This window comes from Episyrphus balteatus, chromosome 2, assembly GCF_945859705.1.
Source record: "Episyrphus balteatus chromosome 2, idEpiBalt1.1, whole genome shotgun sequence".
Taxonomy (NCBI): domain Eukaryota; kingdom Metazoa; phylum Arthropoda; class Insecta; order Diptera; family Syrphidae; genus Episyrphus; species Episyrphus balteatus.
The window spans coordinates 133,114,778-133,258,956 of NC_079135.1; the positions used below are offsets into that span (position 1 = coordinate 133,114,778).

Sequence of the window (144,179 nt, forward strand, 5' to 3'; positions counted from 1 at the left end):
ATGAGCCATCTAATAATCACAAATTTCACAAAATTTCATTTAAATTGTTCTCTGTGCATCGTTATAAACATCCTTAAAGGTAAAATATTAAGTGTAAGTCCAATATCTTAAAATGTGGGTTATATATTGTACTAACAATCCTGTTAGTACTTAGTTAGTGCTTTCCTGAGGAAAGCAAACATCAACAGAAACAATTCCCATTAGCCATTATACATATAACTTCATTGAAAAACCCAACTAGCTAGATGATAAATAAAAACAAACGATAGGTGAGATCGGAAAACGAAAAATATAGTCCCACAACTTTTTAAGATATCTTTGTATCTAGCAGGAAAAACCCCCTTGGTTTTTTTCCAGTCTTCTTCAACTCAAAAGCCCAATTGAATCACAAATCAAAAGAAGCAATAGCTAAGTCCTAAACATTCCTAAAATAACATTTTGATGAAAATGTCGTCTATCGTCTCTATACGTAAACCATCGCATCGGTTAGGCCGAAGAAAAAATCATAAATCGTTTTTCTAATAGAAATACAAGTGATTTAAAAAAACAATAGTTCAAACTTCAAAGACAGAAATAAATCCCGGCTTTATTTTCTTCTTCCTACTGATACATTTTAATTTTGTATTTTAATATGGCACTCAGCAATATTACAGGGGTCTGTTTCAGAGCTTACTACATCAACTACATCAACTAAATCAGCGACCAAAAAATTATGGAAAATACTTGTTATGGTCTAATCTAATTAGTTCAAATGTTCAAAAAACGTTGTTTGAAAAGTGTCAATTTTCAAATTTTGAGACTAAACTAAAAAAACTTCATTCTTAGAACCGTCAAATAAAGAAGTTATGCATTTATTTGCGTTTTGTCAACAATAAGAGATGGATTTATACTCTCTTAATAGTTTCTATCTTTTGATAAAGAAAGTTAGATTTTTTATTTGAATAGTCAAATTTAAGAAAATTTAACAATTAATTTTTTCTGAAATTTGGAATGTAAATAAATAATTTTTGGAAAATTTCATACCAACTTTTTTTTGAAACAGTTTTTTCCGAAAAATGTTTATAACGATTTCTATAGATTTTGATTTTTTTTTTCTAAAAATGCGCCTCAATAAAAGAAATCAAATTGCTTAAATTCATTCAAGATGCAGTTATTTTGTTTGATTTTAAAAACGCATTAATTTTTTTTTCTGATACAAATTCATTTAACAAATCTTATTAATAGTTTTAAAAATTAAATCAATTTGAAATCTAAGAACAAGTTCGTGAGATCGAGTCGTGCATTTTGTGTTTCATCTAATTTGAAATAAACACCTATTTTCTTAAGTTTGTTATAACAATTTTGGACTTGAACGGAAGATTTGATACTTTTTTCAAAATAATAGTCCAAGATCATTTTCCCAAGGGCCCCGCAAATTTACTCTCGCACACACCTCATTTTGGTCTAGCGCCGCCTCTGCTCTTCAAGGACGTCTGGCGGGGGTAATGCCGTGGTTAAAACGTCTGGCACTAATTTATTTTCTATCAGGGGTTCGTTGTGATTTTTTAATAGGTACCACCAGACGGTTATATATCTTGCAAAAAATAATATTCTGACTTTTGTATGAAAATCGCCATTTCGCGACTCTTCAAGGACGTCTGGCGGGGGTAATGCCGCGAATAAAACGTCTGGGACCGAACTTTTTGCAATCAAGGTATCGCCCTCTATCGGCTCTATATGAATTAAAGTGGTTATATACTCGACACAAAAATCGGAAAAAATGCATTTTTCAACTCCCCATAAACCATAGAATGCCGTGAAATAAACCTGCCAGACTTTCGAATTCTTCATCAGGACGCTATTACCTACACATACATATGACTCATTTTCGGTTATACAAAAACTCCCAAAATCTGCTCTGGGCTCTTAGACTATAATAATAATGTACAATCGTAGCAAAAGAGCGTTGCCCATATAAATTAGTTTAAAGTGTTCACAAAAACATTTAAAGTTTTTTTTTTTACTCATGACTTTACTCAGGCTGCTCGTCTCATTCGTGGGATTTCACCGAAAATCTTTGAACTTTTAATTTCATTCATGTTAAATCTGTTTTACAAATAGACATAAAATCAAGTCTTTTGATTTCTCTTTTCACTGATGCATCAATATTTGTTAAAAAAAAGAAGAGAATACAAGTTACTATTTATTATGAATGAGTACTTTCTACCCGGAAGCACATTTCAAACTCTATTATAATACTTGTTAAATTCAACCTTAAAAGGGCCATTGACCCTTCATATGATTATACAAGTATAGTTTGGCACAAGTATTTTGTGCGATTAGATAAATTGTTTTGAATTTGTGAATTCAAAAGCACATTTTAATGATTATCTTTCTGATTTTAATCAATTTTGTGTGAAGTGTTTAGTATAGTAACAATGATAACAGTTTAAATATTTTTTCGAATAACTTAATTAAAAAAAATTACCTAGGTTCATTGACCAAGTCAATGATACATCAATTGATTTTGTGCGATAAAAAAAATTCACAATAAACTATTTGCAATAGTTAATTAAAAAATTTGTAAAATTCTAATAAAGTTTATAAAAGTGTGCTGTCATTGTGTAAACATATATTCGGTAATATTTGACTTGTTAGATTGAAAAAAGTCCCATCATGACGAAAAATCTATCAAAACAAAAAAATGAAAGATGATCATAATGGATTGTTTTAGTTTGGTTAGACATACATAGTTTGAAATAAACTATCCTAAGTTCATGGCCAATATTTTGTGTGTCTAGATTATAGCAAAATAAACAATTCAGTTTAGGGGAAGTACCAATTCTATTTGCTTTTAACTTTATAATATCCACTTTGGATTGAATATTAGACCGGAGCGACATTGTATAAAGATAAAATTGAAAAATAAACATGCAATTCAAAAGTTGCATGGGTACAAAAATTATTTAAAAGATTTTTTTTTAATTTTTAAAATGACCGCTGGGGGTCGCTTTGAAAATTGAAAAAAAAAAAACAAAAATCAAAATGGGCTTATAAAAAACACACATCTAGCATATTTATCTCTACGTTTGATTGCATAACTCAAAAATCTTAACTCTTCATAAAAGCTGTTTTATATTTCCAAGTTTGTCAATTTGCCACACTATTTTCATAAATTGAAGAAAAAGAATCATGTGAAAGAATGCAAATTCTTTAAATTTATACTGATTTTACAAAAATTAAGAATACATTATATTGTTTCCAGTATATTGGCAAAAATTAAAAAACCAGGATTTTTTAGTTATACCGGTTTTCAAAACAGCGACGATATGATGATGGCAGAATGTTTGGTTGGCTAAAGTTTTATCCGATTTTTTTAAACAAATAAATACTTAATATAGAAAAAAATTCTATATAAAAAATAAAAAATATTCATGTCTCCTGGGCTCAACTTCCAGTACAATTGCCAATTGGTTTTATTTAAACAATATTAAAATATTAAACACAAACTTTTTCAACTAGACTAAACATTTTTTTTTTGGTTATTTTTTTCAATTTTGTTTCCAAATTTTTAATTCTTTTCGTCATGACACCATATGACCATCTATGCAAAATTCAAAATTTGCACCCTCCTCAATAATTCAGAAGTGGCGCCTTTGGAGTAAATAAAAAGAGAAAAGGAAAGGGGCCTTGTTCTTCAAAGATGTCATGTTTAAAAATATGGGTGCCTTGTAAAAGCCAAACAAATCAGTCAACGCCTTTCCAAAAGTAAAAGTTAAATAGATTGAACGAAGATTAGGAGCGCCCTTGTTTTCAAAAGAAGTAACGTTAAAATAATTGCGGCCTACGGTATGAAGTTCCTAAAATTCTTCCGCCCCTGGACAACAGCAAGTTTACCTACATATGTATATGAAATGTACCTACTTGTTTAAAAAAATAATTTGGTCATACTAATTCGTGAGAATCAACAAGAACGAACATTTATTGAAAATACCTGTGCTAACATATTATAAGTTCCTGTACAAGAATTAAGCTCATTTCAGCTGTCTTTTATAGTTTGTACTAAAACGCCAACAAAACGACTCTGGCCCTTGAAAAAATTAATTTTGAATCTATGAGCAAAATCAATATTATTCTGCGATTAGAAATTACCTTATTTTTTCTTCGATAAAACATCTAATGGAGAGAACTAGATGAATGTAATTTTTATATATTTTAACTTGAGAAATAAACTGCATCCGTCAAGGTTCGATTGTCTTTTAAGTGGCACATGTTTTTTTTTTCTTTTTAATTTTTTTTTTATAATTTTTGCTAGAGCAGTTTTTAAAATGGGAACCTTAACAATTTTTTTTTGTAAATCCCATATAGAGGACTCCCTATCAGTAAGCGCCTTGTCTTGTCGAACAGTTCGAAACGCCCCTGTTTCATGTATTACTTATTTCCTATGTATTAATTGAATTGTTTGTCCTGTATTTCAAAAACAGACCAAACATCGTCATATAGCTTTATATTTTTCGTTGTAAATTTAATACCTAATTAACTTAATTTCCTAAATCCGCCCGTGTAATTTGTAAAATTCTACACGCGCGTAGTAATATTTTAATAAACATTCGGTAATTATTGAGAAACACAATGAAACTAAACACAAATAATTATATGACCCACTCCGCAAAATGTTTTTTTGTTTTTTTAATGTTTATTAATAACAAAATTTGATCAACCTGTTTATTTAAGAACACTTGCTATCTAGCTGATGTCTTAAATATTCAACCCGACCTGTTTAACGGCGGCGGGCGATCGATGCTTGTATGCTTTCGGCGATTATAACGTCTCTTCATTATAATTGTTATTGTTTTCAAACAAAACTGCTTATTACATTCGATAAGAAACACTCTTCACTCCAACAACCGTAGTAGATCTATTCCAAAATCGAAAATAAAATAAATAAGGTACTAGGTAGTTCATATTTCGTTCAATCTGATCAGTCAGTCAATCGAAAGTGCGTCTCTCCGAGTGCGCAATTCAGGTGCTCGTGGGTTGTTATTAAACTTATTTATTTCTATCCATTTGACAATCTGTGAATCAACCATTGATAAGTTTTTTTTTTTCTGATTATGCGAAAATGCAATTATTGAATTCATTAGAGTGTTTAATTGATTAAGATATTTTTTTTTTATATATTTTAATATTTAAACTGATGTCTTTGAGGGATTTTTGGTCAGAAGTTTATTGCCAGTGGAACAGGCAAGGTTGTTATTGAAACGTGTTCTTACCTTGATCACCTGAATCAATATAAAATCAGTGTCAATGCAAAAAATGCTAAACTTTAAGGTGATTTGTATCTTACTTGTGTTGAATGTTTCTCAGAGAGCAGTGGTTAATGGTGATTCGTTAAAAATCGTTGATGAAACTCAAGGAAGTGAAAACGGAAAAAACTTTTCTAGCAAAAGTTTTGAATTTATGAAATTGAATTGGGAAAATGAATTCCTTAACGATATCACATATGGAGAACAATTCCAACTGAATTCTAGTTCGGCGTGTAACCGGCATATACGTACGATTGTAACGGCAGTTAAAAACGGTGACATATGGGCACTCGAGTGTAAGTGCATTGAAGAGGTGTTTTTTTTGTAACGAATTCTGAATAATTAAGTTTATTTTTGTTTTGATTGTTGAATAAAAAAACATAAAAAAGTAATAGCATGCGGAAAAAATGTGAATATGCAAATTAAAGATACATGTTAAATATTAAATGTGCTAATTAACAGTTGAATTTTCTGATATCCTTTAAAATAAGGAAAGAAAAAATGTTTACACCCTCATATAGGTAATACGTTTACTTTAAGTGATCAGAAGAATACACAATTCAAAGTAATTAATAACAAGCGAAAGTATCAAAATGTGTTTTTGTATCAGATGTTTTTTTTTTAATAAAGGAATGGATCCTGAATCCACTCAACGAAGAGTTTCTAATAGATGTGTGGTCGGCTTGGAAATGATTTTCGTTAAATAATTTGATAAATTAATCCAAAATGCTTTAGAAAAATATAATTTCGTAAATAAATACCTAAATTTTCTATTTCAATAATTTGACAAAAATCCAAGTACCATAATAAAGCTCTATGTCTTATTTTAGCCAATCCCAAATCGTAATTTGTCTTAAATCTTTTGAATTTTTTTTTCATAGGGTATAAATAGCTGCATTTAAATAAATATTATAACATCTTTATGAAGTCGATTTGGCTAAATTTTTACTTAGGTTGGGTTGCGTTCAAAGTTTGTTTGAATTTGATACCAGTAAAATTTTATCTCTTTTTTTTTGAGGGAATAAAATTTCAGATTTTTGCCGTGTCAATTGGTTAAAACTGGATTTTTTTTTAAATATTTATTTATTTAAATATTTAGTTTTGGCGCTCTTTTTTTTTGTTATAATAACAACAACCAAAAAAAAACAAAAAAAAAAAAAATAGCTTGACCTCATTTTATCTGGCTCACTCCTTCATGGTACTTACTTGTGTAATTTTTATTAAATGAGTAGCTACTGAGTAGCTTTGTTTTTTTTTTTACTTTTGTTTTTTTTTTTCAAGATTTAACCGATTTTATTCAAAATTTATAGACAGATATTGCTTATTAACAGGGATAGGATCTTGTGGACCTAAAAACTTAAAAAAACGCAAAATAAAACTCCCAAAAAGGCATAAAAAGGCATTTATTGAGAAAAGAATAAAATATAAAAATTAATTGCAGTAATTTTGAACAATCATGAGTTTTTTTAAATTTTCAGTTAACAAGTGCCTGCGATTGTCCCTTAAGCAGACAAACAAGTTGCATAGGTAGATCTTTTCACTCGAATTTTGTTTGTGTGGGGTAATAAGTGAATTTTTAATATAGAATAGATATATTGAGCAAGTAATATACTGAGTAAGTTAGCTTTTTGTTTGTATATTTGAGTGTTTTGTGTGTAGACATTACCTTTAAGACGCTAAAAAGATAAAAAAACATAGGAAAAGACAAAAAAGGCAATAACAAGAGAAAAGGCAAAAAAAGGCAATAACGAAAGAAAAGGCAAAAAAAAGGCAAAATAAAATACATATATTTGGCACGAGGGGGACGTGAAACGTGTTTGTTTTTAATCTATAATGTCGTACGATTAAGCAAGAAAAAAAGGCAAGTTCCACAACATCCTATCCTTGCTTATTAATTAAAAGGATTATAGCATTTCAATTTATTCCAACGATTTCAATGAAAAATTTTGTTTAGCTGCAAAAGGAGAATGCCCAAAAACATAAGGGGAAAACCCGGCATAATTATGAATTTTTTTTTGGAAAAACCATCCCCGAAACTTGCTATGACGGTTCTTAATTTCAAACCTTAAACAGTTTTATGTTAGTTTTATTACAGTTGCTATCTATTAATGAAAAATTTTTTTTCAAAAATCATTATAAACGGTACCTGGAATAGAACGGTTGTTTTTTTAAATCTGATTTTAACCTTAACTAATAATTCCACTTCAAAATTTTTTTTTAAAAGGAGAATGCCCAAAAACATATGGGGAAAATTCAATTATGAATTCAGTTATGATTTTTTTTTTTTCGAAAAACCATCCCCGGAACTTGCTATGACGGTTCTTAATTTCAAACTTTAAAAAATTTCATATGTTAGTTTTATTACAGTTGCAGCAGACTTAGGTACATAAGTTCTTAAGTGTGCCAAATTCCATTAATTTTTGTAATGAAATGGTCATGCAAATGATTGTTCACACCGAAATCCATAAACGGTGAATCTCTGCATCCTCGAAAAACTGAGTTCATGCATTTTCTAAAAAAAACACACATAATTAAGGCCTTTTTTTTACTTTTCTTTTTTTTATTCAAGATTTAACCGATTTTATTCAAAATTTACAGACAGTTTAGCTGCAAAAGGAGAATGCCCAAAAACATATGGGGAAAACCCGGCACAATTATGAATTTTTTTTTCTTTCGAAAAACCATCCCCGAAACTTGCTATGACGGTTCTTAATTTCAAACCTTAAAAAAATTCATATGTTAGTTTTATTACAGTTGCTATCTATTAATGAAAAACTTTTTTTTCGAAAATCATTATAATCGTTACCTGCCATCGAACGTTTTTTTTGTTTTTAATCTGATTTTCTCCTTAACTAATAATTCGATTTCAACAATTTTTTTATGCTAAAGCACTTACACCATTTACATATAAATTTAAAATTAAATTTTTGGATTTTTTGTTTTTAATCAAATTTTCGAAAATGGGACATTGAATTTTTTTGAAATTTTGGTTTTAGATGTTGAGTAGTAGAAATACAAAGGCAAACTAATTTTATTTTAAAACTCTTTTTCCAAAAAATTATTTATTTTGAAAAACAGCTATAACGATTTTGAAAATTTTTGTTCTAAAAATCCATCTTAGTAAAAAAACTAAAATTACATACTTGGCTTGGAGCTCAATTTGATTAATAATATTTTTGAATATATTTCAAAACTTATAAAATTTTGAACAACCAATTTTTACTACATTTATTACTCAAATCTTTTCTTTCAGTTATCGATTCATGGGGTAAGATTCCCTCCGGAATACTCTATGGTCATTTAGTTGAACTGGGCAGCTTTGACGAATGTTTACAAACAGAACATTACATTGAAAACCAGGAAAATAATGATCTAATTCTTGGCCAATATTGCATGACAACTCTTCCATTTGGCAAATTAGTCAAAAACATTTACCCACAGCTTTCAGAAGTTGAAAAGCTTAGTATTGGCATCTGTATCCCTCGATCATGTGAAGCATTTGAAGTCAATGAAATTTTAACTAGAACATTGTCAAGGATTTTTAATGTTTCGAATGTGTCAGATATAGTGACACAGGGAAAATGCATACAAAATAGCAAATTAAAATTTGATACAATTGACTGGATTGCAATGTAAGTGTTTTCAAAAATATAACCCAAGTATAACTTTGAAATAACCATAACAAAAATGTTAGATCAATATTTTCATTTGTAGGTTTCCTAATTTTGTTTAGTACCATTTACGATGTATATTCAAAAAGACGAGGAAGTAATGAATCAAATTGAATATTCAACTTAAACAATGTATTAAAAGAATATCTTCTAGGTGATCCCAATGAAGGTCTGGTGGCATTTTCACTTTATGTCAATATGACCATCTTGTTCCGAACTTCATCGAAGAAGTCACCAAATGTTATAAGCTGTCTCAATGGTATTCGTTGTATGTCAATTATATGGATAATCTATGGTCATGATTATATGTTTAATTTGCTTTTACCAAATGCAAATAGCAAGGATATTGTCGAGGTATTTACAAATTGAGTCGTTAATTTAAATGGTTTATAAAAGACGTTTCTTTTAACATTTTCAGTGGGCTCAAACTCCTTTCTCTATGTTTTTGCAAAGTGGGACCATTTGTGTAGACTCATTCTTCTTTCTCAGTGGCTTGCTTCTTATTTGGGCTGGCTTGAAGGAAATGGAAAGGTAAAACATGAATAACATTGTGTTACATATAAAATATAAGCGGGCGGAGACCTATCACGTTTGGTAGATGTCGAAGTTGGATATATAATAAATTTTTGAATTTGTCAGCTTATAAATTCTAGGTGATTTTACCCAACGACATGTTTTACACATTATTGAAAAGGACTAAATGTATCCTATCCAAAACTGTAAGGAAATCTAAAATGGGTAAAAATTTGACGAAGCTAGATTTTTTTCAATGGGCGAAGGTTCAAAAAACCGTTTTTTGCCCCTAACTCCAGATTTTGGGGGTGTTACGGAGTTTTTAAACAACTTAATCAGTGTAACTAGATCTACAAAACGTGATATGTCTCCGCCCGCTTATATTTTTCAACCTTGTTTTTGTAACACAGTGTAATGTATTAATTAATTTAAAACATAATCTTTAAATAAGGTCTAAAGGAAAGTTAAACGTACTTCAAATGTACCTGCATCGATATATTCGTCTGACTCCAATAGTTGCTGCTGCTATTCTCTTTTATGTCAGCCTATTTCGTCATATGGGAAATGGACCATTATGGAACGATTTTACTAGTCCCAATAAGCTTTGTCATGAAACTTGGTGGGCAACACTTTTGTATGTTCAAAACTATGCTGCTGCTGGAAAAATGGTAATCTTTTCCTAGCGTTATAATCGTGGTGGTATTCAGCTATTTTTTATATTTTCAGTGTTTGGGACATACTTGGTATTTAGCTGTGGACATGCAATTATATATTCTGTCCCCATTGATCTTAATTCCAATATTCAAATGGAAGAAAAAAGCCATTGCAGGAGTTATTGTTTTGGGATTACTTCTAATAGCGTGCATTTTTACTAGTATTGTAGTGAATAATTATTCGGTTTTTAGTAAAACAGGGTATGTTTTAAAGTTCCTCAGTACTTGAAAAAAAACTCATATTATGTCGAATTTATGTTAGAAATTTAGGTGAAGATACTGTGGAAATGAGAAAAATATATTATGCCACGCATGCGCGTACATCACCTTGGCTAATAGGAATAATTTTTGGGTATTTCTTGTACAACCACAGAGACAGCCGAATAAAAATGCCAAAGGTATATGCTTTTTCATTTAAATTTATTGATTAAAATTAAAAACTTTCTATTATTTTCAATAGCTAGTCGTATTTGGCGGTTGGATAATAGCAATGGCCTTATTATTAACTGGGATATTTTCTTTATATCCAAAAGTTTTACCTAGTGCAGAACCTTTGACGACAATAGAAGGAGCTTTTTACTTGACTTTAAGCAGGGTAGCTTGGCCACTTGCCCTCTCGTGGATTGTTTTTGCCTGTGTCAATGGTTACGGAGGAGTTGCAAATACATTTCTGTCATGGCCATTTTGGCAACCATTGGCAAGACTATCATACTCAATGTACATTATTCACTTGATGGTTGAAACAATTACTGCTGGACGAACGAAAGTCAATGTACACTTCTCAGATTATGATGTGGTAAATGAAATGAATTTATGGAACTAATTTAATTTGTTATTAATGGTTTTATTTTTACAGATTTTACGTTTTTGGGGAGATTTTGGTATAACGATTTTAGTTTCGATAGTTGCGTACTTAATGTTTGAGTCACCAATGTTGGGAATTGAAAAAGTGTTGTTTAAGACAAAACCGAAAGAACAAGTAAAAACAATTTCAAAAGAAGGACTCTGCGATCACGAATCGTAAATTGTGTTAAATGGGATCGACTATTTGTGTATGCACCAGATAAGGAGGCCCATCAGCCTCGTATTTATTTAATTTTTATGTAAATAATTTTATGCAAATTTTTGTTTTTAATTTATGTATTTTTATCAATTTTTTTCTTTTTGTATAAATAAATTCAGATATTTAAGTTTGTTTGTCAATCATTGTAAATTATCGTTTTTTAATGTTATATTAAAAAAAAAAAACGTCAAAAATATGGTAAACATGTTGATGTGCTTTGTGCATGGATAATTATTTGTTGCAAGAATCTTCACAAATATTCTACTAAGATTCAGAATAGAGATGTTTTTATAAAAATGAAAATTGATGTCAGATAATCCTTACCACTGATAAGCCACCTTGAATTCAAGCTTTAAAACAACACTGAGGGAAAAAAGGCAAAGTAAAATGTAATTAAATTAAAATATGGTTAACGTTGATTTAATGTTGAAAAAAAACTAACAAAAAACATACTAGCGCGAAATTTTAAAATTCTGAAGCCTTTAATTACTAAGTCAAAAGTAGCCAAAGCATTCAAAAGGATCGATCCCCAGTGGCTGCTAATTTTTTTCTTTTTTTTATTTGAATTGAGTTGAAACAACTTTGATTTGAGGATGTTTTATAACTACAAACCACTTTAAACTAACGATGTTCTACTTTGATTTTAAAATTAACATCATTCCGAGAAATAGTTGAATCGATGTGGTTTTCATTGTTTTTAAGTTGTTTTTTTCCGTGAGTTTACTTATATCTTCGAAAAACTAACTTTAATTTGGACACCTCGGGTTAACATATTTATGGTGTGGCCGTTTAATTTAAGTTTATGTTTGATTTGTGATTTCTGGAACTTTGTTTTCTCATATCTAAATCAATCTGATCTTCCAACTGACTCTATTAGTTTGAGTATTTAATTTTAAATTTGTTAGATACTTAAATGTTCACCATCAGTATATCATATAGGGTATTGAAGTGATGTTTGAATGCCTCAAAGTATATTTTCTTCTAAGTTAATGGTACTCAATTCTAATTATTGCCTAATAGTAAGTTAAAGCACAGAATAACCCACATACTTTTCGGAGCTCTTACTCTGAAAGCAAAACTCCTATACAAAAAATATTGTACAAATTATATTTAAAAAGCGATTAGGTACTTTTGCTTTATGTTCAAAGATACCAAGAATACTCCCTAGTGGAAACATCGGGGAAATTGGTAGAATTTTTGTTCAATTAAAGTCTTAAGCTATAAATGTTCGTTCTTGTTGATTCTCATGAATTAGTATGACCTATAATTCATTTATATATCGTGGGCACAACGCCAAAACCGCGAATCTGCAAAATTGTAGTTTTGAGAAAAACGGCTTTAAAGTTTTGGAAATGCATGCAATCTTATGGGAACTCGTGCTACGGAAATTGATATTTTAGGCTTTTAGGCAACAGATGGATGATTGGGGTCGATGCAGTGGATAGAGGGACCGATAACAAGTTAAATGACGTTTTAAAGTGAAAATGAATTTCAAATTATATTTATAGTTGTATATATTATCATTATTTACTATTATTATTTAATATTATTTACATTAAATTGTTAAAAATTAGTCTATAAGAGATGTTACTCTGCTTGATGAAATAAACAAATCAATCAATATTGAAAATGTCCAAAAATGCAGATTCGCGGTTTTGGCTTTGTGCCGACGATATTATCTTGAGTTGCAGGTATACAAAATACTTCTAAAGATACTGATACAATTTATGCAATCATAATTACCACCATTTCTAACTGGGCTGTACCTATGTATATTTCGAAGTTTCAAGATTTCAACATTCAAATTGATAAAATTGAAAAAATTCTTATTTACATATACCTATTAAAATATTATTTTTATTTTTTTTTATGTTGGGAATTGACATTGCAATGACTGAATGTTTAAAAAATCGTTTTTTATCCTTAACCCAGATTAAGGGGGAATATAGTGTAAAAAAAGTGTATAGTGGTTTACTATTTTCAAAACGCCATTCAAAATATTATTAGTTTCAAATAGTTTTAATTTTTAAATGTCACATTACGAGTAATATACATTTTTTTTTGATAATGTGTAGGCTGTAGACTTTTTTTTTACTTTGTTCCCTTTTTTGTTTTATGTTCTAGCTGTAAACGGTTACAAATAAATGTTTAACATTAAATCAGGCAGAAGGGACCTATGTCTCTGCTATTCTGCCTTTTATAACTTGGTGAAAGGAATTTTCAAAAATAACTAATATTGAAAATAATTTAATACACTTTTTCAAATGATCCTCAAAAATACTACAATAAAATTAAAACACTTATATAAGTTTTTCTTAAGCCAAAATAAAATTACGTTTGTTTAAGTGTCAAAGAAATACAAATCTTTGTCCTATGAAAAGTTTAAGATTAAACCTTTCTTGTGTATCGCAAGTAAAAGTTAATTAAAAAGAAAACAATGTTTTATTGCATTTTTTCATTTTATTTCATCAATTTTAATACTCCTAACACTATTATTCTAGTCAAATTGGTTCTAATAATAAATATATCCCCAAAATTGCACGCAATTTTCTAAGTTTATAAATAGTTACTTAATACATTAAGAAACTATCAAAATCAATCATATTATTTTTCATAAAAAAATTAATTAAAATGAAGTGTTAAAAAAAATTAAACAATTACAAACTTAAACAACAAAAATTTACAACAATTTGCTTGCTTTCCAAAATGGTCTTAAAAATATGTGGAAAATAATAAAAAGATTAATACCTTTATACATGTTAGCCATTTTGAGTTTCTTAGTCAAAAAATTAATATATCTTGGATATTTTTTAACATTTTTATTTTGCTAAAATCACTATACTTAAAAGCTTAATTGAATAAGCTTAAGAAAGGAAAGAAATGGTGTTATTTTATCTCTTTTTTTTTCAAATGAAAATATCCTCGAATAATCTTAATTTTTTTTTTTTAACTAAAAACAGAATTTGATCAAATATTAATTTTTCTAACTTCAATTTTTCTACTTTGAAGATACTACTACAAACTTTTTTTCATACCAGCTAATTTTGGTGAAATAATATTTGAATGCATCATACACACCCTAGCAACAATTTTGCTCCTATAAGGAGCTTGATAACCATCTTTAACGTTTTACAGAATCAAAATTTATAAGTCGAATATGTACTTTCCTAACAATACCAGGATTATAGATTAAAAACCAATTCGACTAATTACTTTCTAATTTTACAATTGAAATTCTATGTACATTTATAAATAATAAATATCTATGCGTACTAAACTTATATTGAACTTATTTAACCACACCCTTACGATTTAACATCCTTTCCTTCCACAATCGTAATGGCTGGATCAGCTTGCACAGATGTTAAAGGCTCTACTGGTTTCTTTGGAGGAGGACTGGCTCCTTTACCAAATATAGCTTTTTCAATTCCAAGAATAGGTGCTTCAAATGCCAAAGTAGCAAAAATTGATAAAGTCAATGCAATACCAAAATCATGCCAGAAACGAAGAATCTAAATTTTTAAATTATGTTAATAAATCGTCTAATTTTGTGATATTTTTTAAATCTTACCATTTCGTAATCACCGAATTTAGTATCGTGTTGTATACGGGCACCATTAACAAGCTGAACGATTCTATGAATGACATACATACAATATGACAAACGAGCAAATCCTTGGAAGAAACTCCAAGACAAAAAGTCATTAATGATTCCACCATGTCCATTGTAACAGGCCCATACAATCCAACCAATAGCACAAGCCCATGAAGCCCTACTCAATGGTTCGTAAAGAGCACCTTCGAGAATAGGTGCATCAGGAGTGCCAGGAAGAATTCTCCAGTATGGTCCCCAAACACAAGCTAACATTGTTCCAAATGCTAATGTCCATCCCAAAATTACAAGAGACTAGAATGAATTGAATATTATTTAAACCATGTTTTATTGCTTATAAAAATAGTTAAATGTACCGTCTTCATTGGAATAATACGTCCGCGGTTATATTTGAAGAAGAAATAACCGAAGATAACACCAATAAGCCATGTTGGTACTCTGGTATGGGTAGGATAATAAGTAAGTCTCTGTCGGAGATCAACATGGTCGCTAAAATATAAAAAAATTATACACATTCAAGTGCTTATTTTCATATGGCAAGAAATTATGAACTCACTCTTGAACACGGAAAAGTGTAAATCCTTCCTTCATAAAGGTAGCAAAAGTACATCCCATGCACAATAAACCAAAGACAATTATTGGACCAAGTGCTTTTTTGCCCCATTTCCATAATGGTATCAAGAAGAGCGGTGAAATCACATACAATTGAGTATCAACTGCCAAATACCAAGATTGACTGACGCACTGTAATCAAGTTAAAAAAATACCCAAAGTTATTCCAAGTCAATAAGAAACTTATAAAAACCTACAATTTTATAAGGGAAAACATAATTCTGAACGTAGAGAAGAGTTGCCCACCAAGTGTCTGAGCATCTTTGATCTTGTGTACCAATCTTCATCCACATGGGTCCACGTCCAGAGTATTTGTACAAACTCATGATATACAATATAACAACCGCAACAACTGGAGTTAAACGTATGTAACGATGGAAATACATCAAAGGAAGATTCAATTTGCCCTTTCTGTTTAAAAAAGCCATTTTGAAATTTAGAATTTCGCAAAAAAAGAAAGAATTTCTTACGTCTTTTCCATTTCTCTGAAGGCACCCCATAACATCAATAAACCACTCATAAAGAAGAATGTATCTACACAGAGGGTTGCATTTTGTACCAACATTGAGTAAGGTGTTTCAATCCACTGAAAATAAAAAAAAATATTGTATTTCAACATGTTTCAATAGGAACCGGGCACAATCCTGAAATTTTGAATCCAGAAAACCAAGGATTTCGGTTTTCGGGATAATGACTCCAACCCGTTTCAATATTATGCATTAATGAAAAAGAATACTTACAGTGTAGAATTTATTTCTATCAAGATGAGGAAGATCATAGAATGTCATGTATCCATGTCCAAAAACTACCCACATCATGGATATGCATCTCATGCCAGCCAAACAATGAATTACATTTGGATTCTTTGTTGTTTTTACATTGAAAATCTTAGGAGCATTTGAATAAACCGAAAATGCAGTAAACAATGGACGTCCTTGATCTGGAAACAAATACAAATTAATATCAATTTCTCCTTCGTCTTAAGACAGATTTCCCAACTTACGTCCTTTCTTCTGTTGAACAGCGTCGTAAATACTGCTAACAATCATTATTAGAACAATGCAACAAATAAAGATTCTGTAAAAAGATAGTTTACTTAGTAAAGAATGGTAACAAATTAAAAGTAAATAATACATACATGGCAAATATATCAATTCCACGAAGCTCAATTGGATCATCAGCTTTGCAAAACTCATCACTAGCCATTGGCTTGACCACAGTTTCTTGAGTGTATGTTTCAATAACATATTTAAAAACTATATTTACATCAGCTGCAGTACAAGTCTTTGGAATGCAAATACCCAATTCGAAATTTTCTGGATCTTTTTGTTTGTAACTAATACGAGCTTGAACTACATCATTGCGAGGTTTAACTTGAGAAAAGAAATGCTTGATTGGCACTTGGGTTAGACAATATTTTCCTCGAATGGTATCAGTTTCAGAGATTTTTCTGGAAGCAGCTATGCATTCTTCGAATGCACCCATACTGATGGAGTGTCCCCAAAATAGACCCATTGGCATTCGGCCCCATGAGTCGGGCCCTGTAAATAAAATGATAAGAATGGTTAAGTAACAATGAGGAAGTTTTGATTCTGAAAGTTTTTAAGAAATGTTCATTGGTATTAGTTACAAAGTTACCTTCCTCTCCAAGAAAAAAACACCCTTTAAACTAAAATATTTCGATGCACTCGTTTATTCTTAATTCTTAGTTCGAAGATTTTACATAAGTAAAATAGCAGATTGATAAGAATAAATTCACACCGAAAAGTCTAGAAAAATTCATAAATTTTTTTATTGATGGGGACAAAAATATTGATCCTCCACTAGCAAGTATCCAAAGGTGCCGTGAAATAACGCCGAGCGAAATAACGCCGAATTCCAAAATTCGGCGTTATTTCACTTTACAAAAGCGAAATAACGCCGAATTTCAACATTCGGCCTTATTGCGCTTTGTCAAAGTGAAATAACGCCGAGTCCCAAGTGAGAAATAAGGCCGAATGCTAGAAAAGTGAGCATAGAAGTGGACCTAAGTTAACCCGTATATTAAATTGCTAACCTTTTTTATTTTCAAAGGCATATAAGGCCCTAATTTATTAAGGCAGAATGGCCCCAATACCAATTCGGGACTTATGTCCATCCAATCGAGGTATAGGTTCCAAAAAAGTTTTTTGTCTTATGTGCCTCTTATTTATTCATTAACAGATTAGTCTTAAGAATGTACAAAAACATGGCGCAGGGACAAAAGGCCCAGGGATATAGCACCCACTTTTTTTTTTATTGGAGTTATGTTCAACTTGAGTGGGTGTCAACCCACTTAAAAATTATATCCCACTTGAGTGGGACATAAGCTCCATATATTTTGCATTCAAGTGGGACATAAGCCCCACACTTTTCGAAATATATAACAATAATGAACAATTATAACTTTTGTTATATTTTATTCGCGTTTTGTTCCAGATTCTTTAAATGCAAAAGAAACTTTGAATAAGATAATGATAAGAAACAAATAGATTCCAACTGTTTTAGTTGGTGGAAAGCAAAGCGAAAAATAAATTCTTACATAAGAATCTATTTAATTTTTGGAACCCGAACGCGAAGCGGAAAAAAATTTTGCCCACGGGAGAATCAATTTTGAGGTGTGAAAATAAAAATTCGCGCGAATTTTTATTTTCACACCTCAAAATTGATTCTCCCGTGGGCAAAATTTTTTTCCGCTTCGCGTTCGGGTTCCAAAAATTAAATAGATTCTTATGTAAGAATTTATTTTTCGCTTCGCGTTTGCCAAGTTATAACACAAACATATCTCTGTTTTGTTTGGTATGCACATAAATAAAACAATAAAACCCAGGACTTAGGTTTATAAACAGTGAAATAGGTTTGGAGGCTGGGAGCATGCTGCTCTGCTGCAATCCCCTTGATTGGATACACTATTGAATCGGCTTATTTGCCAATAAGGTGACACATAAGTGCAAAATCGAATTATGTAACTATCCCAAATACAGTTATCCAGTTGGGAGATAATTTTATAATTTGTAAATTCTTTGTTAGTGAGACATAACGCCCATCCTTTATTTGTGGGTCTTTTGTCCAACCTGAGTTTGACATAAGCCCCACATTTAATTTGGAACTTATGTCTCACTTAAGCGGGACGTAAGCCCCACAAATAAATAGTGGCTTTTATTCCATGGGCCTTATGTCCTGTGCCAAAAATATGGCATTTCAATACCAAACTGACTGCAGGTGGTAACATAGAAATTTTTCCTAAGCTCCACTTAGCAGGAAAAAGTGAAGTAACGCCGAATCGGCGTAATTTCACTTTATCTTTGCGAAATAAGGCCGAATGTTGAAATTCGGCGTTATTTCGCTTTTGTAAAGTGAAATAACGCCGAATTTTGGAATTCGGCGTTATTTCGCTCGGCGTTATTTCACGGCACCGTATCCAAAGTCCACCGAAAATATTCTCTTTAGATAATGTTATAGCCACTTTCAAAAACCCATGATAGGGGAGCAGGTGATAGTTTATCATATTGAATTATTATATTGTTTATCTAATTGCTTAAATTAATGTTGATGAAATCTAGTTTTTTAAAACACATGTAAGGTATTTTATTGAATACTTCTAGGAATGAGATAACACTTCATTTAAAAAAATCAAAGTCTTTTTTTAAAAAAATGATGATTAGATTTTTAGTACACTAATTAAAATATAAATGATAACTTAAAAAATAATAGCAGCCACACTGATAATATTTTGTGTGAAGATTTCAGTTATCATGTTATGACAATCAAGGACAAACAAAAACCTAGAAGCTAAATTAAGGGAAAGGATGTAGTAAGTAAATTATATGTTTATGAAATTTGTTAAAATGTATCGTGTGTAATAAAAAGGAACAAATAAGAGCGTTCGTTAAATATTTAGAGTTGAACTTCTTTTCAATAATGTTAAAGATTTTGTTTTTCATTTTTTCCTTTTAGCGTAATAATAACACTATTTGGAATGTTTAATTTACTAAAAAGATACAATTCTCCTATGCTTTTTTGCAATTTTTTACACATTTTATCGAAAAAAAGTCATTTTATAGTATTTGTATTATAAACAGAGTTATAAAGGGTACAAATTGCATATATTCAATAATTGTCCTTACATTCGGGTTCAAATCATATTTTAAATAATAGTTGAAATAGTCTTCTAATAAGAATTCAAATATTTTTTATTTTGTTCTGAAATTTAAAGTTTTAAAAAGTACACCCGGGCGTATACGTACTTTTTTCAAAAGCGAAAATAGGAATATTAAATAACTTAATATTGAATATCTGAATTTGGTTTAGGTTTGCTCATGTTTATTGCCTGGCTTATTTGTTGCTGTGTAATACGGTGGTTAGGGTTAAAAATTCTAAAAAATGTATGTGTGATTTAAATTTTGAGTTCAATGAAAGTTGGTAAATTACGAAGAATTTTTATATTTTTCATTAAAATTGTAGTTTTGTTGTTGCATTAAATGAAATAATAACAATTTGAATAGATAAACAATAAATTGTTTTTATATTCACCAAGGTCAAAGATCTATGTTTACTCTACCCTTTGTTCGAAAACCCAAAAGTGTTGTTATTTTTGTTTCAGAATTATCTTCGTTCTAGAATCTAGATACGATTTGACTAAACCAGTTTTACCTGTCAAAGTGAATTAATATTTTAACTTATCACACAGCTTTTGATACATAATTCTGACAGTTTTGACTAGATGAGTACATTTCGATATGTGCTGCTTGACTCTATCAATCATAATAAGCTTTAAGATTCAACAAGCTATCGAACGTATCAGCCGGTAATTTGTCCACCAATAAGTCTGGGAATTTTATTTGTATTATCATAATCAATTGTGAAATTATTATGATTTAGTTATAAATGTTATGTTTTAACACGTGCTTGTGATAGAAATAGAAGAAACGACGATAAGTTATTTTCAATATATTAAAAATCAATCATTGTAATCTGCGTCTATTTTAAACTTTATTTTGTATTTTTTTTAACTAAAGAAAACAACATTCTGCCTGAACTGTAACTGAATAAAAATATGTATTTGTTTATGTATTTGAAAGAATAAGAATTATATCTAATCTTTATCGTTTATGTTTTTACCATCATAATACATTAATGTGATTTGACCTAATAAGAGCCAAATTTAGACCAAACACGATAACGACCAATATTATGTTGGTTCAATTCATTGATTGCATGAATAATTTATGATTGATCATTTGTATGCTTTTGTCACTCACATAATATTTATAGTTCATACATATACAGTTACTCACACTCAAATAAATATTGGGCCAAACGGAGTTTTGTGGGACTACAGAACACTTTAAACGAAAAAGAAATATTTGGCCAAGTAACATTTTTGAGCATAATGTTCATTTCGAAATGAGGATTTCTTTTTTTTTCAAGGAAGCAAAATTTTCGATAAAACCTTATCGGCCATTAGTACAGTCAAATTGTGTTCAAATTGGAAAGTTCTTGTTGTAATCGATTTTATGTTGTTCAGGGTGCTGAGCACGAATCTCAAAACTGTCCAACAAAATTTTTCACCGCAACTATGAGAAATAATGCATTTTTTGTGTGTTTGGCTCCATATTGGAAAAGCAAAAACAAATTTTATTTAAAAGAAGATATAACTACTAACAATTTATGCCTTATCCGTTTTTGTGCACAACTTATGGTTTCTTTTCAAATAAGCTTCGAAGAAACTTTTCCTATGAAGAAAACCTCTGAAAAGGTATTTTGTAAACTTTTTTTTTTAAGGATCTTTTGAGCGGATACCATAAGTCGCATATAAAAACGTATGAAACAAAAATTATTAGTAATCGTTTTTGTTTTCTTTTAATACTCAGAGTAAACAAAATGCCATGGGTAATTCCATGTTGAAAATTTTATTTTGTTTTCCTAAAGACCCCAGAATATTGTATTCTTTTAATTTTAATATCTTTAGATTTTTCGTTGTTAAATCGTTTCATGGAATTTCTTTTGGCGCGATTCTGCTTAAGAAAGGCATGGTATTTCCGTAAGACGTCAAAGTTGATTTTGACGTTTTTATCATAATGCTACTACCTGTAAAATATTAACACTAATATAAATTTTATCTAATAGTTGTATCTCTTATCAAGATTCTAACCCCTGATTTGTTTCTGGTTAATTTTTTAAATTATTAAATTCTATGACCTTAAAGTTGTATCTGATAATAATTGTTTGATAGTTTTCAATACAAACAAATTACATATATAATATCATTAAATTTTGTCGTTATAAGTAAAGTTATAAGTAAAGCTGAAAAAAGATTGCCAAAATGGATAAACAAAATTTCTTGGAAAAAATTAATTACAAAAAAAATAAAATGCACGACTGGGGTCGCACGTACTTGCTCTTGCAGTTCAAAGCACTTTTATGTTAGTCTACTTGTAGATTTTAAAAGCTGGCTCTAAATTAAAAAAAAAATTGATATTGAGGAAGAGCCGACATTTAGGGCATGAAAAAAAAATTTTTTTTCTTATTTGACTTTTTTGAGAAAAAATAAAAATGCAGTTTTATTGCCACTGCTTTAAATATTACGTATACAAAGTTTAATCAAAATCGTTAGAGCCGTTTTCGAGAAATTCGCAATATCGTATTTTTTTGTATGGGAGGTATACGTTCTAAACGAGATATAAAAAAACAAAAAAAAACCAACTTTCAGAATTCTATAAAAATCATCTGTACCAAATTTGAAGAAAATCCGTCCACCCGTTTAGGCTGTGGAAATGTGTACAGATGGACGCACAACCGCACAGACGCACAGACGCACAGACGCACAGACGCACAGACGTACAGACGCACGGACGGAATTGCGAGACCCACTTTTTTGAAATTCTCCATCATCGTAATGTTGGTTTTGATTAAAACCTCAAATTTTTTTTTCGACACGAAACCAATACTTGCCCTATAGAGCAAGTAAAAATAGTAGGTATACAAAATGGCTTCAAAACCGAAAAAATATGAATTCATAATTGAAAAAAAAAAAAAATGTTTTTTGTGATATTATGTATATGTAATTTGATTACATTTTTGTATTTGCGATATAGGTAGGTACTGGGCAAGTTTAGGATTCGTGAAAAAACTCGAGCTAACAAACTAACATGACATTACGATGATAGAAAAACCAGAAAAAGTGAGTGTTTACCTCGATCTGCCACCCAAACCACTGCATCAATTTGTTTCAAACTTGATTATTAAGGGTTTTGGGTAATTCGCTATAGAAGGGAAATTGAAATTTCTTTAAAAGTCCAAAATTAACGGTATTTGGCATAGAATATAGCTTTTCTCAAAAATGGTTTTAAAGATATTGATTAGCAAAAATATGCGTCCTACTAATAACGTCCTACTTTTGAAATATAAAAATATATATAACGTGTGAACCGTTTTTATTCTTTTCTTATTAATGATTTGACCGATTAAATAGTCATACAGATTACTCCAAATTTACAGCTTGCACTGTTTACTGAAGAGTTTCAAGAAATTTAACAAACAAATATTTTGTACGTGAGGTCAAAACCGTACCCCATAGTAAGTGCGAAGGGCTATGACGCTAGAGGTCTGGGTTCGAATCCAAACTCCACAACCTAATTCTCTTGCATGGAACTAACAAAGCCGTCCAGAGTATTATTGCCATGAAAAAAAGTGCTTAGCCGTTCGGACCTGGAGCAAATTTTTAGTTGTCTTCCATTAAAATAAATACAATTTCAATTTAAAATTAGTGATACAAATCTAGTCATCTGATTAAAATTGTTTTTTTCTCAACTTAACTTACTGTGAATGTAATTACACAATACATATGTATAAAAGTTTTCTACAGACAAATCTATATAGAGACAAAACCTTCTAATCGTTAGTCCATCAAAAAAAGAAAATTGTGCAACTAATAAAAGTATTCTGATAAAGTTAAAGACATATAAATAGTTGTACAGCTTTACCCATAAAACACTAAAAAAAATATGAGTTAAGTTGATAGCAACTATCATAATTTATGATTCATTACCAGAGTTATATTTTGTATTTCTGCTGACAAAATTGAAATCAAATTCAATGTTTCTTAACATTGGTATCTAAGTGTTAATTGCCCGTACATTTGAGTTTATGATGCAACTTCAATGTTTTATCGCAAGATTAGTATTTTAAAGTGTTGAACAACCGTGTTTATGGCTACCAGCTACTACATGTCATTACAAAAAAAAAGGTAGTGCAAGGTTTAAGATTAATCAATATAAACATTTAATGAAACCTTATAATTCAGTTTATGAAACACTTAGATTTATATTAGGTACTTTGTTTTTTTTTTTTATAATTCACGGTTTTTCACTTTAAGGACTTCACCTTACTTTTACGATAGTTATAAAACATTAATCCATTAATCACACAAAAAAACAAATTCTTACATTCCAACGCCCATTCCTGGTAGTCCTTAATTCCAGTATAAATTTTATCCAAATGACTTCTGCAGAGATCACCTATTGCAAGCTCATCACCACTACTTATCCGTGATGAATTCGAAACGAATAATTCGTGCGCTCTTTTATAAAATGCAAAAGCAATATCACTTTTGAATGGTGTAGGATCTAAATCAACTGATCCAAATTTTGAACACTGCGCATATCCTAAAACGGCTAGGAAAGCTATAGACAATCCCAAAAGGAAGTGTCTACCCATGATTAAAGAAAATTAAATCCTTTTTGTTATGTTCACCGACCCCGTTAGACACTTCTGCACGTTAGAAGTGAATTGAAAAAATACGTGACTTTAAAACAATGAACCTTCTTTTTATAACCATAATTTATCGTCTTTTTTGTCGATTAAACGATTAAAGATAATGGCTGATCCATCGCCAGTAAAACAAACGCACAAAAATTTATTAAAGAAAATATTTCAAATCGATCGCAATATTAAATTCTTATCAATAAAAAAAAAATAACATTTAAATGGAAATTCCATGATTTTTTAATTGAGTTACGAGTTAGGGCAGGTTTTGGAATCACAAAAAAATCGAATCATAAAATTTTAACTTTTAAAAGAAATAATTTTGTTTCAACATTTTAAATTCTACTATATTGTGTATAGCCCACACAATATAGTCTTTTCTTAAGTTCGTTCTTATTTTAATAAGTCGACGTTTTGGAAATGGTTATATCCTTCTTTAAATTATATAATAAATAAAATGTCTTAAATATATCAAACAGAACTAAAATATCTATACTAACAATATTAAAAACTTTTAAACTTCTTAAGGTTTCTCAAAAGTGGTTCGTTTAAAAACTACTTATCTTTTAACTTGAATTTTTAGATAAGATTTATTTTTGTAATTCACACAAATTTTTGAACTTGAATTTCTTATCAAATAGAAATGTTTTATTTTGATTGTTTTTAAATTTCAATAATGTGAAACATCTTTTTCAAGACTATTAATTTTAAAAACTATCATTAAATTAAAAAAGATAAGCAGTTTTTAAATAAACCACTTTTGAGAAATTGTTTTTTATGTTGTAAGTATAGATGTTTTAATTTTGTTAGATATATGTACATAAACATTTTATTTATTATAATCAAAATAGTGACCTGCAGAATTGTATAACCATATTTACAGGCACCTTTCAGATGCTGGACTGATTTTCTTTTGTGCCGATTTTTCATAAGTCGATTTAGACGCTCAATATGTTGCACTACAGAACAAGAACTTTAATTATATATTTTTTATTGCTAAGCTGTACTTTAATATGTAAATTGTGACTTTAGTCGCACCCGCGGCTTACATTCACACGAGTCGATTTGCATTTGCTTATAGAACAGCAGAATAGCTCGTTGAATTGGACTTCCAGATATTTACTATCAGTTTTGGCTGATATCTGCAATCTATCATTAAGGTTAATGTTGTTTGCAGTCTTTTGCAATTTTTGGCTGAGCGTCCTGCGCCCCATTCTATAAAACTATTAGTCTAATAATAAATTATTAACCAATTTACTAATAATTATAAGTTTATTAGCAAAAAAGTGTTTCATAAACCTTTTTCCGCACTATTTAATTATTTCTCCAACGTATATATTATAAGTGGAAAATTATTACTTCAGGGCCCTATTTCATAAAACTATTAGTCTAATAATTATTAGCGAATTTAATAACACTGTGTAATACTCAAAATATACGCGGGTGGAGACCAATCACGATTTGTAGAGCTATGGGCACTGATTACGAAACTTTATTTAAAAACTCCATAATACCCCCAAAATCAGGAGTTAGGGGCAAAAAAATCTAGCTTCGTCAAATTTGTACCCATTTTAGATTTCTTTACAGTTTTAGATAGAAGACATTTAGACCTTTTCAACAATGTATAAAACATGTGGTTTTATAAGCTGACAAAGTTCAAAATTTAATTTTTTTCGTCATTTACCCAACTTCGACATCAATTAGAAGTATATGTTTTCAAAACAACATGCAGGAAGAGGACGGAGAACCTAAGTAGATTAGAAAGGTTTTACGACAACTGTCGCAATCACCAATTACCTACTCTTTTTTTTTAAGGAGGCCAAAGAAATCACGACTTGCTCATGGTTTTCAAAATGTCTGTTGCTTTTGTGACTGAATATTTCGAAACTACCTATACGAAAACAAAGTAAAGTCATCGAGAAGAGAGACACAACACCTCGAACTGGGGCCGATTTTGTATACTTAAGTTCCACTATAACCTCTCAACATGACATTACTGCAGAGATAATCGAAAAATCACTCTTGCCAATCGATGTGTCTTCTGGCTTAGAATGCATTAAAGCCTTCTCTCAAAGAACCAAAGAAGCCCTGTACAAGACTCATCAGAGTTAGGAATGTTTTATTTGTCAACATGACAGCTGATTGTTTTTTATTACAGAATTACGGTAGCAGAATAAAACCTATTTGTGTGAAAAACGAGTAAAAAGTGCATTATCGGTTATAATCAGTATTATTTATTTATTAAAGTAAAGTGAAATTTGGTGTCTGCCCCATGCGATCTGTAAAATTCTCAAGTAAATTTCGAAATTTGACAAGTTCAAAATGATGTTGCCTAAATATTTAGTCCCTAATATTTCCTGAACGTGCCTAATTTCTTTTCTGAGAAGCGTTCTGTCTGTCATTTTCTATTGAATAAAACACTTTCAGAAGACTTCTAAATGATTTCGGACGGAATATTTATTTTTTTCGTTTATAAAATAGGTACACTGGAATTAAAGCACTCTAGGTTTTTATCTGGAAACACTGGCTTTTCTAGTCTGACGAATACGCAATACGTAGATTCCCAGAGTCTTATGGGCGATTTCATAAACATTTAAAAGGCATTTAAATTTTTAAATGACGTTTTTTGTATGGAACAAACGTAATTTTAGGACGTAAAAGCCTGATAAATATTTAAAAGGGCTTTATGAAATTGGCCATTAAGCTTTTAAAACTTAAATCGTTCTTTTAAAGGAGAATGGGCATTTTGGACGTTGCGCGGCCATTGATGAAATTGGTATCAAATGAAAGAGCTATAGCTTAGGAAAAACTTTTACATTGGAAGTTTCGCTGTATTGCTTTAAGCATGGAAGATATTGCAATATCAGAATTGTTAATGCATTGTTTAATGTGTGAAGGAAAAGTTTAATTACATTTATATTTTAAATATATAATATGAAAATATGTCATTTTCCCTGAACCTGAAGACATTGATCTTGAAAATCCGACCAATAAAACTCATAATACAAGATTTTTAAGCCAACCACTTTTGTTTTTGTTCGACAGTTTTTCAAACGATTCAAACTAACAAAAATTGAACAACAAAACTCTCAAAATAGGCTTGAAATTGTTGTTTATATTATTCTTATTATTATTATAACTTCTGCAAAACATATTTTAGACTTAATTACATCATAAAATAACAAACTCATTAATGGCCACGTAACGTCCACGTTCCATACAAATTTGCCCATTCTTCTTTAAATTTGATAAATATGTTAAACATACGTTCTACGTTTCAGCTCAATTGTTTTTTGTTTCTCTTATTTAAAAAAATATTAGTTCTAATATTTTTATACCGATTTTCGATTTTTAAAGAATTACCAAAATAGCAAACATTTAGCAGTAACATTTAAACCACTTTAACAAAAAGAGCAAGTTCATGCAACCCAGTAAGTGCATTTTATTTTTCTTCAAGTACATTTGATAAAAAAAACAAAAAACCCGGAATCATAGGTTCAACATGTGCGGTTGAAATATTTTATAGCTTCATTTTGAATCACGGTTTTCGGGATTTATATTGTTTTATATTTAACTCTTTTTATGTGACATTGATAAGAATACAAAAAATAACAAAATTAAAAATATCCTAGTAATCACGATGAATTCGCTTGAATGTCTCTGATCTACATAAGTGATAAGATTTACAGGAAAACATAAATCTATTTGCGTAGGCAAAGTAGAGTCATGCTAAATGATAAAGATATTTTTGTTCTTCGAATATTGAAATGGAGTTTGAACTTTTTCAACAATAATTGATATTATAATTTATTTATTAATTGATCTAAGGTCATAAATAAGGAAATAAATCAAAGAAATAAGATTAAATTATTTTTACCACCTGAATATAGGTTAAATTGTAAAACACATTATTTTCTCATATTCTTGCACTTCATGAATGGCTTATTTATTGTTATATTTTCTTATAACTATTTCTTAAAATAAATTATCTATGTTAACTTTTTTCATCTTTACTTTGTAATGATTCAGCTTTTGTTCCATCTACAGAAACTTGCAATAGTTCCTTTGGTTTCTTTGGCTCTGATGGTTTGCCCCTTCTGAAAATTGCCTTTTCAATTCCAAGAATAGGTGCTTCAAATGCTAAAGTTGCAAAACACGATAATGTCAAAGAAATCCCAAAGTCATGCCACCAACGGAGAAGCTAAAAAATTAAAGGAAATTTGAATGGTTTTTCATCTTTTTATCCTTAACCTGCATACTTACAGCTTCATAGTCTCCAAACTTAGTATCATGCTGTATTCGAGCACCATTTACATTTTGTACAACCCTATGAATGATATACATGCAGTACGACAAGCGAGCAAATCCTTGGAAGAAGCCCCAAGATAGAAAATCATTGATGATTCCACCATGCCCATTATAACAAGCCCATACAATCCAACCAATTGCACAAGCCCATGAAGCTCTACTTATTGGTTCATATAAAGCTCCTTCGACAATCGGTGCATTAGGTGTGCCAGGAAGAATTCTCCAGTATGGTCCCCAAACACAAGCTAACATTGTTCCCAATGCAACAGTCCATCCTAGAATAACTAGCCACTTGTTCATTGCGAATTGACGTCCACGATTGTATTTGAAGAAGAAGTAACCAAACAGAACACCAATCAGCCATGTTGGAACTCGGGTGTGTGTTGGATAATAGGTAAGTGCTTGACGACGATCAACATCGTCACTTTAAAATGAAAAAAAACATTAAAGCTTACCAGTTCGCAGAAAGATATTGTAACTTACTCTTGTACACGAAACAGTGTAAAACCATTTTTCATAAAGGTAGCATAGGTGCAAACCATGCAGAGTACGCCAAGTAAAATGATTGGACCAAGTGCTTTCTTGCCCCACTTCCATAATGGGATGAGTATAAGTGGTGAGAGCACATATAGCTGAGTATCGACAGCCAAGTACCATGATTGACCAACACACTGTAGAAAAAAATTAAAAATTTAAAGGATATTTCTGCTACTTTTTTCTCTAATAAGAAGGAGAATCGGAATGAGTAAAGAAACGATACCACGCAAATTTTTTTCAAAATCTGTACTTTGAATTTGTATTTTATTTTTATTTCTTATTTAGTTCTTGAGTACGTAAATGACTGCAATGTGCTGTAAAAAAAATGACCACAAAATTGTTGAATTGCTTTGTACTCTGAAGTATTTTTACTCGGTATCAGAAATGGTTCTTATTCGTTAGTACTTGTACTGGTGCTTGAAAAAAAGCAGTTACTAATAATTTCGTCGCTACTACCAAATGCTAGAAAAAAGTCCTTAAGCAGTACTTTCAGTTTTTTGAACATTACTTTCGAGTTCTTCAACAGCACTTCAAGATTCAAGTGCTTGACACTCTTCAAGCTCTTCAAGATACTTCGAACCTATTGAGTAATTGCTTGAACTTAAATTTATATAGAATTTTTATGAGATATTTCATTAGAAGAAAGAAAGTGTTTTGTTTTTCATTAGAGAAAAGATTATACACCAGGGCATTTAGGTTTTGACCCGCGATGATGCCTCCAATTTTCTTTCAATTTATCTGACTTCCGAAAAAGTGTCTCTGTTTTACGTCCTTATCTTGAAGAACAAAAGAACTTGTTCTATTTATTTTGATATTCACATATTTGAAGAAAGTGGCGCCCAATTTTCGCTTTTTTTTTAGTCCAAAGGTGCAAGTATTTTTAGCTCTACTTCTTTTGAAGGATATTAGCGCCCCTAACCTTTTGTTCAATCTATTTAACTTTATCTTCCAGATTCCTAAAATGTTGGTATTAGAAAGGGTGTCCCATAATAAGATATAGAAAATTTAAGGGGTGGTTTTTGGATATTTTTTTTCTAAGAAAGAAAAAATGTTCCACGTTAACGATCTATTTGAAAAGTCGATACAACTTAACGATGACCTACTTGGGTGTTCCTTAACTCATGTTTATAATAATTTCATGAGTTAATACTAACGACAGAAAATTGGAAAAGGTCTTAATTTTTAGATATTCTTTGTAACTGCGTTTGAAAAATGTTAATATCTTTTTTGGTTTAATTTTTAAATGCTGTTTATTTTTCTTGCTCTGGATAATTTTTGACTTTGAGGCCAATTTTCTTCGAGAAATGTGTGGTAATCATAATGTTTTTTTAAAATTTATTCTCATAAACAAAGCAATAATAAACATAAAAATTATTTAAATGTTTAAATGTGTTTGAGGTAGTACCCAAATAGACCCAGTAATTGAAGGAGGTTTTGCAAAATCATCACGTACGACATTCTCCAATACCTTCTTTGCCTGTGAAAAATTTGGCTTCGTTTAATTAGTTTCTCGTAAAACTTTTAGGAAATCAGCTTTATGGTGAGCGTTAAAGAGTCGCCATCAAGTTAAAAAAAAAAGATTGCTTCTTCAAAGAAATAAACTGGATAACATACTCGTATTATTTTGGAATGGCCGAAAACTAATTTATATTTGTGATTTTAAAAATTTTTTGACAGCGAAAATTTTTTTGAGAAGGCGCCGCGTAAAATCATCCCCAGGAGCGCCTTCAGGGCTTAAAAGGGCACTGAATACATGAGTGTAAGGTTGAATTTTTCTGTTAAACTGAATTTGTATTAGATTTGAGGATTTAAGGGTACTCATAATTGGTTCTCAGAATACTAACAGCTATAGCCGTTGGAACTTTGGGTATGTGAGTAAAGGTATAACTGCCAACAATTTCCATCTATATAAATGATGTAGGTGTATAATATTGCCCAGGTCAGACCTCTATTATGCCTAAATTCCGTGGCCTATAAGTACCAGTATATCGTCGGCTGTGAAAAATACCTAACTCCACTTCTTGAAATCTTGACCAAAAAAATTAAAATATGAAATATGAATAAATCCAAAACAATGTACAAGTTGTTCTTTAGATTTTATACCACTAAAAGTGAAAGCATTGATCAGATTTGAAGGCTTTATATGAAGTAAAGCAGGTCGCAGCTAGCAGGTCTCAGCTAGCAGGTTTACACTCTAAATCGACGATATGTTACATCAATCATGAGCAAGCAACTTACCAAGACGAGTGATGTCTAAGAACATTGGACAATCATTTTTGATTATTTTTTTCATTTAACTGTCTTCACTTTCTGTCCTTCCAATTTTGAGACTAATCGGGGAACGACATAATACTTGCTATTTTATGAACAACGTTTGTATCTTCAAAATTAAACAATAACTTAAAGAGGCTAAAATCATTTTTCAAAACCGTAATAGTCTACTTTTTCATAAAAATTTAAGATTCAAGAAATTTGTTTAGTACTATTTCGCGATATACTCAACCTCATCTATACAACCTGACATATACAACCTGACCTATACAACCTTAGTTCAATCGAAAAGTTCAAAACTATTGTAGCACAGTGCTAATGACTAAAATCATGAAAACTTCCTACAAATTCACAGTACGTAAGGGAAACTATTATGTTCAATTACATAAAAATGTTTTAAAATATTGTTTTTTGTGTTCTTACGTAATCATGTGGAAACATATAATTTTGTACATAGAGCAATGTAGCCCACCACGTCTCGCTGCATCTTTTGTCTTGATATGCAATCTTCATCCACATTGGCCCATGTCCAGAATATTTATACAAACTCAAGATATACAATATCAACACTGCTAATACCGGAGTTAGACGAATATATCGATGGAAGTACATCAAAGGTATGTTAATTCTGCCTTTACTGATAAAATAAATTCAAAATTTATTTATGTTTTTAAATCAATTGAAATAATACTCACTTTTTCTCCATTTCACGGAACACACCCCAAAGCATCAGTAAACCACTCATAAAGAAAAATGTGTCAACGCAAAAGGTTGCATTTTGTACTAGCATAGAATATGGTGTTTCAATCCACTATAGAATCAAATAATCAAAAAGTAGGTCATAATTCTAAATTGAAAGTAGAAAAAAAAAATATCTTACCGTGTAAAATTTATTTACATCCACATGAGGTAATTGTTTAAAAGTCATATAACCATGTCCGAATACTACCCACATCATAGATATTGTTCTCATGCCAGCCAAACAAGAAATAACATTTGGATTGTTTGTAGGTTTGACTGTGAAAATTTTCGGAGCGTTGGAATAAACCGAGAATGCAGTCAATAAGGGATGTCCATTTTCTAATTAAGATACAAAACGTTTTTAAGAAAAAATATAGCTTTTGGTTCTATTGCCAAAAATATATACTTACGTCCTTTTTTGAGTAGAACTGCATCGTATATACTACTTACAATCATGATAAATACAACGGTACATAAAAATGCTCTGAAAATGTAGGTAATAAAAACAAATGTAGTACAAAGTTAATCCAGGTAAAAAGATAAGAAAATATGTTTTGAATATTTAAATTTCTATAGCCAGAACTGGACGAAATTGAAATGGGACCACACTGCAGGCATCAGCTTTTTAATACAAAAAGAAATACCTATTCAAGTTGGTTCACTCAGTCCAGAGTTATGAGGTAACAAATATAAAAAAAAAAAAAAAAATGCAGACGATTTGAACACCTCCTAGTACGCATCTGACACAAAACGAAAATTAGAAATTAAACAAAACAAAACTTCGGAACACAAATCTTCTTATAACCATCAAAACTTTTTTCATTTGAGAAAATTGTGCGGAAAAGTGATATAGTAATATAATTATGTGCAAAATGAGAGAAAAAATTAAATTTTTGTAAGGCTACGTTTAAGCTTCTCAGTAAGAAAAAAATATATAGTTTAAAAAATTAAAAATACGCTTTTATCGCGCTCTAAAAACTATAAAATAGTTTAACTGATTTATTGGAAATTGTTAGATCAAAAAGCGTATAGCGCATTTTTGTTGCGTGCACTATTATAATGTTGAACAAAACGCTCGACGCTTTTTTATCTTACCATTTCCAATAAGTCAATTAAATTATTTTAAAGTTTTTTTAAACTATATATTTTATTTTTAGTCTTATAATTGCAAAACATACATTTTTGCATCCATACTGCATACCTATGTATTGTATAAAGACTTAAATTGATTTGGGATGTTTCGATTCCCCAATACCTTTGCCTAGGGTCCGGACCACCAAAATATTGTGTTGTCATCCGAACTACATATATGTACAAAGTTGTAGTTAAAATCATCAAAATAATTGCTCAAAAATGGAATTATTTGCACTAGTCATTAATATTTTTCAATACAAAAAAAAAGATTACACATACACCACAGTGAACTAAACAAAAATTATCTGGCTGTTGGCCATACAAAATATACTGAGGGGATCTTGATGGCCTTTAAATATTTTAAGGCAATAACACATGTAAAATAAAAAAATAATATTAGCTTTGTTTTTGTGGTAACTCAGTATTTAGCTGAGTAAACATTTCATACTTTTGAACTTGAAGTACCTAATACATATATATTTTTGGTTTATTTCACGAGCAATACAAAAATGAGTTTAATTTCATTGCGTAATGAAACTTCTTTGGGAAACTTTTTTCCTCTCCGACACTTTTTTACTATTATTTAAAAATTTTCAGAATTAACCCTGTTCGTATGGGTACCTACAAAAAGAGAGAAAATTGCCAAAGGAGAATGGGCATTTTGGACGTTCGGTGGCCATTAATGAAATTTGTATCAAATGAAAGAACTATAACTTAGGAATAATTTTTACTATGGACGTTTTGCTGCAAAGCATCAAGAATGTAAGATATTGCAATATTCATAGTTTTAATGCATTGTGCAATGTGAAAAGGACAAAGTGAATAATATATTGATTTTTAATTCAAAATATGATGCTCTGTCATTTTCCCTGAGTCTGAAGACATTAATCTTGAATATCCGACCAATAGAACTCTTAACATAAGCTTTTTAAACCAAAATTATCGAGACTTTTTTTTGAGAGTTTTCATGTAATTCAAACTAAACAAAATATTGAACAAAAAACTCTAAAAAAATACTCAACAGTGTGGTTTTAAAAATGTTATATTTTGGTCTCTATTTGACGGATATTCAAGGTTAGGGTTTTCAGGCTCAGGGAAAATGTCATCAGCATTTTGCATTTAAAATAACTTTTAGGTTGTAATACTGAGAAAATCCATAAAAAGTGTTAAATGCAAAAATGCATTTTATCCATTTGGTAAGCACGTCACAGGGAAAAAACATTTGCTCAGTACTTTTATGACTTAACATATTTTGTTCTTTTTCGTCGGCTACAGGTCTGATTTGAATATATATTTTTTACCTAGTTCTCGATCGACGTTTCGATTGTGGTTACAATCTTCTTCAGGATCTAAAAAAAATATTTCTAAAAATTGCTATTATAAATAAAATTTATACTTATCTTAAATTTATACTTATCTTAAAGACTAAAGAAAAAGACGTTTTCAATCATCGAAATTTCAAACGTCTTTTTCAAGACATTTTCCTTTTTTTGAGTTTTGAAATATTTTAACATAACCAAGAAATCAAACAAGAATAAAAAGAAATCCATTAATATAAAAGCTTTAAGAAAAGTATAAATTTTATTTATAATAGCAATTTTTAGAAATATTTTTCTTAGATCCTGAAGAAGATTGTAACCACAATCGAAACGTCGATCGAGAACTAGGTAAAAAATATATATTCAAATCAGACCTGTAGCCGACGAAAAAGAACAAAATATTTTAATAAAGAAAGGTCACGAAATAAGGAAGAATTTATGACTTAACTACATCAATAAATGGCAAAATCATTGTTGGCCGCGCAACGTCCGCGTTCCATACAAATTTGCCCATTCTCCTTTTCACAAAGATACTTTATATCGCTTTGATTATTTAAAATAGTAAAAAATGAAGCGTTTTGAGTGATGGTTTTTTGAATTTTTTACTTTTTAAATGAAAATAGAGAGTTTTAGAAAAAAAGGTCTAAAGCTAGCTTTTAAAATAATGACACTAAATGAAGTCAGTAGCCTCAAAATACATAATAAAAGAGTAAAATTATACTTACATCGCAAAAATATCAATTCCTCGAAGAACAATTGGCTCCTCTATTCTACACATTTTCTCTCTAACCATATTTTGCTTTGTAAATTCGTCGCCAGTTACATTCTTCAGAACTTCACGCAAAAAATCATTTCCCATTTTAGCAGAACATGAACTCGGAATACAAATTCCTAATTGAAATACTGTCGGATCTGATTGTTTGTAAGTTGTTCGAGCGTTGAGATTATTATTTCGTGGTTTAACTTGAGAGTAGTATTCTTTGATCGGAATATTGGCTAAACAATATTTTCCTCTTACACTATGTGTTTCTGAAATTTGTTGAGAAGCTGCAAGGCACTCCTCGTATGCTCCCATACTGATGGTGTGTCCCCAAAATAGGCCCATTGGCATACGTCCCCATGAGTCGGGCCCTATAAATAAAAAAAAAATAAACAAGGATTTTGAGAAACGAGTTTATGATTTTATAAACAAGGATTTTGAGAAACGAGTTTATGATTTTATTTGATTTTATTGAGATTTTAGAAGGAAAGAAAAACTGAATTTTAAAAATTGCTCTTGAAAATTTCTAGTCAATACTTTAAGTTAATTATGTTCCATTAAAATATTTACCACTTCACTTAAAACAATAATATATTCTTACATTCCAAAGCCCACTCTTGCAAGTCCTGAATTCCTTCTTGTATCTTAGCTATATCTTTTAGGCACTGTTTCTTACTGAAAGCTCTAGTCGAATTATTCTCACTGTACTGTTGGGCTTCCTTGAAGAATGCAAATGCAATATCACTTCTGAATGCTGCAGTACTCAATGCAGAAGATTGAGTTCTTTTGTACTCCTTTGTTGAATATATTTCGGAACATTGTACACATCCTATAATTGTAATAATTACAATGCGAAATCCGAAAATAGATTTTCGTTCCATATTTAAATTTCACTTTGACCACTTTACCCCACTATTGAGGGCTAATAAAAACTTTATTTTTTAAACTAGAATTTTATAACATAAATAAAGACGTTGACCACTACCCTACAGATGAGGGCTAATAAAAACCTATTTTTAAAACTAGACTACCTTTTTTATAGCATAGAGATAAGTTAGATTCTATCCATTAATATATAATTTATATCTATAAATACGTCAAATTAAAAAAAATTGTGTTTATCAGTTCAACTGGAAAATTTCCTGTTTTTCGTTTGATTAAAGTGTTTTTGGTAAAAAAATTACAATCATTTAAGTAGGTATACAATGTGCGTATTTAAAACAATATCTTAGTTAAAACGTGATCTAGATTAAAGGTACTCTACTCTTCAGCTATGATAATAATTTATCTTTAGATTTTTACAATAAGATGTGAAGGTATCGCAATATTTATGATAATGTTACTTAATTGATTTTTTCAAGTATCAATTTTGATAGAATAACTATTTTTAAGTTCAGTGTCAGAAGATTATAGTCAATCAACTGACTTTATTATAACAACAGTTCTTATTCGATCAACAGGTACCCTTTTTAGGCATTAAAAAAACGATCACAGTACGTTTTTCATAAGACTTATAAGTTATCTAGGCAAACGAAAATCTTAAGGATTTCTTGTATTGTGTTATAAATGCGACACCCCATGCAGGAGCAAGGCCTTGTAATTAACAACTCTCAACCATTCTTGTGGGCGTTTAATTAATTTCCAAGAATGAAAGGGACCTACAATTTACCGTCGAGTCCGAAGCGGAAAGAAAACAAAAAAGAAAATTAAAAAGTAAATGTTAAATTGTATAATGAAACAGAACGAAAAATAGTAAAAAAGTGAATGAATATCAGCAATACCACTATTTTGGTTTAAACGTTAGGTGCAGCTTTTGATGAGTTTTATTTGAAAGAGGAAAAGAACTCCTCAATCGTAGCTAAAGCAAATCAACTAGCATTGAAATATGGGACCTGTGTCAAAAATCAACAGTTCCAGCCCATTAAAACTTGAAAAGTACTTTTCGTGGTCGAAATAATAAAGAAATTCTAAAAAGCATGTAGGTACTTCCAGTATTTATTTCACTTGATTTTATTTTTTGGGATTAGTTTCCATTCACTTCTGGGTACTATAGTTTTGCTTTAAGTTTAAAAGTAAGGCTAAAAAAGATTATTTTCGATTTGTTAACGATTAGTAAAAAAAAAAAAAATATTGACAATTTTCGGGCCACAAAAATAATATTAGGTAATAAGCGCAGTTTGCAACTGCATAAATTATGTAGAGTTTTTAAAGTGCTTGCTCAGTTACGTAAGTTGGCATTTACAGTCCAATTTTGACTATTTTTAAAATCTGAGGTTGCTAACATCCCCACAACAAATTTTGATACTGTAAAGCCTTATAGGTGCTTTTATAGCTTCTGTAAAGCTTTAAAGGAGCAAAATTGATATCTAGCTAGGATAATGACCTATTTTTGGGCCCAGTGTGTATAAAGATGAAACTTGTACACGGAAAAAAAGACCACATAAAATTAAGCGGATCCCACCTTAAATTAATTAAATTCACTGCATGTTTTTTTTTTGCTTCCACCTTAAATTAAGGTGACAAATCACATTAATTTCTTGAATGTGCAAATAAGATGATCTCCCACTTAATTTAAGCGGGAGATCATTGATCACCTTATTTTTATGTGGAAACATTTTAATACAAAAAAAAGAACTGGCATCCACAAGGGATCGAAATTACAACTGTTGGATCACTAGGCGAGTGTCTTACCATCGTGCTATCTCACTGCTGGAAATGAATATGATAAACTGCAACTAAAGCTTAAATGTGACTAAAAATTTGTTGTCGGTTTTTTTAAGATGAAAATTCACATTATAATAAGATGAAGTTCACATTAAATTTAAGTGAGTTTAAGCGGAATCACCTTATTTTCAGCGCATCACCTTATTTTAAGGTGGTGAAATTTAATGTGCGCATCATATTGTTTTAACCCTAGTTTACAAATTGGGGTTCGTGCGAACCCCAACGCATGTTTAAATGGTTATAACTTTTTTCTAAATCGTTTTTTCGACTTGGGATGAAAACTCAGTGAACGAAATTCATTTTTGTTTACGTTTTTTGTCTTTTTTCCATAAAAGCGGTTTTATATAATTTTCTGGAATTTTTTTCTGAAAAAAAAGTCACAAACCAAACTTGGGGTTCGTGCGAACCCCAACGCATGTTTAACTTTTTTCTAAATCGTTTTTTCGACCTGGGATGAAAACTCAGTGAACGGAATTCATTTTTGTTTACGTTTTTTGTCTTTTTTCCATAAAAGCGGTTTTATATAATTTTCTGGAATTTTTTTCTGAAAAAAAGTCACAAACCAAACTTGGGGTTCATGCGAACCCCAAGACTTTAAATGGACTATTTTCAACAATTTTTATTAGGTATATTTTGGCAAAAATATACCTGTTATATATACGTGTTATCATAAAAAGACACCGCAACTGTCACCTTAATCAATAAAAGAAAGAGACATTACATCAAATTGTTGATAATGAACAATTAGAGGTGCATAAAAGCTTTGGGGTTCGCGCGAACCCCCAAGTTTGGTTATTGCATTATTTTGCGTGCGGTAAACTAGGGTTAAGGTCAAATATGAAAGCTTATGTTGAACTCTATAGGTATGTGTGCAGAATATTTTTAAAACTGTTTTTGGGGTTTTCCAGATATACATATGAGGTTGTATTTGGAGAATGAAAAAATCAGAAAAATCTGTTTTTTTTTTACCGACTTCCAAAAAGGAGGAGGTATTCAATTCGTCTGTATTTTTTTTTTTTTTTTTGATGTTTGTATACTTTTTCTATTGGAAAGCTGGTGCCTGCATGCCGTTTGGTCCCATTTCAGTTTTGTTCAGTTTTGGCTATATAAACTATGAGAAAAATTATAAAACCCAGTTTTGATCCATGTAAGTCGGTTTTGTTTTTTTTTTTATAAAAATGATTATTTGCAAAACAAATGTTCAAAGCGTACTAGATTTTTCTAGGTGGTTTACTTCCGATGCTCCGGACATTAATAATTCAAATTTTCCCTGACCTCACTAAACTAACATGAATAGTTAAGTCCGGATCCAATGAAGAAATATATAAAATTTCCTCTTTTCCCAATTCCGTTATTAATACTGCCATACTAAGCAAAAAGGGCGTATGCGCCAAATTGAGTTAAAGGACATTCTGAAACCGTGCCTAATTTACAGTGCATTTGCAATTCCAAGTGGCTCAAAATATTCAATGAAAATGAGCACAACGACAGGTGTTACTCCGCTGTTATTAAATGCATTTTTCTATTAAGGAATCAATAGAAAAATGCATTTATTTCTAACTCTATAAAAAAAAGAATAGATATGCATTTTGGAAGCTTGTTTTTATTTTGTAAACTAAAAAATATAAGTTTCCTACTACAAGTTGCTTAAAATCATTTTTTAAATTGAGCACATCATGTAGGTACAGTTCTCAACTCATTCTCTTGTCAGTGCATTTATCTCAAAACTTAAAAAGTAAATTTACGCCTTTTTTGCTTAGCACGGCAAAATAGTTGTTCTTTGTTCCTGTGTTTCACTATTTTCATTGTCCGTGTTTTTAGTATCTAAAGTTAATTAAAAAACAAAAATAAAGCAATAAATATTCAAATGTTTACAGTATGTTTATTTGATAAATTATAAAAGAACCTTATTCAAATAAATACATAAATTATATTAAGAAAATTGTGTAATTATTTTGAGGTTTGAACTGTAAAGCAGTAGGAGGTAAAAACAAGTATACATTATTAAAATTTTGTGTCACAAAATTTCACAAAATCTTTCATATTTTCTATTTTCTTATAAAACTATCTTACAACTTATTTATTATTATTTTTATTAAATATTTGATTAGCTTTTTTCAGTTCTTGTTCCTTCTACAGAAACTACCAATAGTTCCTTCGGTTTCTTTGGCTCTGATGATTTGCCCCTCCCGAATATTGCCTTTTCAATTCCAAGAATAGGTGCTTCAAATGCTAATGTTGCAAAACACGCCAATGTCAAAGTTATTCCAAAATCATGCCACCAGCGAAGAAGCTATAGAAAATTAAAGACAATTTATAATGATACCAAAATGAAGCCATGTTTTGTAATACTTACAGCTTCATAATCTCCAAATTTAGTATCATGCTGTACTCGACCACCGTTGACAACTTGTACCGCTCTATGAATAATATACATGCAGTACGACAAACGTGCAAGTCCTTGAAAGAAGCCCCAAGATAGAAAATCATTGATGATTCCACCATGTCCGTTATAACAAGCCCATACAATCCAACCCATTGCACAAGCCCATGAAGCTCTGCTTATTGGTTCGTAAAGAGCTGCTTCATAAGTTGGTCCAACCGGACTGCCTGGTAGAATTCTCCAATATGGTCCCCAAATACAACTTAACATTGTTCCAAATGCAACAGTCCATCCTAAGATAACTAGCATTTTATTCATTGCAATTTGTCGGCCACGGTTGTATTTGAAGAAGAAGTAACCAAAAATGACACCAATCAGCCATGTTGGAACTCGAGTATGCGTTGGATAGTAAGTAAGTGCTTGACGGCGATCAACATTATCACTTTAAAGAAAGCAATTGATTAAAATAAAACTTGACACGTCTTTACAGAAAAATATCTCACTCTTGTACTCTAAACAGTGTAAATCCGTTTTTCATAAAAGTAGCATAGGTACATGCCATGCAGAGTAAACCAAATACAATGATGGGACCAAGTGCTTTCTTCCCCCATTTCCATAGTGGGATGAGAAATAGTGGTGAAAGCACATATAGCTGAGTATCCACCGCCAAGTACCATGATTGACCAATACACTAATAAAAATAAAAAAAAAAAACTTAAGAAAGGCTTTAAAATTGGCTAAGTCATTGACTGTTAAGTCATATTTACAAAAGTGCCTCAGAATAAAAAGTAGTCGCATATAAGGGTCAAAATCATGGAGGTGGGAAATTTCGATGACCGAATTCTTAAAAAATCAACTTTGTTTCATGATAAAAATTTCATGCTCACATGTTCGCTTTAGCCATAATTTGTCGGTTCATGAACGGGCAGAGCACAAAAATGTATATTTTTCAATTTCCGGCAAAACCTCAAAAATTAATACTAGAAAAACGTTCCTCGAAATGGTGGTAATCTCTTCAAAACGACTTTAGGGGTCTAGAAATAGTATCAATGTGAATTATATACTATTATATTAAGGTAGTAGGTCCTAAATTAATCAAATATAACTTTATTTCTTGGGACAGAGACCGATTTCTACAAAAAAAAAATGCTTTTATGCACGTCCGAAACACTTAGGCCATAAGTAATTTTTTCTTTTGTTTTCTTGTAACTTTTTTGATAAAAGTGTATATTACAGCCATACTTAGATAGAATACTAAGTAAAAATACCCAAAAAATGCAAAATTATGAGTGTAAGACTACATTATTTATTCAGATTCTAAGAGCGTTAACGGAAATAACGTTCCCGTAAATCTATATAAAATCAACTTTAAAAACTGCTTGCAGCACCATTTGTACGTTAGATGATTAAAATATTGATAATTTAAGAAATGTTGGTATTATGCGCCATTTTTCTTGGGACAGCTTTTATTAATATATAAAAAATAACAAATCTTAATTTTTTTGTAAGAGATGTACCAATTTATAAAGATTATTGTATATATGTAATGTAGGGTTAAGAAAAGAAATACTGAAAAATAATTAACTTTTATGTGATTTTAAGCCATTTGATTTTGAGTTTTTGAGTTATGGACATGTCCGGGAACGCTTTTTTGGGTATATTAGATGCAATGAAAATGAAATGAAAACTCACGGGTCGTTTGAACGCGACACTACTCGAAGTGTCTTGCACTCCATATATTTTGATGCAGAAATGTTCCTTGGGGAACATCTTAAACCAAATTGAGCCCCAAAACAAGTATGCAATTTCATTTCTTTTATTAAGAAGCATTTTTAGAAAAAAATTTCAAAATCGTTAGAGCCGTAATTTTTAAAAAAACTAATTTTTTATAAATCATTCTTTGAAAAAAAAAAAAAAAAGTAAATAAAATTTGGATGCCAATTTGAAGAAATTACCAATCAACATCTTGAACCAAAATTTCAACAAAAAATTCAATATCCGGTTTTCGAAAATTTGATTTTCAAAAAAAAAAAAAAAATCCAATTTTTTTAAAAATTAAAAAAAAAAAATTTCAAAGTTTTATTTTTGGCTTATATTAAAATTATATAAATGTTTTTTTTTGTACAAAATTTCGTTGAAATCGAATTAGTAGTTTCGGAGAAAATCGGATTTAAAAAAACAGTTCTATGGCAGGTACCGTTAATAATGATTTTCAAAAAAAAAAATTCATTACAAAATAGTCTTAAAACTTACATTTGATTTTTTATCAAACAAAATCGTTGGAGCCGCTTTCGAAAAATTACTTAAAACGGTTTATGACAAGTACTTTTTTAAATTGAATTTTATGACAAGTACCGTTACTTTTGGTCCAAAAACATTAATTCCGAAAATCGCTCTGGAGAGTCGCCAAATAACGCTACATATCAATTTTGTCATTAATCGGTCCATCCGTTTAGACTGTAGCTGAACGCATAACTTATAGTACCGATATCGCAAGTAAAAATCGCAATACAATGCATGAATTCGGGAACCGTAAGTTAGAATTTGTACGCAAGCCTTAAATTTTTTTGAAGTTTATCCGATTTATCCATCGGAACATTTACTAATAGCCTGTTTAGGGCAAATGAAATGACTTACAAGTTGTTACAGTTCTTAATCTTCCTCTTTTATACTAGAAGTCAAACTGATCAGTCGTATTATTTAATCAGTAATTAAAGGAATTTTTTTCTTACATAATAACCTAATCTAAATTTTTTTTGAAGTGAAATCTTCTTTAGTGTCGTTCTTATTTGAAACACGAGGTAAAGAGGGGTATAATTTGATAGCAAAAAAAGTTTGTTTTTAATCAATAGATAATTTTATTGCAAAGGTAAAATAATCTAAAAAATTTCAAAACCATGTAATGAAGGGTTTTTAAAATAAAACCATGTATTGGACCTAAATAGATAGATAAATGAAATTTAAACTGTAGATAGATAATAACTAGGACTATATTTGTACAATTAATTTCATATTAACAATCCAAAGATAACGGTAAAAAGATGTTCTTTTTTTTAGCACTTTATATGTTTTGATTTAACTTTATTTCGCATGTAGAAAATAAAGCCTTTCATTCAATATATCACCTTCCTTGGTATTTGCGTGGTTTAAATGTTTTAGGTGACAGTAAAAATGTTTGAAGTTTTCACTTCTAACACGTGTGAATTGCACACATGTTTTTTTTTTTTTTTAACTGCGGAGAATTCCTTGTTTTGTGTAATTTCCGAAAGTATCTTAATTTGGCCTCTAGCCTAAACAAGCTAAGATATTAAGTTCTTAATCTTGTAATACTCTGAGATAATTTTTTTCCGATAGGATACAATAATAGATCTGATTTACTTGAATTAAGAAATTGCATATAGGTACGACCTCGCTTTACCAAAACTGATCGTATCGTAATATTGGTGATCTCTTTTGGGATAGATTTATCTACTGGTAAGTGTTTTCCTGACTATAAGCTGGTACTTCAACTTTCGGCAAGAGGAGGAAACTCCTTAATGTTTCTTAATAAAATATCTTGCGCACTTACGTAATTATAAGGATACACGTAGTTTTGTACGTAGAGTAAAGTTGCCCACCAAGTGTCACTACATTTTTTATCATCAGTTGCTATCTGCATCCACATTGGCCCGTCTCCTGAATATTTGTACAAGCTCATGATATACAAAATAAGCACTGCTAGCACTGGTGTAAGACGAATATATCGATGAAAGTACATCATAGGTATGTTGATTTTACCTTTGCTGGATATTGAAAAATGTACAGAATCGATTAAAGTTGTCTTTTGAAAAATAAAAATTACTTACTTTTTTTCCATTTCACGGAAAACACCCCAAAGCATCAGCAAACCGCTCATAAAGAAGAAAGTATCTACGCAAAAGGTTGCATTTTGCACAAGCATAGAGTATGGAGTTTGAAGCCACTACAGAATAGAATAATTATAAAGTTGTAATTATATACATATGTATATCATAAATCAATAAAAAAAAAAAACCTACTGTATAGAATTTATTCCTATCCAAATGAGGCAATTTGTTGAAAGTCATGTAACCATGTCCAAATACTACCCACATCATCGATATGGATCTCATGCCAGCCAAACAATGAATAATATTGGGATTGTTTGTTGGTTTGACTGTGAAGATCTTCGGAGCGTTAGAATAAACCGAAAATGCAGTTAAAAGTGGATATCCATTTTCTATAGTTTTAAGTCGGAGAAGTTTTTAAGAAGTTATACAGTTTTGATTCTATTGTATTAACTTACGTCCTTTTTTAAGCTGAACTGCATCGTATATGCTGCTTACAATCATGATGAATACAATGACACATACAAATACTCTGAAATTTTTAATTTGTTTGATTATGTATTTCTAATTCGGCTTCATTTTATCTTTTGTATTTAAGTAGAGTACATTCAAAATATTTTAATACGGCCAGTGTTCTAAACTTTAAAATGAACAATTTCCTAGGCTATACACTGTTAAGAATTTTGGTGTAGATTCTACGAATATTTGGGTTACATATTAGGCAACACCAGAGTTTTATTTAATCTAATACTTTGAATATATTACCTACATTTTTAAGTCAAATACAAAATTTACTGAAATTTAAACTTTTTTGTATTAAAAATCAAGGACGTTTTCCTGAATTTAAAGTTTCATTTTATTATAATGATATTTCTTTCTTTTTCTTTTTCATTATTTTTTATTATTTTAAGTATTTTCTTTCCTACTTATTTAAAACTAAACAAAAGTAATTCTTCATCATAAATATAATAATGGTGATATTATCATCACAAATAAAATTATTTCTTTTTAAATGGCGTCCAATTCCAAAGGTTGTATTAAAAACTACGACAGAATTTGTAACCGTGTACTTTCCAATAGATTATACTAAAGTTTAACCATTATGTCATAAATAAATAGGCACTGCATCGTGTGCTAACCATATTTAGCATTTCATGTCGATCCGTTTCTTTTAATCTAAGTGAAAAGGTAGTGCTTGCCGGATTGACTTTTTTGTGCTGTTTTTTTTAAGGGTGTTTTCTTATAAGGTGGATTTCTAATGTTTTTGTTTTTATTTTTATAATTTTTTTTTGTGCTTTAAAATATAGAGGATTTCTGCATGGGTTAGTGAGTAAAAATACTTTATCCATTTTCGCTTGCGATATTTAATGGCTTCGAAATCTTAACATCCGATATGCAAAATGTTTACATTTATTTAATGGTCTACAACTGGTGTAGTTGTTTAGTCAGCTATAAATTTGTTTTAACTATTTTGTTTGCGTTTTAACTGCGGGTCACTGTGGTGTATGTGTAACTTTTTTATATTGAAACATCTTATTGGTTAATACAAATTACAAAAATTGTTTAATATGGTAAATCATTTTTGCATTTATTAATTGCACTTCTTTAGAATTTTTTCATTTATTTTTTGATCACATTTTCGGGTCAAATACCCCTATGTGCACCGTCACAGTTGAAAAGTTAGTGCTTATTAGGAAGGTTTGCAAACCGTTTTGTTTAATTTTGAAAAAAAAAACTATTCAATCCACCACGAAATCTGATATGAGTGACCTCAACGAAGAGCTTCAGAAATCTTTGTACGGATAGTAATTATAGATATGCAATATGCATGAAGGAGCGGTTAATAAATTTAGATGTCCGCCTAAATTATAGCTCACAGGAAAAAAATCTGTTGTTCCGTAAAATATCCCATAAGGAAAAAGCCATTAAATATAATTCCATACCCTAATGTTAAATAAATGTAGGTATACCTACGGTTTGCAAGTCTCAAGTCAATCATTCAATATAGCTTAATACTTACATCGCAAAAATATCAATTCCACGAAGAACAATTGGATCATCTGTTCTACACATTTCCTCTGTAACCATATTATTCTTTTTAAAATCTTCACCAGTTACACCTTTCAAGACGTTTTGCAGAAGGTCATTTCCCATTTCAGCAGAACATGATTTTGGCATACAAATTCCTAATTGAAAGATTGTTGGGTCTGATTGTTTATAGCTGGTTCGAGCGTTGCGATCATTATTTCGGGGCTTAACTTGGGAATAGTATTCTTTGATTGGAATATTGGCTAAGCAATATTTTCCTTTTAGTGCATGAGTTGTTGTAAGTTGTTGAGAAGCTGCAAGGCATTCCTCGAATGCTCCCATACTGATGGTGTGGCCCCAAAATAACCCAACTGGCATACGGCCCCATGAATCGGGCCCTGTAATAAGTCAATTGGGGAAAGGTTGAAAAAAATCTCAACATACATAAATATTGACTATGAATTCCACACTAATTTTTTTTACTTTAAATTAATATCACTTTCACTTCAGGAAGTAACAAATATTTATTCTTACATTCCAAAGCCCATTCCTGTAAATCCAGAATTCCTTCATTTATCTTAGCTAAATCACTAAGGCACTGTTCTTTACTGAAATCTCTGGTCAAGTTATTTGCACCGTACTGTTGAGCTTCCGTAAAAAATGCAAAGGCAACATCACTTGATAATGGTTGAGCACTGAAGGCCGACGATTGAGTTCTTTTATAGTCATTTGTAAAAAATGAGCACTGAACGTAATCTATTATTGTGAAAATTGCAATACAAAACCCGAAAATTATATTCCGCCTCATGTTTGAACTTATAATGTTGACCACTTCCCTACAGATGAGGTCTAGTAAGAACTTATTTGTTAAGCAGTAGAACCTCTTTTATAGCATAAAGATTAGTATAGTATAGTATCGAGGTATATTTTTATATCCGCACATAAATCGATAAAGTTTTTGTTAAAAAATGTTTTTTTATCAGTTGGAATTGAGAAATTTCCTTGTTACTGTCAAAAGTTACGGATATCCATATCAAAAATCAATTATTTTCTTATTATATCTTCAAATGTCTAGCTTAAACTTGTAGATTAAATACTTCAAGTAGGCAGGTTCAAGATTTCTAATAATTTTTAATATCTTGGTTTTTACAAGAATATGAATCAATATTTAATAGCAATGATTTTCAGCGTTGCCGTTAGGTCTCTATTTTCATATTATATTCATTCTTTTAGGGTTCTCAAAGCCACTCAGAGCCTCAATGTAACACACTTTTAAGATATCACTTGAGAGATACCAAGTATTGTTCTAATGTTAGAACTCATTAAGACTGTGTTCACATCGCATACCAATATTTTGGGATTTATTTTATATTTTTTAACTTGGCAGCTTAAGGCTTGTAGGAATATGACAAAAATTTCGTTTCGGAAAAAAAGAACAAAGCATATATGCATGGAGTAGGGGAAAAGGTCATGGTATATCCGCGGGTCACTGCGATGTATGTGTAACTTTTTTTTATTGAATAGAATATAGAATGCTAATAAGAATAATACGTTTTATTCCTAGTGAAACGAGTTGGGATATAAATTGACAAACATTCAATTCGATGGCGTCATTGCAAAGTTTCGCTTCCAGAATATAATGTACAATACAAATATACAAAAATGTACAATAGAGTGTCCCGTTAATTTTGTTGCGGCTGATCCCCACGTAAGACCCCTCAAAAGCTGCGTATTTAATCGCACATTACGGGAAAATACTTAAAAAAATATTCAAGGGTACTTTTGGGCCTCTACTAGTCGCACAAAGGAGAATTTACCCTCAAAAATTGGTCAAAAGTCCTGTTTACAAATTTTGGAAAAAATTCACCTAATTATTAATAATTAAAGCTATCATAAACTGCTTTTAAAAATTACCTAATCCCAAACACCGCAAAGGCAGGGCAGTTACATAAGTAAGACTTTATTTGATAGGGTGTGTGCATTTTATCATTGTTGTTTTTGTTATAGTTCCGGGCAAGGTCGGACTGATAATTTTATGTGTTAGTCAACTATAGGGTTTATACATATTGGGAAGTTAAAAACATTTTCCACACCTTTCCACCAATTATAAAAAAACATGCTTTAAAGTATTCACTTATTTTCTTTAATTTAGATAATTTATTTACATAACTTAGAATTTTTTTTTTTACCTACAAAAAAAATATGTTTTTGGAAAATGTTGAAACTAAATTATATGAAGATATCCATATAGATTTTGTGTACAAAAAAATCTTTGAATTCGGAAAAGCCGTTTGGGAAAAATCAACACATTAGTTTATTATGATCAATCAAACTAAGCCGAATATCAAACTTTTTATTTAACTTCTATAAACTATGATACCTCTGTACTTTTTACAATTTATTCCATAAATATACTTTTTTATGTTTTTATTAGTTTCCAACCAAACATAAGTCTTAAATAATTTTGTACGGTTTTTGACGTCAAGTGTTCATTAGTGAGCCTTTAATTTTGAAAAAAAAAAGCAATTGGTAAGGCACTAGCTGATTTTGAATATGCCAGTTTTGTTCAATTTTCACCTGTTATGGGAAACGTAGCTCATATTGAGCAAAGAATCGTAGATAACCGAACAAGCGATCAAATCAGGGTTATTTCTTTAAACACAAAAAACGGTAGAGGCCCAAAAGTTATATCCAAATAAAAAAGTATTTACATACATACATAGAAATAGGTAGATACCTATGTATATTTATATTCAAATACAAATCTATAAAAATGGTACATTTAAAATTTAAAAGTGTTTTGGTTCGTTTTGGAAATGTTTGTATGTTGCGTGACAATAATAACAATCATAAAAAAAGTCTGGCCTTTTTTACTGTTTTTATATTTTTACTGCTTTTGAAATAAGTTAATTATAACGTTCTTTAAATTCAAACTTATCTGTTGATATTATATCTTTGTATCAAAGCATTTATCAACACTCCACATTACACGTGCTATATTTTGTTTAGTTTCGTGTTAAATATTGTACAAATTAGATATTATATAAAATATAGATTCTTTCCTAAATTTCTTGTTATTTCTGGAAGATAAATAAATTCTAAGAATTTCTATACACCATGACCCTAAAGACTTAAACGGGAAACCCCTTAAAGTTGTTTAGAAATCTAATTTTAAATTAACCAAGCATATTGATAAAAGCCGAAACGGAAAACCTCCTAAACAGATAACCAATTTAATTGAAAATAATTCATTTTTCTTAGTTAAGATTTCAGTATTAATATAAAACATGTAGTTACATTTATTTATTTATTTGAATCTTTTAGTTAATGTTAATCAAAATTAGCAGAGATAATGAGCAACCTTGACTATTAATAACAAAAACAACACCTATCTACTAGTATTATGATTATATATGTATTTCTATACTGCCATTTCCTTACCTCGAAGCTTGAACGTCATAGTCCGAAGTATTACTAATTAACTGATAAACATTATTATAACTTCTTTTTAAACTTTAATAGTAAATCAAAGGTCTCAGAATTTCCATCATTAAAATTTTATCAGCAAATCGTTAAAAAGAATTGACCATATATTTATGTATACCCATCTATAATTATTTAGTAGGTACTTGAATTTTATTATTTTTCACTCATTTATGTACATTAGGGTAGTCCACATTTTTGATTTTCCTTATAACCTAACTCTTCACTTAGAAGAAAGTGTGTGAACAGATACTTTTTTTTTCATATAAGTCCTAAGGTTAATTTTTTAAAGGTTACGTGGCTATTTGCTATGCCTCTTAGGTGTTAATTCCGAATAGAATTCATGATAAGGCCCAAAATATCTATTTACATCAGCACTTTTATTAAATTTTCCATTTAAATTTGAAATGATTTTGCATTAATTCATTTAAGCAGCAAATAGTAATTAAATATTACGGAATACTTACAAAGAAGATAACCTTATCGATCTGCGTTATTCGAAATTAGGGCCTGAGTCAGGGATGGAAAATGAGATTTTTCAATTGTACCGAAAATTTCATTTGTATTGTACTAAAATGGGTATAATTGTATTGAAATATATTTTTCACGCGAGTAATTAATAAAATAAAATTTAATCAAAATGTTTCATTTGCAAAAACTCTTAAATTTTCCATTAAGATACATTTCATTATTTTCTGCGTAAAATTGAAATTTTTATTTAATTGCCGTATAGATAAATATGGGGAAAAGTACTTATTCACAAAACACTATGTATTAAAAAAATTGAAAAAAAATGCAACAATCGTGGAGACCTAAATTAAAAGTGCAATAATTGTTGTTTTTAGGTAATGGCTCACTTTTGAACTTAAAATTAGTTTTACAAACTTGAAATACTCGGTAATTACCACAACTTTTTAAAAAGATATAATGTGAACACATTTCCAGAATAAAGACAAACGTGTTTTCTTTGAAGTTCACGAACTTTAATCTACACTAACATGACTATTCCATTTAAAAGTCTGCAGGACTCCGGGCTTAATGCTTTACATACTTTGAAAATTGTTTTCATTTTTTTTCCTGAATTTATAAGATAGTGAATTCAGTTTTTGCATTTCGACTTGATAAGTCTCAGATTCCAACAACATTTTCAATATTTGCTGATGAATGTCGAAAAAATAGAACAACTTGATCAGTTTTATAAATATTTTCAAAAAAACAAGTCACTACACTCAAATTGCAACATTTATTTTAATTCAAAAAATCTGGAATTCAATTAAAACTTAAACAAATAGATCTCTCGTTTTTTTTTTAACTTTCGGTTTCCTCTTTTTTTAAATCTTAGATTGATGCAAAATAATTGTATCGAATTTAAACGAATTGTATTTTTGTACTCGAGCCAGGGGCGTACACACCATTGGGGCAAACGGGGCGATGCCCGGGGCCCCCGACACGCCAGGGCCCCGTCTAGAGACAATGCAGAGAAGGCAAATTATTATAAAAGTAACGAAGCAAAAAGATAAGATATTTGACATGAATCAGTTCGGACACAAGAGAGACAACTTGTGGGCAACTCAACGTACGCCTCTGACTCGAGCAAACTCATTTGTATCGAATTCGATACAATTGTATCGACTTTTCCATGCCTGGCCTGAGTCATATTCTATCCTTCCCCATTTTACTTGTCCTTCCTTAATTTATCTCGATATGAAGATCATCATAACTTTTTCACAGTAGTAATCCGCAAATAGGGTTCGCTAGTAACTCAGCTTTTCGTGTTCTCCATAAGTCACAACTTGTGATCTCTTCCAAAGCTGGTACCAACACACAACGATACTCACAGGATCTTCTGATCTACTTGCGATTCACCACAGGGGATAAAAGAACTATTGATTGTGTTGACGGATTATGCCTGAACGAAATCAGCCCAACTGTGTGGATAGTTTTCAATGAAAATTGCTCGATTGATGAAAACTCCCGGGGAATTTATTCGGCAGAAGGCCCTAGTGCGGTATTCGTCGGATTTCATACGAATCATGCTTCAAGGTAAAACTATCCGATTCATATGAAATCGGAAAAATTTCCACTCCGACGGATTCTTCGGTAAGGTCGAATGACGTCGACATGAATAAAATCATGGTAACAAAATTATCTAAAATATCAACCAAGTTCAACGGCAATCGAAATTATCCGCACTCGATGTATTTATATCACCTTACCACGAATTTCACTCGTATCAAAAATACGAACCCGAAAAGTACAATCACATTCAAATTGTCTTGCGAAAGGATTTTGTGATTCATTCTTTGTGATTCGTAGAATGTATCCCACACCAATGGAATTCGTATTGGCCGAGTAGTGTTTTTTATTTGTCTATACACTATACTGCTTTTCTTGAGGAAATAAAAATTGGGTTGTAAATTCTTGGTTTCCTGTAATAGTATAAACTCGTCTAAACACACAATTTTTCTTATTTTCAAGTAATTGGAAGGTTGTCAACTAATTGGATGATTGATAACAACATCGTTCAATTTTATTTGGCTGATAATTTTTTATTCCTAATTGAGAAACATTTTTAAAAGTATTTTTTTCCATACAACGAAAATAAATGCAGAAAAATATAAGGAGTTGCTTAAGCCGACGTCGCCCAAAATAGGGAAGAAGAAATTCTAAAAAAAGAAGGTCTAAAAGGATTTGACGCATGAACAAATTTCGCAGTTCACTCAGGATATCGAGAATCGAGCCAAAATGATGTTTGTGGGATAGCAAGACGTCAGAGACGCCATTGAGATGGTCGTTAACGATGCAAAGCTAAATAGTCGAACCTCCGCAGAAACTTCAAGTGTTGCCTTGAAAAGATGCTAACAAAAATCGGGAAAGGGAACGAGCGAGGAATGTCTCGATCCACTTAAGTTTTTTAAGCTGTTCTTGGAAACAAACGAAGTTCTACTACAATCGACCGGATATTTTTTTTTTTATTATTTTATTAATTCTTTTTCCCCATTAAGAATAGTACGCAGCTGAAGCGAAACTTTCCATACAAAATTTCGTTAGCAAAATCTTGAACGAAATTAAATTTGTTTTGTTTTTGCTTTAAAACTTACATAATTTTCTGATGTTTTTTCTTGAATTTTCTTTGTTTGTATTTTTTTTAACATGTTCGCGGTTGACTTTAGAGACTTTAAGATTTTTCGTTTCGCTTTAGCTGCGTACTAGGCTTTAATGATTCCACAAATACCTTACATCTTACATAAAGTTGCATATTCTCTATCATTTCTGGCAAAAAACTGTCTTCCAATGAATCTGCCATTATTATTGTTCTCTTAAGTCTTCCAACCGTGTTAAAAAACAAGATCTAGAGCCCGCTTAGAAGACCATTTTAATTTGTCCTTTGTTTTAAAGCCGAGGTCGAAACGATCAGCAATTTCCTTGCAGATTTACAATAGGGCCACAAAAAAAGGATTTTTTAAAAATATGTCAATTGTAGCTTACAGTGCAGTGTTTTTGAGTAAAGACAATTACTAAAACTTTATTTGAACCTTTTTTTTTTTTTAAAGTAAAATAAAAAAAAATTTCGAACTTGGTTGAAAAAAAAAGAAAATAAAAAACTAAAATCAATAAATCAACTGCTGACATGCAGGGTGTGTCATGCGTAGTTCATTCGGTAAAAAAAAAAAAACACTAATAGGTGGTACGAAGAAAACTAAAAACGAGCTCAAACCAACAACTTTTGCTCAAGAATTTTATGATGACACAAAATGGAAAACTTTTGTTTTATCCATTACCACCCATTGTTTTCAATCAACTCTATTCTGAATGAAAAATCCTGGCGAAATGTGCTCCCAATCAGAAATAATATATGAAAAACGAGAAAAGAGGGACAAATTTATGGAAGAATTTTAATTGGAAACTTTTTTCCCCCAACACATTCCAGAGTTTCATTCAGAATAGAGCTAAATTACTGCAACAAAAACAACAGAACAGAAAAAAGGAAAATCATGTATGTAGGATTGTAGGTATATATAAAAATAAAAGCTTGGTTTAATTTTTTTTTAATATATATGTAATTTTCTTATTTTATTATTAATATAAAATATGAATTATTTTTTTTCTATACAGAGGAAAAAATGAGAAAAATAACATTAAACATACGTTAAAATATAATTACTAATTTTTTTGTTTTTTCTTTTGTTTAATTGTATGTATGTATCCGTATGTATCTGGGTGTTTTTTCATTATTTTAAAATGTTTTCAAATTCAATTCAAAATGAAGCTATATTTATGTATATATTTATATGTATTACCAAAAGAAAAAAAAAGTAATAAAGGAATTATTAGTAAATTAAAATAATATTTAATATTTAAAAATATATTTATATATAACATTGAACTAATATTGTTTTAAGAAATTATTTATAAAAAAAAAAAATTCAAAATTATAAAAAAAAGAAAACAATATCTTCACTTTACATTTAGAAAAATTAATATTAATATACACATTATGATGGATTAAAAACAATAATTAATAATAATCATCTTAAAAAACATAAAATAACTTTCCTAATTAATTAAAAAAAATTAAAACTGTGTGTATGACATGATACATACAGATTTTTGTTTTACGAGTCAAAGTCATTTGAAAAAAAAACTTAATATTTTTTTTTTTTTGTATAAAGTCGTGTGTGTGTTAATATGTTTCCCAACAGTCGATTGCAAAAAAGCAGCAGACAATTTTTTATATTTTTTAAATTTTTATTTTATTAAATTTTTCAGCTGGGGTATATTTTTTTACTCCTTTTACTATTTTTTTTTTTGTTTTTTTTTTCATTTTTTTATTTTATTTTATAATATAGAATTAATGTTTTAATAACATTTATTTAATTTACCGATTTTTTCTTTGTTTTTTTTTTTTTTTTTTATCTTACAGTATTCATGAATTTTATTATTATTTATTAGTTTATCTACATGTAGCCTAAGAATTAAGAAAAAATTCTCTTGTTTAGATGACAAACGCAAATTTCGGTGCACACGTTTTTTTTTATATATATATAAATTAGAGTGCTCAGTGTGGTATTAATAATAATTAAATGTTACTGTTTTTTTTTATAGTTGCTAAAACTATATATGTTCTCTACCAAGTTGTTGTTATGTTATGTTTAATTTCATAAATAATCACTATTTATAATTAAATTTTTATTATATATACATAAGCATGTATGATAATTTTTGTTTTGTTTTTTCTTTAGCTCTTTTTATATCGGGTTTGAAATCATATCTTTCATCTTAAAATTTTTATTGACGCGCACCGCCTCTTTAATCACAAAAATCTTGGAATACATCATCTTCAATATTTTTAATTATTTTTTTTTTTGTTTTTGCTATCATACATTTAATTTAATTTAAATTCTTCATGACTTCACTTTTATTTTCCATTGATACTAACACTTTTTTTTTTTATATAAATTATAACGTTTTATTTTTTCAAGACAGTGCATTTCAATATAATATATAATAATAATTTCTGTTTTTTTTTTTATAAATTACAATTAAAGATAATTTTATTCATAGCTTGTTGTTTCCTTATATTCATTTTGTATTTTAATTTCCTCCTCCTCCATATTGACATGTATCACGACGAAAGGATGACGAAGAAGAAGAAAAAACAATTTATTCTTTTATTCATATTTTTTGTTTTTAATTTAATTTATATTTATATATATAATTTATCGTATCAAAAAAGAAAACCGTGGCTCGTTAAATTACGTTAATCCCTATATATTTTAAATTCTTACTTTATACTTGTTTTTTAGCTTAGCATGAAATTTTTTTTAATCCCATTTTTTTAAAAAATAAAGCACGTCATCAATTATTATTATTATTATTTAATTATTATTATTTTTTAATGTAACCCCATGATGTTCATCTTTTTTTTCTTGTTTATATATATATAAGACTATTCATATATATACAGCTAATATTATTTCGTTATACACTTAATATTTATATCTTTTACAATGTACTATATTTATAATTCTACTTTGAAAACAAAAAAAAAATAATAAAAAAATAAAAATAAATGTTTTATTGCATAAATATTATAATAGTAAACATGAAATACAATAAATTGTTGTTGTTAGATTTTTTGTTGTGTATTTCTTCGAACAGTTTGCAGTTTTTTTGTTTTTTAATTTATTTGTTTCTTTTTTTTCTATTAAATTATTATGATATTTAAAATTAATATTTTCAACTAAGAACTTAGAGAATAAATGAATATCAGATGTAAAAATTAAAATAAAAAAAAAAAAAAAAATAGTAGTGAACATTATTTTTTTTTGTATTTTCTTTTTGTTTTTTGTAAAAGGTGAATTTCCGAAATCCGCATTTTGGTTTTACTTATAACCTACGTCATCATTAGTTTTTATTTTTTTTTCTTTCTTTTTGATTTTGTGTATACATTTATTATTATTATTTTTTTTTTTTAAATATTATCGATGTATACAATTATACATAATTTATTCTTATTTATACATTGTGTGGTTTTGTGGTTCTCTTAATAAACTAGTTAATGTATTTATTTATTTACACATAAAAGAGCAAGAGTGGAGTGGTGGAGAGTCAAGAAGGGCAGGAGAGTATGGTTAAGGATTTTTGGGGAGGAGGATTTGGATTGAAAAAAAAACATACTACTAATTGTTTTAATAGTTAATAATAACTACAATAGAATGATAATAGTATTAAGTTGCGTGTTTTACAATTAATTGTTTTACATAATGGAAGTGATAAAATTTCGATAAGGGCTCTTAGTATCATTTCTATCTCTTCATTTTTTTTGTGGTACGCATTTGTATAGAAATATATTTGCTTCTTGTTGTTTTTGTTTAGAAAAATACCTACTTCTAATTATACTAGAGTTGTTCCACAAATTTTGTTAATTGATCCTGAGCAGTCATTGAAGGCGCATCAGGACCGGGGCCTACTACACCTCCGACTCCGTCTTGTGGAACCCCAGGAAGCGGTGATTGATGGGGGTGCATGTGGTTGTGCATGTCACCGGGTTGTGGCGCGGGTGAGTGGCTTGGCATGTGGTGGGGAGATGGTTGAGCTCGAGGTGAGGCAGAAGGTTGAGCTCGAGGTGATGGCGCAGAACGTGGAGAAGGCGTTGGCTGGGGGCTTCGGATCGGAGGCGGAGATCGAACCGATTGCATCAGTTGCTGTTGCATCGACAAGGGCGTTGGTGGACCCATTACATGAGGATTACCTTGGACTCCTTGTTGAACATGTTGGCCCGTGGGTATTACTCCACCAACTCCACCCACCTGTGGTTGATTTGATTTCAGACCCTGTTGCATGGCATACTGATCGGGTGAGAAATTACCACCACTCTGGAAACCACCAACCATTTGGGGTGCTCGTGGGCGTTGTGGATATGGCGGGGCTGGATAACTCGGCATTTGCATTTGGCGCATTTGCATTGTCTTATACCACTGATTATTTTGAACCTTATTGAGAGAAACGAGAATAATATAAAAAAAACTTTATTATATTATATTTAATGTCATGTTACTTACAGGGCCTTGTTGTTGTTGAATTTGGCCACCTCCTTGCACCATCATTGCATTTTGCATTGCCGTCGGCATTCTGCTGTGTGGCACACCAGGTTGGTTTGGCATTACAACTTGATTTTGTTGAGGTTGTTGCTGTTGGTTAATCATGTGTTGCATATGACCACCTTGCTGCATCACCTGCTGAGGTGGCAAGGGTCCATTCACTTGATTTAGAGCTGCCACACCTCCACCAGAATTCTGACTCTGCTGACGTTGTTTAATGATGGCGGCCATAATTTGAGGATTCGATTTCAACATCTGTAGAATTTGATGGTGACCTTCACTAGATGGGTTATTTTTAATTTTTTGCATTATTTGTGAGAGTTGTTGAGTATTTAATTGGGGCCCATTGGATGTGGGTGCACCAGCTTGACCACCAGTTGGTCGCATTACACCGCCCACACTCATCGCACCACCCATTTGATTTGATGGACCAGCACCAACCATGCCCATCATATTCTATAGAAATTTTTTTTTTAAATTATTAATTTAAGTTTATTTAAGAATTTGAATTATTCTTACCTGTTGTTGCATTGGATTTTGTTGCATAACTTGATTTTGATTTGGTGGCCTCAAATTGGGTTGGTTGGTGTTATTTGGATATCTATTACCCCATTGATCCATTGAAAGAAGATTATTACCACCGACTGGTCCACCTCCCATTGGAATGCCAACACCTGGTTGGGGTTGATTAGGAACTACACCCAGATGGCGTTGCATAACAGCAGGAGGCATTTGTGGGGCTGGTGCAACTTTCCCAAAACCTCCTGCATGAGGAACTTGTTGCCGCGCAGCTTCTTCTTGTACCTTAGGAACCAAAAATTTAGAGATATAATTTTTGTTTTTGTTTTTTTTTTTTTCATGTTTCTAACGATTACGATAGTAAATTCTATCTAAGCGTGAAGAATATTGTTCTCACGATGTGATTGTTTTTCCATTTGGGTGTGCGCGAACTCTTAGATTAGCTAAAAGTTTGCAACAAAAATGAGCTTAAGCTCTTATCTCACTTTTCAATACATTTTCTTGAGATCTAACTCATTTTCTTGAGATAATTCTCTATAAAATTTACTGAAAAGTGAGTGAGATAGAGCTTTAGCTCATTCTTTTTGCATATGAGCCAATAACTCAATTTTTTAACTGGTTGACGTTAAGCTAAGTAGAAGTTCAACTGAAAGCCACAACTGAAAGTGCCACAGCCTACCTCGATAAATAATCTTTTGAACTAGCGAGATAAACTACAAATAAAACTGAAAAAAGCACTTAGAAATCAGGACATCAGAAAGCCAGAAATCGGGGCGTCGCATAAATATAAAAGTTCTGCTAGTTTTGTCAGTACAGTGCTTCCTTAGATTTGGAGTACAGTGCTTCCTTAGATTTGGAGTGTTTTTGTGTTCATAGAAGACTAGACGAGCACAGCTATTCACAGTATGTTATTTCAATAACTAAACATCCCCTAATAATTAAGGCCTATTCTGCTATCTCAGCGAATGGAATAGGTTCCTTTTTAATTGTGAAAAACACTATAGCTCAGGACCAACACAAAAAGGAGCCTGGGAATGTTTTTATTCTACGATTTCGGAAAATGCTCGTGGTTCGAAGCTTTTATATTTATGCAAGGTGGAGTCCGTACCATAATGTTAGGAATGTCACGTTATTCCTCGATACAAAAAAATTAATTATTAGACCGGTTTTGTAATTTTCCGGGCATGAATTCCATAGAAAATATCTTTTGGAGCTTCACCTTTATGTCCGTTTTTTTTTTTTTTATGAAATATGAACTGGCGATTTGTTAAGGTAACTTAGTCAACTTTTGGGTTTGCATTTTGAAAGAGGAACTTTGAACAAACAAACAAACGCTGCTAGTAGCGTTTTTTCGTATTACTTTACAAAAACAATGTTTATTTTGCGTCACTTGAATAGAAACAATCTCTTAAATTAGATAAAAATCATGGAAAACATTAATTTAAGTAAAGCAATGTTAAACTTTGACATTATTTGCACATTATAACCAATCATGGGCTAAGAGTTGCCATTAGGCACCACAGAAAATGCATAAAAAGAAGCCATAATAGAAGCATAAACCAAAAAGATGTATTTTTTCGCTTGAGCATTATAATATGGCAAGGTACTGTAAGTTTTAAGTGATAAAGATGTTTTATTTTTCTTCTTTTTTGTTTTTTAATAGTTTTATTGTCTCTTCTAAGTTCTAGTTTCAAATTTAACCAAAAATGTTTCCTTTACCCAAAGTTAAGAGTCACAATTTTCGGGATCTGATGAATTTTAAACCAAAAGGGTAATGGTAATGTGTGTTAATATTTTAATGTCTATCGATTTTTTATTTTTTTATTGTATCCAAGTTCAGAAATAACTTAATATACTTTATTTTAATGTTTTTTAAAAACATTTCAATTTTATTCATGATTGTAACTTTCACCAATAAAAAAACTGAAACCTGAAAACACTTACCACTTATTGTTGCCTTCAAACTTTCTACTCAACAAATTGTCTTATGAAATATCTAACAATATCAACTAATTTATTTTATATTCATAAAGCAACCTACTTGCAGATAAGCAAACGCTGTCTGTATCTATTTCATGATCAGTTATTATTTTATCTATATGACATTACACATAAATGTATAGATAATAATTTATCTTATTCGTAGTATTTGGTCTACTACGGAAGAAATCAATGAAAGAAGAACTAGAATACGCCCGATGAATTTACTTGTTTACCCGTTGCGGAATAATTTGCAATAATAGAAACCCCCCTATACCAACATACTTATAGCTAATTTTTTTTTTTTTTAATAAAAAAACTCACTTGTTTAACCACCTGTAAGACGTTTGGCGATGGAGAATGACCTCCTGGCTTCATTCCTATTCCTTGCTGATGAGGACTGCTCATACCACCTAAAGACGAAGAGACAGGCGATGGCACAGCTTGATGAGGACTCATTCCTCCAGGATTGCCACCGGCTGCAATCATTGGTGCTCCGGGCATTGGACCAGGTACCGCAACACCAGATTGGAAAGCTGGATTCGTCGCTGTTCTTGTCATCACAGCCATACGACGACGAAGTAATTGTGCTTGTTGTAACCTAGTATAATTTATTGATAAAAAAATAACCCGTAGTAAAATAAAATGCAAGAATAAAACAAACCTTTGTTGCAATTGTTGTTGTTTAAGCTTATGCTTAATATTGGCACAAAACGGCACAGGGCACTTTGGTTCTTGACAGTGCTTAGCATGATAACAGCATAATGCAATAAGTTGCTTGCAAATGGGACAACCACCATTTGTTTTTCGCTTGCAATTCTTCGTATGCTGAACAACACGCTTCATCTTTTGGCACGATGGCAACCGACAATTTGCATCTCTGCACTGGCAAGCATGCACAAGAGATTGAATGCAACGTTGAATGGATTGCTTTCTCGCCTCTTGTGGATTTGCTTGTTTCAGATCTGCTGGTGAAGATCCATCGTCCAAATCGAAACCCAATTTTTCCATCTTATGTGGATGTCCCACTTTATCTTTGCAAACAGTGCAAAGGTCAAAGTCCTGTATAACAAAAAAAAAACATAAAAAATAAGAATAAATAAAATTAATTTTTATAAAAGAAATAAAAAAGGATATTTACACTTACATCGCAAACAGTGCAATGGTATCTTGTTTCAACAGCGGCTTTGCAGTTGTTGCAAGTGTAGACGAACTTGTCTTGTCCTTGATTATGCAATTCGTAAAGCATCGAAAGTGTTGAAAACCGCGCTCGACGCAACGATGAAAATTCATAATGCTTATCGCGTGCCATTGTCAAAAATGCATCCCGACCATCCATTAAATCGCATGTTTGAATTGGATCGGGATCTTGAATAGGCTGTAAAATAATTTCAATTTGTTATTTATAGTTGTTCAAGGAAGTAGGGAGAAAGAAACTTACCGCTAGACTCGCTGCTGATTGCGCGGAATGCAGGCGGATGACGAAAAATACTTCTTTGTGTTTTTCCATAGTGGCGTATATTTTCGCTGTGAGATCGTTGCCTGTTTGTTGTTCATTTGACTTTTTATTATTTTTCCGTTGAGCTGCTTTGGACTTGTTTGATTTCTTTGCTTTCTTCTGGCCCTTCTTTTTGCCATCACTGCTAGTATCATTTTCTTCGGAAAGGGAGAATATCTAACAACCCAATTGATTTATTAAGTATTGTAAGACCTTAAAAAAATGATTTGTAACTTACCGCGTTGGCAGCAGCAGCAGCGGCTTCGGCAGCCTCTGCTTGTTTGCGTTTTTCCTCCTCTTCTTGATCGAGCTCCTTAATACTTTCTTCTAAAACATTCGGCCAAAAATCACCCTCGAAATAGGGCAGTTCTGCAGCAGAAGTAAGCTTATCTTCCATAGCCTGCTTCAGAATATCTTTGTAGTCTTGAATGGTTCGCTCGATCATTCCCTTGTCAAGCATTTTCTTATACCATTCTTGTAATCGCTTTGGTTTTGGTATTTTCTGATCGGTTGGATGGCAGTGGAAAATGTAATCATCGCCTTCAGAGGGTGGACACGCCCAGATGTGAGCCATTGTGTAGCCAAGTTGCTTCACATAATCCATATAACCTAACAGGATCTCATGATACACAGATGTACGGTATTGACGTGGTCGAAAGAAGTGTACCGAATCAAGATAAGCAATATAGACTCGTCTTGTATTTGGTGCCGGGCATTCAGAGCCATATTCTTGAACGTGCATTCCAAAGAAACACACATCCACCCCATCGACCTCTTCAAAGGCAAATAGAGCTTTCGCTCTATAAGGGAACTCAGCATTAAGTTCTCCTGCTTCTACAAAGCGGCGTCTCATACCCGGCTTAACTTCTACATATTTGTCCGAACTGGACACAACACGAATGTGAACTTCTCCTGCACCAGCCTCCTTTTTCTTCAAAAAGTTATTAACTCTGGTCTCAATATATACACCCAATTTGGTTGGAGGCAATCTTTTCGCATTGAATTTATTGTCTTTTCTCTTTTGGTTCTTTTTCTTCAGACAATTCTCGCACACAAATCCACCTTGCCAAATTGTTTCTAAATACAAAACACATATTTGATGTTGTTTTCGACCACATTCCTGGCAATCTACAAATGGCTCCAGTTCCAAATGATCATTTTTCATTTCTTTAAATTGATCCTTTTTTATTTGTCTAGTTTTATAAATTTATAGATAATAATAGAATTAATGTTAGTTTTAATTCTTTTAACATTTTTTTTCGATTCACACACATATCTCTTATTTATTCGTCGTTTTAAATTTTTGAGTATTGCTCTTGTTAAATTATTGTTTGTAAGTTATTTTTAAATTCTTCGGAAAAAACAGGCACGCAAGCAATTTGAATCGAAACGGAATCTAAATTAAGTCGGACTAGCATTTTAAAGACAGATTTTAATTGCAACGAATAAGGATAGCCCCAGAAATAAAATTTCACTTCTGAAAACTTCAGTCGATAAGTATTTATAAGTATTTATACAATAGACATAAGGGAATCATCTGAGAATTTTTCGAAAGGATTTGAATTTAATATTTCATAAAATGAGGCAGATTGAGACGAACATAAAAAAATATTTTTTTTTGTAACAAAAATGTGTGGTTTGGCCGCCATTTTTAAAAATGCGTTTTTGTGATTTTTTCGGCTCTTGTTTATTGTAGAATGGATTTTTTGTTTTGTAAAAAAAACGAATTCTCTATTTTTTTTGTTAAATAATTTTTTGATAATGTTACTGTATAAAAAGTTATTGACGAAAATATGTAAAATTTTCGGAGATGGTCTTGAGTTTTACATTTTTTTCGATTTAGGTTCCTCTGAGCAAAAAAGTTTTTATAACTGTACTAAAACTAAAACTTGTACCAAAAAACTGTTTTAGTTATAACCTGATATATAAACTGTTTTAGTTATAACCTGACTAATTCAATATTTCTTTGGCTTATAAGCTTACACTTAAGATACCTCGGACAATAAAAGAGATATCGGAAAGATTGATCCAGTTTTTTAAGAAAAAAGGCAGTTCTTATAGACAAATAATTCTGAAATAAATATGTATATTTAGGTTCTTGTGCAAAAAAAAATAAGTTTAGTTTTGTTGACCAGTATTATCATTATAGCCAACCAACTCCGGATTAACTCCAGCCAGATCTTCACCTATTAGGTATTTAACATTTATTTAAACGCTATTTGTTGATTTTTTTTGATACAGAAAAATGACACAAACACAGTTAAAAATCGAAACCTGCAATAATGTCTGCTGTTGCGATTTTGTAAACATTTATTGACTGAACGCGATTGTGTTTTTTTTAGATTTTTTTTGTTATCTGACAACTCTACAACTATTGCTAAGGCTCATATAAACGACTACGTACCCATGAAAATCAATGTTAATGTTTAAGAAAAAAACTCGGATACGTTTCCAAGGATTTGGATAATTTGTTTTTTTTTTTTTTTTTTTATAATTCAGAAATATTAAAAAAAAAATAATATTGGATTATTTAGTCCGTTTTATGTAGCAACAGTCAACAGAGTTTGATAAATGTTGTATTTAGCCCAATTTGTAATTTATTACTGTATAAATATTTCGCCACAACAAAATTGTATTCCCAACAAAAATCGAACTATTTTTTTTCATTTTTCCCACAAATGTAATGATAAAAATATCACCAATGTAAAATAAAAATGCGAATATATTGCTACTTCCTTCTTTTTGGAAGTGGGTTAAAAAATCTTACCAAAAATCTTTTTCACACTTTTATAAAGTGCGGTTTTCTATATTATTCTTTTTAATTACAATGTTCCCATTCCCGACCGAGTTAAGAAAAAAATTCAACCTCGGTTTATTTTCAAAAACCTTACTCTTATCTTTTGTTACAAATTTCGCGAAACGAACAGGCATGTTCAACACAATAGGTGCGAAAACGAAACTTTGAAAAATTAATCAGGAAATATTTCACTGTTTTTGTATCGGTATTTCGTTGTTTCACTTTCATCGAACAGTAGCATTTACTTGTTGACCCATTAAGGGGTTAAACTTGTCAATTTTTGCTGTACACGAAAATAGGTTCATAGACATAATTAGAAACTCGCGTTCTTAAACCCTCTGAAAAATATATTAAGCCGCGAATTAAAGCTGTCAGACTATTTAGTGTGAAATTTAAATTCGCTATCTTTAACGGTAGAGGGTGCTGATAACAATTCAATTTTGTACGTAATCTTGTTTAGGTTTTTTGAAAAGCAAATATTATATTTAAATAAAATATTTTTTTTTGTCGAAAAAAAAAGTGTGAGCAATAATTAAAATAATAGTTAATAAGCAAAAAAACCAAATAAAAAGTCTGTGTACTACCTGTTGACGAAATTTACTTGGAAGTGGTGCCAAAAAAATATCATTTCGATGTTTTTTCATAATAAGTGAATCGGTGATTGTTAAAACAACATACATAAGTGATTTTTTTATTTTTTTTTAACGTGAGACCAAAACCGCTATAATTTTAAATAGGCTTGCGGATTTTTATATTGTAATAATCAATATTAAATCTAGGAATGTCAATTGAGGTATTAAAATTGTCAAGAGTTGTAAATTTGACCACTCATGGAAAATGCAGAAGTTTTGTCCCGCCTGCAAAAAATTAAAATTTCACTTATGTTTTAACAATCACCGATTCAAGTACAACAACAACTTTCAAGCAATTTTTAACTTAAAAAATAATACAGTAAATTCAATTTTTTTTTCCAAAAAAAATTACAATTTTTCAATATCGATCAGCACCCCCTTCTTTATAAGATAGGATGCTGAAAATTCAACAGTATGATACCAATAGGATGTTGAACCAAACTAGGGGATGGCTTGACCACTTTTTGAAAATTTAATTTTTCCCATACAAGCGTGGGCCAACAATAAGAACAAGGTTCTTGGAAAATAAATTGTCCTCAAGCAGTGTTCATTTAAAAAAATTCGACACAAACAAAGTCGAAATCACTTTGCACAGCAGTATGCAGGGCAAAGAATAATAATTATGGTCCAACGAATCAAAGATTAATTTATTTGGTACATAGAGTTCATAGAGTACCGTACTTTATTGTAGGCAAATTGTAAACTTAATCACCACTAAAATAATAAGTTTTGAAGGCAGCTTGATATTCGTTTATTAACGATTATTATTTTTTCCGAATACCATATTTTTTCTGAATACGATAATGTACTTACACACTTAAATATTTGTATTTGGCATTTATTTTAAAGTTTATTTGAATTCACCGATATTTACTTTTGACTAGTTTTTTGCAAAATTACATAAAACAAATCAATCTTTATTTGCTCAGAAAAACTCCAATCTCAGATAAAAAAAAAAAACATTAAGCTTCTTTGTTGGACTCAAAATCAATATAAGTTTATTTTTCAACAAAGTAACCTCAGTAAAAGCGATAAGAGATATGCGCGTTTATGGAATAAAAATTCATTATTATTTAAACAAATAAAAAATAAAAGTACTTACGTTTGTGACTGCAGTGGATCGTCTCCTAGTGTAACCGTATCACCGATGATGTCGTTGAAACATTTTTGGCAGAATGTATATCTGTTAGATGCAACACCGTAATCCTTTAGACTATTTTTTTTTGTTTCATTTGATAAAACAAATTTTATTTTGGGTGTGTTGGCAAATGAAAGTATTACAGTGTGATTATTAGGGAACAAGTGTTTTGAGACGAGCGAGCAATTTTGTATTTGTTTGTGTTGTTATATTAATTTTGAATGTGAATGGACATTCGTTACAATATATTTTGATTAGCAAATTGAACATAGTTTGTGTTATGACGATTGTGTAGTTTTGGTGAATGTTCGAAACCATAACCAGGAGGTAGTATGCAATGTGCAGGCAATGAAAAAAGAAGAGGCAAAGGAAAAGGTTGATTAATACATTTCTTTTTCAAACAATGAGACATTTATTATGCATTTATGTGCCGTGTCTTATTAAGGTTTATTATTATTATGTAATTGTAAATAATAAAATAAATCATACTTTGGAAGCAAAAATTTCAAATTAAAGATTAACGGCCAATTTCTTCACATAAGTCCTAAGTCAGCTAAGTACCCGGTCTAGCTAGACCAGGTCCTAGCACTAGTACTCGGTCCTAAGGAAAAGTTAGGACCTGAGCATTTCTTCACATTTATAGGACCTGATCTAAGTTCACAAGGCGGTCCTAAGAATTAAAACGTATAAAACTGGTCTGTCATTCTGACAATATTTTGATGTTTGAAATATTTTATTTTGATATTTAAGAGAATTTAACAAAATAAATGTAGAAAAAAATAAAAAGTCTATTGAAAAAAATTAAAAAATATGTACATAGTTAAACTTAACAAGAAGTCAAGAAACAAAAGAAATTCGATTTTTGTATCAAGAACTTTCAGTAAAGAATACAATCTTGAATCTGGAAATGTATGATCTGGTAAACATAGACAATGCAGAGATACAGATCCTCAAAGAAGAGAAAAGTGTCATTCAAGTACTCGAGGTATAAACGGATCTCCGACCTTTATGCAGCAGAGCCGTAGAGCAGAGAGTTAGTGACAGTTTCAGAAAGACGTACATGTAAACAAAAAATATATTTTAATAAAAACTATAATTTAAGAAAAACACGTCCTGTGTCTTTTTTACTACATTGCGGAAAAAAATTATGATGGTTTATAGTTCGACGTAGTCGTAGGTTTCTGTCTTCTATGTTTGAGTGTAATTTACTCGTAAGTGGCTTCTAGAGCAGTCAAGCGTCGAGAAATTTTAATGCAGAACGTCTACATAAAGACCATCTTTCTTGACTTGGTTGTCACTTTTAGAAAGATCGGACAAAGTCAAAATATTTTTTTGGTACTTGTTCATGAAAAAGTGTTCTTTTGTCTATTCTTCCCGTTTCGGCATTGCATTTTTCACTTCAGGTGTTTATGGTAAATTAAAAAAAAAATAATTCAATAAAATTTAAATCATGTTGAGCGACAGAACACACAAGAAACTAAAAATTCTGTCAGATATCTCTAAACAAGAATGAAATCGTTGGCATTTATTCAAGCACTAACCGCTAGACTACCGATTTTGAGGTCCTAACTTATACCGAGTCCTAACTAATACTCGTTACCAATTTGACAGTACTTTAGTACTTTTGTGAAGAAATCACTTGGTACCGATTTGAGTACTAACGATTGGTATAATAACCAGGTCCTAGCTGATTTTGAGGAGCTAGCTAGTACCGAGTCCTAACTAGTACTCGGTCCTAAACTGACAGTTCTAAGGCTTAGTACCTGAGTCAAAAAATGAGTTGATACCGATTTGAGTACTAACTTTAGGACTAGGACCAGTATTAGCGCTAGGACTCTGTGAAGAAATCGGCCGTAGTAAAAGCAAAAATCATACCTATTTTGATAACTGTAGTATTTTGCATCTCTAGGAATGGTACACAATTGTTTTCCATAGCAACACAACACTTGTGGATTGAATGTGTACTTGCGTCCACAACAGTATCCCAATGCTTGCATAACTGGATCAATTTCTTGTTCAAAAACCTCCGAGAGCTGTGTGAAATATAAAAGTTGTACATTTTATAGTTTGTATTTTTTAAATTATAAACTTACCCTCGTGCAATATCTATAGACACGTGATGTCTTGCGATTATATAACCAAGCATTGTCAAATATCAACCAAACATCATCGACATACTCCCAAGGATCACTGTACATTCCATTCATTAAATTATTTCTTATTGTCCCCAAGTCCATTGGTTTCTTAATAATTTCAAAGTAATCGGGAATGCCAAGAGCTTGAGGATCCACTGGCGATTTGAAATGAACCGACTCTGGTTCATGGCGAAGAAGCTTATCGAGAGTTGGTAATAAGGCCCTTTTCAATTCTTCAGGATTGAAAACACACTTCTTCTTTTCACCAGTTGGAACCAACGGTTCGGGTACCACAGGTTTGACTTCCTGCTTAATTTGGAGTTTATTGTCGCTTCCTTGGGCACCTGCGCTCGATGTTGAACCTTCTTCTTTAATGACAGGTTTTTCTTCTTTTATACCTAACTCGCTGGCATTGCCCTGATTAGTGCTGTCATCTGTATCCATGGGTTCGGTTTTTATGAATGATGCATTAGTGCCATCTTTGTTGACATTTTTGCCAATACCCGCAGAGCCACCTCCTGAGGATGTGTCCATTTGACTGTTGTCACCATTTTCATCCATATACTCCTTCTTAATCTCATCTTCTTGTTTGATGGAGTCTAGCTTTCCTTTTGGTGCGTTGGTGTTGTTGTCTGGAGATGGTGGTGTGTCATCTTGGTCGCGGGAAGCAGCTTCTAAGGCAGCCATCTGTGATGATAGGTTTGAGCTGGAGGACGGTCTAGAAGGTGCTGAATTATTTGAGCCAACTCCACCACCTTTACCCATGCCCATTTGCTGCTGCTGCTGCTGGTGTTGCTGCTTCTGGGTCATATTGGGGGTTGTTGCTGGGGTAACAGTTGTTCCCGTATTCGATGGTGATGTCATCAATGGTGGTGTGTTGCGGTCACTCATAGGTTGCATTAGTGAGGACACTGATGGAGGGTTAGGAGTACTGACGGCTATTGGACCGTTACTAACAAAACTCGGTGAGGGAGAAGGTGCCATTGTGGTATTCGCATTAGTCAGTGATTCCAGACTAGTGGGAGTCGGTGGCATGCCACCGCTAACAGATTTTTGCGGCTGCTGTTGTTGCTGCTGTTGTTGCTGCTGCTGTTGTTGCTGTTGTTGTTGTTGTTGTTGTTGCTGCTGTTGTTGTTGCTGCTGTTGTTGTTGCTGTTGTTGCTGCATTGTCGGTGCAAACGCATTCACAGAGTTATTCTGAATCTGTCCAGCAGAGTTGAATGGAGATTGTGGCATGACAATATTTTGATTTACCGAGGTGACAACTTGACTAGTTGCTTGCTGCTGCTGCTGTTGAACAGCGGCTGCATTTTGCATTCGTGCTTTCATCAAATCATTAAACTGACTCACACCTCCATTTGCATTGATAAACTGCTGCTGCTGAGATCCTTGAGATGTTGCGGGCTGAGAGAGTACTCCTCCGCCTACAGTCTGTCCGCCACTCGTAAATGGCGAGTGCACTGCATTCTGTATGACCAAGTTCTGCTGTGATGTTGGGGTCCCATTTGGACTTGGGCCAGGTGGACCTACCACTAAGTTTCCAAGCGGTCCACTTTGCAAGCCCACTTGATTAGAAAATTGCATTCGATTTTGCTGCATTGCATTAAGCATTCCAGCTGGAGAATGACTTCGCACTCCTGGTGCCTGCTGAGCAGGGTTCTGTGGCATCATACCAGGTGCTTGACCTCGTTGCATCATACTAGCCATGGGATTTCCTCCTTGGCTTGCGGCTAATTGATTAACCATAGACACGTTTGGCCGGATTTGCTGTTGGTGCCCTGGCAATTGTTGCTGTTGCTGACTTGGACCACCTGGTCCGGCTTGTTGCTGTTGTTGTTGCATCTGCAGTAGTTGTTGTTCTTTGCGCTTGAGACGTTTCTCTTCAAGTTCTTTTTGGATTTTATAGATTTTTTCAGCAAGCAAGTGATAGTATTCGGATCGGGACTTTGCCATTTCGTACATATCTTTTTCAACTTTCTCTGCGTAAGACACGAGATTGAACATTCGTTTGTCCTGCATAGTGGCGGGATCAGATGTGGGAAATATTGCTTGAACCAGTTTGTGGACTAGGTGTTTTCGTAAATCCGTTGTAACCGATTCACGCCAATCTTTCTCATTATCACCAGCTCCGGAAGACGCTGGCAACGATGAGCTTTGCGAAAGAAGTCCACCAGAAACGTTATTTGCAGCTGCGTTTGCCGATGCTGCTGCTGCGGCAACAGCTGCATGAGCCTGAATTTGCATTTGGGCCATTTGACTGGGTGCCATCTGTTGTGATTTGTTAGAACCTCCACCGTCGACGGTATTGGAATTGCTAAAACTGTGAACGTTCACAGAAAGTGGAATGTTTGCCTGGGTTTGCTGTTGTTGTTGCTGTTGCATATTGGTCAATTGATGTGCACCTTGTTGGGGACCTCCTTGTTGGGCGTTCAGCGTGACAACATGATTTCCGGCTCCTGGCACCAACAACTGCTGATTGGGGTTGTTGCCATTTTGAATATCGTTGTTGCTCATCAGCAAGTTGTTAGACAGAACATTAGCGTTTGGGGGAGCGGCTACCCTAACTGGTGGTCCTTGAATTCGCATTCCTTGTGGTACCTGAGGGGCATTTGCGTTGGCCTGCATGATGTTGGTTGGAGCGGATGATACGGCGCCCTGCATACCCATGCTGTCGAAACGGCGTATTTCTTGGTTCGGATTTGAGGTTTGCATTTGCTGCGGTTGCATGTCTCCAGCATTTGGTTTAATACTCATTTGGGGTCCCACAGGTACAGCACCCACTGATCCCGGACCTTGAGCGTTCTGGTTGCCGACGTTTTGCTGCGAGTTTCCTGGAACAGCTTGTTGTTGTTGTTGCTGCTGTTGTTGTTGTTGTTGCTGCTGCTGCTGTTGTTGTTGTTGCTGCTGTTGTTGTTGCTGTTGCACTTGTTGTTGGACTTGCTGTTGTTGTTGCTGCTGCTGTTGTTGTTGCTGTTGTTGTTGTTTATTATCCCCACCGGCGTTTCCACCGCTGCCAACAAGTTGATGAGTTTGTCGAAAGGGGAAGCAAATTATACAATCACTTTTGGTGCAAGTCTTGTAATGGAGAAGTATCTGTCGCGAGGAAGTGCAGTGCTGGACGGTACAGTCCTTGCTGTCCTTGCAATTTGCCATGTGAGCCAACACATCCTGCATTATCTTACAGTGAAATACAGTACACTTCTCTCTATTGGGGTTAGCAGCTTCGCGGCGACTGCACTTGTGAGCATGCAGCAAAATCATCAATTGCTGCTGAATTTGCTTTTTTCGCGCGATCGGAAGTGGATGTTGAGGAGGCCCTTGTGAAGTACCTGGTTGCGGTTGTTGCATTTGACCTGGCTGTGGTGGACGCTGTTGTACGCTTCCTGGCGCTGGCCCTCCTAAAACTACTTGCGGTGCTTGATTCGGATTGAGTTGCTGTTGCGGATTTGTCAACTGCTGCTGCTGTTGTTGCTGTTGTTGTTGCTGCTGTTGTTGTTGCTGCTGCTGCTGTTGTTGTTGGGGGCCTCCAACGATTCCGCTACCATCATTCCCAACGCTGACGAGACCAATATTGGTACCAATGGGGCCCCCAGGTCGATTTCCCTGCATTGCTTGTTGCATACTAGGTGGTACACGCTGTTGTTGTGTAATCTGATTAACCAGCATTTGTTGTTGTGGTGATGGTCCACCCCCACCTCCAGGGTTTACATTAACACTAACACTCTGTGGACCAGCATTAACATAGCCATAGGGTCCGTTCGGTCCTCCCCCCATACTATTTATTTGACCTGGTCGAATCGCAAATTTTCGAGATAACAATTCGTTTGTGGTCGATTGGTTCTCTATTACGTTCAACTTACCAATTGGCATGTTTGGATTTTGCATTCGAGGACCACCACCTGGTCCGGCACCCATCAGCTGATGCGGGTTGGGACCACGAATCATGTGTTGTTGCCCGACCATGCGACCACCAACACCGATTGCAGCAGTTGTCATAAGTGGGCCATTTTGCATTGCCTGCTGATGATGAATTCCTTGATGATTTGCGGGGCCAGCGCCTGGGACTTTACCTGGTCCCATCATAGGTCCGGTGTTAATATGTTGTTTCAGTGCATTAACCATTACGCCTTGAGATGCTGCCATTGATCCGCCACCTATACCACCAGAAGCCATAGCACTATTGGTCATAACCATGTTTCCTATGTTACCCTGAGCAATGCTATTCATTCCTGTAAATAAAACAAAAAAAACATTCATTGCATTTGTCTACTCATAAAATAAATTACTTAAACGTATCGCAATGGCTTCAATGGCTTTCTTTTTTTTTTAATATTTTACTTAATCGAGGGAGTAAAATTGCATACTTTTGGGGTAGGTACACATATGAAAGTTGTAATTTTTAAACGACGAGTGATAAAAGAAAACTTTTAAGTTATCTCAGCTACAAGTTTTTCGAACATTTTGACCTCATACAACGGGTCTGGCGGATGGCGAAAAATTTAGTACTTTTCGCAGATTGTTAATTACATCAATACTAAGCTGTATATACAACCCTGTAACAATAATTTTAAGGAATACTCGTATTTGCGAGGTTTTTAGTTTTTTGAATGAAATTTTGTTTATTACCATAAAAAAAATTGTTAACGGAAAAGTTAAGAAATAAAACTAAACTTAAGGAAATAGGTCAAAATCGTCATACATAAATTACCTAACATTTTACATTTTTTTTTAAAGTTTCTCGTTCTCATCTTATAAAGAATTAATTTGCGTGGGACTGCCTCGAATAATGTTTGTTTTAATGGTGTTGTCCAAAATGTTCTATTCATAGACCTCATTTCAGGCTCTGGAAGATATATATTTCTATCTTGATCTTTCCCCAAGGAAGGTCCCCACAGAATTCATATTCACATATTTCTCGAGATTGTAGCTGATGTAGTTTCTAGAGTTCAGCGATCCTTCTAAAATGTATAGCACGGTTTTTAACATCAGGGAAAGCTGATGCCTACCTGATGAATGAGCCCAAGGGTGGAAACGGCTAACGCAATAATAAATAAATATTTGCGTTGTACTTTGGGTGTGTTTAATCAGCTTGGAAATGAATTCACCAATAAATAATTTAAACATGAGTTTAAATTATTCGAGTATAGCTCGAATTTCCGTTACGCCAATTAATGTAAACAACTCCTGTTAGAAACATGCAAAAAAACGAAGTGATTCCGAAACATTCTAAAAAGAAAAAATTGCATCTATAGACGTACAAAGTAGGGATGTTGCGAATATTCGCATCCGAACCCGCAAATGCGGAACTTTTGCATGAATTGGGACATCGCACTCCGCACCCGCAATAATCAATGCAGGTTTTTATGCGGATGCGGATGCAAAGAAATTGCGACAAGAAAGAAGTTGGGCGGAGCCGACGAGTAGATAATGGTCTGTAACTGATTCTTTTAGGCAAAACACAGAAAAAATGCAAAAAGTCTTAGTTTAATAGCCTGTTTTCACTAGAGCCCAAATGAGATAATTTCGCAAATTATCTCATTTCAAATTTCAAATCGTATAGGAAATTTTTACAATTTTGAATTCCTACTGACCTAGTTTTCGAAATTATTAAATTTGGGCCAAGTCTTCTTCATAAAGAAGACTTTAACGACAATTTCTACCCACTCCACAAGGCAGTGTTCCTAGGGAACAATTATTTGGTAGCGCGGGCTTAATTTACCAACCTCTGTGTAACCGACTTGATGCAGTGAAGGTGGCGGTATTTTTTTTAATGAGCCTAGTGGCCAATTTCATAAATCCCTTTTAAATATTTATCAGGCTTTTACATTTTAAAATGACGTTTGTTCCATACAAAAAACGTCATTTAAAAGTTTGAAAGCCTGTTAATTATGAAATCAACAATAATTCACCTATTTTTTATTTCTCAAATAAAAAAAATTTAATTCATTTATATTAATTTTTTATTTATGTATGTATGATATAAATATCCGCATCTGCAGATATTAACTTTTAAAAACCAGCATCCGCATTCGCACCCGCGGCTGTGAAAAATCTACATCCGTAACATCCCTAGTAGAAACAAACACATCTTCGAAAAATATATGAATATTGATGATTTATTCATACAGCAACTCAAAATTTACTAAAAAGTTGAGAAGATTAAAATCTTTTTTCCTTTTAGTTTTTCTGCTAGAACCATATGAATCAAATAAATTAACATTACGATTCGAAACCATCGGCAAAATAAAGCAAAAAAATTGCATTAATACGAAACAAAAAAAAAAAATTTAAATTAGGTGGAAGAAAAAGTTGAGAGTAAATTTTTCTTGAAATCAAGCACTTTGAAATATATTTTAAAATACTTTTTTTTTACGATGAATGAAAGTTGTTTTTGTATTAAAAACCAAATATTAGTAATGAAGGTGCAATTCTGTACCCTTTGCAACATTAAAGCTAAAGAAGACTGCTTTGCTTTTTAAACTCAAAGTATATAAAACTACTAATAACTGAATTCGTTTAAATTAATTTATTTAAATTTTTTTTATATAATGTAAAATTACCTCAAAAAATTTGCTATCTGAGTTGACGGCTATGCCAAAGCTTTAAAATTCTTTATTTGTATTCAAAATTTGTATTGAAATATTGATAAATAAAATTAATTACTTACTTACTAGATGCTATTGGTAGTGTCAGTGTAAAATAATAACTTTTTTTTTTAAATAATTTGAAAACGTAAAAATGATTTAAAAAATATTTTTTTTTTTTTTATTAAAAATATATGAAAAGAATAGGAAAACTTACTATATCTTAAAATGATCCTTAAACGAAACAACGAAAATTTCCAAGTTATTATTAGTTTTATAACACGTATTTGCATTTTCACTTATAAAAGGGAATCAAACTAAAACCACAGAAAAATTGAGAAAAATGTTCAAACTCAAAATAAAAAATAAATTGACTTAATCGTTGGGTAAAAAAATTGGGGTTAAATTGTATGCGTGACTTTATTAAGTTCGAAACGAAGTGGACGGACTGATTGAATGGAGGTTTGAAATAATTTTGTAAATCGAGCATACTGTTAAATGGTGGGCAAATACTTCTCTGGGGCATGTGTTTGTCTTATGGACCAAACGTATGTTATAGTTTACAATAAACTATCACTGTATTAAGAATATTACTTTCCAAATGTTAGTGGAAGTAACCAAAATTTCGCCATTTGCTGAAAAGTATATACTTTTTTGTATAACGTATATTACAAGTAGGCTTTTATTTCACAACGCTTTGCAAATACCCTATTTGCACTGGTACAAACTTTAACATTCCTCAATATTGCACGCATACGAACGCGAAAAAAGTGGACAGGCTTGTATGTTTTTTTTTACATGGACTTGTGTCGGGTGCAGAGGATGTAGTGCTTGACTGCTATCCTAGAGGTGTGGGTTCGAGCCCTACCTAAGGCAGCATTCTTTTCTTTATCCCCCAGCTTGGAAGCCACCCGTGGGATTATATGAGAAAATAATCATCTTATTCTCAATTCACTGTACCAACAAAAAATTCTTTCCTATCTTTCTATTCCTTCTAACTAGTGCCGTGCAGTAGCATTTAAAAGACCTTAGGTCTTACAGGCATATAGTTAATTATAAAAAAAAAAAATTATCAAACACCAATACGAATATCAATGGGCGTGTTCGAAATTGAATTCGAAAGCGATCTCTGATATCGAAATATAAGACCACAGTAATATGTTAGTGTTAGCAAAATACCTATAAATACATATATACCTATCAAAGCTTGGTTTTGGCCTTATTGAGTATTTCAGGAAAATCGGCAGTCAAAAATACAGGGTGTCCCAAAAGTAATGGATCAAGCAAAATATGCTAATAGACCAACTTAAGGGCTTTCGGAATCGGATGGGCGTGTTCGAAATTGAATTCGAAACGATCTCCGATATCGAAATATAAGACCACAGTAATATGTTAGTGTTAGCAAAATACCTATAAATACATATATACCCATCAAAGCTTGGTTTTGGCCTTATTGAGTATTTCAGGAAAATCGGCAGTCAAAAATACAGGGTGTCCCAAAAGTAATGGATCAAACAAAATATGCTAATAGACCAACATAAGGGCTTTCGGAATTTGGTAACTTGTTCATCCCAAATCCATTTTACCAAAAAAAATCAACTCTTTATCACCAAAGATGACCGAGCAATTGATAAATGAACGCACGAAGAAACCGGTGCGAAACCACCCATATCGTTTTTTGGGAATAACTCGGCTTCAGAATGTCCTACGACAAAAAATAAAGCTATTAATTGTTCGTTACAACATTTTCTATCGATTTAATTTAATCTATCGATTAAATTAAAAAAAAAATTAGCTCTCTACGACCCACGGAAGCCGAGTTATTATAATTTTAAGAAAGCATCATTCCGTAAGAAAATTTAAAAAAATTTCCCTTGTTTATAAGTCGAATAATAGTTTTCAGTGAGGGGGGTTGTTTTCATTGTTTCTTGTTATAAGAGGATTTGTCTCAAATTTTTTCGTTGGTCATTTGGAACTTTAAAAAAAATTAATTTCTAGGCTCGTGTGGGTCGTAGAGGACAAAGACAACAATTTGCAGGTGTGAGTGATGAAATTTGAATGGACACCTGATTTTCGTTTCCGTGGAACGATTTTTTTCTACAGATTGTGCATATACAATTTGTATGTACCTATACCAAAAGAGTTGGCAGCAAGTTTCATGATTGCCTTATTGAAATAATTTACTACCAAACTGAAGAAATCAGTTGAACCGTATGGAGCTTCCAACTATATCCTAAAGAGAGTCCAGCAAACAGTAAATTTATTTCTATCCACACACATTCCCGCAGGAATGGAAAATCGCACACATCTTAGTGTTTTCTTAAAAAAGTGTTACGAACATGATCTCCAATTACATAACAATCTTCTCAACAATTAAAGCAAAATAACAGAGCTGATACTGAAAAAGCTCCAGAAATTTTTCAACGCCAAAAATCAGCTCATGAAGTTTCATCAAGACATCATCCCTGTAAAAAACGCATGTATTTTGGAAGTCCAGAAAGCATTCGACAGCATAGGATTTTTCTAGAAACTTGTTTGTGCAACTGGAGAAATACAAATCAAACATAGAAACTGGTGTTGCTCAAAATCCCCAATTAGTTATCATCAATGTGGTAAAATTATAGTTTTTCTCTCACACTTAAGAGAAATGTTACTTTTAGTGGGCGTGTTTTATCGGTAGCGCAGTACAAAGGTTAGTCAAATTTTACACGATTAACAACAACAAATGACTACTAAGGATAAACATTGCGGGTGGCAATGCTACAGTGGATGAAGTGCGTTGCGTGACTGCTAACCTATGATTTTTAACAATCTCCCAGCTTCAGACGCTAGCTGTGGGATCATTAAGATAATAACTTCTAATTCTCAATTCACTGTAGCAACAAAATTCTTCTCTATCTTTCTATTTCTTTCGTGCAATTTGAATTTAAAATACCTCAGGTCTTACAAGCATATATTTAAAAATATTGGCGCAAGATTATAAACGAAGCGATTTGATACTAGGCTAAAAGAATTTTTTTTTAATTGTAGACTATGTTTTTTTCTCTTAAAGCAATCCTCTGATTGTAAAAACACACGATCCCCATTTTATCTTTTTAGTAGGTATCATACAAAGAAATCTTAAGAGGATTTTATTTTTCTCTCTCGAATAGAACTACACACTAACACTGTCTAAATACAACAACAGCATCTTAAAGCTGGACGAAAGAACTGGAATTTAAAAAAGTGTTTATAACTGTGTTTATAAAATACTGAGTACCAATAAAACACGACTATTATTAAAATATTTATTTTATACTACGGTCTTGAAAATCGATAACAAAGGGCTTACCGCAGAAAAATTTGTAGCATGCAGAGATAGTTTTGATCTATTTGTAATTTGCTGGTCGAACTTCGAAAATAAACGAAGTCGATATTGAAAAAAGTGGATTGTAGAACACCAATTTTCATTTAATATTGATTTCAATTCGAGTGAAATATAGAACCTATCTCGTATTCCCAGTTCCCGTTTCTCTTGTGGCAAAATGTTTTAATACTGTAAGATTTGATAAATGTAAGTTAAAGTATGCTTGAAAGTTTCTTCATTAGAATTTTTTTTTTTTTGTTAAAATAAAAACATGGTGAACCTTATCACTATGAATATAAATAAGTATGTAATTTTATTACATCAACATTGATATAAGGTTACCTTAACAAAAATGAAGACATCATAGGATAGCCAAGATTTTAAATATTTTCTTCTTCAAGTTGATGTTGACAAACAAAAAAATGAAAAAGCACTTCGAGAAAGCAACAAAATGTAAAGAGAATTGTGTCTATTTGCCTTCTTTTAACAAGAAGGAACAATTTTCTTAAAAAAATGTTAAAAAACAACGGCACGTTTTAAAAAGTTTGAAACTCATGCTAAATAAATAAAACTAGGCATCCACTTGAACCAAATGATTGCAAGAAATGTGTCTTGTGGGGTCCCCTTATGTCTAAATTTTTTGTTATTTTCAGACATAAATTTCTGGATTTTCATGACACCCGACATGACACTGGACACAAATTCGAGATTGAACACTAATTTGAAAATTTTAATGTTACATTTAGTCTAAGAGCCCAGAGCAGATTTTGGGAGTTTTTGGATAACCGAAAATGGGTCAAATGTATGTGTAGGTAATAGCGTCCTGATGAAGAATTCGAAAGTCTGGCAGGTTTATTTCACGGCATTCTATGGTTTATGGGGAGTTGAAAAATGCATTTTTTCCGATTTTTGTGTCGAGTATATAACCACTTTAATTCATATAGAGCCGATAGAGGGCGATACCTTGATTGCAAAAAGTTCGGTCCCAGACGTTTTATTCGCGGCATTACCCCCGCCAGACGTCCTTGAAGATTCGCGAAATGGCGATTTTCATACAAAAGTCAGAATATTATTTTTTGCAAGATATATAACCGTCTGGTGGTACCAATTAAAAAATCATAACTACCCCCTGATAGAAAATAAATTAGTGCCAGACGTTTTAAATACGGCATTACCCCCGCCAGACGTCCTTGAAGAGTCGCGAAATGGCGATTTTCATACAAAAGTTAGAATATTATTTTTTACAAGATATATAACCGTCTGGTGGTACCTATTAAAAAATAACCACTAACCCTTGATAGAAAATAAATTAGTGCCAGACGTTTTAACCACGGCATTACCCCCGCCAGACGTCCTTGAAGAGTCGCGAAATGGCGATTTTCATACAAAAGTCAGAATATTATTTTTTGCAAGATATATAACCGTCTGGTGGTACCTATTAAAAAATCACCACTACCCCCTGATATAAAATCAATTAGTGCCAGACGTTTTAACCACGGCATTACCCCCGCCAGACGTCCTTGAAAAGTCCTGAAATAGCGATTTTCATACAAAAGTCAGAATATTATTTTTTGCAAGATATATAACCGTCTGGTGGTACCAATTAAAAAATCATAACTACCCCCTGATATAAAATCAATTAGTGCCAGACGTTTTAACCACGGCATTACCCCCGCCAGACGTCCTTGAAAAGTCCTGAAATAGCGATTTTCATACAAAAGTCAGAATATTATTTTTTGCAAGATATATAACCGTCTGGTGGTACCTATTAAAAAATCACCACTACCCCCTGATATAAAATAAATTAGTGCCAGACGTTTTAACCACGGCATTACCCCCGCCAGACGTCCTTGAAGAGTCGCGAAATGGCGATTTTCATACAAAAGTCAGAATATTATTTTTTGCAAGATATATAACCGTCTGGTGGTACCTATTAAAAAATTACCACTAACCCCTGATATAAAATAAATTAGTGCCAGACGTTTTAACCACGGCATTACCCCCGCCAGACGTCCTTGAATAGTCCTGAAATAGCGATTTTCATACAAAAGTCAGAATATTATTTTTTGCAAGATATATAACCGTCTGGTGGTACCTATTAAAAAATAACCACTAACCCTTGATAGAAAATAAATTAGTGCCAGACGTTTTAACCACGGCATTACCCCCGCCAGACGTCCTTGAAGAGTCGCGAAATGGCGATTTTCATACAAAAGTCAGAATATTATTTTTTGCAAGATATGTAACCGTCTGGTGGTACCTATTAAAAAATTACCACTAACCCCTGATATAAAATAAATTAGTGCCAGACGTTTTAACCACGGCATTACCCCCGCCAGACGTCCTTGAATAGTTCTGAAATGGCGATTTTCATACAAAAGTCAGAATATTATTTTTTGCAAGATATATAACCGTCTGGTGGTACCTATTAAAAAATCACCACTACCCCCTGATATAAAATAAATTAGTGCCAGACGTTTTAACCACGGCATTACCCCCGCCAGACGTCCTTGAATAGTCCTGAAATAGCGATTTTCATACAAAAGTCAGAATATTATTTTTTGCAAGATATATAACCGTCTGGTGGTACCTATTAAAAAATAACCACTAACCCTTGATAGAAAATAAATTAGTGCCAGACGTTTTAACCACGGCATTACCCCCGCCAGACGTCCTTGAAGAGTCGCGAAATGGCGATTTTCATACAAAAGTTAGAATATTATTTTTTACAAGATATATATCCGTCTGGTGGTACCTATTAAAAAATAACCACTAACCCTTGATAGAAAATAAATTAGTGCCAGACGTTTTAACCACGGCATTACCCCCGCCAGACGTCCTTGAAGAGTCGCGAAATGGCGATTTTCATACAAAAGTCAGAATATTATTTTTTGCAAGATATGTAACCGTCTGGTGGTACCTATTAAAAAATCACCACTACCCCCTGATATAAAATAAATTAGTGCCAAACGTTTTAACCACGGTATTATCCTATTTCAGGACTCTTCAAGGACGTCTGGCGGGGGTAATGCCGTGGTTAAAACGTCTGGCACTAATTTATTTTATATCAGGGGGTAGTGGTGATTTTTTAATAGGTACCACCAGACGGTTATATATCTTGCAAAAAATAATATTCTGACTTTTGTATGAAAATCGCTATTTCAGGACTTTTCAAGGACGTCTGGCGGGGGTAATGCCGTGGTTAAAACGTCTGGCACTAATTGATTTTATGTCAGGGGGTAGTGGTGATTTTTTAATAGGTACCACCAGACGGTTATATATCTTGCAAAAAATAATATTCTGACTTTTGTATGAAAATCGCCATTTCGCGACTCTTCAAGGACGTCTGGCGGGGGTAATGCCGTGGTTAAAACGTCTGGCACTAATTTATTTTCTATCAAGGGTTAGTGGTTATTTTTTAATAGGTACCACCAGACGGATATATATCTTGTAAAAAATAATATTCTGACTTTTGTATGAAAATCGCCATTTCGCGACTCTTCAAGGACGTCTGGCGGGGGTAATGCCGTATTTAAAACGTCTGGCACTAATTTATTTTCTATCAGGGGGTAGTTATGATTTTTTAATAGGTACCACCAGACGGTTATATATCTTGCAAAAAATAATATTCTGACTTTTGTATGAAAATCGCCATTTCGCGAATCTTCAAGGACGTCTGGCGGGGGTAATGCCTCGAATAAAACGTCTGGGACCGAACTTTTTGCAATCAAGGTATCACCCTCTATCGGCTCTATATGAATTAAAGTGGTTATATACTCGACACAAAAATCGGAAAAAATGCATTTTTCAACTCCCCATAAACCATAGAATGCCGTGAAATAAACCTGCCAGACTTTCGAATTCTTCATCAGGACGCTATTACCTACACATACATATGACTCATTTTCGGTTATCCAAAAACTCCCAAAATCTGCTCTGGGCTCTCGGTCTAATTGCTTTTTTTTCATTAACATTCTTATGTTTTTTTTTCAGGCGTTATGAAAATCTACAAATGCATTAAGTCCGTTAACTGATTATTTTTGCAAGAAAATATTTAATATATTTCTCGACCCAACTAATAGACAATGACATTTTCCAAGAAACGAACTCCAAGATTGTTTGATTATAGAATAACCCAACACACTTTACTTAGTGTTCAAAGCTTGAAAGACCTTGGAGTTAATTTTCACTACAAACATGATTTCACGGAACACATAAATCTAATTGTTCACAAAGCCACCCCCACCTAGAATCTGTTCAACGTGGACTGATCCTTTTAATTTTTTCCTTTACGAACATAGGATAAATCTCCTTCAGATGCAGACTTTTTCTCAAAGGAAGCTTATTAATTATCTTGGATTTATTCTCCAACTTCTCATAGTTGTTATTGATGCATCTGATCTTAATTCTATTAATTTTAACTGTAGGGGAGGAGGTTACAATTTTCGTGCCATAGATTTCTGTAATTAATCTACCCCAACATTTTACTCGCATATGCAAACTTATTAATTTTAACACAAATGTTTTTGATTTTAATATAAATAAAAAAATTATTTAACACCAGTTTACCACGATCTTAAATGTTCAGAGTAGTTTTATTTCTTTGTGTTTTTAGTTTATTTTAAAATTGATTTCTTAATGTATGCTTTTTTGTAGTGAGTTTTGCTTACTATCTACTAACGTTGCACTAAGTGATGAGGTAGTGAAAATACAGTTCATTGTGTTGGCAAATCTAGTGTTTGACGTTGCTTGCTATAAGCTCTCTTCGACTAAATCTGATAGTATTTAAAAAAAAATATATAAGCTGTAATGTTTGGGAAACTTTAGTGTTTAATTTTTTGTTTATTTATTTGAATTGAATCGATTATTTTCGAAACATGATAAGTCCATTTTGAATATATTTTTTCTTAACCCACAAAAACGTTGATTTTATTAATCCTTAAGAATTTAAATCTTAATATACTTTGAATTATAAGAATAATATTTAATTATAAATAAAATATTAAGTCAGAAAATTTTTTTGAACGAATGGACTTATCATGTTTTGAAAATAAATGATTCAATTGTAAGCCCCGATATAGTTAGTTTTATATTTAATATTTTGTTCTTTTTTAATCCCAATCCGAATTCACAAATTGGTTCTTATTTCGATAAAACAAACAAACTTTAGTTATGTTAACCACTAAAACTTTTGCTAATGCAAATTTCTTAACCCTTTGTTCCCGGAATAACTTTTTTAAAAATTTTTTTCACGAAAAATTACAAAAATCTTGAGAAAAAGTTTTGATATTTTCTTATTAAACACGAAAACGAAAAAATAATGATTGAACTAGTAATTACATTGTATAAGGAATGTTTTGAGCTGAGAGTACAAAAGTTGAAGTCAATTTTTTAGTAAAAAAAAAAACTTAAAGATAAAAATGCGCGTACAAACCAATGTGTTTTACCAAAAAGTCTTATTAAACTAGTATTTAGATTGGAAAAGAAAATTTTCTGATGAAAAACATGTTAACATATTACATAGATTGAAGAACAATTAAAATCATTTTCTTTCAGTGTTACAGTTATTTTATTTTATAGCTCTAAGCGTAAGGCTACTTGAAAAATTGAGAAAACCCTAACAAATCCTGCATTTTTTTAACTAAACATTAACTTTTATACAGACATTACATTTTTTGTTGGTTGCACTACTCATAATGCAATAGCTCATGCAACAATTTTCAAATTTTGGTTATTGCAATAAAAAATAATTAATAAGTGGTTTCATGGTGAAACCACTAGGAAGTAAAGGGTTAACAGGCTAGTGTTATTTTTAGTAAATTTATTTTATGTAATAATAAAGATTTTTAAACTCATTTCATTCTCTTTCTGTAAAATGAATTTTAATTAACTAATGCATTCTGAATATTTGTGTTGTATTTTGTTTAATTAAAGTATTTTTTGAAACAACAAAGAAAAAAAATTATTCAGAATTAAAAACTGGGCTCAATTTTTGTTTAAGTTCATTATTTGAAATTAAAAAAATATAGTCACCGTATAGGTACACAAACAATTTTTATATTTCTTCTGATCTTTTAAGGCCATGTGCGAATTGCGTTAAAATGTTGGTTAAAGTTTGAAGATAGTTTGAATTTTGACAATAACATGTTGAATAAAATGGGTTAAAATTAATCCAGCTGCGAAGCAGGTTAAAATTTGACACTAGTGGTTAAAATTTGGCGTTTCTCAAGATAGAAAGATCAATGTATTATTTTTGTTATAATGCGTTATTATTTTAAGAAATGTTGAAGTATTAATATAAAGTACTTCCTCAAATTTTATTATTCATCTTGAAAAATTAAAAATGTATGAATAGGTTGTTTATTTTTTATATTTTTTTCAGCTGAGTTTTGTTAAAAAAAAAATGAATTGAATATAAAAAAAAAAACATTTTTGAGGGTAATTTTGTTTTATCTTGAGGGAAGTTTAATCGAAGTTGTGCTAAAAAAGTGTCTCATTTAACCGAACAGCAAAAATATAAATTTGGTCCCTTTTTTAACCAAACGTCAAAATTTAAATGTGGTAGAAAATTTAGCCAACATTTTAACCCAATTCGCACACGGCCTAACATAATTTTTATAGGTAAATTTGTTTGAGCGAAAATGCATAAAAATGCATTTATTAAATTCTTTTATTTATAGTTTTTGATATTAAAAAAATTAAACTAAAAAAAAAAAAACTTACCAGGCATTGCATTAATCGTCTGTGTTCCATTATTCGATATTGACATAGGCATCGGATTAACCATTGCCATATTGCCTTGCATTCCACCTTGCATTCCCGTTGGTGATTGCAAATTTGGACTTTTACTTCCCAATTGATTAAGACCCATAGTATTACCAACCATAGCATTTTTATTACCCTGTAAATCATTCAAAAACAAGAAAAAAATTATTAAAAATCAATCAAATAGGAAGTAAGATTTTAAAAAACGCATAGTATGGAATTGAGTTGTGTACCTGTTGTTGCAATAACTGCTGCAAATGATGTTGATGATGCAACTGACGCAAAGTATTATTTGAAACTCCTCCACTAGGATCATCGCCACCATTCATTTGTGGGCCACCTGGCCCGGGTCCTTGGGCTGGTGGTTTATTACCACCTCCGCCCATCTGATCGCCCCACGCATTACCTGTTGAGACCAATTCATCTGGTAGATTGTCCTCAAGACCAAATATATTTGATAGAACTTCCGCTGTTTTTGATAAAAAGAAAAAAGTTATAAAAAAAAATGAAAATGGTTTATGTGTTGGGAAAAGGTAAGTATTTACCGGCATCACTGGACGATTGGGGAAAGCGCTCCATTTTAACCCGCTTTTGAGGCGGCTCATCCAGGTGATCCGCCATTGTGAGGTGAGATTGATTTTTTTGTATTTTTTTTTAACTCTTAAGCACTTATATTGTTTATAGTTTGTTCTTTGTTTTTTTTTCACAAAAATGAAAATGCAATTTAAAGTTTATTTTTTTTTTTGTTGTTAACTTAAACAACGATTTTTTTAAAATTCTGTTTTTTGAAATTTCTTTTGGTTTAGTTTTCTGTTCTATCCAAAAAGATGGCTTAACATTTTCATTATTTTTTTTTTATTTATTTATTCGACGATATTTATAATTAGATTCCAAAGAGACGACGACAATCATCACATTAAAGAAGTTTTTTTTTTTAGTTTTTAAAACACAAAATAAAAAACACAAAAAATAATGTTTACGGGCATAAAAATATATTGCATATTTTTAGGCTGATTTTTTTTTCCTTATTTAAAAAATTGCAAGGAAAATTCGTATAGTGTTTTTTTGTTTTTTTTTAGAAAACAGTTTTTGAACTGCATTTTTTTTCATTTTTTAAGTTCTTTTGTATTTGTTTTTAAGAAAAATGAAAAAACTATTGAGGTTTTGCGTTTCCTCCATTTGCACATTTTTTTTAAGTTTTTTTTTTTTACTTAGTTTTGCTGATGGTTTAAATGTTGCTGGTTTTGCTGCTAAAGTATTGAAAAAAAAAAAAAACAGGCATAAAACTTAGTTAGTAGATATACCAAAGAGGCAAGAAAACAACAGGGACGAGAACAAGAGGCAGACACAACTTTTGGACGACTTTCTGCTGTCGTCTAAAAATTATGTTAAAAAAAATTCAATTCAATTTTTTTTGGATTTTTGACAAACCTAAGAGAGTTAGAAACGCGGGTTTAGACTCAAGTTTGTTCCTTTGCCAAATAAATGGCCTTGAGTTTTAAGACAATTTTTTTGGGAAATTTTAAGGGCATTTTTTAGGACATTTTTGTTTGATGAGGAAGTTAATAACTTTTATCATAAAATCAGAACTAAACTCAAATCAAAAAGAGAGCAAGAAAGTCTCAAATTCAAGAAGAATGCGAATGCAAAGACTGCGGCGGCGATGATGGTCATGGCGATGGCGAGCGAGTCGAGCAGCGACAGTAGCGACGATGATGAGGAAAAAGAGAAAATTTCACCCATTCGATTCGAGAGTTGTCATATCAAGCAAAAACTATCTACAAACACATACATTGAACATTTTGGTCTTATTTATTATTGAATATGAAAATATTTATTCAAATAAAAACACTTGCATATTTCGAAAAATTTAATTTCGAAAATTAAAAAAAAATTTCTTTTTCCGGAAGAAAAAAAAAACAAAAAAAAACTTAACAACAATTAAGTTTTTTTTTTTTTAATTCGCTTGTCAAGGCGAATTAAAAACTAAGTGAGTGTGAAGAAAAACCAACTGATCCGACGATCCCCGAATCTTATTGAGAAAAAAAAGGAAAATAATATTTATTGCGATTTTTGTGGTCCACTGTGTGAGTACATATATAGCTTTTTCATTCTAACTTTCTAACAACTGCATCGATCTTTGTTTTGCATTCAACTTGAATCTTTGAAAATCTCTTCGCCGTTAATAGTTCTTATTCAGTCAGTTTGCTAGGGCGCATATCGCTTATGGTGAGATAGAACAGATGAGAAGTATTAATTTTTGTTCGTTTGCTCGCTCGCCCCACACTAACACACACATATACACTCACTCGCAATATATACACTATACAAAACTCTCGCACACACAATTTTATATTATTACAAGAGAAAAGAAAGAAACCCAACGATGAACGAACGAACGAATGAAGCGAAAATATGTACGACGAGAAACGAACGACGAATATTCGAAGCGAATCGAGAAGAAAAATTTGAATTGAATTTTTTTTTTTTGTTGGACACACAGAAGAAGGCGAAGGCGAAAAGAAGAAAATCCAAATATTTTTTTTTTTCATTTTTACACCGAAAAAACTAATTAAAATGCAAAAACATAATCACTTTTTTTTACATTAATTTGATTTACCATAATTTAATGCATGGGAAAAAATTATTAAGGAAATTTAATTATTTACAATTTTATTAGAGAAAAATTTTCACAAAATTTCTGGGATGAAGAAAATTCTGAGTAAAAATTTTTTGTTCGACGACGAAGAACAACCGAGACTCCGATTTGTTCAAAATGGCGGACTTATATGTTGATGGCGAGAAAAAGTCGTCTTCGTCTGCCCGTCGTTGTAGACACACCAACGGCAGAGCACAATCAAATGTGAAATGATGTGTGTGGTGCTAGTGTCGGTGTGTAGTTGAGTTTGAAAGAGGTATATGTATGTGAATAATAAAGATACAACTACTCTCTCATTTGGCTCTCTATAACATATTTTCTGTACTGTTTTGTTGTATGTTGAATGAGGGGTAATAATATGGTTGACCTTTTCTTTTGCGTTCATTGAGCTGCATACATAGACATTTTCCGCCATTATACGCGAGCTCAGTGCGAATTGGTGAAAGGAGGACATGTGACGGTAGTTGAGGCATTTGATTGGGTGATTTTTTTCTTAGTGTTGCAGCATTCTGTCAGATGGCGTTAGTAATAGAAAGAAGTATTAAGGTAACGTTTGCATTTCATATTAATTTTTTTTATTTTTATGATAATGTGATATTTTTCATTTACCCCGTTTGTATGGCGATTTGAATCCGAATTGAATCAGGATTTAGGTCTATATATACCTGAATCGAATTGAATCCGGATTTGTCGATCCGATCCGACTGGGGGAGCTGAATCGAATCGAAAATATGCATACATACCAAACGAATTGAATACTCGAGATATAATTTATGGTGGAAATTGTGTGTGATTGTCTTCTTATTTGAAAATTTTACTGTATGTATGTATTATGATATCTAGTTTTACTTTCACTTTGTTTTTGGTTAGATTTTTCTATTTTACTGCAAATATATTTAAAAGAAAAATTGTGTTTTCGATTCTATTTCAATTCGATTCCTCGATCTGGTACTTCCATATACCTGGATCGAAATTTCGATTCAGTTTCAATTCGATCTTTAAATCGGTCATACAAACGGGGTAATTGACTTAATATATATGGACTGCTAGAAGCATATTCAGGTTGGTTCCACTTGTTTCTTCGCGATACTAGCGCCCTAAAAAAAAAGCGGAGAATAAGTGCAACATTTTTGACGAAGTGCGAAAGGAACAAATATAGAAAAACAGAGAAAGCACTACCTTTTAACGACAGATGTCATTCACTAAAAGTTTCCTCTTTTCGCCGACTAAGGTTATACCGCTAGTAGAGCTAGAAAGATGTGGAATCATTTTTTTTTTCAATTTTTCTATGGAAAAGTCAAACGACTAGCAGTCCATATATAGTAGGTCAATGATATTTTTTTATTATGAAATTTCTAAAGTTAATTTTATGAAACTTTTCATTTTGTAAAATAAATTTATCATGATGTGGATATAACACTCTACTAAGCAACACATTTAAATTGAAATGATTGATAAAATTTTCGAATTCACATTCACGAATCGATATTAGTCTCTTCCGAATTACAATAGATACAAACTCGACCAATAGAAATAGAAACGCAACTAAAGTATGCAATAGCTGTGTTTTATTATTCATGTAGATCTGGATCAGTATCAATTTTACAAGTAAAACAAAAACAATATCTAATTTTGCTTTCTATTGGGAAGTTCGAACATTTGTCCCCGTCTTCTCTTTCTTTTTACAGTTACCATTTTGACGGTTTAAACTCGGCGAAAACCATAACAAAGAACCTTAGAGGTTTTAATATATGGAGTGCTTGTGCTGTTAGTTCCATGAAGCTTTTATAGAGGGCTCTAGTTTCTTCAAGTTTTTCGATGAGTGCATGCCTCCATTTTATTTTCATTTGATGGCTGTCATCAACAAGCTTGTTTATTTACAGCTGCGGAACCGGACTCACACTGAAAAACGAAGGCAGCGACCCCTATCCATACATATGGCGTTACAATGTATTAGGTATAGGAACAAGCACTCCATATATTAGGTGTGTTTTTTATTACAACCGGTCTTAACTTGACAAAAAAAACGCAGTCTGGGCTAAGCAATTTACATGTTAAATACAACAACACCTTAGCCCCTTGGGCTTAGTTGTTTAGCCCGGAGATTTCTCTGGGCTTAACTTTTTGAAGAGTTTTAAATCTGTGCTACCAAACTAATTTTTTCATAAATTGTTTAGAATTTGTTTAAAAACGTGAAAACTCACGTTTGGAAGGACAAAATGTATTAAAATAGTTTTGCTAGCATACATTTTTGTATCTCTTTGTAAAACATGCATGCAAAATACAAGAAAATGACGAAAGCGAAAAATATGGCAACTCTAAATTTTTGTTGTGTCTGCTGTTTTCGGAACATTCTAGGTGTGTTTTTTATTACCACCGGTCTTAACTGGACAAAAAAAAACGCATCGGGGCTTAACCTGAATATTGAATGTTCCGAAAACAGCAGACACAACAAAAATTTAGAGTTGTCATATTTTTCGCTTTCGTCATTTTCTTGTATTTTTCATATATGTTTTACAAAGAGATACAAAAATGTATGCTAGAAAAACTATTTTAATACATTTTGTCCTTCCAAACGTGAGTTTTCACGTTTTTAAACAAATTCTAAACAATTTATGAAAAAATTAGTTTGGTAGCACAGATTTAAAACTCTTCAAAAAGTTAAGCCCAGAGAAATCTCCGGGCTAAACAACTAAGCCCAAGGGGCTAAGGTGTTGTTGTATTTAACATGTAAATTGCTTAGCCCAGACTGCGTTTTTTTTGTCAAGTTAAGACCGGTTGTAATAAAAAACACACCTATTATATCCTCCAAGCAAAGAACCCAACTAACATGCTTCCGAGTTTCGAGCATAAAGGGCTATTCGCACCTATGCTATAAATCTGGTGTACTACCCATGGTAAAAAATTATCAGTAAACGCTGATATTTATACTTCTAAGACATTTCTTAGGAGTATCTTATAGTGGGATTAAAGTGTGATGAAAAATTATCTGTAAACATAGTATAAAGCTTCTCCGGACTTCTGTTTAGAAGATCTCACAGTGTCATAATATAATGACGTTTGTTGGAAAGTGTTTGATTTTTATTCACACTTAAAAAATCTCAAGTGCGTTTTTGTAATTATTTTTTTGTGTTAAATAGTTAAAATAAAATATAAAAACAGTCAAAATTGGTGTAAAGTTTAAAGTATATATCTTTTATACTATTAGTATCAACCTAGCTCCTCAGATGAACTTGGTTTATAAAAATAAGTTAATATAAATGCAACACAATTTAATTTTTTTTTTTGTCCTCCTTTTATATCCCCTCCCTCACTTTTACATTGTACTTCTCATAGGTTTAATAGGAGTGCGAAAAAAAGGGGCCTTTCTGAAAAGTTCCTAACGAGGGTTATATGAGTCTTTTAGGTGGGAAATTGGTCATGACGAGAAGCTCCTCACCATCGTTATAAAAACGAAGTTAATAAATAGAGCATAGAAATGTATTTTAAATTTCATAATTTTTTCCATTTTTAGACACTACATAAAGTTATAATAGAAAAAAAAAAAACACTTGAAATTGTTGTGTATGACTTTTTTTTCAAAAAAAAAAAAAAAAACAATTCTTTAAAATCGCGCGCGTCCTCAAAAAGATTGGTTTGTTTTGGTTTTCACCCGGTTAACGAGATAATTTTCTTTCGTGCGGAATTCCGAATTCAGTCATTAGGTGTGTTTTTTATTACCACCGGTCTTAACTGGGCAAAAAAAACGCCTCGGGGCTTAACCTGAAATCTTGGCAGCACTGTATATTGAGTGTTCCGAAAACAGCAGACACAACAAAAATTTAGAGTTGTCATATATTTTCCGCTTTCGTAATTTTCTTGTATTTTTCATGTTTCACAATTTTAATACATTTTGTCCTTCCAAACGTGAGTTTTCACGTTTTTAAACAAATTCTAAACAATTTATGAGAAAATTAGTTTGGTAGCACAGATTTAAAACTCTTCAAAAAGTTAAGCCCAGAGAAATCTCCGGGCTAAACAACTAAGCCCAAGGGGCTAAGGTGTTGTTGTATTTAACATGTAAATTGCTTAGCCCAGACTGCGTTTTTTTTGTCCAGTTAAGACCGGTTGTAATAAAAAACACACCTATTGTATATATCTGTGGCAACAAGGAAAAACAACATAAGTCAGTTTTTACAACTTTTCAGGAGAGCGTTTTGAAAGTTTGGCTTCCCATAAGAAGTCAATGCTAATGTCATTTTTCATTTACCTGTAATTCATAAACCGCTTAAGATAAAAATACGAAAAAAATATGGTAGATAGAATCGCTTATTGTGCATCAGATTTTGTGAAAATCTCAATTTCGACATAAGTTGACTTATGTTGTTATTCCTTGTTGCCACAGATATATTCTTATAGTACTCTCATGAACTAGAATTTTCTGTTTTGCGTCGCCACCGCTGGGATCGCTAGTTTATTTTATGTTTGAACCTTATGCAGAAAATTGAAGTGCAGATCTACCAAAAGATGTCGCTAAAGTATTTTCATGGATTGATAGTACTATAGAAATATATATACAATGATTCAGTGATGAACGTCAAACTCATCACTGACACTTCCGACCTCTCGCGGGAACGAATGGAAGTATCAGATGGGTACCAAATATCGGAACTTAGATGTCGCTCTAACCCGAAACATTGTATATATATTTCTATAGTACTATCAATCCATGAAAATACTTTAGCGACATCTTTTGGTAGATCTGCACTTCAATTTTCTGCATAAGGTTCAAACATAAAATAAACTAGCGATCCCAGCGGTGGCGACGCAAAACAGAAAATTCTACTTCATGAGAGTACTATAAGAATATATATACAATGCCCGAAAAAAGAAAGTATCTTAAAAAATACATATTAAAACTATGCCCCAATCTATAATTTGTACATCGAGGAAAAGTGGTTGAGGAACATTTTGAATTAAAACGAAATTCACTCAAAAAAATGAACAGGGATATACCCTTTCAGAACCTTTCAGAATACAAAAACTTTAATAATATGGAAAAATTACCTAATAAAAAAGTCGGATTTCTTAAGAAAAAAAATTTTATCTCGACAATGTTATACCATTTTGAAAAGAGAATTGAACACAACAACTTTTAAGGCAACTTGCCAAAACATCGTACTGCATTTCTTTTACACTACGGCTCATTGAATTAGAGTCATGTAAAATTTTTTTGTACTTAGTTGGGTAAAAAAGTAATATTTTCTTTAAAACTGATGCAGCTGAGTTAACATTTTTGAATGCAATTGATAGCAGGGTTATTCAAGATTCTGTAACAAAAGAAAAAAAAATTAAGATTTGTAGTCACGGCACATGAAAAACCGTCACAGGGTGACCATTTTTTCGACTTTTTTTCGAATGCCCATAACTCACAAAGTATATGGCTGCGATTTTTTTTTATTATTTTTCTGATAACTGTCACCACCTACCCTATCTACCGTTTTTGTTTCGACGCTAACTTTTGGGACACCCTGTATAATAATCAATATGTAAAAATTAAAAGGAGAAGGGCCAGGAAGGAATTTATTATTTTTTATATAATTAAGTTTTGCATAAATTGTGCAAAATGTCTATCCTTGGGAAGAAGGGTGAATTCATCCGAACAGTTAACGCAAATTCAAAAGTAAAAACGCTGTAAAAAATTATTTTTTGAAGAAAAAAAACTTTACAAAATGGTTGGTAGACACATTAGAGAAAGTTATAATGGATGCATTTTCGACCACGTTAGGGTCGAAAGGATAAATTCCATATCTGCGCAATACATTTTGTGTAAAACCAAAACGGTCTTTATTTTCTAGAACGTGCACAAGTTCGCAGAAGTTTGTTTTTGTCACCTAGGTATTTTCCAACTTTGGTTGCCTTTTAAACTGGTACATTTCCATATTGAAGCTCGGCAGTGACTCTTGAGCCATTTCAAAGCTTCAACATCTGTCGCCTGCATGATGTGGATTGTATTTAAGGGAGAAATGCGAAGTGCATGTTTTTAGGAAATATGAATAATAATTATTTATTTTGTTAAAATATTTATAAATTTGTGTAAACATTTAAAAAATAATATATATGTAGATGAAGTGGGGGCAAGTCGGTCTTGCCCGCCTATGGGGCAAGACCATTTTTGTACTATTTATATGAAAAAAATTAAAATTGGCAACACTTGTAATATAAAATAAGTGGCTTCTAGTAAGATAGATCATGTCTGTAAATATGAGCAAGATCAGTTGAGACCACAAAAAGTAACGGTTAATTTTGTGTGTTTTTTTTTTACTAAATTCTTAACTTTTATTAGCTCAGGGCAATTAGTCAAAATATGGGCATGAAATCGCATTTTTCGCGGGACAAAATTTTTTTCATGGAATGTGTTCGGGTGGTTGTCCTTATCATAAAAGTCAATTTGTTGGGAAAATTGGAGGTTGGGAACAGCCGCCATCTTGGAAAAGAGATTGGTAGCGTTTTTATTGAATAGCTCCATTGTTATTCATTTTAACAGAAAATGACAAAGGTAGGACTTATTAACAATAAAATTATCTAAACAATGATATACAAAACAATTCCGTGAGTTGATTAAATAAAATTTTATAGTTGGTCAAAGTGCGGGTTTGTATCGCAAGGTTGGGACAAAATGACATTTTTTCATATATCTGACGAACTTTTGATTTGTTTGGATAATTCTTCAAGAATGAATTATAGTACTTATAATTACCTATAAAATGAGCCCACAATCGTTATTGTCACCATCGTATTGTAGAAGTAATCTAACTCCGAAACTCTCCATGTACTAGTCAAAAGTGAGAAAAAAGCTAGTTTTTTGCTAGTAGGCCGAGAAAATTTTGGGAGTAGAGGTATAACCAAAATATAAGTACGCAGTTTTGCTGCCATACTCGTGTTAATGTCGATTTCAAAGGTCTGACAACTCTAATTTTGGGCTTTATACGGGTTTTGGGGGGTTAAATAACGTAAGTTTTCCAGTTAACGTGAATGGGCTAAATTTATACTATTTGAAATTATAAATATACAAGCTGATTCCCTATTATTTTTCCTAAATCTAGACACCCCAATCTTGAGGATGTGACCAATAGAACTCAAGATATAAGCCGTTTATACGATTATGTTTTAGAGGCTTTTTTGTTTCGATTTTTGTTTGTTTATTTGAATTGAAAAGCCTGATATGGTTAGTTAAAAAAGCTTATATCGTGAGTTCTATTAACCCCATAGCCGAGATTAAGGTGTCCAGATTTAGGAAAAATAATAGAGCATCAGCTTTTATATTTATAATTTCAAATAGTATAAATTTAGCCCATTCACGTTAGCTGGAAAACTTACGTTATTTAACCCCCCAAAACCCGTATAAAGCCCAAAATTAGAGTTGTCAGACCTTTGAAATCGACATTAACACGAGTATGGCAGCAAAACTGCGTACTTATATTTTGGTTATACCTCTACTCCCAAAATTTTCTCGGCCTACTAGCAAAAAACTAGCTTTTTTCTCACTTTTGACTAGTACATGGAGAGTTTCGGAGTTAGATTACTTCTACAATACGATGGTGACAATAACGATTGTGGGCTCATTTTATAGGTAATTATAAGTACTATAATTCATTCTTGAAGAATTATCCAAACAAATCAAAAGTTCGTCAGATATATGAAAAAATGTCATTTTGTCCCAACCTTGCGATACAAACCCGCACTTTGACCAACTATAAAATTTTATTTAATCAACTCACGGAATTGTTTTGTATATCATTGTTTAGATAATTTTATTGTTAATAAGTCCTACCTTTGTCATTTTCTGTTAAAATGAATAACAATGGAGCTATTCAATAAAAACGCTACCAATCTCTTTTCCAAGATGGCGGCTGTTCCCAACCTCCAATTTTCCCAACAAATTGACTTTTATGATAAGGACAACCACCCGAACACATTCCATGAAAAAAATTTTGTCCCGCGAAAAATGCGATTTAAATTACTAATTTCCCTGGGCTATATGTATAAAATAATTTGTACTTTTGAAAGTAAAATAATTAAAAGTCATAAATTTTTCTTTTTTTATAATAAAAGGTGGGAACCGATGAAGATATATCATACGTGTCTTTTTATTGAAAAAAATCCATTTTTACAGAAAGAAACGGTTTTACTACCAACAGAATTTGATAGGGCTGTCTTACCCCCATGTGGGGGCAATACCGTTTTTTGTTAGATGTTTTTTTCAAAACTTATTATCTTTTGTTCAGTATTTTTTATTTTTATTATAACAATGAGAGTTCCTGCAAAAAACGTTTAACTTAATGAATAAAGAATTTATTTTAATTAAATGATGTTTTTTATTGTTTTTTTTTTTAATGCAGTTAAACACTAAAGGGGCGGTCTTGCCCCCACTTCCCCTATATACAAGAAATTTATAGCAGTTGCCTAGTTCCAAACAGTAGTGTTCATGTTCCGGGAAAGGAAACTCATAAAAATTTGTTTCCTATTGCAGAACAGTTTAAAATAGGAATAAATAAAAACAATTTAAAACTATTTTTTTACAAAAAAAAAAATACGATTGTTTTACGCATCTGATCTTTCCGACAAACTGAAAGCTATTTGAACAAGAAAATATAGATTTTAGTTTAACCGAGTTTTTACTTCTAACGGGACAAAACAGTTTGTTTTTACATATTTAAGTGTTCGGCTGCTATAGCTGTTCGGAAATAGGTACATCCACCTACGTTGTTCGCAAACGGATAAAATGCATTTTTGCATTTTTTACACTTCATAACTTTAATGAGTATTTCAAGTGCAAAATATGACGCTCTATAATTTTCTCTGACTCTGAAGACCTTTATCTTGAATATCCAACCAATAGATAGAAAACTTGGTCGGTTTCCAATTTTTTTGTTTCTTGACTTCCCATTTTTAGTTTGCAGACACAAAGAAGTTTATTTTTCACTATTAATTTAATAAAACGATTTTAAATTTAATTATTATTTTTACTTAAAAAAGTTATTATTTTGTACTGAGACTGCCAAAAATCATTTTCAAACAATACTATGCATACGAATGAAACTGATGCTCAAGGCAATACTAGCAAGTTATGCATAAAAGACGACAAGCCTGTAATACCCGCATCGTTGATTCCAACTTGTGTGAAGAGGTGTGTCTTCGATTCTGAAGAATTGAAAAACTCCTTATTACCAATTCTCGATAAGCTTCTTCACCATGAGCCGGAGTCGCTTCATTTCAAATCGCCAGTGGACCCTCAAGCTCTTACTTTACTTTGATATTATTAAGAAACCAATGGACTTGGGAAAAATAAGAAATAAATTAATCGATGGAGTGTACAGTAATCCTTGGGAGTATGTCGATGATGTTTGGTTGATGTTTGACAATACCTGGTTATACAACCGCAATACATCACGTGTCTACAAATATGCCATAGAGGTAAGTTTAAATAATAATACAAAAAAATCTCGAAGGTATTTGAACAAGAAACTGATCCAGTTATGAAAAGATTTCGAAATTTTTGCACATGTCCGTAGCCAGGATCGGCTCTTTTACCCCCCACACATAATTTTAGCGATATAACAATAACATGGGAAACAACATCTACATATGTAACAATAATTTAATAAATTATTTTAATTAATTATTTTAATACCAAAATTATTTTTTATTTATATTAAAAGCTAACAGCCTTGGGTCTTACTTCGTAGTTCGAAATTCGGTTCTTCAAAAATTTTTTTCGAATTTGCAAAAACGGGTTTCTGTAATTCTGTAAAACTTAAATATACAGCTTCAGTCATGTAAAATCTTTTATTGATGTATTCTATATAGAAAAAGAGTATACAGTACATCTTTATTTTTGAATCAAAAACTAAACTTTTTTTAAGTTTTTAGCCTGAAAAAAAAACAATCTTAAAAATTTTGACTTTTCCATTTTGGCCTTTGGCCTGAAAAGTGCAAATTTACAAAAGTTAAGATTTTCAAATTCATTTTGTGATGGTTTTTCTGACTAGAACTATACATTAGCTATAATACATATTTTGCAAAAGTAGGTACAAAGGTACAAAAATTTATTTTCTTCGTATAGCGCAATTCGTTTGTGAAAAAGAGTATGTGCAATAAATCGTTTTTTTTTTTCAAGCAAAATCTAGAATTTTGGACATTTTTTTTTTTTTAATTTAATTTAATATAAGTGGAGAAATTACAAAATTAAACACGTTTTTTCTTCTAGCACCAGCAAAAATCTTTGAACCCGAAATATACCTTAGCTTTCTACATTACTTTTTTTAAAAGTTTTTTTGCCGGTAAAACTACTATAAAATGAGTTTGAAAATTTTTAATATTGCTTTTTGTTCAAGCCTTCAACGTATTTTTTCCACTGTACTAGATTATCTATTCATGAGTTGTTTACCACCTCCAAATGAAACGGAAATAATATTTTTTATGTTGTTGTATGTGTTTGACCAATTCTTTTTTAATACTCTTTTGGTCTTTTTGTTTTTGGAATGCGAATAAATAAAAAAACTATATTCCATTCTTTTACCCAACGTTTCGTAAGAATTCCTTACTTCTTCAGGGGATTTTTGTTCTTTATTCAATACTAGTATTAAATCACATTATAATTGTTAAAAACTCCGTATTGCATCCTCCCGACAGCACTTTTTATTTAAATTTTTTTTTTTACATATTGTTTAAATTTATATAATTTAGATTCTAAATTCTGCGTTCTTTTGGAGTTGGTAAACTACTCATAAGAAGATATGATTAGTAGAATTACAAACTACAAACAACTCATGAACTTCTTTTCGAGTAGATAGGAATATGTAGTTGTTGTACTAGATTCCCCATTATGAGTATTCTACAACCTGCAACAGCGTTGCCAGCGCTGGCTTTTTCTCGCCAAATAGGCTCCTTGAACATTTCACGCGCTACTTACAATCGTGATTTCCGATTTATAAATATTTGGCTCTTTTAATTTCAAACTTGGCGATTTAAGACTCCTTTAAAAATAAAGCATTTTACAAAAAAAAAAAATCCACCTTAATTTTTCATTTTTACGTATTACAAATTTAATAATACGCCCGTGAATGAGTATATTAAAACTAAAATGTATGAACAAAATGAAAAAACAAATAATTATAGATACTTAAAATCTGATGAACTTAACGTCTTAGAGGATATAATATATGGAGTGCTTGTTCCTATACCTAATACATTGTAACGCCATATGTATGGATAGGGGTCGCTGCCTTCGTTTTTCAGTGTGAGTCCGGTTCCGCAGCTGTAAATAAACATGCTTGTTGATGACAGCCATCAAATGAAAATAAAATGGAGGCATGCACTCATCAAAAAAACTTAAAGAAACTAGAGCCCTCTATAAAAGCTTCACGGAACTAACAGCACAAGCGCTCCATATATTAGCTGCGTTCCTTTGGAAATATTTATCTACTTTTTAGTACTTAAAGCTGCTTTGAACTACTTTTTCAGTATAGCAAAGTAGTTTTAAGTTGTAGCAGCTATACATATATTATAACTATCATTCATTTACTTAACTATTTAAAATTTTCATTTCACTCAGTTTCAAATCAATATTTATTTATCAATGTATTCGAATCACTCTATTTAAATTAACTATCGTAGCGACCTTTGAAATTTCATTTGATTATTAAGAATTTTATTTTTATGATTCGTTCTTAGATTTTCATAGAATAATCTTGTTTTCTTTAAATTTAATAAATAATTTGTTTTAGTTTTTTGATACGCTTTCGTGTTTTAATTTTTCAACTTGAATTTTATTGAATGGATGTTGGTCAAGTCTGAATCCAGACCATTATCCATATTGGTGACCCCGACGTTGAAAAAAGTACGCATAGGAAGAAAATAGAAAGATTTTTAAATTTCTCGAACGTTCTACAGAAAATAATTGAAAATGCCAGATGATGTCCCGGACAGACAAAACGTTAGCGGCGAATTGCATCGTGTTTCTATCAAGCCACCACCATTTTTGCAAGACCAACCCGACCTATTTTTTATTCAGATGGAGGCGCAGTTCAACATTGCTAGCATCAAATGCGACATAACAAAATATCACTACGTCGTTGCTTCATTAGATCAAAATGTTTCTTCACGTGTCAGTGATTCACTTAGAAATCCACCAGAAACAAATAAATATGAAGAACTTAAAAAAGTGATAATAGCAGAATTTACTGACTCTGATCAAAAGAAGTTGCGTAAATTGATAAACAGTGTTGAGCTTGGTGACTTGGATCCATCTAAGCTTCTGAAAAAAATGAAAGAACTTGCGAAAAACCAACTTTCCGATGATGTGCTTAAAACATTGTGGTTGGAAAGACTTCCGGACAACATTAGAGCTGTAATTTGCATTGGTTCCGGCGATTTAACGACACTTTCCAAGCAAGCTGACACGATGGCCGAAATGCAGAGCATCTCAAACATATCAGCAGTTGGAAGCCAATCTGAAATTTTATCAAGAATCGATGCACTTCAAAAACAAGTCGAAGAACTAAGAACATCAAGACCAGGTGGAAGCAGAAAGCATGGCTCACAAAAAAGAGATTTAAGCAAAAGTCGCAGTAAGTCTAAACCACGTCTTCCACTTTGTCGCTATCATTTCAGGTTTGGCAAGGATGCAAAAAAATGCGTTGAACCTTGCCAATTCAAAAAATTCGACCTCTCGGAAAACTAAAGGAGGCTCTGTCATCGGAAGCGACACTGCACAGAGCTGACACAAATGAAAGCCGTCGCTTATTTATCCGAGATCGAAAAACAAACCAAGGATATCTTGTAGACACAGGTGCAGACTTTTCGGTCTTACCTCCCACCAAACATGACAAACCAGACAACAGATATTCCTTATTTGCTGCCAATGGAACTCCAATCAAAACATACGGGACAAAAATCATTCAAATCGACTTCGGACTTAGAAGAAAAATGGATTGGATGTTTATTGTTGCGGATGTCACTCGACCAATAATCGGAGCAGATTTCATTCACGAATTTGGACTGCTAGTTGATCTACGAAGAAAAAAGCTCATCGACACAACAACAAGACTTGGGGTAAGTGCAATTGCATGTAATAAAAAAATCGAACAAATTTTTACGTTTGCACAAAATTTGCCACATAATATTAAGTCGTTGTTAGAACAATACAAAGAGTTAACACAACCATTCAAAGCTTCAATTTCTCCGTCAGAAACAACAGTTAGGCATCACATAATTACAACAGGTCCACCAATTTTTTCGAAACCTCGCCGATTAAATCCTGAAATGTATAATATAGCGAAAGCCGAATTCGATTACATGTTGAAACAAAACATCTGCCAACCAAGTAGTAGTCAATGGGCTACACCCCTTCACATGGCTCCCAAAAAAGAAAAAGGTAAATGGCGACCATGTGGTGATTATCGTCGTCTTAACGCAGTTACCATACCTGACCGGTATCCTATTCCACATATTCAGGATTACACCCATAAAATGTGCGGCAAGTCCATTTTTTCAGTAATCGATTTGGAACGTGCATATAATCAAATACCAATCGCCGAAGAAGATCGCGAAAAAACGGCTATTACAACCCCATTTGGTCTGTTTGAATTTAATGTCATGGTTTTTGGACTACGTAACGCTAGTCAAACCTTTCAAAGATTCATGAATACAATTTTTCAAGACTTAGATTTCGTAATTGTATACATTGATGACATTTGCATCGCTTCATCGACTCCCGAAGACCATGTGGAGCATATTCGTATTGTTCTCCAGCGTTTACGCGAAAATAATTTGAGAATTAATATATCAAAATGCATATTCGCCCAATCTGAAGTAAACTTTTTGGGACATAGAGTCTCAAAAGAGGGTATTGCCCCAACAAAAGAAAAAATCGAAGCTTTGTTATCCTTCAAAAAACCTACTTTAGCTTTTGAACTCAAAAGATTTATCGCAATGTTGAATTTCTATCGTAGATCTCTTCCACATGCAGCTTTTGTTCAGGGAAAATTGCAAAAACTCATTAAAGGCAACAAGAAAAATGATAAATCCGTCATTCAATGGAACGCAGAAGCTGATCAAGCATTCGAAAAATGCAAACATGATTTGGCAAACGCAGTTCTCTTAGCCCATCCTAGCTCAAATGCAAAACTCGTGCTTCATGTCGATGCAAGTAATTATTGCATTGGTGCTGCAATTCACGAACTGGTAAATGATGAACTTAGACCATTAGGATTCTATTCGAAGAAAATGACTGAGTCCCAAAAAGTCAAAAGCACATACGATAGAGAGTTACTTGCAGCGTACAAATCAGTCCAATATTTTCATCATCTTATTGAAGGCAGAAGTTGTACAATCTTAACAGACCACAAACCGTTAACTTTTGCCTTTACACAAAAACCAGATGTCAAAATTCCTCAGCGAATCAATCAATTGAATTACATCAGCCTTTTCACCACAGATTTTCGTCATATTAAAGGCACAGATAATATTGTAGCTGATTTGCTATCTCGAGTCGAATCAATTTTCAATGGCGAACAAATTGATTTTGAAAAATTAGCTGATGATCAGAAAATCGACGAAGACCTCGCAAGTTTGAAAGATGACACTTCATTGCAACTTAAACGCATCGAAATTCCTGGTACAAATGTTACACTTTTATGCGATGTTTCAACATCTCGTGTTCGTCCATATATTACTAAAAACTACCGCAAACAAGCATTCGACTCGACCCATAATATCGCTCATCCAGGCATAAGATCTACAATCAAATTGATGACCGAACGATTTGTCTGGCCAAATATGAAAAGTGATATCAAGCAGATGGTAGAAAAATGCGTTAACTGTCAAAAATCCAAGATAAATCAACATAATCGAGCAGCGTTAGAGGAATTCAAAGTACCAAGTCGCAGATTCAAGCACATCAATATTGATCTCATCGGGCCTTTACCATTGTCAAGAGATTGCAAATACTGTTTAACATGTATCGACCGATATTCAAGATGGCCAGCTGCAATTCCGATCCCAGACATAGTAGCAGAAACTGTTGCAAGAGCTCTTGTTAGTGGATGGATAGCTTATTTTGGTGTACCTCAAGCAATTACAACCGATCAGGGTAAGCAATTCGAGTCTAAGTTATTTAAAGAATTGTCAATTTTAATAGGCGCAAAGCATTTTCGAACAACCGCATACCACCCGCAAGCAAATGGTATGATTGAGCGCATGCATCGAACTTTGAAAACTGCTATTAAATGCCACACAGACAGTAATTGGACTGAAAGCTTACCTATCGTACTTCTCGGACTCCGAACAACTTTCAAAGAAGACCTGAAAGCAACACCAGCTGAAATGGTTTACGGCGAAACACTCGCATTACCAGGAGAATTCTTCAATAATCCGACAGATGAATACATTGAAAGCGACTTTGTTGAGAATCTCCGAAAAGCAATTCAAAATATTAAACCTGTTCCAGCTTCTAATCACTCTTCGAAAAACTCCTTCATTCAACATGATCTCAAATCTTGTACCCATGTTTTTGTCAGAGATGATACAGTCAAACCACCTTTAAAGACACCTTACGATGGTCCATTCAGAGTCTTAAATCGCAATGATAAAAATTTTGATGTTGAAATGGGCAAGAGGGTGGTGAAAATCAGCATAGATAGACTTAAAGCAGCTCACTTATCCAAACAAGACGAACAAGCTATACCAAAGTTATCTTCATCATCAAAAGTAAATTTTCCTAAACAAAAATCTTCGATAATGCAAAAAGACACTAAGTCATCGATCGGAGGTCAAAATCAAAACCCATGCACGAGTCGCATCGGAAGACATGTGCATTTTCCAAAAAAATACACCGACTTCATCTAACGATAATTCTGGAGGGGGAGTGTATGTAGCAGCTATACATATATTATAACTATCATTCATTTACTTAACTATTTAAAATTTTCATTTCACTCAGTTTCAAATCAATATTTATTTATCAATGTATTCGAATCACTCTATTTAAATTAACTATCGTAGCGACCTTTGAAATTTCATTTGATTATTAAGAATTTTATTTTTATGATTCGTTCTTAGATTTTCATAGAATAATCTTGTTTTCTTTAAATTTAATAAATAATTTGTTTTAGTTTTTTGATACGCTTTCGTGTTTTAATTTTTCAACTTGAATTTTATTGAATGGATGTTGGTCAAGTCTGAATCCAGACCATTATCCATAAAGTAATAAAAAGTAGATAAATATTTCCAAAGGAACGCAGCTATTATATCCTCTAAGATTAACGTCTACGGGAAAACCTAATAAGCATACTTTTCCTGTTATTTTTTTTACAATCTCAGATACCGTGAATTGACTTATTTCAAATTTTAAAAATCAGTCACCTGAAAAAGAAATTCTTATTCGAGCGGATAAAAGAAGAAAATCTTTTATATAATTTTTCATACATACATACATATATCTAAATTTTAAACCAAATATGAGTGATAGTAACATTTACAACGACTTTACGAGAGCTGTATTCAGTGGAAATTTGGAAGAAGTCAAACGCTGTTTAGTTGCTGGTGCTAACGTTAACATGAGAGTAGTCAGTTGGCCAAATAACGATCCACTGATTCATCGTTGCCGTCATGTGGAAATTATTAAAGAACTATTGTTGCGAGGTGCTCGAGTTAATGAAACAAATAAATACGGACGATCTGTATTGCATTCTGCTGTCGAACGTAATTATGGTGTGGAAGTATTCAGAGAACTTTTGAAAAATAAAGCTTATGTAAATGCAACAGATCGTAAAGGCAATACTCCACTAAACCTTGCTGCTAAAAAAAGTTCAATTAGTCTCGATATTATTAAAGAACTATTAAAATACGGAGCTGATATAAACATAAGAAATAGTGAACGTAGAGTGCATGAGGACTGTAACTCGCCTTTACAGAACGCTGTTTATTGGAATAAGGAACGGGCTGAGTTGCTGATTAAGTTTACTGCGATTAAATATTTCGAAAAAAATTATAAAAAATTCGTTAACCTCGATAGCGTTAAAGATTCTAGAAATTATGGGTTCTTTTTAAATTATCTTGAAAAATGTGTTCTAGAAATTGTAAAAATGAAAACGGATGAAATGAGTAGTGGTCTTCCATTATATAACCTTGTATGTTTTTATGTAACAAATAACTTCAACAAAAATTTGCTGGGAAATAATTCTTTATCTATGCGACTAACAAATATAAATTATTCTACAAAATATCCAATATATCACGATATTATATCGGATGCCATCGAACCTTTTATTAAAAGAGCTGGATTGTTGAAGACAATAAGCACTATGCAAATTTGTGCTATTAATTCAGATGTCAAAGGAAAGAGTATCATTTTGGATCCCCATTCGGTACATTACATAACAGAATATTTGTCAAACGATGATTTGACAAACTTAACATTAATCTTTAATGATTCTAACAACTGTTGTATTCAATCTTCGAGTTGCTTTAACGACAATCTGGTTGAGTCAGATAGAGAAGTTGATGAAGCGTGTACAAGTAAAAATGCCAAACGTGCAAGATTAATATAATGATTATGTTGTAGCAAATTATTGTTTTTTATAATAAATCTGTTTGAACTATCTGAGTACTTATCTTATTGTGAATTATTATCTTTACGTTGTTTTAATTTAAGAAAGCTCAATAACTGCGTTCCTTTGGTAACATTTATCTACTGTTTAGTATCTACTTAAAGCTGCTTTGAACTCCTCCTTTTTGAATAGAGTAATAGTAGTTGAAAGCAACTTTAAGTACTAAGCAATAGATAAATACCCCAAAGGAACTCAGCCTGGAGTTAAGTAGGAGTAGGATCCATTTTGTTTGCAGAGTTTCTGGAGACAAAATAAACAAAGTAATACAATTAAAAAAATGCCTGCAGAGGAACTTTTTATTCTATTGTCATTAGTTTGAATCCTCAGGACTATGAAACTTCTACACTGTCTTTGATAGCTATAGTTGAGAATACTCTACGGTTGCCAAATATCAATTGATAGATAAACGATAAACTTATCAATTGATAGATATTTTGGTATAACGATTGTCAATTGATAAATTTTTCTCTATTGTGAACATTGATCAAAATACAATTGTGAATAGGCGCTATTATTGTTTTGACTTTTCATTTCATTTAATTTATATCGTTGTTGTTGGCTTTGGATTTTTAAAGCATCTCGTATCTTTCTGTTTATAATGGCTTTCTCAAAGCGAATTTCTTCATCATTTTCGCTTTCTCCAAAAAATATTTCTATCGACGAAATTATTCAATGAAACTTGAAAATAAACTTTTTTTATTGCAATACAATTTTTTTTACAAAATCTTTTTTATTTGACTGAAAATGACCAAAAAATCTATCGGGAAGAAATTTGCAACTGATGGAAAATTTAATACATACCAAAATTTTTGACACCCATAATACCGAGTTTATCAAATGATCACACAATATATCTCAAATGTATATCAAGGACACAGTTTACCAAACATTTTGATAGTTGATCGCGGTAATACAGATTCATTCAACTTTTCCAATCCCCAATTCAAAGTAATTAAGATTATGTATTAATATTTTTTGGTAAGCTCCAAGCTTCAAAATTGCATAGACTGATTTTCCTGCCTAGATGCATTGAATAATTATATATAGAAGTGACACCGATAGTTTCTAGCGCCACACAATTTAATTTTTTTCGGCAATCAGATGTACTAAAAAATCCCCAGAGAGAATGGGGCTTGTCTTAGAAAATTATTTTTCCAAAAATTTGTTTTTAAAAAAGGAAATTTCACAAATACAAACGTAACAAAACAAATATCAAATAAAAATAAATTGTATCGACACGTCGACATCCTATAATAGAAAAAAAAATAAGGAAATTTTACTCATAAATAAAACATAAAACAAATATCAAACAAAAATAAATCGTATCGACACATCGACATCCTATAAATGAAAAAATAAAATAAAGAAATTTTACTCATACATACAAAATTACACAAATATCAAACAAAAATATTGAAAAGTTAGTTGACATTATAAATGTATCCATAGTAACTCGAAACTAAAAACAAGAAATTTTTTATTAACGACGAGAATTTGAACAAAATTAAATATTATTGTTGTATATCCTAGGCACGTTATAGCTTATAGGGCATGAAAGTTACCCTTGTTTCAATAGTCCTATTAGCGTAGGTGACAAGGTGATTGCTGTTTAATTTTGCTTTCTGAGTTCGTATCCCCAAAGAGATTGCTATTTTTTTATATTATATTTTGTTTTGGAATATTATGAAATGCGTAACAATTAGAGCCTTTTTTTGCTGAATCGAAACTTAAGCATTTAATTACAACATAAATCCTCATGTGACAGTTTACGCCGAAGTAAAAATAGAGCCTAAAAGTTTATGTTCAACATGAATTATTTAAGGTTCGTTTCAGCTAATGGCCCTTAAAGAAAATAAGAAAAACGTTAAGAAAAACTCAACGTAATAATTTAAATCAGGTAAGAGCTCAAACCAATAAGTCGTTTTGGCTCAAACTTTTTGTTTATTTTTGATTCCAAGGAGGGGAAATTGAAATTTTTTAACGGTACCAACTAGAGATGCTGCGAATAATGATTCGGTCGAATACCGAACATTCGACCACGCTTATATGTACATTCACTTACTATTAGGCTATTATTACTATTCACCAAAGCTTATCATTAGTAAATTTGATTTTCTACGAGCCTTACCAATAATCAAATTAAAGGTTCACTTAAATATTTAACTGAATTATACATATTTCTCTCAACCAATATAAACAATTTAATACTCAGGTTAAAGGCTAAAGCTCGGCTAAATTTAATACTTGAGTTTCATAACCATAAAATTTAACCGAGCATTAGCTTTTAACCTGAGTTGTTTTTATACACTAGCCCAAAAAGTTTAAGGAACAAAGGAAATTTCGTGATAGCTCCAAAACAAGTACCTATTCGATTTGATTTTTTCTACTAAGATAGATTTTTAGAAAAAAAAATTCAAAATCGTTGGAACCTTATAAATAAATTTAAAAAAAAAATTCAAAAATAAAATTGGTATGCAATTTTGTAGAAATTACTAATCCAAAAACTATTATTTTCCCAAATTTTCTTTCTGTTTTATATCTAAACTATATAAATGCTTTTGTATAAAAAATTTGTTGAAATTAAATTGGTAGTTTGGCAAGGTTCTACGGTAGGTTAATAATAATTTTAAAAAATGTCCATGATTGCACAAAAACTATTATATAATTTTTTTTTAAACAAAATCACTAGTACCGTTTTCGAGAAAATTAAACATTTCCGAAATTGGTTTATGACAGGTATCGTTATTTTTGATTAAAAAAAATTAGTTCTAAAAACCCCTATGGAAATTCTGCAAAAAAATGCTAAATACCAAGTTTGATGTTACTCGGTAGATCCATTTAGCTAATCCTTTGGGAGGTGGCAAAGTACTACTAGTAGTTTACTAGCGTTTTCAATGGAACGCACTTTCAACGAATTCAATACAAATCGTATCCACTCGGGAAGAAGAGCATGAGTAGGTAGATGATAGTACTAGATTAAACAAAAAATCTACTATTAGCAGACTGCCACCTCCAGTGGAACAGGGCTATAGTAATCCCATGTCTGATTGTTATCTCAACTTTTTTTTGTACGAATGCATAGCTTGACTATATCATGACAAAATAAAAAGCATGTAAAAGCTACATTCTTCTAGTTTTAGAATCTTAGAACCAAATATGTATTTTATTTCAAATGGTGAAATAGAAAAATCATTGGAACTATCCCAAAACCACATTTTCTTGCATTTGCGATCAAAATATGCCTTTTTACCTTTTGAGTTTATTTGAACATTTTATTTATAAATATCGTTTAAATTTTAGATAACAAAAATGTTTTAATTAAAAATAAAGAAATGTATCCAAAAATGGTACGAAAAGATTCAAAATTTAACATTTTATAAAAACTTTTAATTTTTATTTGCAGTTGCAAATTTGAACAAAGCCGTACATCCAAAGTCCTTGTTCGCAAACATAAATCAGTTTAAGCAAATAAACGAGGTTGTTTCGTATTGTATTAAAATACTTTAAAATAATGTGAAATATGGCCATATTGTATGAACTTGATCCCTACCTACTCTTGCATTATGCGGTTTAAGAAAATAGTAAGTATATGCCACAGTGCATGTGGAAAACATTCAAACAATGTGAACTACAACTTTGGCCTAGATATTATTACAAAAAGCACCCTAATCAAGATTAAATAAACACTTCTATAACTGAAGAAAATCTTCTTCTTCTCGTTAATGAAAACAAAAAACAAAATCCTTGCAAACATACATAAGAATCAAACATTCAAAAATAAATATTCAATTAAAAATAATACAAAAATTTAAAATAAATTCAATTTCAATATTACAGAAACAAAAATAAACAAACACTCTACTAGCACAAAACAAAACTTATACAAATACACCAAATATAAATAATATTGTAGATGTGGTTACTTAGTAACCAAAAGTCCTTTTCAGGGATTTTTCGGCCATCGAATACACAATCCTAAAACGATTGTGGCGCCACTCCTCAAACGATTGTGGCTCCACCCCTCAAACATAGCGGACGTTTTTTCCGGTGTCACTTCTATTTATAATTATTCAATGCTAGATGCAATGACATTTTACCGTTTTCAAATACCCTCCGAACCTTTTCATTTTTTACTGAGCAGGAGCACCCTGTAAAAAATCAGTGACTAGAACCGTTTGGCGGAACAATTTGAGATGAGATTTTTTCTCTTTTCCTGTTGTATTGGCATAAGAAAAAGGGTTGCGAATTAGAATAAATCAGGTTTCCGGTTTGTGATTGCACTAAATGGTTTGGACATAAACTTTACTTTGTTCTTAGTTAAATTTCTAGCCGTTGGATGTCACTGCTAATATCCCCCCAAAAGTATGCATTTCCGTAACTGGTTGTTGTTGTGGGTTTTCCGTTATATTTTGTTTTATTTGAATTTGAATAAAAATAACTAATCATTTTTTGATATAAAAGTGTGCATTGCTACTAAGTTCCAATTTTTTGATAAAGAAAACTTTTCCTTAACTATAGGAAACAACTTTAATCTATTTTAAGGATTATATCTTGAATATAGGAATAGAAAATTATATCAAAAAATTAGTGGAGCTAAGATTTTGTAGAGTATTTTGTTTTTGTAGTTTACACTGCATCAAATTTAATTATGTACAGTAGGGTGTCAATTTTTGGCGCTTCATTTTTCGGTTAAGTTATACGTTAAGTTTTATTAAGTGCCTCCGGATAGTTGTTTGGTTTTTGAAAAAGCCTTGTTAAAATCACACATGATTTTAAAAATGTAAATAAGAAAAATCTAAATATTTTTTGAGAAACAAAACATTATAAATATTAATCATTAAAGAAATAGCATGAAGGTTGCATTATGTAATTTGTATGAATTGTAAATTTGTAAGATTTCGAATAATTTTAAGGTAATATTTCAGAGAGATGGAGTTCAATTTTCAGGCACAACCAATACATGGCTTACAACTATGGATATCCAATATACATGATATATGTAGAAGAAGCTAAATTCAATTATACTATTATATAACATATAATTATCTAAAGAAGGAGCCATCATCAAAAAGAATAAAACAGAAACACAGCAGATTTAAGAGATTTAAATTTAAAATTGTTAGTGAACTTTGTAAAATTTTTTAAAACTAAATTTTTAATTTAAATTAATAAAATTTTGTAAAAAATTAAATTGGCAGTTGAATTGATGGAGTTTTTTTTTATTTCACAAAATATTGCACAAAAAGTATACATTTATCCCATTCACATTAACTCGAAACCCGTATAAAGCACAGAATTAGAGTTGTCAGACCTTTGAAATCGATATTAAGACGCGTATGGCTGCAAAACTGCATACTTTTATTTTGGTTATACCTCTACTCCAAAAATTTGCTCGGCCTACTAGCAAAAAACCAGCTTTTGTCTCACTTTTGCCTAGTACATGAAGAGTTTCGGAGTTAGATTACTTCTACAATACGATGGCTCATTTTATAGATAATTATAAGTACTATAATTCATTCTCGAAGAATTATCCAAACAAATCAAAAGTTCGTCAGATATATGAACAAATGTAATTTTACCACAACCTTCGATACAAACCCCAACTATAAAATTTTATTTAAACAACTCACGGAATTGTTTTGTATATCATTTTTTTTTTGTAATTTTATTGTTTAATAAGTCTTACCTTTGTCATTTTTTGTTAAAATGAATAACAATGGAGCTATTCAATAAAAACGTTACCAATCTCTTTTCCAAGATGGCGGCTGTTCCCAACCTCCAATCCTCCCAACAAATTGACTTTTATGATAAGGACAACCACCCGAACACATTTAATGAAAAAAATGTTGTCCCGCGAAAAATGCGATTTCATGCCCATATTTTGACTAATTTCCCTGAGCTATTATGAAATGAAAAAAAAAAAAAAAAATTTAATAACATCTTAGATTTATTTCTTTTTCCGATAAAATAAAAAATATGATATATAAAATACATTAAAAATATGTATATATGTAAATAATAATAATATAAATTAAAAATTATTATTAATGCCAAAATACTACATAATAATGCTAATTAAAAAAATGATCACTATGGCGTATACGTACTTTTTTAAATTTTTGTTTTCTTCTTTTTTTCTATTTAATCATAGATATTAATTGTAATTTTAATGGATTAATAATATAAGATATATTTATTATAGAAAAAAAATCAATAAAGAAGATGCTAAATACAATTATACTATTATTATACCCATAATTATCTGAAGAAGAAGCCATCATCAGAAAGAATAAAACAGTAACACAGCTGATTTAAGATATTTAAATTTAAAATTGTTACTGTAGTGAATTTTGTATAAATTATTTTTAATTAAATTTCTCATTTAATTTAATAAAATTTTGTAAAAAATTAAATTGGCAATTGAATTGATGGAGTTTTTTTTTAAATTCACAAATACTGCTTTACTAAATTATATACTTTCATTATGAAATGCAAAAAGAAAAAATTAAATAATATCTTTGGGGAAGTTAGATTTATTTCTTTTTCCGATAAAATAAAATATATGATATTAAGTACATTGAAAATGCATATAAATAATAATAATATAAATTAAAAAATAATAATTATTTATGTCAAAATACTACATAATAAAGCTAATTTAAAAAAATGATCACTATGGCGTATACGTCCTTTTTTTCCTTATTTTCTCTATTTAATCATAAATATTATTTGTAATTTTAATGGATTAATAGGCGAGTTTTTTTTGGCAAAGCTATCCGCAGTAGGATTTCCCAAATATCAACACTGGACAAAAATGTATATGCAGGCACCAAGAGAAAGGAAAACGTAAACTTATACACTTCTTCAAAATTCTATCCGCAGCTTGGTTTAGCTTTTATTCCTATCGGCAGATGCGTGTTGTTTGTGTAATGCATGTAAACGCCAACTGCGGATACGGATAGCAATGCCAAAAAAACACATGTAATAGTTTGAAATAAATTTTAGATAATTCAACCAAAAGGGGGGTTGATAACACTTAAAAAATCTCAAGTTTTCGATTTTTTCTTTTGCATGTACAAACTACAAGACCCATCACTGTGCCAAAAAAGTTTCTATGGTAACGAGAGGCTCTCCATAATTTTGATGATCTGTCAGGGAGTCATTGAGGGAGTCAGTCAGTTACGATTTTTGCAATTTTTGAAAGCCTGTATCTCAACAACTTCTAATCCTTAGTAGCTGAGATTTTCAGAGGAGCTTGTTTTTGACTAGGTTGACAAACTAGTGTGATCCAACCTAATTTATTGTACGTGTGATCCAACCTAATGTACATGTAATGTTGAAACAACTTTAATTTAAGAATATTTTACAAACTCATTCCGTAAAAATAAAGTGGCTTTCGTTGATTTTAAATTGCTTTTTGCCTCAGTGTATGTATGATGTATATATATATTTAAGTAAGTAACTTATTTTAAGCTACCATCCTTCATCTTCGTAAAGTAATATTGATATGTTTAATTTTTCAAATACAAAAGAGCTGATCAACGAACTTGAATAAATTATATAATCTTATTTTTAAATTATCTTCTTTCATTTATTTTTGTTAAAAGTTTCATAACAAATAGAAAACATGTGATGAGTTAAACATGAGTTAAAAAATTGTAATTTTCTCAAACATCTTTAATAGAAAACATTTTTCTTAAGAAAAATTCAATATTATTATTTCCTATAAATTTAATTTCGACCAAATTTGATCCTTATAAATTCACTAGCTCATCACATAAAATCATTATACTTCAATAAGTTGTACGGGGCTTCCCATATGTGCAAGATCTTCATTTTGAATTCTCAAAAAACTACTCTAAAATAGTATCATTTTGACGAAATATTTTTAATTCTCGATAACTATACTGTCAATGCTAAGTTTCAGTCACCTGAGTGCACTCACAGCCCACGATGGATCTCGGCCTTAACCAACAAGCCTCTCCAACCAAATCGGTCCCTAGCTAGCAATCAAGTTGGATGAGGTTGTTTTGCAATTGAGCGTGCCACCTCAGATGACGTATTCCTCTTCCACGTTGCCCATTGGAGTTGGATACGAATACGGTGTTCAAAAGCTCCCAGCTACCGTAACCAATGTAAAAAATGACGCAACATCGACTACATATATTATTCGGGAAACCGACGAAGTTACGAATACCAGAGTTAGGGGCGACAGAGTTACGAACTTCAAAGTTACGCGAAACCGAAGTTACGAAAAACTAGAGTTACGAATTCTAAAGTTAAGTTAAGCTATGACATGTGATTTTTGGGTTGGCAACAATTGCGAGGAACGATATGGAATTATGGAAATACAAACAAGAGATTAACATTTTTCTCATTGGTCAGAACTAAATGAGTTAAGCGAAAATGGGTATTATTTAATCTTGTAAAATTTTGATTGGATAGGTATAGATATACATATATGGTTTTGTTTTTGTGAGAAGATCGCAAAAACGTTGAAATAGAAAAAAAAATAAGTATACTTATGTAAGTTTGGGGGACATAATTGAAATTAACTTCTTATTTGTCCAACTAATATTGCACCTACGTATTTTTTTTTTTCTATTAATTAATATAATTATTCATAGCGTATTTTGTAATACCCACTTTGTATACCTATCCAATCAAAATTTTACAAGATTAAATAACACCCATTTTCTCTTAACTCATTTAGTTCTGACCAATGAGATTATGATTATGTGTTTCCATAATACCATATCGTTCCTCGCAATTGTTGCCAACCCAAAAATCACATGTCATAGCTTAACATAACTTTAGAATTCGTAACTAGTTTTTCGTAACTTCGGTTTCGCGTAACTTTGACGGCCGTAACTCTGTCGCGCGTAACTCTGTTATTCGTAACTCCGTTACCATTTCATATTATTCGAATTAATTTCGATGTGAAAGATGTGTTCAAATTTGTATTGAAAAGTGGACTTAGCATAGAGTGTCCTGTACCTACACGGATCTAGGTTTAGAAGACATATTAGCACTATTTGATAATATTTTCTTTTAATTAATTCATCAACACAAAATTCAATTTCTTGAACAGTAAGCACCATTATACAAATACAAATTCAACATGTTCTTTAGCATTAATCGCAAATAGCTGCCACACCTCTCAAGTATAATGGCAATTAAATAAACTTACCTCAAAATGATTCACTCTTACTTTATTTAATAAAAAAAAAAAAAACTCAAAAATTTGGTTAATGTGTTGTACAAAATCAGCTACTGCTGATGTCTGAAGTCTGAACCAAGAGGCGGTGGCTTTTCATCGCACACAAAATGCTTCTACAAGATAATCCAGTCGATCATCAATGCTGACGTGATAATGACAGTAATTCATGTCAAGAAAGATGAAAAGCCAAAAAGGCAACAAAGCCTCCAAACGCCGCTTATACTTACAAACATAGGTTACATACAAATTTAGGTGAGTTGTTGCATCAAGCCGCGAGTATATGCTAAGTCATGCGGTTCAAAGCGGTCCGCTTGTTTTGATATCAAAGCCCGAACACTAGTGTAGAGACTTTTAACTGCTTCTGTAGTCATCAAACCTATTGTCGAATGTCGATCAATATTTATTTTTAAAATGTTCATGATATTTGACTTCCTTTATATAAATTTGAGACATTTTTCTACTCTTTTTTTTTAGGAAATATGACTCGTAAACTTGTCTTTTTGTGTAACTTAGTTAAAGAAATCGTGGGAGCAAATCTAGGTGAAATTCAATACTCTTGTCTCTCGTGCAGTGATTGCTATAGAATTAAGAATACAATTGTTATAGTGTCGTCTTCATCCCATCAACCGGTAGCTAGGCGAATAATTTGTTCTTTTATGTCATTTGTGAACCAAAAGAATAAGATTCTGCACGCAATGTTCGTTTTTATAGTGCAATTCTGCTCGTTCTTTTGCGAGCATTAAAGTGTAGGTATTGTATTAAATTCTCAGCGGGTATACGAGTAAACCAGCAAACCCTTGTGACCTAGATCAAAGTCGGACTCAGCGGGATCTCTTGTGGCCATTTCGACACTTTTTCGCAGGCATAAGATAGTTTATGTCATTTTTTTAAAAAAACCCATTTATCAGGACATTCGAGCTGATTTTCTTCTACGTATGTTATTTAAGACACACGAACACAAAAAAAAAAAATACATGTATAACGTAATGCTTCGGCAGGTTATTGAAGGATTCGTTTGTAAGGCGGTTACGCTCAAAGGCGCTTTGGTTTGAAGAAAAAAGAAATTAAAAAAAAGGACAAGATAAAAGGACATTATAGTTGTCAGAACAAGTGGCGGTCATGTTTATAGAAATTATTAGGAATTTCAGGACAAGTGCGCACGGTGATAATCACGATGTTGATCTGTTCATCTGTGATGATTTGTGTGCGTGCTTGTGCGTCAACACTCTTTGCCATATTTGGTTGATAAGGACTTTGTAGGGTGCAGGATATTTTCTCGGAAAATATAATGTAGGTATCTTGTTTTAAGGTTTTACGAAAAAAAAAATCAAATATTTGATTCTTGTGCTGTTTTTTTGTTTATAAATCTCGCATAAGCTTTTCAATTTAAGTAATATTTGTCAGTCAGTAGAAGGCAAAAAATTAATAATTATAATCTTCAAGTTGAGCAATACAAAAATTCTCATTTATTTATTCAAGATAAGATCTTGAAATTTAGGGAAAATGATCGATGATACTTGCACTTAAAAAACTCTTTAAATGTATAACATTGGTTTTTTTTTGTTGAAGTTAGAGATTTTGTACTTTGTTATAAAATACTTTGTTTATTTAATGTTATCATGTTGTATTGTTTTTATACGTTTGTTTAATGAAAATAAATTAATCATTACTGTTCAGAATCTTAATATATCAGGTTATGGGCCTTATCACGAAATAAATACAAAATTATAAGGCAATTTGTATTAAAGAAAAAGATGTCTGAAATGAAATACAATATTGAAAAGCTTCGGGGAACCGAAAATTTTGAAGACTGGAAGTTTTCTGTTGAAGCTTATTTCCAAATGAAGGGGCTTTGGAAGGCTGTTTCTGATGAAAGTGAGAAGGATGCAGCAAAGCTCTTAAATGCAAAATCGGAGCTTATATTGCTTGTTGAACGATCCATTTATCCTCATATAAGGCATTGCAAAAGTGCTAAAGAAATTTGGGAATCTCTCCAGAAAATTTTTGAAGATTCTGGTCTTGTGAGGAGAGTTGGGCTTATTCAGAAGTTTTGTTCTACGAAACTGAAAGATTTTTCTTCCGTAGATGCGTACGTTAACGAAGTGTTAAATACAGCAGACAAGCTCAGGTCTATAGGTCTTAAACTAGATGAAGAATGGGTAGGATCTATGCTTATGGCTGGTCTCCCCGATGAATACAAGCCTATGATAATGGGAATCCAAAGCTCTGGGATTTCTATTACTGGGGATAGCATTAAAACTAAGTTGCTTCAAGATGTTAAAATGGATGCGAGCCATGACACTGCTTTTGTTGGCAAGAATAAGAAAAACTTTGGGAACAAGAATTTTAAAGGTCCTAAATGTTACAACTGCAACGAATTTGGGCATATTGCTACTAAATGTCCAAAAAAGAATAAGAACCATCAAGAAAAGAAGACTGCGATGTTAAGCTGTTTTTCAGTCACAGCTCTTGAAAAAGATGAATGGTATTTCGATTCGGGAGCATCAGCTCATATGTGTTCAAATAGTGCATGTTTTTCAAGTAAGATGGAAAATCTTAATTCTTCTCTCCAGTCGTAAGGTACACGTCCATAAGGGTACTTTTAAGCTTGGCTGTACGCTATGATTTGGATATCGATCAAATGGACGTTGTGACTGCCTTCCTACAAAGCGAACTTAACGAAGAAGTTTACATGAATCTTCCAGAAGGTTTTGATAATGTTCAAAATAAAGTATGTAAACTCAAGAAATCACTGTACGGTCTCAAACAAGCAAGCAGGGTTTGGAACAAGAAATTGGACGAAACATTGAAACAAATTGGGCTTCTACAATCAAAAACCGATCCATGCATCTATTACAAGACGAAAAGTAAAGACAAGACTTTTGTCGCTATTTACGTTGACGACATACTGATTTTTACCAACAACAAAGATGAAAAAAGAATAATCAAAGAAAATTTGGCTAAATCATTCGAGATGAAAGATTTTGGAGAAGCTAAATTTGTGCTTGGCATGCAAATAACACGCAATCGAGAAGAGGGAAAGTTGTGGATAGACCAACGGACGTACTTAAAAAACATCCTCAAGCGTTTTAATATGGAGGATTGTAATCCGGTGTCCACACCCCTAGATATCAATCAGAAACTCATCAAAGAAACATGTCAACCAAGTAAAGAAGAAACTGATTATATGAAAACCGTTCCATACCAAGAAGCAATCGGCAGCATTTTATATGCAGCACAAGTAAGTCGCCCAGATTTATCTTTTGCAGTGGGGGCTTTATCAAGATTTAATAGCAATCCTTCAAAATCACACTGGGGAGCGGTTAAACGACTTTTTCGTTATATAAAAGGAACACTAGACTATAAACTGGAATACTCTCATGACAATGAAGGATGTCTAGAAGGTTTTTCGGATGCTGACTGGGCTAGTGATTCAGATGACAGAAAATCTACTACTGGTTACCTCTTTAAATACCAAGGGGGACCTATTTCATGGAATGCAAAGAAACAACCTACTGTCGCTCTCTCCACCACAGAGGCTGAGTATATGGCTTTAGCCTCAACATCTCAAGAAGCACTTTGGCTTCAATCTTTATTGCGAGAACTCATAAATTGGAATCAAGAACTAATATTACAATGTGATAACAAGAGTGCAATAAACCTCTCTAAAAATAACATATATCATGCACGTTCAAAACACATTGATATAAGGCATCATTTCGTTCGAGATCTTGTTGAAGAAAAGAAATTAAAAGTAACATATTTGAAAACTGAAGCGATGCCTGCAGACGTGATGACTAAAGGACTTCCTGCAACAAAACACAACAACTGTTGTAGATTTATTGGTTTTTTAAAAGTATAAAAAACTAGTGGGGGTGTTGAAGTTAGAGATTTTGTACTTTGTTATAAAATACTTTGTTTATTTAATGTTATCATGTTGTATTGTTATTATACGTTTGTTTAATGAAAATAAATTAATCATTACTGTTCAGAATCTTAATATATCATTTTTTTAGATTTTTGAGGTTAGTTATGAATCAAAGATATTTGAAAAACATTCGATCTATTAGCATTCATTCCGAAGTAAACCCTTCTTTTCACCTACATAATTTGACTCTACTAATACAGGATTATAAGATACAAAACTTTGGATTTACAGTTACACTAGCCCAAAAAATTATAGGTACCAACAAAAAATTAAAAGTTTTTAAAAAAAGTTAAATTTTGAAAAAAAACATACCGTTTTTAGATATTTTTTTTTGAAAATTTTTGATTTTTCTTTGATTTATCTAAAATGTAAATGGCATTAATAAAATGTTCAAATAAACTAATAAAATGTTCAAATAAACTCAAAAGAATTTGATTTTGCTCATAAAAAAAGTGATTAGAAGTAAGTCATTTACAGCTGCAAAAATGAGGTGTTTTCAAAAGTTCAAAGATTAAACTGAGGCTTTATTATTTTTCTGTGGTGAGACAGAAAAATAATAAAGCCTCAGTTTAATCTTATCACACATAGTTATAAAAAAGCGTCACATTTTCTAAAAAAAAACCTAAAAAGGCCTATTTTTATAGCTTTTCTAAATTGATCTCAAATGTAAGAAAATATTTTTGTTGACAAAGTTAACTTAATTCATTTGTAGAAAGTTAAATGAAATTTTTAAATGTATCCTTGAATTGTAAAGTGATCCGTTTTTGAGGTATTGATAGTCAAAGCCAAGAGTATGGTTTTTGGTTTGATGACTGATTTTGCAGTCTAAAAAACATTGCACAAGTTTGAAATAGAAAGAATCTTGAAGCTAAATAAATAGCCTTATTTCTAAAAACAATAATAATAATCATTTTATCAGGAAAAAATTACCACTTTTTTAAGAGAAAAACAAAATCCGAAAATTTTGATTTTTTAACAGTTCCAATGATTTAGCTATTTTACCTCTCGAAATAAAATATTTGGCACTTAAATTCTAAGACTAGAAGAATGTACCTTTCACATGCTGTTTGTTTTGTCATGATACGATAATTTTTTACTGAGATATACAACCTATCGAAATCACTAAAAAAAATCCTTTAATTTTTGGACTAGTGTATTTTGAAATACAAAATTTTGAATTCAAGGAGCTTATATTTGTTTTTTTATTTTTAGAAATAGTTTTGAAAGCAGTGCGCTTTTGCATGTGATTTCTTCATCAATTTCTTTGATCATATTTTTACAAAAAAAAAAAAATAATCACTTAAAAAACGCCAATTTTTTGTTTGGACTTAAGGCCATAAAAAGCTTTATTAAGTCAATAATTTAACAAGTCCAATTAAATGTAGTGCTTGTTCTTCTACTTTACTGATTTCAGTAGTATATAGAATTTGTAATATAAAACCAATCTTCCACTTATAAATGTTTAATACATAATTATGTTTAATCCCTATTTGGAGAAACAAAAATTAAATCGAGAGAAAGCACTTAAACACTTCGTCAAAATTCTATCCACAGCTTGATTTATTTAAATCGAAAACTAAGCCTAAATTTACAAAGACACTTTTCATAGAAAATTATATTTCAATCAAAATTAGTTGGTCGAAAAATTTAAAGAAAATTAGTTTAGACTAACCTAAAAACAACGGGAAAAATGTCAAAAATTGAGGATATTAATTTTTTTTACTAGATCACTTGCCATTTGGTTTATGAAACCGGAACCCAAAAACTTTGTACAAATAAAAAAAGAAGAGCTTAGGCACTTTGATTTCGTGTATCATTTTATTTTTTTCTTTGCTAAAAAATAACAGAGATTTACTTTTACAAAAATCAGCTCTTTTTCTTTATTTTTGACTATTTTTCAGTAAACTTTGGACTTTCAAAGTAAATTGAATGAACAGTGACAAACTAAAAATCCCTATGAAATAACCTTTAATTTGATAGGTATCAAATAAGTCGACGTGTGTCCCACAAACAGAGAGTTATCTTAGATAGAAAGAGGAGTAAAATTAATAAGAAAATCGGAAGGTATTGGAGTTAGAGTCAATTTCGATTTTAATTTTTAAAAAAATGCAAGGAATATGACTAAAATATTGAGTAAATAGTAAAAACAAAACTCAAAAAAATAAATAGAATTCCATCCACGTTATAATAGTTCATTTAGTTCTTTATCTATTTATTAAAGAGCGAAACTTTTCCACACAATTAATGACACTTCTGACAAAAAGTAATTTGTAAACAAAGAAAATGAATAAAAATGCATTGGCATCTGTTTAATATTTTATAGGTTCTCCTTAAAATTAAAAAAAAAAGCCATAACACCAAGCATCTATAAAGTTAAAAAAATAAATAGACCTGTGTGAACATATTTCTTCCAAATGTACTTAGGTAACACCTAGCAGAAAAAAATATTTTATGATAAGATGCGGATTACACGAGTAAATCCAATTACGGTCTTTGACTTAATCCCTAGCTTGACAGCAATGCAATACAAATAGCGAAATATATATAAATATGCAAATACATATGTAAACTGCCGATGCTTATTGTTTATTGCCCCTATGTTTGTTATGCTTTTTGTTTCAATTGTTACAGAAGTATTGTTCAACCAAAAACCAGAAAACTAGCCTCTCTATGCGAAGTCACAGCAGGGAATAACCATAGTCGCGATCCCTTGACTTTTCCAGGATAAGCAGTCGTAAATTATATTATATTCATATTTTGCCAGAACTGATAATACCTAGTTAAGGGACTGTGCAGAGTAGTGTTGGCCTACCGCACGCGATTATGACCTGTGGTTTAATCCCTTAGCGAGGATAATGGGCTTAAGGTTCGAATTGTTGATTGGATTTTTACAAATTTGCAAGAATTTTCCTCCACCTTTCAAAACAATGCGCTGTCTATATCTACAGAGTAGGTTGAGTTTAGAAAACTTTGACTTTTCAATAGATTTGAGGCTTAAGCCTGAAGGTTTAGGTATAAAACATACTTTGGGAAATTTGCAATGATGAGAAAGGAGTTTGCTTTGTTTATTTTGAATGTAGGTATTCGATAGTAAATGTTTAGACAATTAAAGCGTGAAATTAAAGGGAAGCATAAATGAAATGTGTTTCCTTGAAATGGATTTACTGAAACCAGTCAATTTTTAATAAAAATTTTAGAGCTATTCACGTAGTTGCTAGTAACTGTTAAATAAATCATTTTAACCAAAGACTCTTGGAAAATTGTATTTCTATATTAGCTGCTGTTCAAGTTTCTTAGATATAGATAGGTACTATAATTTACAATACAATAAACTTTTACCAGAAACGTTTGGAGTAACTACAAACATGAAAAATTGATATACAAAATTAATTCTTTATTTAAAAAAAATGTGCTTATACTTCAAGTGATGCTTTTGGTTTTAGTGCCAAGAATGTGTAAGCTTTTTCAATTAAGAATTTCTTAAACTTTTTAAAATAAATGAGTCGTAGGTAGTCAAATAAGGCCAAAATTTAACTTTATTTTAACAAACCATAAATTTTTACATTTTACAGACTTCAATTTACAACTCTGCAGCTTTTGAACAAAAAAACATGCCTCAAAAATGTTTGTTTTTTATATTTTCCTTAGATATTTCCTTTACTACCCTGATTCTTATTCCGCAATTAAATTTAATGTTTTTAGTTAGTTGGTTGCACAAATGCATCTATTGGAATAACTGAGTAGATTTGAATCATTTTTTTATGGAAAGAATAATTCAAAAAAATTGTCGGAGAAATAGACATTTTAAGAAAAACTGAAGAGAACTTTTCCGAAAGAGCTATTCTTAATTTATAAAATGATTTTTCGTGGTACTGTTCATTTTTAAAACTAATTGAATAAAACCTTGAAATTAAAATAGAATAAGTTTGTAGGTCTATTATTTATAAACGTTGCTTAACTTGAAACAACTGCTTAAATTTTGAAGATATGTTCAAAAACCTTGGTTGTTGTTGTCTAATAGCTGCCAAACTTGTGTCTAGGTTTAGATTGGTTTGACTTGAATAGTGTGGTATTTATTTTTATGAAATAAAGCATATTTCGCACTTTTTGAAAAAAAAAATAAGCAGTGTCTAAGTAGACGAAAATCTAATAAATATACCTGTAGATTTCCAAAAAGTTTGAATATGTTACTGTAGTGATTTCTGTAGATTTTTTAATTGTTTTTCTATTTTAAGACACTTTTTACAAATTAGCCTCTCCCACCTTTATGAAGACTGAGACTCCCTCTCAAACACAATTTTTCTCTGGTTCTAAGGACACCTATTGACTTCCCTTTATGTTACATTTTATATCTGTCAACCTTAAAACACTGATAACCACACTAAGTAATAATTTTTGTACGGTGCAATCCCATAACAATATTGATGCAATAACAATTTTCCTATGTGTGTATAAATTCAAATTCCCTAAGAATAAAAGAAAATTATTTTTTTAAGCCTGGAAACTCTGGATTCTGTTGGTGAAAATGAAACTCCAACCCTAGCGCGTTTTGATTATTTCGGCAAAATATAGAATAGTACAAATTTTAACTTGACTTTACAAAGGTCGATTGATTCGAAAAAAAAAACTCTTCCAGATCATAAACCCAAACCTCGCATCAACGCAATATCTTATATTGAAGTAGTCTGAATCGGCTTTTCTAATGGTCAACATTTTGCTAACCCATTTCTTATAATCGATTTGAAAATTGAAATAAACAAAAATATACAGGTTGTCCCAAAAGTAATGGATCAAATGAAATATGCTGATAGGCCGTCTTAAGGGCTCTCAGAATTTGGTAACTTGTTCATTACAAGTCCTAATGGTTTTCATTTAAATGCAGTTCTTGTGAAATTTCGAAAATTTCATACTTAGCAACAGTAGTTTACTTCCTGCGCCCATAATTGATTTTTGTTTTTTTACAATTCATTCACAGGGTTTTTCAGAGCAAAAAAACAAACAAAAATAGAGGCTGTTGTTCAAAGAGAAATAAACAAACATCAGTTCGAGAAAATGTGTTAATTTTTGTTTAATGTTGCTCTGAAAAATCTTGTTTTGTTAAATTCAAACTGTAATATTTTTCGATCAAACTTCAACTTTGGTAACTTTTATACTTTTTTGGAAACTGCAATAACAGGGCAAGTTTTTAAAATAATACACCAGTGTCACACCATACAACAATTTTTCGAGGCCTTGCTCTCAAATAAAATCAAGAAATTGAGTTTGAATAATTATTAGGCAATGTTTTAGTGAAAGAATTTTAAAAAATAAAAATCAATTATGGGCGCAGGAAGCAAACTACTGTTGCGAAGTATGAAATTTTCGAAATTTCTAAAAAACTGCATTTAAATGAAAACCGTTAGGATTTGGGATGAACAAGTTACCAAATTCTGAGAACCCTTAAGTTGGCCTATTAGCATATTTCGTTTGATCCATTACTTTTGGGGCACCCTGTAGTTTAAAGAAAAATAAAATAAAAAGAGATGCGTGCAGTGTGCAGAAAGAGAAACTGTAAAATATGTAGATCGAATCGAAACCAAAAAGAGATACGATGGACCCCTATCTACACGGTGAATGGGCAGAGTTGAGACACATTTTAAGGTGGATACTAAATAGTCATAACATTGTGGAAAAACTAAGGAGGTAAGTAAAAGAGAGAGAATAAAATATTAGAGTTGAAAAAGAGAACATGTTCTCTTTAAATAGAAACCCTAGTTTAAGCCAAGTTTACACATTAGGGGTAAGAAAAACAATCATCATCGACTAAAATTTAGCATCGCAAATTATAATTATTTTGGTAGTTCAAAAGAAGGCAAAAAAAAAAACACAATGACCTGAAATGCTATCTATGTATGCGACCATCATTGCAAAGTTTTTGGTAGTTTTTCCAAGCATACTTAGTTTTCGAGCTATATCTGGAATAATATATGACCTGACCAATCTAAGCAAAAAAACAGTACCTGAGTTAATAAGCAAAAAACATTAAAATAACTTTACTGGATCACCTTGGATGTTTAAGTCCAATGGATCGCAACATTAAACAAAATCGATTTCTGTAAGTAAATTTTTGAAAAAATAATTTTCTTATAAAAAAAAATTAAAAATCTTGGTAGTTCTTGAAGTTTTAAATTTTGTATGTGTAGCCCGATTTCTAGCAAAGAATACAATATAAGTTTTTGTGTATAACTTGGAAAACAAGCCGAATTTAAAAATGTTTATTAAGTAAATTTAATTGTCTTCCGTGTGAGTTCCGAAAGATTCTTCTCTGGGTTATGATTAAACATATTATTTGGACTAAAGAAATTTAAAACTGAATTTTCAAAATGATCAACGCATATTTATGGCTATGTTCAGCTTTAAAAATATCAAGAAAGGTAGTATTCAAAGATTAAATTATAAAAAAAATTAAATATCAATCACCTATCATCAATATATCTCTTAAACCTCCAAACGCCCTCGTATCAGTATTTTATTGATTTGATTAAAATAATCCACCAAAAACCCTCCCCGTCGGTATGCAATTCATTGTATTACGATACGTATCCAATTGCGCGCGCTCTCGATTTCATTATATCACTCTCATTCCTCCTGGAACTATTCAACATCGAAAAACAACTCGTGCCAGTAATAAACACAACTTTCCTCCCGGTACCGCCTTTCCGCTACAGGAGGAATACCTTCATAAAAAAAAATCTTGGAGAAGACGACCTCTAAGTACACTCCCTTAAAGTACAAAAAATAATGTGAATTGAAAAAGATTTTCTATACTCCAAATAAAAATATTCAGGTATACCAAATCTCTACCTACGCTACGCTACGTAACGAAAAAGCGTTAATAAAATATTTTATTTATGTTTTTTTCTTCTTTTCTTTTTTATTTCTAAAATAAATAAACAAATCGTGGTCCATAATTTAATGGAAGAAAAAAGTATAATTAAGGCTGCTCCCTAAACTCACGCCCGCAATAAAAACATAAAAACAATTGGGGACTTTTCTATATTCACAAAGAAGAAAACGAAATCAATATGCAATTTTGTTGTACTCGCGTGATACGCGCATACACACATTCAATTACCAACTTGCTCATGACGAGGTTATACCTAGTACCTACGTAAAACGTAACGTCTCAAAGACTCACAATTCAAAGGATGATGATGATTTTTTCCCTGTTATAACAAAGTAAGCTCCTTTCTCTTCATGTACCTTACCTTTTTTAAACACAATACAACAACTACTCTGACTCTCCATGTATTTGCTCTCTCGCTTGCTTGTCAACCGGGTGTTGAGTCACGCCCACTTAAATACAGTTATTTCATTGGACCGCATGCCACATATTCCTGTGCGCCCCTAATGAATGTTATTTGCCCACTTCGCTCCTGGCAAACGAAGCACAGATTCAAATTTCGATAAATCTTGCTCTCACTCAGCTAGCAGCACCAACATCCAACATCAGCCAGCATCCAAAATGGACCACTAAAGAGCGAGAAGGTTAACGATACACAATATTGCGTGCGATAAAAAGAAACGCACACAAGCTGGATGTGCCTGTGCCTTATTGTACTGTTTTTCGTGTATCTTTTTTGTTGTTTCTTTTTCCTCTTTAACCTTTTGTGTGTTTGCTTTGGACAAATATCAAGGCATTCTGAATTCCGATACCTGATTTTGCTTTGCTCAGGGGCTATAGTAAAAGTATAAATACCAAAACAGAGAGAAACGATGAGAAGAATGGATGGTGCTATCTCTTTTTAACTCTTACTGAGGGAAAGAGAAAGTAATATGGTTTTTCTCCTCCTTGTTCCCCTACCCAACATTTTCTAGCAACCTTACCTAATGTTCTTCAAATTCACTCTCTTCCGCACAACTTATGTGCACCGTGTACAGATGTAAGAGGCTCAGTCGAAAACGATAATTACCGGTGGTTGTTTGGGAGAGTCAGAGCCATAGCAGCAGCAGCAGCAAACTCAGACCAATAATTATAAATTTTTGCTTCCTAAAAACAAGAGAGAGTGGACACGGCCGACCGACCGAAGCGACGTGTGTCTTTTGCACCATCTCATCTCGTCTTCATCTTCAACTTGTTCTTGTTTCATATTTCTTGTGTGTGGTTTTTTGGTTCTATATATCCGTGAAGTACATTTTTTTTTGGCTCATCTATAGATACTATAGTATAGTGCCACTTTCAGTGCACTACCTACATTCATTCTCCTCCAAGATCCGACGCGAACGAGAACAATTATATTGCTGCATTTCGTGCTCTTCCTTTTTGAACTGTAATTATCGGAAGTTAAACGTTTTACCTTAGCTTAGCACTGTGCAAGTTTAAAACAACAACAAAAATAAAAAACAACAAAATAAAAAAAAAAAACAAGTTCACTACTCTATAACTTGGTTTATACACCGTCCTGCATCACATGTAAAATACTAAATTACATACCAACTGCATGTGTGCAAATAAAAAGTGCGAATAAAATACGCAATTTGGATTTTTTATTTTTTTTTTTTGTTTTTTCTTAATAATTGTGTAAATTATTATATATATTGCTGCTGTGTTGTTATCATTTTGATTAATGTGATTGCATAATAATTCATTTTATACTGACAGCGTGAACAATTTATATGAATTTTATTTAAAATAAAAATAAATATATAAGAAACTTTAAATAAAAAAAGAAAAAAAAAAAACATTTTAAAAATGATTGACGCAACTTGTAACTATGTGAATCCTTATGCTGCCACTAAGTTCTCGAATTCTAATGAACGGATTAATATGTCTGAAGATGATGTAAGTGTAAACAAACATACCTTTTTATTTTATAAATTTATAATAGTTTAATTGATTGTCAATTTATTGTGGTTTTTGAATTAGGTATCAATTTTCAAAAAATCCGTTTTTTTGTCCTTTTTAAGGTTTACAAAACTTTACAATACTTTTTTTTTAAAGATTTCGATATTATTTAATCAAATCTGATCTCAAATTAACTACTTAAGTCGAGGTTTTTGAATTCTATAATCGCATTTCGAACGAAAAATTGGAATTTTGACTTATTCAGATTGGAATAGCTCTAAAACTGGGTAACTGGTGAAAGTAGCTTTCAGACTGAAAGTATCAAAACCCTTGAGAAAATATTCTTCTCAGTTTGACTTATGAATTAAAATATCTCAAATCAGAAGAAACTGTTTGAAAAATTTAAAGACGTTTTTAAGCAATTTTTCAAATTGTTAACAGTTTAATTTCTACTCGTTTCAACTTTTGTGCATGTTACTAATTTATAAAACTTTATATCTTATTAATTATTTAGAAAAACAGGTAGATAATAATTTACCATCAAAACAGAAAGAAAAATGAATAAATACGTGGTTGGTTTATTTGCTAGATTAATGACCCTTAGTCCCTTACCTACTTAACTTCCTTTACAAGAGATATATAGATACAAGTATAATAAAGCTATAAAAATATTAATTTACCTAAAATATTTACTCATGTTTATTACTAAATCCTTTTTAACCCGAAATTATGTAGTGCAAAACGGTAGGTACTGTTATAAAATGTTTAAGTATCATAAAGTTATGTTCGCGTGCAAGTTAATTTGTGTGAATTCGCTCTTAATTATATGCAATTTTCGAATACCGAAACGCTTTTGTATATCTACTTTATCTTGTGAAAATTCGTAGAAAATCATTGCGTTGTATAGAATTAATTTTTGTTTCACTGAAGAAAAAATCACCGCTTTTTTTACTGCACACTCGTTTTCGTTTCATTAGAAGGCCCAAAAACTTGCTTCTGCCTTTGGATTTTCAACCGATTAAGTATGTAGAAATCTGAAGTATTCCTAGAAATAGTTTTTATCTAAATTTCGTAGAAGTTGAAATATAGATATCAATGAATTCCGCGGGAAAATTTTCGGTATAATTTACCATCTCAAATTTTGAAGGAAGAAAATAATTCCGCCGCAATAAAAACTAACGAACATAATTCCAATAAATATCTACTCTACATAATATAAAAGTATTTACCTGCTTCGGAGTTCCGTCGTAAGCTTATTTCATTGGTCAGGAACAAATCACAGTACTCAGACATACAAAAATATAGGTACTTACACACTTTAGCTAGAAAACCTCGACCTAACCTTTTATTTCCGAAACCCATTTCCAAGAAAAACGATTGCAAACAAAAAAGGTCTAATCGGCTTATCAATTTTAAACGCCTGTTCTTTTGGTGAAATTTCGTCCTTCCTTAACAACAAATATTATGCCTCCGATAATCTTTGTGTTGAGGTTTTATTGTATACCTGGAATATCCTTTATTTTTTATATTAGGTCACAATAAGTAGGCTTTAGATAATTAGCGTACATAATCCATAACCATCTCTAAACCTATATATTGTGCATCTATCTAAAATTGTACATCAATTCTATCATTTCAGTTGAAACCACAAGTTGTACCGACACACGTTTCGGCAAATATGTACATTCATCCAGTATCGGCAATATCGACGAGTTCTTTAATGGCACCTAAAGGAACAATAATGCAAAAGCCCATCACCAATAACAATGGATCAGGTTCAGCAGCAAAAGTTCAAACTTTACTCCAACCTCAGTATCCACCACAAACATCATCTACCGGATCTGTTTCACCGAATTCAAGTCTTTCGGCGAGTGTTTCGCCGAGTGCTTTTCCATCGCCAACATCGTTTTCTTCAAGTCCTCCAACGCAAAATGTTGACTTGGGTAGCAGTTACACATGGAATGCTTATACAAGGTAAGGATATAACAAATTAAAACACCATTTTTTTAATATTCTATGCTCAAAATAAACTTTCATTACTAACAACTGAATTTTTTGTATTTATTGTTTCTTTTTAGAAGCCAATTTCCATATGCTCAATATGCGACACCAGATTATTATGGAAATATGAGCATGTCAGCGGGAGCTCCCTGGTTTCCTCATCAGGCATGGACTTCCAACTCTTATGGATTTGGAAATGCATTCGATGATATAGCTTTTCAAACTCAATTACAACGAAGGAGTGTTCGATGCACGTGTCCGAATTGTACAAATGAAATGTCCGGTTTACCACCAATTGTCGGGCCTGATGAGCGAGGACGTAAACAACACATCTGTCATATTCCTGGATGCGAGCGACTTTATGGAAAGGCGAGTCATCTGAAAACACATTTACGCTGGCATACTGGTGAACGTCCGTTTTTATGTTTAACGTGTGGCAAACGTTTCTCAAGATCAGATGAACTTCAGCGACATGGACGTACTCATACAAACTATCGACCATATAGCTGTCCGATTTGCTCGAAAAAGTTTTCGCGCAGTGATCATCTAAGCAAACACAAAAAAACCCATTTCAAGGACAAAAAGAGCAAGAAGACCGCAGCTGTTTCGGAGGCTGAAAAGGGACTTTCGAAAAAGACGGACGAAACTGCACCATCAGTGGGTGATGTTAAGCCAACTCCTGTACAAGCTACTACTGTCTTACCACAGCCAGCGTTAAAACTTGAACCAACAACAACAACTACAGCTGCCTCTTCACCCGAAGTTCCTTCCGGCTATAATCCTTATCAGAGCTTTTATCATCAGAGTTCTTCCTTATTCCCTCCTCAGCACCAACAATCCACAGAGTCAAGCATACAAAGTCATCAGCAGTCTAATTCTTCCAGCTATTATCCCACAATGACTAGCATGGGTGAAAGCTCAACAACATCACCATACACCTCATTGTCGCATATGCAATACGATCCATTGCAAGCGATGAGCCAATCAGCCAGCAGCTACCCTATGAAGACCGATAGTTATCCAGCTTACCCAGAATTCATCAGTAATAGTATGATGTCAGCGCCGTCATCGACAGTTGGAAATTACCCTGTTTCCATGCATCATCACCATCATCATCCTTGGAACGCACACAGTTATCAGAACTAAGTTTTTCATTTTTTTTTGAAATCCTTTGAATGTTGCCATAAAAGAATGCTCAAATAAGTCTTCTATGTAAGATAAAAAACAAATACTGTTATAATTATTATTATGGAATGCAGTTTTTTTATTTTCTTGTAAATATTAATTAAAATTTAGATAATAGATTTTTTTTATTTTTAATAATTAACAATATTGATTTAAAATACGAATTATATAGCTTGTTAGTGTGTATATTTTATTAAAACGTTAATACATTTATAAATTAAAAACAAAAACTTATACAAAAAATTGTTTTATTTTACACCAGAATAAATAAAAACTATGCCAGCTGGGCTATTAAAAACAACTTTGCTATGATGGTAATCCCCGGTTGAAGTTAGCAATAGAATTTTTGGCCGGAACTCACAAAAATAAAAAAGTGAAATGAAAAAGTATTCTTGTTCAAGTGAAGCTCAAAATAGGGATGAATAAGTTTTATTTCTTCAATATGTTTTTGTGTTTTAGATTAAAAAGAGTTTGAAGCAAAATCGAAATAAAGAAATTAAAAATAGATAATAAACTCATAGCTTTTAACTTTACCTATCCAACAAATCAGGAATATTCACAATCGTATATTGCTATTGTCAACTAGCACTGACAAAACAAGCACAAAAACAAGGTTTTAAAATATACTTGAGCGGAGACCTATCACGTTTTGTAGAGCTAGTTGTACCCATTTTAGATTTCTTTACAGTTTTGGATAGAAGAGATTTGGACCTTTTCAAAAATGTATTAAACATGTTTCTTGGTTAAACCACCTAGAATTAATAAGCTGTCAAAGTTAAAAATTCCATTTTCGTCATTTACCCAACTTCTACAAAATTGATTTAGACAAAAGCCAGAATTATATATTTAGTTTTAATTTTTAAATCAATATATCGTCGGTGGAAAGCAAAATTGTTCTAAATCCACTTTTTACCGAAAATGAAATAATCAGGCTCTTTCCGAATTTGAAAAGCACATAATATAATTTAATAATTTAAATTTAATAATAAAAACAGGTAAGTAGTCTTCTAAAAATGATACCCGAGTATTCTTGATTGTTCGAAGTTCCATAATATTTTTTTTTAAGTCCACTTTTTATTTAATTTTGAGTTCTTAGTTTTACAAAATCTATATATGTATGTTTGTATGTATATGTATATTAGAGTGACCGCAAGAAATCGATTTTCGAAATTTGGTCGGGTGTACAATGTTCCGCCTTTGCAGAGTTTTAGATAGCCAAAATTTCAGCTCGATTGGATAAGTCTTAATGGTGCCGACACTCGCTCAAAGTATCAAAAATCTCTGTTTTTTCACTGTTTTTCGCAGAAAATTAGCTCTAGCTTCCAAACAGAGGGGGTTATTTTCACTTTTTATATATTAAATTAAAGGTAGTGTTGTTACACATAACTCGACAAAAAATTTTTTCTATGGGAGTATATAATATACTAATGTACAGTAGACTCTCGCTAACTTGAACATACGATAACTTGAACAATCCAATAACTTGAACATCCTATTTTCTTGAACTTTTTTATTGCTGACTCTATAAGTTGAATAATTAAAATATTTGAAGCTCTGTTACTTGAACAAAAAAAAATGTATTTCAACAGAAGTTTGAATTTCTTCAATATAGGTTACTACGTTCGTAATCATGTTTTGCGTCATTTACATTAATTTATAATAACAAATTGAATTCATACAAAAACCAAAATTTGTTTATATGTTCCAGTAACTTGAACAATCCAATAACTTGAATAGGCCTGGTTTTGTATGTGTTCAAGTTAGCGAGATTCCACTGTATATACTAATGAAGTTAGTTTGTAAATTTTCTTCAAAAGAAAAGAACAAACTTTATAAAAAACATATAACTTGAATTACCAATCAATTTCAATCAATTTGAAACTTAAAAATCGTCCCCTGTAAAACTTTGTGACTGACAACAATTTTGCTTTCCGCCTCAGATATTTTAACCAATTGTGTTTAAAATTAGGCGAAAAAAAAACGTTAAAAAAATACTCATTGAATAATATTTTTTTCCAGACTATGAATTTCAATACAAAATTGACTCATACAGAAAATTGGCTCAATTGATTCCTTATCAAATAATGAAAACTATAATTATGTTTCTATGCCTTCTAGGTTTTGAGAAAGTAGACAAATAAATAAGAGCGAAAAACATACAAAAATATGCTTATATCATGCATATTTCCCCAAAGTATTTAATCATTTCGAGTGTCAAGGATTTCGGATTTCATCTAATACATTTATTTAACGTAAATATAATTTATGGGACACGTGGCGCCCGCCACCCGATCTATCGATTTTAATAATTTCTATCGATTTTAGTCAAACAAAGCTGTAGCCAAGGGTATGAGATGAGAAAGGTTTCTTTATTTGTACGTTTTTTCAATTAAAACCAACAATATTATGCATGCCATAGCACCAGTAGCTTAGAATTACTTAAAGAAGTTAAAAATTCTACTTTAAGTTTTTTTCGTAATATGATAGAGTGGACCTAAGAATTTTTAAAAAATTTAATTTTCCATAGAATTTTTTAAACGTTTTGAATATTAATTGAACTGAAAATTGTGTCTCTACATGTATGTGTGAATCAAAGCTTAACACTAGGTACCTACATAAGTGTAAAGGTTAGTAAAACAACGCATGTGTAAGTTTGCACCTCAGCTCTTTTGTTTTCACAAGTTGCTGCGACTTAAAACCTAAACTTTTTACTTTATACAACAATTTTATATGCAAATCACGAAAGAATTGTTGATTTAGTCCCTTACACAAAATTTCTGAGTTAAAATAATATGCATTAACAAAAAACTTTAAATCGGAATTGTTACAGCATAAAAAATTAAAATTTATTTTATTTTTCAATTTCGACGGTCTGAAATTCTCCGCAGGGAAGACATAACAATTTTAATTCATTTTGTCATAGTTATGTTATGAAGAAAGTCAAACATTTTGTATGAAAACGAATAGGTCAACCATTGAACATTCAAATTTCTTATGTTAGTAGAGTAATTTAATTAATTCCTTTACTCTTTCACTTTATTTCTTATCACCTCTAGATCATTTCTAGATTTATGTTTATGAGAGAAAAGTATCAAACTGATGTTACTCAAATATTTGATAATGCCGCTAGACACCTTTGACCTCGAGGCGTTTCATTTTTTTTTTTTCAAAATAGTCAACTCCTTAAAAAAAACTTATATGACTCATGCTCAAAGACTCGTTTCTTGCTGGAGCAAAGTATTATAAAGTTTCTCCATTACCTACATATTGCTTATTAAACTTTCGCCGTATTTTTAATACACAATAAGCATTCACCTTCGGGGTAGGTCGACTGGAAATACGCTTGAACCAGAAACCAGATATCACGTTATGAACTCAATTGCAGGTTATAGAAAGCTATTAGCTACTGATTTTCTTAGTCTCTCGATCTTCAATCGAGTCAAACACCCTTTTTGTATAGCTGATGGAAAAGATCTTAACCAGCAATATTGCCACAACCACGCAAAACACCCATCCCGCATCCAGCCATCACCACAGAGTGTTCGCTCAATCAAGACTGACAGATGCCCATGATCTCTGCTCCATAAAACAGAGTAGGTATTATTTTTTTTTTTAATGCAGTCTACCATTCTGATGTGGCTCACGGCAAACACTATTGATTTACGACCAAGCTCTAAACTTGGCCAAAATATCATGAATTGCTTTACTTCCTACTTTCAACATCACTCTTCCTACGATGACAATACAACAAGTATGGTTGCTGGCTGGCTGGCTTAAAAGACCTTTTGAGGAATAAAAAAAAGAGGAAAATCCCTCACAGCGATTTACTATAAAAGAAATAAAATCTCCGTCTTCTCTAGTGCACACATTTCTCGAAGCTAGTTGCTGAGGACCATATTTCACTTAGCTGTCTGTTTGAGTATAATTTTCACATGCGGTCGCCTGACAACCTCGAATCATGATAGAGGGCTGTGATTAAATCGCCGCATCGCCTCGCTTCGTGGCTCGACGTCCGTCCGTCTCAACCACGATCTTTTGAAGCTTTGTTAAAGGCTTCACTGGATGCATCCATTTGAACGATGATAACTTTGAAGATGTTGCAGGACATTTTTGCTCTGCCAGCAATTTAGTGAAGGAATATCTCACCGATGACGACGACGACGCACGCATCCTCCAGCTATTCTAAGCCAACCAGGACGCATATCTTTAGGTTTTTTTCTTTGTATTTTTATTTTATTAAATTAAAACTAAACGAACAAAACAAAAATAAAGAATTAACAAAGAGAAAAATATGTGTAAGTTACGTGCATACAAACTATAATTATCGAAAAATGAAAAATTCACAGCCCGAGGCGTAATGGGAACTGATTTATCGTATCCGAATCATGGCGAGGACTTTCGCCCTCTCTTGTTCACTTTTTTTTTGTATTTTAAAATCCAGTGATTTATATTTCAAGAAATGTTACATACTTTTCGTGAGTTATACCTTTATATGCACACATACATATATCGATTTATGTATGTATGGTTTATTCCTTGTGTATGTAGGTGTATTATTCTAGTTTATCTGTTTGAACGTAGGTTATGGTAAAGAGTTTTATTTTTGTTGTTGAATTTTTTTTGTTAACTTGGTTAAAGTCGAGGGCTCTAATTTAATTAGATTTTAAGTACTTTATTTGATTGATAGGAAATATTATTCATTCAAATACACAACAAAAGCGTAGCTAATATTAAACATTTAATTAAATGGTTACACAAAAATTTAAAAATTTGATTTTCAAATTAAATTTTCCAAAAGGTTTCTTTTTTTGATCATGTCGCTGATCCAACGAGTTATCTATAGTTTGTAAAGTGCTACTTGGTAAAAAGTGAGTGCAAATTCGTTTGATGTGTTGTATTTCCGGCTGGCCTAAGATTTTAAGGAATGGTTGAACTCAATTTCTTGAATTCTCTTTTCTACAACCAAAACATTCATTACTCCTTGAAATTTGTTATTAATAACTGAAGTTTTGTATTCTACTGACTTGTAAAACATTTTTTTTTGACTCTTTTGACCCGATACCGTGTTCAATTTCTTATTTTGTAGACCACAATATTCTCAATGAGAAATCGGACTTCGTTTTATCTTTGATCACTTCTTTTGAAACCTATAAAATTATTATGTCTCTGAAAAACTAAAACTCTTACACTTCAGATGAAATATTTAGTAACTTACCTACTTAAAAAATTGCGTTTTATGTCTAATGTTTTAAGTTACATATTTAACTCAAGTGTTGAACAAGGTTGTTTTCTAGATCAGTTAAAGTGTGCAGAGGTTATTCCCCTTTTTAAAAAGGGTGATAGAAAAAATATGCTTAACTACCGACCTATCTCTATTGTTTCTACTTTTTCAAAAATATTTAAAAAGTTAATGATAAAAAGAATTACTTCTTGCCGAAATAAAAACAATTTTTTTAGCGAAAATCAATTTTGGTTTCCGCTCAGGTAAATCAACTGAAGATGCCATTCTTAGGCTATGTAGTCAACTTTATTACAGCTTAAATAAATATAAATCTACAATGGCTATTTTCATCGATGTGACGAAAGAATTCGATATGGTTGCCCATGAGTTATTCTTATTATTAAAAAAGTTATATAATGCAGGATTTAGAGGAGTAATTTTTCAATGGTTAAAATCATACTTGAATGAAAGAGTTCAAAAAGTTGTTGTTAACAGTACACATAGTGAAGCCCGATTTTTAAAAAGTGGCCCTTTGTTTTTCCTTATACAGGGTGTAACAGAAGTAATGGATCAAACGAAATATGCTGATAGGCCTACTTGAGAGCTCTCAGAATTTGGTAATTTGTTCATCCCAAATCCTTACGGTTTTCGATTTAATGCAATTCTTGTGAAATTTTGAAAAACTCCTACTTTGCAACAATATTTTCCTTCCTGCGCCCATTGTTGATTTTTGTTTTTTTAAAATTCTTTTACAAAAACATTGCCAAATAAATAAGAACAATTAATTAATCAAAATATTTTTTGTTTCGCTGCAAATTAAGTAACAGTTTCAAGTTTTATAAAAAGTCAATTTCTAACTTTTATTTGAGAGCAACACCGCAAAAATAATTTGTACGGTGTGAGAATGGTTTATTATTTTAAAATGTTGCCCTGTTATTGTTTCAAAAAAGTATAAAAGTTTCCAAAGTTGCAGTTAGATCGCAAAATATTACAAATTGAATTCAACAAAACAGGGTTTTTCAGAGCAAAAATACAAACAAAAATAGAGGCTTTTGTTCAAAGAAAAATAAACAAATAACAGTTCGAGAAAATGTGTTTATTTTTGGTTGTTTTTTGTTCTGAAAAACCCTGTTTTGTTGAGTTCAAATTGTAATATTTTGCGATCTAACTGCAACTTTGGAAACTTTAATACTTTTTTGAAAACTACAATAACAGGGCAACATTTTAAAATAATAAACCATTCTCACACCGTACAAATTATTTTTGCAGTGTTCCTCTCAAATAAAAGTTAAAAATTAATTTTGTATAAAACTTGAAACTGTTACTTAATTTGCAGCGAAATGGCGTATGGAACAAAAAATAATTTGATTAATTAATTGTTCCTATTCATTTGGCAATGTTTTTGTAAAAGAATTTAAAAAAAAACAAAAATCAACAATGGGCGCAGGAAGGAAAGAACTGTTGCAAAGTATCAGTTTTTCGAAATTTCACAAGAATTACATTAAATCGAAAACCGATTTGGGATGAACAAATTACCAAATTCTGAGAGCCCTCAAGTAGGCCTATCAGAATATTTCATTTGATCCATTACTTTTTGGACACCCTGTATACTATATAAACTAAATTTTTGAGCTGTGTTTGAATGGCCTTCCGACGGCATTTGCAGATGATATATAATTTACCTACCAGTCAAATTCGAAACTAAATTGTGTCTTGCTAACTGAAGAGGACCTTGAAGTACTAAGAACTTGATTTTTTAACCATAGGTTTATTATAAGTGAAAAAACTAAGTTCATAAATTTGAAAACAACTGGTCATCGTGTTTGTAATCATAATTTATTTTTTCATGCTCCAAGTTTTTTAAGTCTACTCTATAAATGTTCTTACTTCAATTTATTATGGTCTTGCGCACTCTAAACTACAATACGGGTTATCTAACTGGAGTGGTTCCTATGCAAATACTTTTAGGTAACCCTTTATTGATTGCTCAAAAACATCTTGTTCGAATTACATATTTGCAACAAAATTCGTTTTACTGAAAGTTGGCGCTTGTACAAAGAATTGCGAATTCTACCTAAATAAAAAATAAAAAAAGCTTAGAATAAACTTGTAAATGAACCTACTGCCCACAAAACTCATTTCTCTAACTTTAATACTGGGAACTGGCACAGCACCAAAACCGTTTAATAAATTACCTCTGGTTATCAGAAAAAACTCAAAACTTTAACTCTTTTTTAAAAAAATTAAAAGACTGGCTTTTCACAATATTTCATAATTTTAAAACAATTAGGTGCATGTATCATTTTGCTTCTTATTTACGAATTATTTTGATGAATTTGTTTAATTTTATTACATAATTTAAATTATCACTAAAATACTTACTGAATTTCTTAACTTATTGAGTTATTGTTTATTACCATATTCCTATTATTGTAAATTCAATTCACAAATGTATCATTCAACACTAACTTCAAGTTAAAGAATGATAGCTATTATTTCCTTTCAACAAGTTTTTGCGATTGTACTATAAAGTTTGAATATTAAATGGAAAAAGAATGAATAAAAATGTTTTCTAATAATTCTAATTCTGATCATGGCCGATTATTTCTGGAACCAATCAAAGAAAATTAAAGGATAGATTTTAAGAACTTAAATAAATTCTAAACAAGGATGGATCAACTAAAAAGTTGTTTTATTTTTGTAATGTCAAACGTCTTGCCTTTAATTCAATATCTTCATTATTTACTTAATTATTTCTAAATTTATGGAGTAAAAAAATAATAAGTTTAAATATTATATTTTTGTATAGGCAAAAATTCAAACAAAAAGCTATCTAATATTTATGTTAAATCAAAAATTAAGACCCCGTTTATTAGTTTTTCTAAATTTCGTAGATTTTACAAAAATTTGTTTATTTTCAAAAAAGCCCAACTTTCAACATTAACTACCAATTAAAAACTTTTGGTGCCATTTGTTAGAAATATGGTGTAATATTTTGATAAAGCAATATTTAAAAATTATGTAATAAGCTTCAAAAGAAAAAAAAAATAATATAGTTCGAACAACTTCTGTTGGATCTTTGTTGGTTTGTAACAGAAATGTCACATTTGGGGCTACAAGGGGTTAATTTTTCCAAGAATAATATATTAATCATTAGGTTCAGAATAATTTTACAAAATCTCTGTAAGACTTTGTTTTACCCTTTAAAGGCTCCGTGAAAATCTTTCTCTGGAAGGTATAAATTTATTGTTTTATATATGTATAGATTTAAAAAAAATTTAACTAAAATTCATTTTCTTCTAAGTTTTTCTTTCCTTGACATTTGAATGTATGTTGGTATATTAAGGAAGTTGCTTTATGTTTCTCCTTACAAAAGCAAACAATCAGACACGCCCAATAAAATGTGAAAGCTTTGCTGAAAATTTAAATAAGCTCAAACAGTTCACAGAAGAAGAATATTGAAGGACAAAATGTGTATCTCTATGTAAACCTACTGCTATACTCTATGTAAATTTATTTTATATTTGAATGCTCAAATATCAACTAATGGAACAAAAAAGGGTTGTGTGCCAAGCCAATACAAGTGGAAAATTTATTCAAGCCTTTCCTTTGAAGCCAATTGATGAGTTTTCCAATAGAATATATATCTAACTAACTATATAACTTTTTATCTTATATTCCTCTATATTCAATTCACAGTTGAAAAGAAACGCAAATAAACCTCACACAAAAAAGAACAATATACGATAAATTGAAAACTGAGTCAAAATATACCTCGACTGTGTCATCAAAAAAAAAAAAAAAAGTAGAAAATAAATTCTATGAGAGAATTTGAATTTTCCAGAGTAATTTTCGGATCAAGCTTTGTTGCTGATGTGCTACTATTTCAAAAAGAACCAACAGAAAGGCGATTGTCAAATTTGTAAAATTGGGAAATTGGCACGTGACCTCTGTGACAGCACGCATCGCCTGCATGCGTACGAAGCGAAATTTTAAAATATGCCTTAGATTAAGCGGTGCTATATAGTTGGGGTGTTTGAATTTTGAACTGAATGATTTTGTTGCCGCTGCGGGGGGATAATGTCACCCATTTGTTATATAAATACACGATGGTGATGTTGATGATGGCCAAACTGACGACGCGACGACGACGATGACTATTCTATACAAGGATAACGATAACGACGTCGATGATGAGAACGAGAATGATGGTGACAACAATTGTAGGAGTCGTAAATTACATCTAATGACACACACGTTGATTGAATTCAAAACATAATTTCCAGATTCAAAAGGGACAATCATCACAATCGCAACCACGTAACGAGATCAAATTAGGTTTTATACGCTCGTTATACTTCTTGCTTCTTTTGGTGTCCTTGATGTCAGTTCCGCGAAAGGAAATTTTAAAATAGGGCTGATATTTTACACTGACAGAAAAATACATAACTATCCAGTTGATTTTGTATTTTGTTTTAGGACAAGAGCTGGCAGCAGCAGCAATTTTCTTGCGCGAGAGGTACCTATCCGATTCATTTAATAATATAAGGAGATTCACTTATAGCGAAGACAAAATTGTTATTCACTCGGCATGTATCCTCGCCGTTTCCGAGAAAAAGTGCAATAAGAGTTCAGTTTTTTAAATGATCATGGATTATTGAACCAACAAAAATTGTTAACTTTACAATAGATCTTTAGTCCTTGATATCTGCTCTTAGACTATATTGGAGTTTGCAAATCGCTTTTCCAATTTAAGAGTCATCTCTTCAAGAGTAATTGAATTTTTAAAGAAAAAAAGAAAAAAATCTTGACCGTCGCACCACAGCTGCACCACCGCCGTTTGGCGGAAAATTTCGGTGCACCACCGTGGTGCACCGCCACCGCACCACGACTGCACCACGTCAGCACCATTTCATTTTGCATGAAAAATGCGCTGCACCATAATACCTACATAATTTTGGATTATTGAAAAATAAAAAAAAAAACTACCTACGAGAAGAAGATTCGAACCCGAGTATCCAGACCACTTTCAATTAGAAGTCCAACGCCTTAACCACTCGACCACCAAGTCCATGTTTGTACAAAATAACTTAAACAATTGTATAAGTACGAGAATAGAATTTTTGATCATGGTGCAGACGTGGTGCGGCTGTGGTGCACCAAATTTTTCATTCAAAATAAAATGGTGCAGTCGTGGTGCGGTGGTGGTGCACCGTTTTTTTTCATACAAAATGAAATGGTGCGGACGTGTTGCAGTCGTGATGCGGCGGTAGTGCAACGAATTTTTTCATATTTTCTCATTTTCTCAAAATGAAATGTTGCGGACGTGGTGCAGCGGTTGTGCGGTGGTATTCCATTCTTCCTTTGGTTAGTGTGTTTATATTAACAATCTTGTAACATTCCGCTACTTAAACAACTCCGCCGTATTCAATTTCGCTTTTAGAAATGTTCTCCTTTTTAAACCCATCTGACCTTACTATCAAATAAAGAAATTTGTTCTTAAACCGTAACCATGGCTACTTTCCTAACCTTCGTGTGTTGAACATTAAAAAATCAGTCTATACGCACAGGGTTATACATTAAAAACCATTAGCCATTATTATTTCAAGTTGTTAACAAATTACTTTCATAACTTGTGAATTTCTATCAGTGTATTATATAGAATTGCTTTCACAAAAGGAATGCGCTTGAAATGGGTGACTAATGATTATTGATACTGTTTTGACTCGCAGATCCCACACACCGCACCAACCTCGGCTTTTCCTACCACCACCAAAAAAATAAAAGCGTGGCATTTTGATGAGTCGCTGTCGATTCGCGGTTTAACGAAATAATATGAAAAGCTGATGCCCTTAAGCAAATAAGGAACAATAATCTTCATTGGTTTTGATGGAACTAAAGCCATCACGGTTTTAGTGACTGAGAGCGAGTACATAGGTAAAGGTAGGTAGGTACATAAAAATTCCTTTGGGCAAGTTAAAGTGAATATCTATTAGCAAGTTCATTTTTCATTTCGGGGACTCATCGTTACCGACTCATTTGAGTCAAACTAATTGCTCTTGTCTGGGAGTAATTTTTCCGATTATATGTGCGTATATACAATGAATAATGAATCCACATGAGACTATTACTATGATGGTCCTGAATTGATTCGATAGCAAACAATAGGAGTGGGCATTGGGCAGGGCAGGTATACCTTATGTAGGTAGATATAGAAGGCAGGTACGTACATGATGCTCTAGATTCGAGCGGGCAGTCCTCTTACATGTGTTTTCCTTGATGTTACCTTTGTGCACTCATTATCTGGTGAATGAAAAGCCTTTTGACACCTGTTTGATGTTTGACGATTCTTTCCTAACCTCAAAGGTTGACTGCAGCGATGAGCGGCACAAGGATGCTGAATTGCTGATGCATCAGCTTATAGCCTTTATGTTTACGAATCAACAACACCCAGAGCCATAGCCATATACAATACTGAGACTGAGACACCGTATATATATATGAAGAGAGAGAGCCAGGTTTTCAAAAAAGGAAACGCAACAAATGACCCTGTGTGAGAACTCATTGAGGAGGCCGAACGGAGTAGATCATCATAATTACACTGTCTGCTCTTTGATGGGTCGCTCATCATTTTTTTTTGTTTTTTTTTTTATTTTTTTTTTATTTCTGATTTCGGAAAGGCCAGGCAACCGGAGATGCCATAGAGATGGTGGAAGAAGCTCACATCAAAGGCAAACCGAATTCAATCCGTAGACAAAACAATAGCAGCTTCCATATAGGGTGCGCTTACTGCAACGTCCAAATCGAGTTATAGTACACACGCTGTCCGAGAGTCCCAGTGAAAAGGTACCCCAAATGATGAGAGTTCGTGGGAGTTGGTTTTTTTAATGATGCCGATGATGGCGCCATCGTCTTCTAGTTGGGAGCAATTAAAATCGATTCATTGTTGCATTGGGCCAAAATCAATTAGGCAATGCACCACCAAATAAGTAAATTAATCAACTGTCTCTTGTTACTGGAACGAAATTGAGTGTAGCCGCTCGTCGCGCCAGATACAAAATTTCCCAGATTACAGTGAAATTGTTAAAATGCAGTTTGGTTGGTCTGATTTCTGTCCCTCTATTGGAATTGGCCAAATGAAAGATATAATATTTCGGATGGATTCGTTGTACAATCGTACGTCTTCTAGATTTGCAACATATAATTAGTGCAAACAAAAACAAAAGAAACACTTTTATCCCAAGAGTTTCTATTGTATAAAGCAAACGTGTCGACGCGTTCAACACAAGATCTTTCCATTCCTTTTGCACGAAAAATGATGATGTATCTACATAGATATCAACCAATATTATGTATCTGTATATTCGCATCTCGCGGTCCACCGCTTCGGTCGAAAATAAAAGAAACAAAAAGTTCCTGTGGGTAAAGAAACGTTTTCTCTTTGCCTTCTTCAGTTTTGATATACTTGCTTAGTAAATTTTGGCTTTTTTCGATTCAGAAAAGAGCGTGAAAAAAAAAAAAAAACAAATTAACGTCTCGAAAGTGGTCTAGACGAGCATCTTCGATGTTGGTAAAAGTACCATATAGCAAATGTGTGAGAACTTTTTTAAATTTAAGCATTAGATCTACAATCTGATTGATCTTTTTTTTTGTATTCTAATGAAAATTCTGATTAGGTTTATAATTTTTTTAATTTTGATCTCAAGAACGATAGATCGAGAGGTTAAATGTTTTATTAAATTTACTTCTGCATAGTGTTATTGCGGTTCAAATTTAAAATAAGTTTAGGAAAAAGCTGCATCAATTTATTATGGTTATACCTAAATTAAATATTATTTATGTTTTGAAAACTTTTTTTTATAAATTTAGTGTAATTTAAATTAACTTTAAGTATTTTTTTGAATTTTTTTATCATTCTGAGTCTAAAATGAGAAATTTCTGAAATCTCATTCTAATATTACAACTATCTCTTTTAACATTTAATAGAGTATGCATTAAATGGGACTAAATCATTACGTAAAACCCCTTGAATATCCTTATGAATAATATATGAGAGAGAATGAACACAAATGAATGGAGTTTAGTCCAAATATTTATTCCACAAATTTTAAGTGTGTCTTTCAGCAATGATTTTGGTATGAAATGAAAGGTAGCGTTGAGCTTATTTTGTGTGTGAAATATTTTTAAAATCGTTCATGGGAGAGTCGAGATATTTGAGGTTTAAGATGGGCAACATCTCATAATCCAGATTTCAGCTATTTGTTCAAATAATTTATCTTAGAATGCGTAATACAAAACGTAGAGAAATGATATTGGTATCAAATGAAATGTATTTTTACCGTCTATAAATCTGTATCAAAAATATTATTTTATTTTTAAACAAACTTAGAGATTATAAAGTAGAACAAATTACTTCTTATCCTCGTACGAAAAAATTACTTTTCATCTTTCTTATCAACTGAAGATGAAAAGTAATGTTTTCGAAAACGTTTGCTTAGATAAATAAATAATTTGTTTTATTTTATAATTATAAAATTCGTACAGAAATTCCAACTACAATTCTTTACGAATTACTAAATAAAGTGATATAAAGTGTTCACTTCTCAGGAATTGATTTTTTACACGAGGCCTTTGACACGTCGAAATATCAAAATATTCAGTAAGGACATATCGAAGGTTAAACTTCATTACCTCTTAAGTCGTTT

The 144,179-nt window shown here is 31.7% G+C and overlaps 7 protein-coding genes and 1 long non-coding RNA gene across 13 annotated transcripts; 4 read left to right on the top strand and 4 right to left on the bottom strand.

The window, feature by feature from the left end:
- Positions 1–4,927: 4,927 nt before the first annotated feature.
- On the top strand, positions 4,928–11,325 carry LOC129908907 (nose resistant to fluoxetine protein 6-like). 2 transcript variants are annotated; one of them, XM_055985736.1, is made up of 10 exons: positions 4,928–5,581; positions 8,539–8,917; positions 8,980–9,053; positions 9,111–9,310; positions 9,375–9,487; positions 9,921–10,137; positions 10,196–10,383; positions 10,445–10,580; positions 10,643–10,978; positions 11,039–11,325. In XM_055985736.1, exons 1-10 carry the CDS (start codon positions 5,287–5,289, stop codon positions 11,204–11,206), a joined length of 2,106 nt encoding a protein of 701 aa, XP_055841711.1. In that variant the 5' UTR covers positions 4,928–5,286; the 3' UTR covers positions 11,207–11,325. The 2 variants fall into 2 exon arrangements, with proteins under 2 accessions (XP_055841711.1, XP_055841712.1); XM_055985737.1 differs by lacking the exon at positions 4,928–5,581 and adding an exon at positions 5,629–5,806.
- Positions 11,326–13,956: 2,631 nt separating this feature from the next.
- LOC129908905 (nose resistant to fluoxetine protein 6-like) lies at positions 13,957–24,297 on the bottom strand. Its single transcript, XM_055985734.1, has 10 exons — positions 23,936–24,297; positions 16,609–17,011; positions 16,474–16,547; positions 16,211–16,410; positions 15,941–16,056; positions 15,668–15,881; positions 15,415–15,602; positions 15,215–15,347; positions 14,817–15,152; positions 13,957–14,757 (listed from the first exon to the last, which is right to left on the bottom strand). The coding sequence occupies exons 1-10, from the start codon at positions 24,204–24,206 to the stop codon at positions 14,551–14,553; spliced, it is 2,142 nt and encodes a 713-aa protein (XP_055841709.1). The 5' UTR covers positions 24,207–24,297; the 3' UTR covers positions 13,957–14,550.
- A 609-nt stretch (positions 24,298–24,906) lies between these two features.
- Positions 24,907–40,297, top strand: LOC129908917 (uncharacterized). Its single transcript, XR_008771371.1, has 4 exons — positions 24,907–25,036; positions 28,302–28,956; positions 31,828–31,987; positions 40,188–40,297. It is a non-coding gene; the product is annotated as an uncharacterized LOC129908917 (long non-coding RNA).
- LOC129908904 (nose resistant to fluoxetine protein 6-like) lies at positions 28,152–36,716 on the bottom strand. Its single transcript, XM_055985733.1, has 9 exons — positions 35,926–36,716; positions 35,290–35,695; positions 32,522–32,595; positions 32,251–32,450; positions 32,066–32,181; positions 31,794–32,007; positions 29,046–29,233; positions 28,518–28,986; positions 28,152–28,455 (listed from the first exon to the last, which is right to left on the bottom strand). Exons 1-9 carry the CDS (start codon positions 36,203–36,205, stop codon positions 28,249–28,251), a joined length of 2,154 nt encoding a protein of 717 aa, XP_055841708.1. The 5' UTR covers positions 36,206–36,716; the 3' UTR covers positions 28,152–28,248.
- LOC129908906 (nose resistant to fluoxetine protein 6-like) lies at positions 40,088–47,223 on the bottom strand. Its single transcript, XM_055985735.1, has 9 exons — positions 46,839–47,223; positions 46,297–46,702; positions 44,735–44,808; positions 44,469–44,668; positions 44,277–44,392; positions 44,000–44,213; positions 40,935–41,122; positions 40,405–40,873; positions 40,088–40,341 (listed from the first exon to the last, which is right to left on the bottom strand). Exons 1-9 carry the CDS (start codon positions 47,110–47,112, stop codon positions 40,156–40,158), a joined length of 2,127 nt encoding a protein of 708 aa, XP_055841710.1. The 5' UTR covers positions 47,113–47,223; the 3' UTR covers positions 40,088–40,155.
- Positions 47,224–55,228: 8,005 nt separating this feature from the next.
- LOC129908901 (histone acetyltransferase p300) lies at positions 55,229–87,646 on the bottom strand. 5 transcript variants are annotated; one of them, XM_055985730.1, is made up of 16 exons: positions 87,406–87,646; positions 85,331–86,035; positions 85,019–85,254; positions 84,744–84,921; positions 71,951–72,319; positions 68,049–71,878; positions 67,831–67,988; positions 65,920–66,030; positions 61,627–62,581; positions 61,332–61,565; positions 61,038–61,268; positions 60,555–60,952; positions 60,215–60,491; positions 57,911–58,195; positions 57,353–57,847; positions 55,229–57,283 (listed from the first exon to the last, which is right to left on the bottom strand). In XM_055985730.1, the coding sequence occupies exons 2-16, from the start codon at positions 85,404–85,406 to the stop codon at positions 56,690–56,692; spliced, it is 8,427 nt and encodes a 2,808-aa protein (XP_055841705.1). In that variant the 5' UTR covers positions 85,407–86,035; positions 87,406–87,646; the 3' UTR covers positions 55,229–56,689. The 5 variants fall into 5 exon arrangements, with proteins under 5 accessions (XP_055841705.1, XP_055841702.1, XP_055841704.1 ...); XM_055985727.1 differs by having other exon boundaries at positions 68,049–72,319; positions 87,455–87,646; XM_055985729.1 differs by having other exon boundaries at positions 65,920–66,000; positions 68,049–72,319.
- An 11,336-nt stretch (positions 87,647–98,982) lies between these two features.
- On the top strand, positions 98,983–100,180 carry LOC129908916 (uncharacterized). The gene has a single exon (XM_055985753.1). It carries the CDS (start codon positions 99,392–99,394, stop codon positions 100,166–100,168), a length of 777 nt encoding a protein of 258 aa, XP_055841728.1. The 5' UTR covers positions 98,983–99,391; the 3' UTR covers positions 100,169–100,180.
- Positions 100,181–126,831: 26,651 nt separating this feature from the next.
- LOC129908910 (transcription factor btd) lies at positions 126,832–130,433 on the top strand. The gene is made up of 3 exons (XM_055985742.1): positions 126,832–127,064; positions 128,707–129,041; positions 129,146–130,433. The coding sequence occupies exons 1-3, from the start codon at positions 126,975–126,977 to the stop codon at positions 130,212–130,214; spliced, it is 1,494 nt and encodes a 497-aa protein (XP_055841717.1). The 5' UTR covers positions 126,832–126,974; the 3' UTR covers positions 130,215–130,433.
- Positions 130,434–144,179: the final 13,746 nt, after the last annotated feature.

Coding starts and splice junctions, on each gene's coding strand:
- LOC129908904 (XM_055985733.1), bottom strand. CDS start 36,205: ATGGAACGAAAATCTATTTTCGGATTTCGCATTGTAATTATTACAATT. Junction 32,451..32,521: donor AGTTCTACTCAAAAAAGGAC/GTAAGTATATAT, acceptor TATCTTAATTAG/AAAATGGACATCCCTTATTG. Junction 29,234..31,793: donor ATATGTTTCCACATGATTAC/GTAAGAACACAA, acceptor TTTTTTCTACAG/TGTGTTGGTCAATCATGGTA.
- LOC129908916 (XM_055985753.1), top strand. CDS start 99,392: ATGCCAGATGATGTCCCGGACAGACAAAACGTTAGCGGCGAATTGCAT.
- LOC129908901 (XM_055985727.1), bottom strand. CDS start 85,406: ATGGCGGATCACCTGGATGAGCCGCCTCAAAAGCGGGTTAAAATGGAG. Junction 84,922..85,018: donor AGCAGTTATTGCAACAACAG/GTACACAACTCA, acceptor AATGATTTACAG/GGTAATAAAAATGCTATGGT. Junction 60,953..61,037: donor ACCATTGCACTGTTTGCGAT/GTAAGTGTAAAT, acceptor TTTGTTATACAG/GACTTTGACCTTTGCACTGT.
- LOC129908906 (XM_055985735.1), bottom strand. CDS start 47,112: ATGAGGCGGAATATAATTTTCGGGTTTTGTATTGCAATTTTCACAATA. Junction 44,669..44,734: donor AGTTCAGCTTAAAAAAGGAC/GTAAGTTAATAC, acceptor TTAAAACTATAG/AAAATGGATATCCACTTTTA. Junction 44,393..44,468: donor ATAGGAATAAATTCTATACA/GTAGGTTTTTTT, acceptor TCTATTCTGTAG/TGGCTTCAAACTCCATACTC.
- LOC129908905 (XM_055985734.1), bottom strand. CDS start 24,206: ATGGGTAGACACTTCCTTTTGGGATTGTCTATAGCTTTCCTAGCCGTT. Junction 15,603..15,667: donor ATGTTTTCCCTTATAAAATT/GTAGGTTTTTAT, acceptor ACTTGATTACAG/TGCGTCAGTCAATCTTGGTA. Junction 15,153..15,214: donor GTATTATTCCAATGAAGACG/GTACATTTAACT, acceptor AATTCATTCTAG/TCTCTTGTAATTTTGGGATG.
- LOC129908907 (XM_055985736.1), top strand. CDS start 5,287: ATGCAAAAAATGCTAAACTTTAAGGTGATTTGTATCTTACTTGTGTTG. Junction 9,054..9,110: donor ATATTCAAAAAGACGAGGAA/GTAATGAATCAA, acceptor AATATCTTCTAG/GTGATCCCAATGAAGGTCTG. Junction 9,488..9,920: donor GGCTTGAAGGAAATGGAAAG/GTAAAACATGAA, acceptor TCTTTAAATAAG/GTCTAAAGGAAAGTTAAACG.
- LOC129908910 (XM_055985742.1), top strand. CDS start 126,975: ATGATTGACGCAACTTGTAACTATGTGAATCCTTATGCTGCCACTAAG. Junction 127,065..128,706: donor TTAATATGTCTGAAGATGAT/GTAAGTGTAAAC, acceptor CTATCATTTCAG/TTGAAACCACAAGTTGTACC. Junction 129,042..129,145: donor ACATGGAATGCTTATACAAG/GTAAGGATATAA, acceptor GTTTCTTTTTAG/AAGCCAATTTCCATATGCTC.